Here is a 144,179-nt window from a genome sequence, read left to right on the forward strand (position 1 = left end):
TTTGCCTTTGGTTCCCTCTTCCCCTGCCTCGCACAGATCTTACTGGCTGCTATTTCTCTCAATTGCACCATTACTTCCATTTTCCAAAAATATTTTTAACTCTGGTCATGCTCTACAAAGTGCCTGCGAGCTTCTGATGTCACGCACAGGTTTTATAAATACTACTGCATCGTCCTGCTCATTAATGGAAATAGTGAATAGAAGTGACAGAGAACTGACCTCAGGGACCTCACTTGCAATATCTCCCTGGTATGATGACAAAACTTGGGTAACTCTTTTTTGAATGCTGCTTTTCTTTTTTAATTAGTTATGCATCGACTCATTTAGATTGTTTCATCTATTTCCCCCCTTTGCTTATAAAAAATATCAAATGAGACAGTATCAACAATCTTACTGAGATCAAGATTTGTCACACTTATTGGGCAGTTTTATTCACTTAGACCGGTTATACAGCCAAAGAAGCAAATTCATTCCAGTATTCCACATCAATCTTTTCCATACAAAGATTTTTCCTAAAGCATGGTCTGTAAATAAGCACATTTTCACTATGTTGACAGTGAAAAACTGTCAACACTGTTAGCATTTCCTGTGACAACGCAATTACTTTCTTTTTCAAAATTATTGCAAAGTCACTACTGGTATTTCTTAGTAAATACTGATAAAACAGAACTTAGGCTAACGAATGAGGTCATTGAGATTTAGACAAGAGTTTCAGATTAAAGTTAATTAATCTGATTTCAGTTAAATGTCACAAAACCAGCTGCAAATAAAACAAAAATATAATGGAAATAAATAATAATTTCAAAATGTTTTGACAAATATTTTTCTTGGTTTTCAGACAGCAATAAAATTCCAGATCATAACTTTAACTTTCCAAAGCATTTTTGAATGCTTTTCATCCTAGAGCAGATGTTCCTTAGGACAGAAGCAGCAAAAACCAGTTCTACTCACACCTTTCTAGTCAAAGAAAGTTACAATGATAGTGGCAAATAACCAGCCAACCAACCCAAACAAAAGAGCCAACCTTCAAAAGGGCCGGTACAAAACAAGGCAGCTATATCAATATTTGTACAAATTTGTCCAGGAGTGAATAAGTTCTTTGAGTTACAAGAGGCATGAGTGCATGAAGAAGTGAGTCACCCAGACATGGACAGCAGGGTGTCTGTCAGAGAGAGAAGCAGCATCTGATGCCCAGGCATCTGGCACACTGCCACCCATCCCATTTCTCCATTTCAGCTGAAGTTTTACAGAGGCAGGAGGCCAGTGGGAAACTGAGGGCAGCTGGGAGGGAGAATGAGAGCAACATCACAAACTGCGTGTCCTGCCAGGAGCCCTTAATCCTGTGTGACATTTGCCACTGCTTACAAACCCGAGTGTAGCAGGGCCTGTTTTCCACACTGCTGCACCGTGCAGCAAAGAGGCAACCAGTGCACTGCTAAAGCACTTCACCAGTTTTTCACAGGTCCAAATGAGAAGCAAATTCTCTTTTTCATTCCCACCAGTCTCTTACTCAGCTCACAGCATTCAACCTGACCCTGCAAGATGTACTCATGCCAAGAAACTCCAAGTCACAAAGGAACTCTGCAAGTGAGGTTAACCACTGTTCAGCTACTGTTTCAGGCACAAATACACACATATTCAAATTTGGAAGCTGTGACTGTGTATTGTTGGGTCCTAAGAAAGCAGGTATCTTCTAGCTGATTCTAGCTCCAGGAAAAGACATCAGTGTTCCAGAAAATACCAACAGTTCACATGAATTAAGAGAATTAGGAGCAGGTTTCTTCAATGATACAGAGATGAGTTTCCAATATGTAGCACCACACATTCAAAGAAGGGACAAAACCAGAAAAGAAAAAAGATATCCGCAAACATTCACAGATGTTACAGCACTGCTCTTAGCATGGGAAACTGTCAGAGTTCAAGTGACTCAGTGAAGCAACCTCAGCCTGCAAAAAGACCAAACCTTGACAGTGTTTGATCAGTGTGCCAACCCCAATCTGCTGAAATAGTCACTTTCCTCTCCATACAAAACTTGTCCTTAGAATAAGCAACCTGAACTAAACGTTAGATTTATCACCTTTGGTGGTACACTCAGTAAGTGCTTTTAGACTGAAAGGGATTTGGGTCTTACAGCTTTCTCAGTTTTTCATGGCTCAGGAGAAAGCTCTGTTTGTGGTGATATGACTTGACTGTCAGCAATACCAATCCTGTATTGCCTCCTGTTTCACTGGCATGAAAAAATACTGGTAAATGCTAAGCACTATCAGAAGTACTAGCCCTCCTGATGGAGCAAACCAAATCAATCTGCTGCTAGATGGTAGCACAAACCAATCAGTAAATTGTACCTTAGACCTGTCCTTCAACACAGAACATGACCAACAACCAGAACCTGGGAATTACCAGACATCTTTTTTTTACCAATGGATTTGGGCTACCCAGGGACCTAACTGGAGGCAGTCGAGTCTGCACTCCTTGGCCTATGAAACTGATGTCAAAAGCACTGCCACAAGTGATGTCTCAGCAAAAGCCACGTGTCCAGGTTTCCAAACATTACTAGAACACATGTATTATTGTGCTGCCAGAGAGTCTAAAGTGCAAAATGCCAGAGATGCTGAACTCAAAGACCTAGATGTGGAGGGCTTTTTCTGCTTTCAAAGAGAAGATTAACCCTGAATGAAGAAACAAGAAAACAGCAGCTGTAGCTACCACTTCAACCAAGCATGAAGCAAAAAGCACTGTGTAGAGCTCTCACCCTCTTTCCTTGTGCTGGCTTAGTGGCTGGAGCACATGCCAGGGGAGCAGGAAGCTGGAGACTTGTCCTTGCTCTGTGTCATCTTATGGCCTCCACTGTAAGGAGCATGCCCTGAATTGCTCCCCTTATGAGTGTGCCCAACTGCCTCATGACCTGCCCTCTGGGCAGCCCACCTGATCCTCATCCAAACGTTTGGATGCAGACCATAAATTAGGAGCTTTGGGGTCTGAAGTGGGAGTCCTTTGGTGACTAGTTCCTGAGATGGGCAGCAAGCCAGCCAAGGGCCATGTGCTGCTCCAGACCTTCTGAGGGATGGCAGGAGTCCTCAGTCATGCTGCAGAGTGCACTTACTGCCCCTTCTGCCCTTTCCCTGATGTTGCTTTCTCATTATGACATTACACAGAATCACAGTGGGGATTAACCACCCCCGTATAAGCTTATTATAGGTTTATGCAGGCTGCTAGAGCTTGGCTTTAGATGGCATTTATTCTAATGAGCCTGGGGCTGATGTCACAACTACACCCATGATTGTATATCCCCATTAAACACCAGCATTAATGCAGAACATGAAATTAATTTGCCTTATACAGTGTCTATACAAAGGTATCAAAACCCTGATGGCATACACTGAAAAAAAAAAGGCTCATGATTCAGTGGCCAAAAAAAAAAAAAAGTTGAATTGGAACTAAGGGAACAATTACAGTCTGTAATAAAAAAACACTGCCAAGTGAGGGATGCTTGGTGATAACAACAACCTGCACTGCTTACCTGCACCAATGGATGTGCAAGGGCTTAATTTGTGCACATTAGAACATGCAACTGCAAGCAAAGAAGCAAAACAACCTGTTCTATTTAACAAAGTTTCGGAGGGAAGAGGGAGGTTTTTTCTTCAAATTATGCAGTTGTGCAGTGCTGAATTGGCTATATTTAGCTGTAGATTAATAGAATCATAGAATAGTTAGGGTTGGAAAGGACCTTAAGATCATCAAGTTCCAACCCCTCTGCCATGGGACGCTAAACCATGTCACCCAAGGCTCTGTCCAACCTGGCCTCGAACACCACCAGCGAAGGAGCATTCACAACTTCCTTGGGCAACCCATTTCAGCACCTCACCACCCTTACAGTAAAGAACTTCTCCCTTACATTCAATCAGGGTATTCAATAGCAAGGTATTCAAGACTGAAGGTATTCCCAGAAAAAGAATTTCAGTACTTCCTCATTGTAACTGAGAGCTGAGACAATGAATAAGCAGTTGAATACAGGGAGGACCTACTCCAGTTACCTCTGTAAGAACTAGAGCAGTAAGAGACATTAAAAACTTTGTCAGAAATGTGCACTAATCCTCTTTTCAACTCACAGACAATTTCATTGGAGCTCTTTTGCTGTTACTATACAAAACTGAGTGTCTTAAACATGGGCAGAGAAAAAATAAACATGGGCTGATCAAGAAGAAAGTTAAAGCGACACTGAGTGTCTCAGCTCCACGAATTTCATCACCAAAACACACAGCTAGGGCTTGCACTGACTCACAAAACGTATGAAATGAGGTTCCTCAGTCGACCATGTCCACAGAACTTCATTAGCTCTCCTGACTCCCAGAAGAGTAGGAACTAAGCCAGTATGTTCTGCAACAATTTCCTTTCCAGCTAGTACCTCTGTCTGCACTGACTTTGCTATGGAAACTCCATGATGTTGGTGAACGTGAACCTGGGAGGAATTTCTAGATTTGGAGAAATAAGTTTAGTATCAGGCTGTCTTCTTTCGTTTTTTCCCCCCATTCCATCTATCCCTGCGTTTTATGTGACTACAGAGTTTTCAAACAGCTATATCATAACAGTCTGTCGCAAGTGTATTGGGTGTTTCAGTTTGCCAGACCTGTCATAATAAATTAATTACAGGATGTTGCAGAAATGGCTGAGTTCCAGCAGCATCTTGCACAGTTTAATATAGCCCTATTTCCCCATTTCGATGTATTTGTGGTTAGATAAATCCTCAGAAAATTTACAGCTGCTACACACTACTTTATTCTACTCCCTGCCTGTGCAGGCGATATAAGTTCAACAAAAACTTGATGTCTGCTCAGAGCTTAGATTTTACAGATATTGCTTTACCGGTGTGGAAACATTTTTCCGCCAAAAGTGGCATCTGTACTTTCTTTCGAGTAGTTGCATTTGAGCATGAGACAGGACTCGTAAACTTGTTTGACACAGCCAGACATAGTACCAATTCATTTGGCCTGACCATGTCCTCACATGAAATGAGGTGGATGGAGGTGTAGATGAAATATGGGGCTGTCATCTTAATTTCTAGAAAGTATTTTTCCAGTCTTTAACATTAGTGCACACTAACATATAAACTACACCGACAATGTTGCTGCTCAAACCCCAGTCCTTGTTGACTTTGCTGGAGCTTTTGTATAGGGGTCCATCAACTCCAAGCAGCCTTCATGACTGGTACTTTACGTATGCAGGTCACTGCTAGAAAACTATACCCTTCTGAAAGGGAAGGCAGCAAGCAACTGACATACAACAGACTGAAAAAAGGACAAAGCCACTCTGAGTAGAATGCATCTACACATAAGAAAAGGATCACATGACATTTAATGTTCAAAACAGCAGCTTGATGCTTGATGTGAAATTCCCATCTCTGCTCTAGCTGTTTTGCACCGGATGGAGAGGCTGGAATGGACTGAATCAAGGCAGAGGTGCATATTGCAACAGACAACTACAAAGGTGCCCTCTGAAGACCTGTCCCTGTGTTACAGAGGCAAAGCTTCATCTACCCTGCTTCATCTACAGCACTGCAAGCCATGGATGATAAGGATTTTTCTGGGCTGTAGCTCACACTTAGGGCAGTACCAAGTTAGATGTTACTGGAGAGATGCAGGAGAATATTTGACATGGGTTCCAAGTTAATCCAAAAAGCTCCTGTAAATGGTGCAAAACTTAAATGTATTAAAAAGTGAAGTGGTTAAATAACTTGATTTCCAAATTCAAAAACCATGACTGAAGCCACGAAAGCTCTGCTATAACATGCCTTCTATCTTCTGTTCCTTCTTCTTAAGTTCCAATTTCTAATTGCCACATTTCTTGCAAGTCTCCCCCAGAGAGCAGTTTTCTTCTGAAGCTGCTTATTTCCCTCTCTCAAACCTCCTCTTGTTTCTATTCCTCACATGCAGCAGTTCTGTTCCTAAATGCACATATTTTATACTCCAAGCAGTAAAACTCCTTGAACTAACACAGTAGGTTTTTACAAGTGCAGGTGTACATTCAGGAACTGATTTGTCCAAAACATTCTGGATAGTCACTGGACAGAATGCTAAGGGAAAAACTGCACAGTACAAACCTCTATGTGAATCTTTCTACCCTCATTCCACTATTCAGAAAACACTTCCATCCCCTTCCGATTTCCACATCCATAAAATAGGTTGCACTGCATACATACCAATTTCATATGTGCTAGAAAAGGATTATTAACCCCCACTACCACTCTTTGTGTTTACCAAACAAGTGTTTTTGCTTTAGTCTGTTCCCGCCTTAAATGAAGGATTTCCTATTCACCTTAGCAATTAGAGCAGAAGGATGTAGTGAATGAAGTGCCTCATTATCAAGTTTGTATCCACGGTCTCTGCAGAATGGCTACCATGCCGGCTATTTTTCATAGCTGTCTGCTTCTGCTTGTGATGGGCCATTGTTAACCCTAATGATCCTGACATTCAATTCTCTATCAGACAATCAGGTCCAGCCGGCAGATTTAGTTCACTAGTCAACAGAGACTTTCAGTTGTCATGTTCCTCTGTGTTCTCATTAGCCCTTGTTTGACTGTGATCCATCCCCTACTGCCTTCTGAATTAAGTGATGCTACAAATACACTGATTGTGTTTTATGATGTCTATTCCTCAAATAATTTAAAAAATACCTTAAATGCAACCTGATGGCTATTGGGAAACAGGAAAAATGTGCCATCAATTCTTTCCTATTTTGTCGACTTAACACATTGTTCTTGATGTCTCTGCCATATCATAAAAATGTAATAGGAGCTGTATGTTGTAACCACGCATACAAAACCTAAAAACACCAGAACAATGAAAGCCTTACTATGTTGTTATCACCAGGCAGTTACAAATATCTAATATTTACACATTCTTAAACAAGGTTTTATCTGCTTTGTTCCAGTAATGAACTTGTATTCAACCTCTAAAAACTATTCAAATAGATTTTTATAACTCTCATATTTTAATTCATAACTCAGGAAGCAATTTTGCAGAGGAAAATTTTGGTAGGCAATCTAAATCCTTGTGGAAATCTTTTAATCCACTGGAATTTAAGTCCTTTAAATACTCAGACGATTTTCAGCAAATACACAAATGTTCATTTTAAAGTTATTTTAAGTCATATGTAGGTTACATTAATACAGAAACAGGAAGCATTATATAAAGTTTAATTTAAAAACTTACTTTTTTACCTGTTACCTGACTCCAAACTGTTTAAAAGTTTTATCTGTTCTTGCAAGTTGAGAATCCCAATAGCAATGTCTGAAGAATAAAGAATCTAGTAACACTGAAAAGCATTTTTCCTTAATATGAATGTATCAGCCTTTGCTATCATGCCACGTTAATAATTATTAAGAGATTTGAGACTGAAGGTTCTAATTTTAACACTAAAATACCATTTAAGACTTTTTATTTTCTTAAATTTCAAATCTTTTTGTTCATATTCTGTCAAATGAATTCGGAAAACTCTTGTACCACAGTGACATGGTATAAAGGAATAGAAGAGTCTACCCAACCATGTGGTAGGGAGAGAAAAAATAGAAAACCAAAAGCTATTGCAATTACAAGAAAACATTATGAAAAGTTTATTTTCAACTCCCTGCATTTTCATGTTTGGCTCTTATTTGATTCCTTCTGCTTAATTGTCATTCGCAACTGTGCCTCGGAAGACACTACTCCTGCCTCTCCTCTCAATTTGGAAAGTGTGGCAAAGCAGCTCTATTCAGCTTCAGAGCAGTGAACATAATTGGAGCCCTAGTTCGCAAGCATGAAAGGAGGTGCTGTGCCTTTGATTAGAACTACCATCTCTCTGTGGTGTTTATCTGAAGTGTTATTTCTGTCTTCAGTGTCCACAATGACAAATTAACATTTTACAATGCTTTCCAATGAGCTCCCAGATCTTGGCTGCTGCTCAGCTCTTCCTGACGTGGAGACTGATGTCATGCTCTGCCCTTATTTTAAATGTGACCCATGACATTTTAAGAAATGTACAATGTTGAGGATTTTTCTCTTTTATAAGATCTTTAAATCCCACATCACACAGAATGATGAATTGGAACACGTTGCAAAAGCAAAGAGACAAAGGGGCTAGAAGCCTTGCTACAATCAGGCAGTCCCAGCACCAGGATAATTTTACACCACCTCTCACTGGGGAAAGGGACATTAATAAGTTTCCAGTGCAAATACACAAACCTCATTTAGGGGAAGACTCTATAGACAGGCTCTAGGCAAAGCAAAGCTAGGACTATTAGCAAAGAACAATTACAAGCAGGGCAAAAGAGTATTTGCTGCTGTGCTTTACACAAAAGAAACAAGTTTACAGATTCTTCTGGCTTTAAAACATGTGCAGGGAAGATATAACAATATATAGCAACTAGTCCTCCACATCTGGGTGCATTTCACACATCAGTGCCCAACACTGTTATTCTCACTTCTTTTTTTAATGGAATCAAGAGCCCTGCCTACTAAATAAGGGCTTTCTAATTTTATGTTATTTATTGCTTCAGAAGGGCAGGAGGAAGAATTTCCTAGCAGGGTAAAAATAAACTGGACATCATTAGCCAGAAAAAATACGAACACTAACTGATAGAAAGTGTTTTGTTTAATATAAAACAAAATTATTTAGCACTGTACATAATTAGTGAAGTCATTAGTTAAAGTTTACAACATAATACTCAAGTAAAAAAACCCACAGATTAATGACACAAGTGAATAAGGACTACAAGTAAAACAAACAGTACAGTTGGGTATAAAATATTTCATTCAGACAAAAGGAAGTATATTTGGCAAGACTGCTGCCACAGCAGCCAGGAACTCTGACTAAACTGCAATGCATCTTTATTATGTGCAGAAAACCTCATTTGAAAAATATAACTGCCTGGAATTTGCAACACTTATTTACATTGGTAAGCATGAGTAGTCCCACTGAAGACAGGGTAATTGCATAGGCAGTTACTCAGAATCTGATTTGGAGCTGCAAAATGCAGTCCAGGGAATATTTGATGTCAGGAAAATACCTTTTAAAAGTTTGTTGTCAGGTACACTGCAATACCAGCATTCCTTTGGAATTTTACCATTATGAACACTCCTCTATTTTACTTGCAATGCATTTTAAAGCACTAATTTAATAACTTATGCAGTGGTTCAGCTTGTTTTGCTCTTTATCACACTTTTTCACTTGATTCTCTGCTCCCAGTGGGTTGGATCCACAGTCTACAGAAATGCCCAAGTTAAGGTATAACCAGATATTAAACTGGTTAACATTGTATCGGGCAGTTTCAGATTTTACCAGTCCAGTGAGGAGCTGACATTCAAATTCTGCTGATTTCAAGGAAGCCAGAACAGAAGTCTTTGAAATCAGTTTTATACCATTAGTAAGTCTCGACTGGTGCCATTTTGCATATTTGAGTATTTCTTTGTTTCTTGTTAATCCTAGAAGTGAGATCACAGTTGCAGCTTTCAATGTGTATACTGAAGATCACACCAGTATTTGAAATTAAATTATAACTATACGTCATAGCATTCAGACTCGAAGGCAATATTTGTCTTTCCATTTGTGCTTAAGTTTGAGGCTCTCACTGCCTTTTTCTTCTTCAATTCTACCCCATGGGCTGTAGGTTCATTTTCAACACCATTAGCTGTAACTGATGATACAGAAGTATCGAGACCCATTAAGTTGTGCTGATTTTCTCTCTCATTCCTCTGTATCCTTTTCTTCTTTTTCTTTGCACCTCTAGAGGAAGGTGGATATAAAAAGAGCAAAAGAAACACAAAGTTAGCCCAAATTTAGAGCTTTTTCCACCCACAGCTGATGTATTAGAGCAATTGTCTGTCTGTTCCCCGAGTTCAATGCTGAAACAGCTACAAAAACTACCATTCCACAGCAGAACAAAGACAGAAAAAACATGAAGACGAAATACGAGACCACTCCACAAGCCTACTTTTTATCATAGCGTTGCTTTGAAAAGAACAGCTCGTGATCTTAAAAATCAGCTAGCCTTGATCAACAGTCAACAGATGTAATTAAAAACTACAAATTACCAGTTTCCTCCTCTCATTAAAGGCATTGCACTTTTTTTTTCTTTCCTAAGCTTAGACACTAAAATACTTGCAATTAAAGAGATTTCTGGTTTATTTACTCAACAAGAAAAAGACAGGCAGGCAAAGTGGATATGATTAGTTTTTCCATTTTAATTCATGTGAACTATGACAGATTTACAGAATCAGAAATCACTTCAATGTCTATTTATGTTTATCAGACTTCATACAATGCCGAAAGCATCATCTGAGCTCCTGTATCTTTCCCACTTAGTGCCTTTAACAGGAAAGTCCTGTACATGGAAGGAATTAGAGAGGTCTTGCAGATAATGCCAGGGATTATGCAGATGTAACACCACTTCTATCATGAATTCCTACTCTTTGTGAAAGTTGTAACCTTATTTAACTGCAAATATGTAGTAATACTTTGACTCTTTCTAGGGCAGGTACCATCTTTGTTCAAAATCTGTATTGTGCCAGCACAAAGTAGACTTGGTTTGTGACCAGAACTGTTATGCTGAACGTGGCTGAAACACGTTAAGTGCATGGATGAATCAAAACTAAAATTATAATGAGGTGTGTGCAGTTTCCCCCCAAAAAGTGCTACAAGATCATTACTGTTAGTGACACTGCCCTTACGTAATCCTATTTTATAGATGAAAATGTTTACATCAGCCTTGCTAATGGGCTGATGACTATATGCCTATAGTTTGATATTTTTTTTCTTAAGCTAAACTGTGTATTCATGAATAAATGCAGTGAAAACTGCCCTCTCCATGTCAGACAAAATATAAGCACTGGAGGAAAAAAGCCAGAAAACCGTAATAAAGCCTAGAATGTCCTGTACATGGAAGGAAAATACAACACTGTGTGGGACTGACATGTCTTTCTTCCTCCCTTTCAAATTAGTTGTCTCATGACAAGGTAGAGTATCAAATGCATGGCATCTCTCACTAATGATCAGGTATAAGTGGTTCAGTACTCTGAAAGCTTGTGAATGAGGCTCTACAACACTGCTCTTAGGCCCGGATGGGACAGCAACGACATGAAGCATGATTTCAGACCGGCATCTCCATGATGTGCCTGCTGCTTATAGCTCAGGAAGAGGGAGCACATTCCTGTGACGCAGGGATGTAGGTGTTTTCTCTTACTCTTTTGAAATGTAACTGAAGTCATTTTGGGACTCTGTTTCCTTAGCATGACACTTCAGTGTGAAACTCTTCTCAGGATAGCCTTAGTTTCTATTAAAATGGATATTTCACATTTGATATGACTCAGAATTCTTGAATCCCACATACTTCAGTGGGTGCCCTGGACAGGTCACTCAAAATAAGTGTGTTCTGAAATCCTATTAATAGTGTTGGAGTCATAGTAAATTTTTGATAGTTGCTTCTAACAGACTGTATCAACCATCACAGTAACTGTGCTTTAAAGGTATGTCTTTCCATGATATACATTCTATCAGCATCGTTATGCCCAAAATTCAGTGCTGAATTCTGTCACTATGTTGCTATATAGGTCATTCCTCATCATATATGTGGACTTTTCATCCACAGTTTTTTTCCAAATGTAGATATAGATGGAGATAGAAAGTTAAGATTTAAAGACAAGTTAAAATTAGATCTGTATCTACATCTATACTGTACATGCACAGATGATTTATTTAGGGAGGGGACCACTCTGGAAAATGATCAGTGAAACAACTTTGCTTAGGTGACAGACACCTATAATGGCAAACACAGGAGGTATTTTCAGATGTATTTTATGAAGTATAAGTGGTTGCAATAGCTTAAGATATTATGGAAGATCTTGTTCAAAATGATCTTTTCTGTTTACAGCTTGCACACAAAGAATATGTACAGTTTTTAAAAACTGCAAGTGTCCCAACCAAAGATGCTCGTTTGCATCTTCTCAGTATGTGCTAACCTTTAGAAGGTAAAAACTGAGTTTTCAGTTTGTAGCAATAAAGCCTAATACATAGCTAAGGACACAGCAATCTCATATCCCTGAATTTTAACTCTCAAACACATTGTAGTCCTTGCTTTTTTGGTGGGGAGTGTGTGTATGCATACATGTGTGTGTGTGTATACATATAAACTGTTATTTCCTTCACATTTCAGGTGTGAAGCACTTCTTGAATGATTATCCTAAAGCTAACTTCTTGCTTTGCTTGCCAAAACAAAATAACCCTTCAAACATTTCTCAGTTTTCTAACAGCAATTTCTAACATATTGTAGAAATAACACTGCAGATTGTATTTCTTGCTTACTGAGTTGCAGGTGAGTCTCTCTCTCTGTCGTGCTCTGAGTTAGATTTTAAGTCCTCTGACTTACTGATGACTGGTGTCTTCTGTAAAAGAGAAGAAAAAAAAAGCAGGAGGGTAAAAAGACGATAGACAATGGGGCTAACACATGTACATAGAAAACCCACCAGCTTCCTGAATAAGGAGAGAATACACCTCATTTGAAAAAGAGTGTCTATCAGGCATAACATGTTAACTCCTATGTGGTTACAAACAAGGAAACAGTACCCTGCTTTATAAAAAACAAGCTACTTGCAAATAAGTTTTCAGGTATGTGTCAAAACAGTAGGTTATGAATCTGCTATAAGCCACCTTAAAATACACATGATCTGTGAAGAATTAAGTTATTTCTGCTACTGTGTGAGTAAAGACAGAATGCTACAAAGACATCTTACGGCATAGTTTGAAAAGAGAAACCTGTTTATTTTTTAAGCCTGCAAGTTTCAGTCAAAAGCAGTTCAGATGGCTTCAGGTCACTTTATAATTCAGGGCTAAAAAGAAAACCAAAACCCCACAAAAAAAAAAAAAACCCAGGCCTGGAACAGCTGAAGTAAATGCTCTAATTTCCTATGTAATTAATTAGTGGGTCTGTATGCAACTTGCTCCCCCTCTAAACATACCTTTTTCTAACTCTAACAGTTCTCATACTTACTGCAAGAATTCCCCTATGGAAATGTGAGTACTCTTCCTGAGTTTACCATCTTCAGGGACAGATTATTTTCTCTACTTTCTTCCACACAGGCTGTTGTCCAATATCTGGTAACCAACCATGCAGTTTCATTTCCATGCAGGGCAGAAGCCAACACAACTGATAGGCCATATGCCTTACTCAAAATTTGCTCTTCTGGAAGCAGGCATACACTGCACATCCAGCCATGAACTTCAGGCCTCCAGAGCACCACAACAAAGCACCACAAAAGCTGTGGAAAGCAGTGCAGCACACTGTAGGTTCAGACCTAGTTTCACAAAACTGTCAGTGAAAACCTGTTGTGGACCTCTACTTGGGATTGACAAGACAGTTATATTCTGTAAGCATCTGTTTGACATGGCATGCATGAAAGAACATGTATCCAGGCAGGCACCCTGGGAGTGCGGACTGGCTCCTATAAAGACCTTGGAAAGCTGGAGAAAAAGTCTGGAAGCCTGAATACAGATAAAGGGAGTGAGAGAATAGATCTAGTACTCTCAAAAAAAAATGAAGATTTTTTTTTCAGGTAGGAAAGAATGAGCTTGAAACTAACTCAACCCTCAACATAGCCACATTTCTGATTTTTTAAGACTGTTAGTTGAAATTTGAAATCATAGCTAGCCTAAAGCAAAGCCTACTACATTGTTTCTGAATTTCTCAAATAGCCTTAGTGTTTAAAAAGATCAGACCATCCAGTTCTGTCAAGCACAAAGGTACTCATCTGCTTCTAAATAAAATGTTTAATGTTCTGCTATCAGCCTGAATTGCTCCAGGAAACAGTCAGTAACTGACATTACAGTCTCTAAAACCCCAGTTAAAACCAAACAGTATTAGGACAGGAGTATCATTCAGCAGTTCTGCAGTGCCTCACAACAATACAGCATCTAAAAACGTAATCACAAAATCAACAAGAGCTTTCTGGAAGCAACAGAGAAATAAAAAATTACAGTTCCTGACCCTTTAGTCTGCCAGTTGTTCATTATATGAGATCTCGCAGGCAAGGTGTACCATGGTCCCTCTGTATTTAATGTAAATAGAGAGAAAACAGAGGGTTGCTTCACAGCAGTTCTTTTTATCATTAGTTTTGGTATTTTAAAATGGAATGAAAATATTTTCCTTTGAGACACTAAACTTCACCATCACAGATTTCAAAGCCCTAATGAACAAAACTTAACATTCCCCTGTAAAGTTCTACTGTCCAATTTTAATTTGGTGTGAAGTGAGGCACAGATGAAAACTGTCTTGGCACACACAGATGAAGACCATACTGGAACCAGACACAGTATCTCCCAGACCTCAGTTTTAGGCTTTGAACTGTTTAATTACTTTCTCAAACACTTAATAGAATTAATTAAAAACCTCCTTGCCCAGCTCTTGTTCTACCCACATGGTGGTGGTCAGCAGGTCCAGGGGCAAGAAAGCTGAGTCCTGAGCCCATGGTGGGCTATGGGACAGGTGTATAAAAGGAGCCCTGCCAGGGAGCTATTTTGAGTAAGTTTTCAGAACAGCAGTCCTCCAAACAGGGACTCTCCCTTTGGGTTGGAACATTGTCCAAGGCAACTCCTCCAGGTTCAGAGCCCTCCCTTCTTACGTGAGAGAGTGCACATTTTGGATCACTAGCCATAAAGAATCAGCAATGTAGTAATGAATCTATGTGACACCCTAAATCTGTAGTTGATGTTGGTGGAGCTTTATTTGAGTTTGAACAGAAATTTCATTTAGCCTCAGATTATTGGTTCTGTGACAAATGTTGGTACTTGAATGAAATTTGAACTCTTTTGTCTTGGCCCTGATCTCTAATATTATTACTTTAATATTACTATTCTGCTGATTTAGAAGAAACAGGATCAAGCTCCCATAGACTTGCTGAATTCATACAAGTACACTGCCCACAACCACCACATTCCAATATTAGTCATAAGAATTAGTCTGCTGAAAAAGCATAGATCGCTGGATTAGTTTAGACAAAAATCAGCCTATTAGAATATAATAATGCAGCATTGGCAGGTCTAGGAAAAAAAAAAGTCTACTTCATACACAAAATCCCTGTTAACACAATGATAAATTTGAGACTAAGTCAATGGTAAACACAAAAGAAGGAGCTATAATGCCACAGATATGAAAATACAAGGGAGTGCTGTAAAGGGAATAACTCTTCACGTAATTAATACTTCCTTCAGCATTTATAATCTTGTGGTTCCTTGCCATATAAAATCATGAATTCACTTTACTTGTAGTCAAAACAAAATGTTTTTCTGAAAATCCTGTTGAAATTATGTTGAACTAGGTTTTTTACATTCCTTTCTGAGTAACTATTACAGAATCTCTACATTGTACTAATACTACTGTCAAATACAGACCTTTCCAAAGAACAGTCTATACAATTTTGTTTCCATATTCTAATTCTCCATCCTTTGAAAGATACAGACTACCAGAAGGATAAAACATCAGTTCATATGAACTCTCGAAGCTTAAATTTTATGAAGTTTCTCTTGTTTTGTTTACTTTCCTAAAAATAAAAATTGTAATAAAACATACACTTTCCTTTTCTTGAAGGCTTGTTTGCTTTAGAGCTCATTTTTTGGTACTTTGCTGTCTCAGTATTGCCACATACGAAGCAACCAAGGCAAAACAATTAAAGGCTAAATACACAAAAGCCTATCAGTTCCTGACCCCTGTTGTGGAATCCACAGCAGTAAGTCAAGCACTAAACCCTCCCTGAGCAAACCGTGTAAACAACCAGATGTATCAGAACTCAATTCCGAGCAAAACCTGAAGCAGAGGGCATCTAAAGGAAGTACTAGGAACAAAGTCTCATTCCAAGTCTAGTCTTTGTCGCAGTTTTCTCTAGACTGATGGTCTGTGGAGGTTCTTTAACAGACTAAGTAGTAAATGGACAGAATGGAGCAATCTATTCTGGCGATTCAAGCCATTAAAGTAAACGAGCTTGTTCTATAACCTACTCTGCACAAGGGAACTCTCCCATAGAAGCTGTTTCTACAGCTTGATCTAATTAAAGATTCATTGGATCACAGATGGCAAGAATGGGCATGTCTCCGTGTTTTTTTAGATTAGTCTTCAGGATGTTAAGCTCATTATTAAGTTTGCATTTTGTTTTCTATTACACAGTCCATGGATATAAGATCTACAGCAAGGTACTTAATTCCCCAGAACCATATTGATGCCTCCCATCTAAACTGTTCTAACAAGTCAAGTTTGGGAGAAATGCTGTGACACCACACTACACTCACCATTTTCTTTCCTGCTATTCTGAACCTTTTCACACATTTCCACATTAAGTGAACAACTGGCAGGGAGATTTGCTAGTGGAATTACATATATTTATTTTGCTTATTCAAAATTCAATTAACTTATAATTGCCTTTCCCCCCCTCTCCTAGTATTTTTAAAGAACAAACCTGTCTAAATAAGATTAAACATATTGTAACTCTTGTGTCTGTCACTACTTAGTATTTAGCAGAACTGTGGCTCTATGCGACAGAGACATTAGAATGAATTTTATCTTTCCCATAAAAAACCTGCTAAACCACTGAAGTGTTTAGGACTAAGCTAACGTCTCTATCCACAAACGCTAGAGCCACAGTCAGAGAGGACTTTGTCTTGTCTAGGCTTTGTAACTGCAAAATCCCAGGGGCATTCAGGGCTAGAAGAGACCAGCAGGAAATCTGGTGGGTGAAAACAGTCGTGGCTCAACACACCCAAATACTACATGTCAGAAATCAAATCAATTAGATGACTGAGGGTCAACAAATGAAAGAGAAGGAAGAGGGGAGACAAGATACTTCAGACTGAAGCACTATGGTTTAGAACAGCTGTTTTCAGTCTTGAAGTCCTGCCCTCTGGGAATTTATCTGTGGTTACAGCTTTGCATAAAAATTTGCATAAAAATAGTTCAATCTTGTTCAGAGAGAGGCTATGAGGACCCAATGAGAAAATTGGGGGAAGAGAGAAGTTAGCTTGCTCCTGAGAGCTATGTCAATAATATAAATGTCCCTGAATAGTATTTTTTGTTTTCCTTGACCAGTTCAGCAGCTCAGCCTGATTCTTCCTTTCATTAAAAAGAAGAGTCACTTATGGCAATGACTACGAGTCATTTCATCTTTCCTTTTTTCCTCCAACAGATATTAATTTGCTTATAAACCAGAGACCTTTTCTTTCAATGACTCAAGTAAATACCATAGACACAGGCACAAATATTTCATGAGACAGAATGCATTAGGAACCATATAGGTGGTTTTGGAGTTGAAAAAGAAAGAGCTACCAGCTTACAAATAAAGTAGTACGATACATGCTTAAGAGAGAGCAATTCAGCTTCAACAGTACAAACTTCATTATCTAAAAATAAGACCTAAAAAGCTGAAATATGTTAACATTGGGTAAAGTTTAAGGAAAACTGTCCATTCCTCATAGATGGTACCACAATAACATTTCCTTCAGAGGAATGATTTCTTCAAGAAAAATCTAAGTAATTACTATTTCAAAAGTAGATTTGCAGATGTGTCTATTTTATAACATCTATTCAAGAGTTTACGTGGAAGACCACAGAACAGATTTGCACACTGATTCTAGAAAAGCAGTTTGTTTCAGAACAGATATCAATGCCTTTAGGGAGATCTGTAATCATATTAGCAACAAACGAAGACAAGAATTATAAGCTTCACTATAATAGATGATAATTCAATTGAATGTCACATCTTTTGGATCTGCAACCTTTCTGAACCTTGAAATTGAACACATTTCATGATGTGTTGAAAGTCTTCAGCTCTATTCACTGCAAGAGTTCATTTGTATTAATTTTGCAATGTTTCCCTCATTAGCATTATCACATCTTCCTAGTCCTTCCACTGAAGTGTTCCCCCATAATCTGAAGAATGTGACTATTAAAGGAGAACATAGAAATAGCACAGACTACAAAATTAAAGTTTTTGATGAAACTAACAGAAAAATTTCTAGCTGGTATTTTTCAAAGTATTTTTTGGGGCAAGTTTTCTATGCTTTTAAAATATTTAGATCTTGTAAATAAATTTTGAGCCCATAAAAACACATTGAAAGAGCTTGAGCCCAGGGGAAAAGCATCAGTTACTTGGCAGGTTAGTTTCAGTCACGCTAGGCTAAGTATTCAGAAAGTCTGACAACAACCTACTCTAGGGAAAGAAGAACAGCAAGAACATGAATTATTTATGCAAGCAGTGATAATCCTCAACTTTGTTTAAATATACATGGAATCAAGTTTTGATGACCTCTGCATAGATTATCCAAATTGTACAATAAAAATGTAGTTCTTGCAGGTAAATCTTTTCATGCTTATGACCATTATTTTATACTATAACATCATTTCTCAAAGATGAATATGCTAGAAAAGTAATTTTTAAACTTTTAAAATTATTGTTTTGGTTTTGTCTATTACTGTTTACCACTATTTTCACTTAATGTAGAATTGAGTACTCCACATCCAGAATCCTATTAGATGCATTTTACATAGTGAGTGGCAGGCTATCTTAAATCATAAACATATTCACAAGATTTTATAGACAACAGAACATTAAAAAGACACACTATTGCCTTCGAAATGTCTCTGATTTGCCAAAATTCTGTAAACCCCAAATTCTGGTTTCTAACAGAACCCTATCTTTGTTTTTTCTGCCTTCATCTTACAGAATCTGAAACCAGCACATCCGCTGGAGCAGACAGATGACAGGTCTGTTTCTATTTCTTGGGATTCTTCATCAGTGCAGTGAGAACTTCACTCCATGAAATTTCTATTAGCAGTTTAGATGTATGTTGTAATTAAAGATGATTATGATCTAATTTTGTGGCTCAGAAAATAAGTAACTCACAAGGCAGGAAAACAAGGTTTGCATATAATTATTATGTTAGGAATACAAAGATGATGGTAGAAGGCATTTTGAAAGCAAATTCTTTGAACTGCAACTTTTTTTTATTATTTCCAAAGATTAATATTGGATCTTGAGTATTATAGCCTCTTCTAATGTTAATGATTCCATTTTATTCACTCATCATTCAATTCTGACAATTAGTCAGATATGCATTTATAATATCTGCACTTGAAAAACTATTTTTAATTAGACTAGCTGGTATTCTCAGTAATTAAAATCATAGTAATATTCATTTTAAGTGCCCTATTTAGTCTGGTATGATAGCAAAATCTGATGAGTAAATGCTATAATGATTTTCACAGTAACTGTGTTTTGCAGTCTAGAGCTAAATATTAAGGCTTCCTCAAATAATCCACAAAGAACAACAGATACATCCAACAGAGTGCATGTAACTATTTGGGAAAACCATACTTATGTCTGTAAACTAAACACAACTAAAAAATTCAGTTATATTCTCCTGCTAGTAGTAACAACTTAAGCAACAGCTTAATTATTCAATAAATAATTTTGGGTTTAACAAAACAAAAAACAAACAAAAAATCAAAAAGTAAAAGAAAAAAAGTTTAATTTTCTGCCATAGCAGAAAAACTTAAAACTATAGGTTATTACAAAACAATGATTTTTCTTATTTCGCATGCAAAAGAAATTGGCATTTCCTTTCATCAGCTCTTATACTGAAAACAAATGAGAGGAATAGGAAGAAAAGTTGCTATGTCACTGCTGCAACACAGGAACTGCCATAACTGACCAGCCCCCTCAGTGGTCCTCTTTGCAGTTTTGTCTCAGGAGTATCTGGTATTGCCTAAAGCCAAAGTGTTCTAGAACTTACCTTCATTATAAGCTAAATGATAATTTGTTTCTTCTGTGCAGCACCCCACTGCTTTTGTAAAACCATTACACTTCAAATAATTGCAAATTTTACACAAAGATTTGATTCATCATTTGATTCAACTCACTAGCTTGGTGATTTATACAGTGCTTTGCAATTTGAAATTAAAAATATCAGACAGATTTATGTTTCCCAGTCATATAGATGCTTTTGGGATCTCAGCCATTACTTCAGACTAAAACGTGTTATTGTAAAATTAATCCCTGAGCACATAAGTTTAATAGTGTCTTGTAGTAACTAGGTTTACCAGGTTAAGTATGGCATGGGCAAAAATTTCTTTCTACCAATATTAGACGTGTTCCATTCCAGCTTAATGTTCCTTGATCTTGCTTATCTTTCTTAAGAGCAGACGGAGGGAGGAAAGTAAAAGGAAAAAAAAACCCAAAAGAAAAAAGAGTGCATCCAATTAATCTCTCTACATCATGTATTATTTTATGCACTCTCTTCACTGCTCATTCTTTACTAATGTAGTCCTCTAATATCCTCTCATACCATTTTTTCCAGGACTTGTACATGTTTTATTACTGTTCTCTGGACCTGTGATTTTGAGGTGCCCTTGGATGCTGTACAAGATAAAACCCAACATATTTGCTTGGTTTTTGGCTGTTACTGTATACTTTATTCATCATGTCTTTTGAATATCTGCATATCATATAGACTTTGAATATTTCCTTTGAATATCTGAATATCATATAGACTACTATAAAATTCCAAATACTTATTAAATATGCAGTCAATTTAATTCAAAGTGCCAACAGAATCAAAGTAAAGAATATTTCAATGAAATACTACTAAAACTGAAAGTTACTAAAAAAGTGCTACTAGTAATACAAAAACTTTTGCTAGAAAAAGATATTGACACTTGAGAAAATGTAAGTGATCAAAACTAATCAAATGTCATTTCTCACAAAGCTGAATAATAAATACTGGTTGCAAACGTTGTTAACATTAGTTAGTGCACTTAAAAGAATTTTGATCTAGTAAATCAACAAGACTCCTACTAGATTGAAACAAAGACATGGATAACAATGATCAAGTGGAAGCCTTGGGTGACATGGTTTATTGTGAGGTGTCCCTGCCCATGGCAGGGGGGGTTGGAACTAGATGATCTTAAGGTCCTTTCCAACCCTAACTATTCTATGATTCTATGACAGTAAGTATCTTGGCACTTCTCGTCTTATCTGGATCTGAGTTAAACTGGGTGAGTGTGGTCACATATTCCCTGCCTCCAGCAGCGTGGACAACAGATGAAAGAAATCTTTATGCTTTCCAGTAATGTAGTTTTCCCCATATTTGCTCCAGTCTGCCTTTACAGGACTATCTAGAAGTACTGCACCCTTGTCTTTCTTTCTTGGATGATGTTTTGGCTATGAGTTTGTCACATATGAACTGGTAAAAGATACTTTAGATTAATTACTACTACTTGGTGTAGTGATAAATTCTGTTTTTCAAGTATAGTTAGAAACAAAACACTTGGTAATTTGACTTATAGCAGCTGGCTGCAACAAGACAGCTGGCTGCAACAAGACAGCCAAATGAGTAATCTATACTCAATAATTTATTAAATACTACCTTTCTCTATTCACCTACTAAAACCAAAAAGCAACACAAAACAGGTTAATAGAAGTAGCTTTGAGTGTTTTAACCTTGAACATTGCAATATACATTATGCAGCAAAGAATACATAAATCATCTGAAAAAAGAAAAAATTGTAATTAAGAAACACAGCATATGCTTTGAGTCTCACAAATCAGAAGCAAAATATCAGATTCAGTTTTAGAAAAGTACATAGAAAAAGTCAAGTAATTTCGAAGAAATGTGAAAAAAAGTCACTTTTAATGTAGTTGTGTCAGCACTATTTGACTAAATGAAGAGCTAAGGAGGATACAAACATTTTGGAATTAAAAAAATCTTAAATTGTAACAGTAATTGAGGTAATGTTTATTAATTTTTTTTTTTTCTTATAAAGTATCCCATGTTTTATGACAATCATCAGTCTTACTTCAAAGAAGGGGAACATGAGCTAAGCAAGGCTTCTAATCTTTGTCTGGAGAACACAAAGTCAGGCACTGGAACAGGCTCCCCAGGAAACTGGTGGAATCACCATCCCTGCAAGCGTTCAAAACCCATGTAGATGAGGCCTTTAGAGACGTAGTTTCTTGATGGACTTGGCAGTTCTGGGGTAGTGGCTGGACTTGATGATCTTAAAGACCTTTTCCAACCTACATGATTTGGCCTGCTCTGCACATCACAGTTATCTAAAGATCCCTAAAAATAAATAAAAAACAAACGCCTATTTTTTTTTCCCTAACTAAAACCTGGCTGCTGTTTCTTTGTTCTTCTGTACATCCTGGATTCTGACTGCTAACTAAAATCACATAAACATGAATGCTTCTGTGTACAATATAGTATGTGATATGTAAACAACAACATAATGCCATACGCAACTCAGGAAAAGCATATGGTGGGAGTGGAGAGATATTAGAGCTAGTCAAGTAAAAAGCCTTTTTCTACTTTGCTCCTTAAAAATATGAATTCTCTACAATATACCCTCCTGAGCACATACAAGATGGGTGCAGTCATTCACATCTGAGAACCACCAGCAGCTTTTAAGCAGAAACACCTACTGGCAAGTAAGCATGCTTAGATGCAGCGGATCTCCTGGTCTGGTAATAAGGCTTTTGATCATATTGTATACTTTAATTAGGATACTACTACATGGACTGAAAAATCTCAAGAGACAAACATCACAGCTTTTTTGTAAGCAACCTGATAAGGAAATTTCAGGCAGAAAATTTGAAGAACCTGTGGGCAGTGCATATTCCAACAATTACCAGTCAAATGCTCAAAAGTACATCAGGTTTTGACAAATCCCTATTTCAACCATTATTTACATTAGGTAGCTTTAAGAGATTCTACTGTAAACTCTGGAGTCAATGGGAGATCTGCCACTCATCACAACAGTGCAAAAGTAGGCAGATTACTTAATTGCTACATGATGAAACGGTTGTGTCCACCCAAGACAAATGTTAGATTTCTCTTGAAAAGCAAACTGCTGAAAATTAATACAGTCCACCTTGTGCACAAAAGACATACTCCACCACTGCTTACAGAATCCTTCCTTCTGAAATTGTTACCTTATGTAGTGTTGCAGAATCTTTCTCTGCTTCTGTTGGTCCTTCAGGTAGGAGAGGAGCAGAATCTGGTACTAATCCTGAAGGCTGTTCTTCATATTCTTCTGAAAACAGGATCCACAGTTGACCATTATGAGAGCCATAAAGTATTATGACAGTATTTAAGTGAACAACCATGACATTATGATCTAGCCAAAAACAGGATGTGAAAAATGTCTGAACCTAAACTTTGTATAAGAATTTATCAACATTTGCACATTAACTTTTATTTATATTAGTAAGCTTAGATTTAAATGTGATTAATATATAGGTAATTTAAATAGGTAATTATATAGAATAAAAATAGTTAAACATTTGCACGACTAAGAACAAAGTCCATACTGACAGCAATGTAGCTGATACTTAACAAATGTATCATATACATTTCTTTTGAGTCAATAAAATGGTCACCAACTAAAATAATAAATCATATACCAGGGTTTTCAGTTTTTTTCATAGTTGGATAACGGCCTCAAATATTTTGTTTTTGAGAACAACAGGCTATTACTGAAGACTCTTCCTACAGACTGTTCTCTGGCTTATTTTGCAAGGAAAAAAGGAAGGAGAAAATGAACAGGATGTGCAAGGGGATGACAAAGGGGAAGGGCAGTAGTTAAGCTAACCTTAGTTATTATCATCATCAAGTTAGCACAGTGTTATGTACAATTTTTTTTTAGGAAGGAGGCATAAATTCTAGACTTCGCTTTAAAGAGAGGAAGGAACTAGAAAATGGGGGAAGACATCTTGAGAAATGTTGGGTTAAAAGATTTCTAAACACAAGTATAACTGATAATTTGATAATTTAGTAAGGCAAATGAATTTCTTGTAGCATGCAACCACACACTATGTCCATAAGCTGAATATTCACTGGTCATCTTTACATCAGTAGACCCAGTTAGGATGCTTCCTACATAATTTGTTGAGACTCATTTAGCTCTGTATGTTTTAGTTTAATCAAAAGTGTTTAATGACAAAGACCTGGAGCAAGTTCAGTGCTCGGGTATGCCATTTAACCATTACTGTTTTTTTAAAACTGCATACTGAAATCAACTTATTTGGGAACTGAGCATTCTGCATTAAAGGAGGGGAAACTCAAGAGTTTTTACGAAAGTATCTGATTAGATCTAATGGACATTGCCTAAGAAAAACCTAACATGTCTGTGAAATGCTTTGATGTGTCCTAAAAAATTGCAAGGTAAGGCATGTAGCAGGTGGCTATATGAAAGAAGAGACAAGGAATCAATCTAGTGGACTGATAATTAAGCCAATACTATATAAGCTGGAATGCTTAACTAAGTGCCAATACCCTGCTAAGTCAGGTATGTCAACTTGCTAAGTGGTTAGCTAACTTTATTCTGCATCACAATAAGTCATCGCTATGCCATCTGTGTCCTACATAAATTGATATCTTCAGAACAATAAGCAGTACAGCATCGTAAAATCTTGGACCATCAGTTAAACCCACACTGGTATACCAGGAAGGCAGCAGTAAACTTACTTTCACCAACCACATAATTAGCTGGAAAATAACCTTGCTGTCCATTTGCTAGGCTGCCAAACCACCAGTTATCATTATCTTTGTACAACACTTGGATAATGTCACTGCGATGGATGGTTAGCTCATCTGATCGATGCGCTGTGTAGTCATAAAGAGCCACTGCCTAAAAGAGAGATAAGAGCACCACAGCTTTATCACAACCATGCCACAGAGAAAAAAGCGCAACATTCACTTCCTCTTGCAGAAAAGCAGCTGAAACCAAAGCTGCACTTTGGTAAAAGCTGAGGCTGTCTCAAGTGTTGCTAATGGGATCAGGGGTGGTGGGAAAGCAGCAGGAGAGGCAAGATAAAGGACTGTGGGATTGTAGAAATGGTTAAGAACATTCAATTCACTAAGATTAGGTTCAAAACAGCAGCTGTTAGTTTTATAAGCAATTTACTTGTAAAGCAAAAGGAAAAAAAACACTTCATGCATTCACTTTCTCAGAATTGTTACACCACCTTCAGATCCCATTCTGTGCGCTCATGAAGCATATGTGTTTGAATAAATACTTCAACAGTATGACAGTTTTACTGAAGGAAAAATTTAGTACAAAAACATCACTGCAATCACTCCACTTTTTCTTTTTTTTTGTTTGTTTAAAAATAAGTATTTACGTGTACAGTGTTATAAATAACTGCCAAAAATACATTTATATTCTGCTTCATATACCAAATTCATTTTTCAATTAAATACAATGCGTCTATACTTTTCCGGAAAAAAAGTACTAGTAGTGGTCAGCATCATGCATCCTGCATAGAACACATTACCACAAGCAGGATTTTTACCCTGAATATGAAAATATCATGTCATTTCTTACTTATTTCCTGTGTCCTACTTATGAAAATCTATCCTCACAAATTCAGAGCAGAAAAGGCTAAAACCAAATGAACTGAAAAAAGGAGGGAATTGATCGCTTCCTTCATCATAAGTCAAGAGCAAAATTATGATCTATTTTACACGAAGACCACTGCTCCCCTACACATAGCCTTAACCTCAGATTCCTCTACAAAAATGTAAGTGAAGAGGACAGAAATGGGGATTGTTAGGAGTGACAGGAGACTATAGGGGCTTGAAGGAGACAGCAAAGCATGCATTTAAATCCTAAGACTGCTGAACTGCACAGTGTTTTTTATATTTGTGTTTCTATTTTGAGTAAGACAGTCTGTGGGTTATGTGTGTAAAAATAAAGCCAATGTCACTTGTATTTTCATAATTCCACATCACTGATTAAACATCAGTTACGAATAGGAAAAGATGCAAAATATCCTACCATTGTAAATTCTATGTGGTAATTTGCGAGCTGGTCAGCATAAAAGAATTACTATCAGCATCGTTCTCAGTAGACAGGAAATTCATCTTAATACACATTCAGTAATCCTGAACTTACATAAAGAAGCTAAACAATGAAATATCCTTTCTCATAACTCTCTATATTAGGAATGTTAACGCAGTAATTACAGGTGATGTTGACAATACAGAAATATGAACTACAGAATAAAATCTAAGTAAAGCACACTAATGAGCATCATAGAGAAACAGTATAGAACTGGAAGCCTGGATGATCATGTCCAGTAAGGGGTGCTCTAACAGTGCCCACTTCAGTTAAGTGACAACAGTTTCCTTAGAATTAGTACAATCAAAACCATGAGGTCACTTAAGGTTAAAAACAAAACAAAACAAAAAAAAAGTAACACTAATTACTTGGCAGCATGAAAAACAATGACAGGCAGAGCAACAAATACTTTTTTTCTGTAGTGTGCTTCGTAAGATAGTTCTGGTGTAAATGTTTTGGGATTTTAGCATATATTACAAAAGTTTAGTAACATGGAAACACTACCAACAATGGTTCAAACCAATCAAGTCCCACTGTGTCTCCCAGACATATTCATCAAATTGTTATAAAACTATTTTTCAAGAGTGACATAAAACCAGTAATGTGGTTATGCCAGTTATTAACATGCTTTTAAAAATTACAAAAACTAGGGTAGCAAAAATTCCTGGGATCATGCTGAAAAAAAAAAAAATCAAAAAACCCAAACCCCACAGAACATGCTTTCAAGATGCACAGGCAGAGTGCAAGAGGTACAGAAGATACTGCAAAAAATTACATAATACTTACTGTCTCTTGCCCGAGTGGACAACTGCTTCCTTCTCTCATAGTCAGCGCAGTCAGGCATTCGTCATTCTAGAAGAAGAAATTATTTAGAAACTTTAATATGAGGCATTTTGATTAACTATAATTTTGAGTATTTTCATGTCTACTGTAAACCAATAAGAATTATCACTAATAAAACATCTTTTTTAAGGAGAAAAAGAAGGATGTTAAGGAACACAGTCATATTGGCTATGTGGATATTTAGAAAAAGATACTAAATTTTTCAAGTATGTACACTACACTAAAGACAACATGGGGGAAGACACAGGGTTGATGACTGCAGTCTTAGCTTGTTTGCATTGCAAACACTGCTGTAGAAGTTTAAGTTGGTGCAGTGAACTTTACCTCTGGACCAGTATGCAAAAGATACCACTTTCATATAATTGAGAATTTCAGGTTGGTTTTAATAACCAAGACTTTTAATTTAATTCTAATTGGTCTATCTTTACCACTTACTCTTCAGACTTCCAACAAAGTCAAAGGAACAGCAGGTATATAATGCAATAATTTCAATGTGTTTATACCTACAGAATTTGATTTCTGCCAAACAATAGACTTCTTCAGTTGAAAAAAGTCTTAAACCAGAAAAATTATGAAAATTACCAGAGGAACAACAAATTAGAACAAAGGAAGAGATGGAAGTCCTTTCCCTGTGTTATTTAACTCTTTAATGGCCTATTTTCACAAAGGGGAAACCAGTTTCCCCTAGATTTTGTGTGCATCAAAGGATACAAACTGCAATACAGAATAGAAATATTACACAGCAATTAAAACATTTTAGCAGACAAGAATCAAATGTGAGCTTTGTGAAGTAAACAATATTTTCACCCACATCAATCTGTGCAAGATTATAAACAACGTTTAAATATGAGAATTTCTACCCAATATACTTCACCTTTTTTATATTTTACAGTCCCTCCTTTAGCTGTTTTTTTGCATACACTGCCCTTCCCTTACTTTTTTAGAAACATATACCTAAAATGTATTGCTCCTTCTATTTTTTTTTTTTTATTAGGGTGATCCAAGGACCACTGTTACTGCAATCCTCAGCAAAATATATGGCATTCACTAGAAAAGAGATTCTTGCCCTCAGTGTTGTTTTCCTAACTTAGCTAGGCTTATCCCATATGGGAAAGAAATAACTGATTGAACACAGAGGTTCCAACCACTCTCCAGATTGTTCTGGTATTGTCACAGCAGCTACAGACACATGCAGTATATACAGATGGACACAGTATAAAAGCAAACAGTCACACTGAGTTCTTATCACCTACCAGAACATCCAAGCCTACCACCTAAAGAGTTCTGAGTAATTATGTATATACACAGAGGGGTAGGGGGAAAAGTGTAACTGCCTGATTTGCTAAACAAATTTTGAACAAAGACCGGTGGAGCTGCAGTTCAGAGTATGTGGCTTGTTCAGTGGTCTACTGGTAGCTAGTACTGCCTTACAGGTTTTAGCTAATTCTCATTTTCAATTCTCAAGGTTAAGAGAACTGTGAAAGCAATGTGCTTATTAGCCTGTGGGATGGGAGTGCCTCCTGTTGCTCAAAAATGATTCATCAGAATTATTAGCAGTATTATTTAGGTATCTAGTTCAGGTACTCATATTGCTCCATTATTGTGTCTCAATCTGTCTCTCTTTTCAATAAAGTATTTACGCACTCTCAAACGCTCAACCAAGAGCTTGAAGAAAGCGAGCTGTTTGGAAATAACAAGCTAAAATCCATGAGTCATCCTGAGAGTATGCTGAATGTTCTCAGATACTGTGTTAAACTTTTAAGGCAACAACAATCCAAGGAGTTTTCTCTTAGAGTGTATTTAGAGTATGTCACAGGCTGCACACACATGCTGCCTCCAGTGGGACACAGGAATTGCCACAGCTGTCTACTACAAACATAGCTATTGCAAGGCAGCAGAGTTGCCTCTGTCATGCCATGCCACTTCTCAAATAGTGCAACTACAAACTACACTGCAAGTAACAGCAAAAACTATTGGCCTTTCAATTTAGAAACATTTTTTTTTTTTTTATGTTGTGAGGGTGGTGAGGCACTGGAACAGATTGTCCAGAGAAGCTGCAGATGTCCCATCCCTGGCAGTGTTCCAGGCTAGGTTGGAAGGAGCTTTGAGCAACCTGGTGTAGTGGGAAAGTGTCCCTGCCCATGGCAGAGGAATTGTAACTAGATGTTCCTTAAATTCCCTTCTAACCCAAACCATTCTGTGATCTAGGATTAAGCCACGTTTTCAGGATTCCAAAAGTGACAGACATACTGAAGTGTATGAATACACTGCCCTTAATGCAGAGCTAACAAGTCCTTTTTTTTTTTAATGCAAGATGGAAACTAGTTAATCTTTTTCTCGCATCAGAAAAGATGTGGGGATATAGTTACACTCTGAGGATCTGGTCTTTTTGGAAGGCAGACAATCTGTGATAAACAAGAACAAAATATTTGCTGAAAAAGCCCATTGTGTCACTCTGATTTTGGTTGAATATAACAACATCCTCAGATGAAGATAAATAGATCCAACAACTGATGTAAAGTTCTAGACCATGGAGTATGATGCTGGTTATCCAACGAGTAAATACACTTACATAGCCCTGACATTTCTAACACAAAACCAAATAAAAAATGTTTTAAGACAGTCACACAAAAGAGAGCACTGCAGGTAAGAGAGCATTGCAGGTAAACTCATAAATAAGTTGCTGTAGCAAGTGTCACCAATTTCTGCCAATTAAAATGTTTATGGCTTCTTTCTAATTGGGAAGCTTCGGTGATTGTGGTAATGGAGGTTTTGGTTTTATGCATGCAATGTATAGTGGCCAACAGGATCTTTTCATTAGACAGTATTTATTCTCTTATGGAGAAGCAGCACTGAGTAAGAACAAGTGATATGTTATTACTGCCATTCCTGTAAAAAAAAAATAATCAGCATTTAATTTCTACTACTGAACAAATAATATTTGAAACACCACAATACCAAAGTTTAAAGAAAAAACATGGAAAAATGTAATACTGATGGTTTCATATGCTGCTTCCTCATATGTAAACACACTCTTAATTGTAACAGAATAAACATAGAGACTAAGTCTCACTTCTAATTAGTCATCAACTCTTAATAACTACACTTGGAAAATAAACTTTTCTAAGATCAATTTTAGGCAGACATTGGACTACCCAGGTGAACCCCAGTGTGTGTGCACACAGGGCCAAAGCCACCCTCCCTTGTTTTCCCATTAGAACGATAGACTCAGGGCCATGAAGAACAACAACAGCTATTTCTTGGATGCTGGAGAGTATCACTGCTTCTCTCCACTTCACCTCCCTATACCTGCTATCTGACAGAATGGAAGAGAAACTGGGAGCATTACTTGTGCAAACACTCAAGTGTAAGACAAGGAATGAGTGTTAAAACTTCTCTTGTCTGTTCAGTAAATCTGTGTCTCAGTGTGTAATAGTCTAGGTTTTGTTTCCTTTTTATTTGTTTCTTAAAGGAGACAAAATAAGATATTTATACTGCTCAAAAAAAAACCCACAACTGGCTTAAAAGTGAGATAGATAATATTTAATACATTTAAAAATTGTGTAGAATCAATCTGAGCTTTTACAGTTGTTCTATTGTTTTCGTTTTTTCTTATGAACCCAAGGGTTAGAAATTTACTTAATCCTCTCTTTTCCTATGAATGTCAACCAATCTCTTTACCCCAGTAATTAAAGTTAAAAATGAAATGCTAAATAAGCTGAGACTTAATATAATCGAATATTGTTAGCAGTGTCATATTTCTGTTCCTGTTCTCTGGCCTAATAAATTGCCAACACTCTCCTAGCTCAGGACACCTAACCGTACAAATTCAGTCTATGGGAAACAGAAGTACAAGGTTCATATAAATAGTTAAATTAGAATTATTCTAAATGTATTAAATGCTAAGAATAATGTATTCTTCCTGGGCCCTAATTAATCTGTCTGTAGACACTGCAGAGTTACTTCCTTAGGCTTCAGATGATTACAATCCTTATTTGATTACAGCCCTTCAATATTTAATAAGTATGGGAATCTATAATCTGCCTAGAGGAAAAAAAGAAAACAAAACAAACCCCAAACTGTGCCAGGCTGCATTTTATTGAAACCTGCAATATACAAACAGAAACAGAATTGCAATCACAGCTCCCTCAGTAAAGCCTAGAGGGATAATCCTCTCCCCCCAAGAACAGCCCCTCCAAAAAAAAAACCCAACACCCCTTCCTTCAACACCCAGAAAAAACCCAAACAGAAAGTAAAGAAAAAAAAAAAAGCAAAAAGATCAATTTGGAAGCATGTGAAATATTCCAGCTCCTGAAATTATTCAAAACCTCTTCAATTATTTTTGACATTTGTAAATATGCTATTTTCTTGATATAAACTACTCAGTTTACCTGCACTTATACATATTACTGTATTTATAACAGAAAAAATAACAAAAATATTCAAAACCTTAATTTAACTCTCTCAGAAAAAAAAAAAAATTATAAATTAGCTCCTACTTAGGATTTTCCAAAAGAGTTGATCTGGTAACATCTGCTGAGCTTGCTGTGATGGAGAACACAAATACTGATTGAACAATTTATATATTTTCCTAAAAATTAGATACTGATGTCTAAAAACTTGAAAATATGAAAACAAGAACCCTTTAGCTCCTAACAAAAAGTGATGTACAACCCCAATTTCAAAATTTCTTGGGGGATCCTATGTATCTTACCAGCCTTCCAGAACTCTTTTAATGAATTCTGTTAAATAAGATAGGTCCAAAAAAAACCCTAAGCCAAACCAAAACCCCAAATCCAAACTGTTAAACACCCATAAATTTCACAAGTTAGTTTACCTTAATTTCTGACATTTCTCTGAAAAAGTACCCATAGCAAGAAAGACATAATATTAAAGCATGACATTCTGTCCATGGGTGCAGGAGAATTAACATCTTCAGTACAAGTCCTGCTTTATAGAGGCACACATATGATCAGTATTTAGAGGTAATAATTGTTCTTCTGTCACTAGTCTCTCCATATGATTTGTATTTAATCCAGTTTTATGAAGTGTATAGTTGGAATTAATGGCATTTACAAATTCTGTTGGATTTTTATTATGGTGATCAGGAAACCAGAAAATAAAGAAAGGAACAAATATAATTCCTAGAAGTTTTCAACCAATATTTAAAAGATAAGCAATTAAATACAAGGTATCTCTGATTTCATCTTTTATAAAAAGATGAGGACTGAGTAAACAATGAAAACATGGTGCTTCAAATAGGATTCAACTTCAGGTTATTGTCCCAGCTTTCTCTCCCTACTTATCAATGCTGGTATTCATACTAATAATCAATAACACAGTACTGTGGTTTTAGCCTATTTATTTCTAAACAACATCCACTAAATAATGAAAAAATATATTTTACATTTGCAGATATGTGATTTCATTACCAGCTTGGTGCAGCAAAAGCTTATTTGCCCATGTAGACAATTTTCTTGAAGATATCTCTTTTGCGAATAAAGGCAGGATAAAAAACCCCTCCTCTCTACAGTGAGAACTTGTGAATAATGACATTTTATAGTTAAACATCAATTTAAAAAAAAATGCAAAGATAGAATTCCTTACCGTCTGTAGTCTACCCAATAGTGTTCGGCTAAGAGGATTTCCTACTGGGCTGAAACACCCTGTGAAAAGAAAAGGCTGTGAATTTTCTGCTTGTTATCCTTTTCCATCGAATAAACCATTTTATTTTAAAATCATTATGTTAGCAGGACATGTTTGACAAAATTCTAATGAAAAGCAGCAGCATCTTTCAGTCACAACTATGCAACCTTCAGTCAGGAACAGTTGGAGGGTTTATTTAACTAACAGACCTGACACAAGGTTAACTAATCCAATATTTCCATTCAAATGATTTGGAGAAATAGCTGAAGCTATGTCCACATGCCACCTTGTGCTCAAAGCTGACACTATTATCTAGGCTGTATTGCTTTTCTCTTCATTGAATTTCTGAGTAATGCATACAAAGTTTTCCAACAAAAACTCTCAAAGGAATTACTTCCTTATTTTATCTGAAAGAATAACTATGTCTATTCAGTAGCTCTCTTTGATCACTGAGTTCCTATCACAACACATCTTGCTGTTTATTTTATTCACCCTCTACATAGTGCACTTGAACAAGTACTTGTAAATTCTTTTCTTTTCAAACTATTATGTTAACTACTAAGCTCAGGAAAATCCTTTCATCATCTATGGATTTATCTTTTTGTTATTGGTCTCCCCAGCTGTATACTTAAGAAAACATCTTAAAAAGAAAAGATACAAAAATCTGAAAACTGTTGAACATGACAGTGAAAAATGCTACCGCTTTGTTGGAGAATGGTTTCTCAAGTATAGAGATGCCAGACAACACAGAGTTAAGCTCACCGGATTTTCTTTGTGAGACACTAGATTTGAAACGAGTTTTGTTTTCAAAGAGGAAGAAGTTCTGAAAACTCATTTTTATTTGCCACTCAAAAAAACCTACTCTTGAGGAGTCCAGTATCTGAATAAAGAGGACTTTTCAGATTCAGACTTCTAATGTGCTGGCACAGCTCCACAAGGAAGCTTGCAGAACTCCATCTATAGTATACTTTCTAAAACCTAGTGGTTTTGATTTTCACAGGAGTTTTACTCAAAAATGTTTAATCATTGAGATAATTTAGACAATTCTAAATAAAAAAGCTGCAAGCTCAAGTAATCATAGTTAAACCATGCTCCTGCAGTTCTTCTGCATGCAAATAATTTCATACTTAGAAATCCTGTAATAACTGATTCTTCAATTTTGTGTATGAATTAAAAAATTTACGATCTTAATTTCAAAAAATCTTGTACATATTCTGAAATGCTTAATTCTGAAAGGTTTACTTAGATTTTTATTACTTTTTTCCATCTCTTTTCAGAAGAGATGAGAATAGAAACAGGTTTTCTGAATTCAAGCCCTAGTTAGGTAGACCTGAAGCTAACCTTTTTACAAATAAGCTAGTTGCTAAAACTAACACCAAATACCAGTGGGCATATTACTCCTGTTAATGTTGTTATCTACATACTCATAGAGTTCCAAAGCAAGCTGCTGCAGAGATAATAGTACATATGGATGTACTATTGCATACAAGTGTTATATTAATTTCTTGATAAATAAATCCCAAACTCAATACCAATAAGATGTATGTGTAATAAAATATTTTCTTCTTTAGACAGTTTAATATTCTACCATAGGATTTTGAATTTCAGCATTGTAGTGTTGTGCCAGTTCACATAAACCCATTCTAAGACAAAGCCTATATAAAATAAATTATTAAAACAATTGCTTGTCTGGAAAAATTTGCAAACTTTCATTAAAATAAATATTAACTTGTATTTTTATCAGTAATATCATTGATGTTCTTGTTCTAAGGAAAAGATGTATTTCCTCCAAGTACTTTTGGACTGTATGTTTTTGTATGAGTACTTCTGTGCAGTCTCTATATTTAACTGCTTGCCAGGTGAAAACTTTATGCTTAGACGGATATCCCCAATTAAGCCTCAATAAAGGGCAGTGTAGACCTGTTCTGCGGCAAGCATAGGAGAGACAGATGTGTAGCTCAAAGACACAAGGAGTGCTGTACTGAATTCTAGCAGCTGGCACTGGTTCTAACTTAGCATTTTCCATGACTGGAGCCTTCTTCCAAAACAAACACAAAATTCTTATTACTTCGCTTGAGGTGTAATAACTAAACAGACCACATTACATTTGGGTTCAAATATTCTGTGCTCCACAGAGCCAGTGCTATTTAGTAATATTGAGCATGACTATTGGTTATCTCAAACTAGTCTTCAGTGTTATCTGTTAGTAGTTTTCAGTTACTAAGCCTTTGTTTAGTAGCTCCTAAATTTAGAGTGGTCATATTAAAAAACCAAACCAAACCAAACAACCAACCAACCAAACAAACAAACAAAAAACCACAAAACAAAACACACCAAAATCTGTTCAAATATTCCTCATTCACAAAACAAGGTCCATTCAGCAAGCAAGGGAATACCCATTCCTTCTTTCTCAAATGCAGTAGATTTTAAAAGCAATTTTACACACTATTAGTTTGACAGGGTTCCATGCTTGATGAAGCATGTAATTGTTACTGAGCAGGTGTGACTAACAGCCTCAGCAGTGCCTGCTTAGCTTCTCTCTGATCCAGCCTGTGCAAACTTTTCAACTATTACAGTGAGGTAGTGAAACTGAGGTCAGGATTACAGAAGGACATTTCCACTTCATTCAAAAATATTTGTAGGACACCGTGACCTGTGGGAACTCTCATTTAGCCTGAGCTTATATAAAGGTCATTAAATCCATTCTAAGGTCCAACCTGGAAGAAACAACACCCAGGTTTATCTGTCTTATATTAAAGATGCTTCAGAATCACTACTGAAGAAGCATTTTTATTTGTTCAGAAGGTTTACTTGAACTCTCCAGTAATCTTCTTTAACAGCATTTGCTGTCTTCACCTTCATAAAATCCTGTACACCGTAAGAAGCTAATATTCCTTATGAAAGGATTAACATTTGAATTACTGTATTTCCTATTACTTTGCATTGATTCTTCAGTGGTCTCCTTTATATGGAATTCCACATGAGAAGGATAATTTCTTTCTAGAAGAACCCACTGCTATTGTCTAAATGTGATGTTAAGATGTCTCAAATAGAGATGCTGTTGCTTTTTCTCAAATGATCAGAATGTTCACATGGACACAATTTAAAAGCAGTACAGCTCTTCATAGTCCTCTTGCTACAGTTCTCTTGGGAGCCCAAACATGTGCTGAGTTTAGGCAAATGCCTACTGAAGAACTGGTATCTTTTGAAAAATAGCACAGCTGTCTGCCCTGAGAGGGAGTCTGAAACTGTATTAGTTTCCTGTACAATTTGGACAGTGAACTGAAAGTCTATCCTTAGTTCCCCTGGGTCACTTCAGGCAATATATCCTGTCAGTATGATTACAATTAAAGAAAAGACAGAAATTAAGTAGTTGTCTCCTGTTCTGAACATGTCTGGACTACCAAGTTCCAAATTTTACTGCCTTCTTTCTCTGCTCTAGGTAAGGACATTAATCTGAAGTGATCAAATCCTAAATAGCTGGGCTGAAATACACAGGAAATAGATGAGTTCATTTCCAAACAGACTGAAATTATATAGAAATTTATATGGTACCACCAACAATGCCCCAAAGTAGCACTTGTTATGTATATAACAAAATAGTTGTTGTATACATATATATATGTCATACATAATTATGTATAATAACATAATATGTAACACAATATATATGTAACAACAATATGTATATAAACATAGTTAAGAACACTTCCTTTCAAGTAACACCACCTTTAGCTATTATATGTTTTAAATTAACAGCAAAAAAGCTAGAACAGGGAAAAACCAGGTCCTTCTAGGGAGTCACATAGTTCCACTACGAACCTATTGGAGTGTCTACAGTCACCTAATATTAAATGTTTATGTGAAAAAATCCTCTTCTAAATAGAGGCTAAGAGAACAGTAATTACAAAATTTATGTTTTAATTAACTTTTCAGAAGAAGGCTTTTTCTCCCTTCATAGAATGCTATCAATAAATTAATTCTTTTATTAATAAAGGTACTTGTGCATCATAAATCTCCAAGAATTCCAGTCTCATGGAATTTACAGTTAATGAAATAATTGAAAAGTTCATTCTGGAAAATCCTCAGAAAAATCACAGAACACCAAAAAATTATAACAGCTAAGAAAACTGAAAAAATATAATATTCAGATATTTCTGCGATTAACCCCTCTAAAGCATGCAGAGAGAAAAAAATAATCTTACCTATTCCAGTTCCATATCATCCTGGTTTTGAGTTTCAAGTTTATACTAATTATTAACACCTAAAAAATCCACAGACAAATCCTGAAAGACCTGAAAACAAACCCTCTCCTCTAAGAAACAGTATTTCTTATTGCAGACCTTCTTATAATTTATATTGTGTCAACTTGGTATAGTTAAAATACACCCAAATAAACAACAAACACTGGAGGGAAAAAAAAGTCAGCTAAGATATGAGATGAATTATATGGATATCAGCTCAGATCTTGTCCCACTTATCTTCTGTGGCTTTAAAACTACTCCTAGTAAACATAATGATGTTCTCAGTATAGTCACCTACTTAAAAGTATGGCCTTTGTGATGAAAGGATTGTAGTATGCAGTGTAGTCTGTACTTCAGGATTCCAAGCAAAGTTCTGAGGTTTTTTATTAAAGTGAAACCTTTCAGAGAACTATTACTCAGTTTTTACTGTAATTTTTCAAGCTAAGTATAAGAAGCTAATTTTGTAGTCATATAAATATATTTATCTTCCCTTAAAGGCCTTATCCTTACAACAATTATGTTTTAACAGATCAAACAGAATTCATTAAATAAAAAGACTGATTATACACTAGGTAAGAATCTGTTTCCTTTACTTAAACACAGGATCACAAATACTTTCAAAACCCAGTGCAAACATTTTCAGATGGAGTTTACATAAAATTAAAGGAATGGATGCATCCAGACAAGGTACACAAGTGTACCTTTTGTTTTACTAATAAGCCTATAGGTGAAAACCCACTTCAACTTCTGCTCTACATAACTTAGCTTAACACCTATTTTGAACATATTCCTAACTGAACTAGAGAGTGGATAGGACCAAAGTGTATTGAAAACTGTTTAAATGAAGTTTAATCTATAGCATAGCTTAAAAAACTGCATTAGAACACAGTCGGCTGAAGGTAGAGCAAGAAAACTACACTGAAAAGCAGTTCAAAGTGAGACAAGGAGCACAGTATTTTCAGCATTATTTCTAAAATAGTTACCCTAATATGATGCCAAAGGAAACGGTTAATTCTCTTAAGAGCCCATATCTTGCAAACCACTTAAAATGTGTATTCTCAAAATAGATGGTTCTCACATACTGTGTTTAAGTTTATATACAAAAGCACTGTGATGACATCACTGCTGAATGCAAAGGACATCTACAAACAGCCATTAGATTCTTGCAATGTATTCTGCACTGATATAAGCCCACTCAGTGTCAGATGAGCCCATGCTGTTACTAGCCCTTTCCTTGTCCTTTCCCTACCTTTTTCTTTTACCAGAGAATCTGGAAAAGAAATATCTCCTCAATGTCATTCTCATTTTCTAAGAGGGGTTCCAATCTATCCACTTAAAACAAGAACACAAAATTTATAGGACAATAAAATCCCTCCCTGTTTACTGTATTACTTTCTATAAGTTCTATAGAGAAACTTCCGTTAATTTATGTTACCAGTCAGACATGACCACTGTTTTCATGTCATGTACACTTTAAAAAATGTGAAAGAGAAGCCTTAGTTGTACTGCTGCCAGATATCACTCCTCCAGTTACTGATGAGACTGATTTAGATGGCAGTGACAAAAGAAGCCCTCTCTCCCCAGTTAAGCCAAAACAGAGCTATACTGATCGGCGGAAAAGCATAACTTCTTTTTGTTTCCCTTTCCCATCCCAAATAACACAATGAAGACTTGTAAACTCAAAAATACAAGAAATTTGGGAACTTATGTCAATAGATCAGGCCATGTCTGCAATTCAAAACACTATGCTATGCAGAAAAGTCTACAAAGAAGAATAAGCTTTCAATGAAAAACATGAACTATTTACCCTTTTAGCCAATTATTTTACTAAATTCTGGTATTAAAAACAGTTACCCAGAAAAGTAACTCTGGGGAGTTACGTAATTCAGTACCATGCAGTTTCACAATATTGCTGCGGCTTCTTTTACACTAGCACGTGATTTTTTCAGCAGATGTCCCAACTCCAGATATTTGGAGAACTCTGGCATCTCAAACCATGAGTTAGTCAGTCTTCCTAAACTGAGACAGACAGCTGGTCTAGTGTGCTTAAAAAGATAATCTTTCTTATCCAAAGACTGGCACAGTTATCTCTAGTTACTGCATCTGGTTGCCTCTGATTCCCCAATCCAAATGACCAAGCATGTCCTTGCAGCAGAGCTAAGGGAACACCAGTGCAAGGGAATGGAGCAAGGCTTGAATTCACACCTGTAGATCCACAGATACCTTTGCTGTAACACCAATTCCAATCCTCATATGAGATACCTCAGAATCAGACAGCACTAACATGAAAAAAACACTATGCTGCTGGCAGTGCCATATCCCACAACATAATTATATCTACCACCAGCCAAAAGAATGCGTAGATATTCATTCGAGGTTAGTCAACATTTTCATTCCTGTTTCAAGGTGTGTAAGGGCAACAACATATATTTGCTCTGAATCTTCGAATAATCCTCCTGAAGGAACTATGGAGATAGTCTCTCTCTGGCTTGGAGAGGAACACTGTTTCATACAAACACATTTATCCTGTACTTAGGCACAGTGAACACGGAGAATTTGGCCCCTATTTACAGAAGGTATAATGAAGTAAAAACTATTGCATCACAAAAACAATTAAAAAATCCAACTTTTTAATTAGAGATTAAAATCAAATACATTTAGCAGCCTACACACCCACCTAATTATTTCTGAGTAATCTTATCAAATCATCATCTTACATTTTTCTTGCAAATGTTAAGTTTCTACAGTACCATATATAAACAATGCAAGTAGTAGCACGTGTCCCAGGCATTCTTTTGAAGTAAAGAACACTTATTGAATTCATGCTAATCAGGAACGTGCTAATTTATGACAATCTCTAACGTTACATCATAATGGCAGCAGATACAACTGAAAATGAGCAGGGGGTATAGTATGTAGTTGTTTCTTTCTACAGTGTAGAAACAGAAAGTGACTCTACAGCAAACATCAATAAGCCTGCACAGATATCATCAGCATTCTGAAATCAGATTGGCAATATTATTTACAAGTTTTAGACGGCAGATAAAAAAGATGTAAGGAAAATGCAGACTATGACGCATACTTTGTATTAATAAGAGTTATTTTTCTTCCAGTGCTGCAGATATCCCAAGAAAGTCATTATTAGTTTTGCTAAGCTTATCAGGACTATTCAAAAGCAAACAAACTAAAACAAATTTGAGAAGAAACTTATTTTGCATTCTATTAAATAAAGCTTGTGGTACTACCCTACTTCATGCAATAGAAAAATTGCAGTCCCTTAGATTTAGGGATGCACTGAAGTAGCAACCTTCACTTTTAGGTTTGGTAATATTTTTGCTTCCGCATTAACTTACCCTCCCTGAATCAGAGGAAATGGAGCTCTCAAGCAGGATTTATGCTCATATATTCCCTAAAAACATGTAGTACAGTTAAATTATATTTATTAATGCAGTTAATTTCTGTGTGATACAATTAAATAGAATTTAACTCTACCTGCAACTCTAGAAGTCAGATGTCTACTGACATCAGGAGGTCTACTCATGTCTTTAAAAAACATACTTGACTAGGGATAAAAGACAAAGAATAAAAGTTACGCCAGGAAGGAAAACAAAGCAATTTACTTTGTATCCCACAACTGAAATTCAGCAATGGCTAGTTACTCCTAGTTACTTAAACCAAATTAGCCTGTTGCTCTACAAATGGAAAGCTCTTAAGAAAACAAATACTATTCAAAATCAGCCCTTAACATTTCTGCAATGCGTAGCTTTCTCAGCTAAGAAAAAATAACTAGTTACTGCATGAACTACTGAGTTTCTGCATTTCCCAGTAGCCTCTGAATGTCAAATCAAGTCTTGACTGAAACCCCAACAAATACTAAAAAAAAATCTTGAAAATGCTTGAAGAACATATGTACTATTTCTAGGGAAAAAAAGCTTGACATTTTAGGTCTTTGCCATGACCAGAATAATGACTAGTTTGCACCTAGCCTACTTTCTCCATTAAACAAGCACCTTCAGCTAGTACTGAATATTCATTTTGAGAAAATATTACCAAAAAGAATCCATGACATTGCCAAACTTTTCATATATTATTAATCTGAGAAATGCAGTGTCATCTGCAGACACTAAATCAGGAAACCATTTAGTAAGAATTTTAATATAGTCTAAATCAAGAGAATAAATTAAAAAAAAAGTCAATAGCAGACACACTTCTTGCATTTTCAGAAACAGAAAGCTATGTCTTTAAAATACATTCCTAAGTTTACTTTCCATTTCGTAGTTCAGAAACTAGATCGTTCAGATATTTTATGAGAACATGAGTATGGTGAAACCAACCTACCATACGTGAGTTTTTGTGTATGCACACTTTCAAGTTTTTAGACAATTTATGAACAAACTACTCTGAGAAACTACTACATTTTTCTGTGTATCAGGGATTAGAGCATTCACAAATAACTAAATCCTTTTTAATTAATTTTGAACTGTATGGAAATAAAACAATGGCCTGTAGTAAATTTGGTAACAAAATCTTAATACACGTCCTTATGAATATATGACAAAGCTCTTGAAACTAATACTAGCATCATCCATTGTAAAGAAAAATATACTGAGAAGTTAAGTCCAACGTTAAAGCAACACACTGCAGATCCAGTTGAACACTAACTTCCACAATGCTGATTTTTCAGTTTCATTCACCTACAAGGTCTGCAAAGTTCTCTATAATGCAATAACCACCTGCTATTATTTTTATATCTGTGCATTTTTAGAATGCTCTCTAGAAAGTATCACTATTGTTATACTCTCAGCCTTCAGCCACCATGCAAGTACTCTATCAGAAACTACAACTGGTTATACAAATATGTGGATATCAAACGTTATGATACATTGGAGAACATAAAAAAGATGACTTGGCCATTAAGGGCTGCTTTCTAGTAGGAGACTCTACCCCAAGAATTATCACTTGACAAAGAGCTGAAAGCAATCTGTTCTAAACAGATTTTTCTTTGGGTCTTGAAGGATATGCAAAAATTAAGTATGGAAAGGAAACCATTTGCAAAGAGCATCTTATGAGGCAACACTCCTTTTTATTTGCAAAGTGGTACCTGATCAAAGATAGAAAACGAAGACATGAAGGTTCATAAAGACAGACTGTGCCCAGCCTTGGGCCAAGACCACATTTCCACAACTCTGGATATTTTTGAGAGAACAGACACCTCTCCAAGGTTCAATCTGCAATGAAAATCACTGCAACTGGTATCTAGGTTTCTTTAAAACTGACTTATTTGCCAACTGCTACAAATATTTGTTTTTTTGAAAGGACCAAACAACTGGACAAAACACAGAAAACTGTTTAGCAATATTTTGTAAGTTTGGAACTCTCAAAGTATATGTCTCAATAGCCTTGTGTGCATAAAGCACACAGTTTCCTAGATGGTTTTTGCACATTTGCATGTGCCAAATTGTTAAGAACTGGTGATACAGACGACCCTGGAAACACCTTGTTTTCTTTGTGGGATTCCTGGAACTTACCCTGAAAATTATTTGGTTTGATAAGAAAAGCTGATTTAGAGGAAGACCTTTAATTTCAGTTGCTGAAGATCCTTTAGACATATGAGTAGACAGAAAAAGATGCAAGTGTCCTTTGCGCTCCTTAGCACAAGAACAACTTTCCAGTAAACTACTGTTAAAGGTGCACATAATGTGATATAGATATGTATTAAGCGGGCACTGCACTCCAGTGCTTCTTATGCTCTACTGGTGGATAGCAATAACGAGAAATTTGGTGAAAAAATTCTTGAACTATTTTCTGCTATTGAACATCACAGGAAAAGATCCTCAACATATATTGAGCATATTTTATTACTTGGCATATTAGCCGCAGCAATCTGCTTCCTTTGACTAGTCAGGCTCTGAAAGGATTCCAGAAAGACCTGTACCAACATGTGTCACTGCAACACCCTTCAGCTAATCTGGAAAAAAAAAACAAACAACAAACAATCAATGAGGCACCAGTTGCTAGCATAGACAGCTGAAATACAGACAGTGGCCCTTTATTCAAAACAGTGACATTAACAGGATAGGAAAAGGTGATGTGGTATCTAGAAGCACACTGGGATACTACATACTGGAATCAATCTTCAGATGAGATATAGAGTTTGAAATACTACCAGCTACACAGTTGCAGAACTGCCCCAGCATACCAGAGCAAAGTCTGGGGTCATAGGGGCAGGAAAGACTGTAAAAGAGTTTTTTTTGGAATTTGCCTGTGTGTCATTTGGATCTTTTTCCTCTGGCTGAGGCAGTAAAAACTGAAAAAACTGAGCCCCAGTTGTGAGGAGAAAAGATGAGGAAAGAACCTCTGCAATCTTTTCCTTCACTGGAGCATGCCATAAGGTTGCACAGAACAGCCAAATGCAAGTTTTCAGGGGCAGAGTTTTAAGGTAATTCTACCACCCCAGATGAAGCCAGCAAGCAATGTGTCACTATTCCTTACAACCTCCAGTGAGCAAGAAAGTAAGCTAACAGTGGGAAGGCATGCTCCAGAGAAGCTTTCATTTCATCTGGATCAAAGCATCATGCTGAGGCCAGTTCTGTAAACAATACTGAGTCCCTAGGTTGTATGACAATAGCAATGTGCAAACTACACACCCAAGAGAGGCCTTCACTTCTCTGTACATGCCTGCTGCTTTCTCAGTGCTTTCCCAAGCCACCATCCTCTAGCATTAGTTTCTGTAGAACCAACACAACCAGTGTCAAGCTACATTGGTATCACAGTCTATTGCAGACCACAGTGTGGACCACAAATACCCAAAGTTAATTTAAAAGGCGTTCTATTAATAGAATGAGTCATGTGAAGAAAGCCTGCTGCCATTGAACTTGGTGCTTCAGCAATGACGATAACAGCTGCATATGAATCCATGAAAGTTTAGTTATTTCACACAGATAAAGATCTACCTACAGAATTAGCAAGGGTTTTTAAAATAGCTGGAAAAGTATGCATGTATACAAAAAAAAAGGATGGATTGTATATCTTAGAAACACATTTTTTAAAAAAATTGTAATTATTTTATATTTAATTATTTCAATTTAATGATCTTAATCAATTTAAATAATTTTTAAATTTACTTGGGTTTTGCGCACTTGTCAAAACTAAGAATGAAGACTAAGGACCTAGGTCTCCTCCTGGGAGGCGGAGATACCTCCGCCTGTGCACCATGGCTGCTACTTGGTCTTCTGCACAGTCCTCACAGCTTCTCTGGAAATAGTAGTAACAGGATTTGAGCAACACAAGGAGGGAATCCATTTCCTTCCATCTTATTCACTCATGCTTATTGCTGTACAGACAGCATTCTTGCTGAACCTGAACTGCTAGACAGGGAATTGATACTTTACTGCACAGTCCTTGGGCAGAAGAATTGTTTCCACCTCTAAAACCAGGCAGAACTGCATTTAAGCATGCACTCTGTCAACACTTGGGTTTGTGGCTCAACAGCTCAGAAATTACAAACTCTGTGATCCCCGGCAGCGCTTAAGGCCACGCTGGACAGAACCTTGGGTGACATGGTCTACGGTGAAGTGTCCCTGCCCATGGCAGGGGGGTTGGAACAAGATGATCTTAAGGTCCTTTCCAACCCTACCTATTCTATGATTCTATTTGAAAGTACAGACAAGCTGACACTGAAAATATTTAACAGGACCTCCCTACTTAGGAATTAATTAGATTTGGTTGGTTTAGGACCCACATAATTGAGAAAGTAAGGGCACACTCAGGCCAAATCACTTTTGGCAGAGTCTTTCCTCAGTACTACGTCACACCCTGATTTTGCAATCTATATCCACTGCTGCCAAACAGAGAGTAATGCTTCATTTAATCCACACCCTTGTATAATTTGGCTAAGAGTACTTCCTTTAGCCTGAAGGCATAGCAGTAATTACCCTAACATACACCAATTTCAAGTAAATATAAATGGTGTTCTTTTGATAAAGATTTTGGAATCTTCAAAGATTGCTGTTATTGTGCACTGTATTTAGTGTAATTTTTAGTGAAATATTTTAATTAACCTGCCTAGAAGAAACATGAAAAAGAACATATAATAAAGGAACATGTGTATCTTTGATCTCAGTATAAACAATTCTAGCAAGTTTAACCAGAAAATACAAACTCTTCTGACATTTATAACATCTTATCAATCAGATAGAGGAAAGTGGATAACCAACCTTTTAAAACAGAAGAACTAGATTGTCATTAATGTTAATGGTTTTGCCTCTATGCCTTTACTACTGTGTTTGAACATTTTTGTGGTTAGATGAATCTATTTATATAACTTTTGTTTTCAAATTAAAAATAACTTTTACTATTAATTTCATAAATATAAACATTCAGCTTTTCTATCTTAAGACAAGGCTCTGTATTTGTGCCTTGAGCCAAAACTCTGGCATTGGTGTTGGTGGCACAGTAGGACGACAGAGGTCTGAGGAAGTTTTCCCCTGCAGAATCAATCACATAAGCTGCCTGTAAACTATGGTGAGGGCACACCTGTGTCTTGGTACTCTTAATTTTTATTTACTGCTAAAGTCAGCTGCAAGATGAGGGCAGAGATGGCTCTAGTGACTAAGCTGAAGTAGTAGGATCAGGGAAGTACCTACAAAAGCTGGCTGTAGATGTCTTCATATTCTATTTTTATTGAAGAAACTGAGACAAGGTTTCTTCAAAACTTACATGGTATAGCAAAATAGCTTATAAAAGAACCAGAAAGGCATAAAAATTATCTTGTGATAAACATTTTTATTCTTTTAAAAGAAAATTAGCTTTCACAAAAAGTATTTTAAAGTTGATCTTTTTTATACTTCTGCTATAAGCAAATAATAACAAAAATGTTTTCTTTCCCCCTTCACTCTTCTATCTTTCCCATCAGTAAAAATGAGAGCTGCAAATGTCTTAAAATGAATGATCATTTTCCCCAGGGGAGTTCCCATTAAAATTAGCACACAGACATAGATATATATATATAAAAATATATATAAATTAGACTTAATGTTCTTCTGGTTTTGGTAAAAATATTTTTACCTAATTTCAGTGTAGGTATGTGAGTTCACACCTGCTGAAGATCTGATCTATGGTATAGCTGCTACTCTGTCTCTGTTCTCTTACTCTGTTTTGAAAACTAAAGAGAAAATCTGGTAATTGGATCTAAAACTTAACTTATTATAATAATTTCTGTGACTATGCAGTGTTTTATAGTTAAAGCCTTGTAATGAATGTAAAGGTATTAACTTTGGTCAATAGGAAAAAAATAAAACCTAGAATAATAGACTAAAAAAATAGAGACTACAATAAACCAAGTTTATTTACTTAAAACATGTTAGTTTTCTGCACTTTCTCATAACAGTTTTCAAATGCTATTATTATCCATATGGGGGCTGGTAAGAGCGTTTAAGTAATTCAGTTCCAAAAGGAGGAAAATATACCTACTTCAGCCAATCAGAGATAAAAGCAATTGAGTTCTACAAATTACAGCAAAAATGTGATTTTGTTTTTTTGATTCTGCAAAGTTGCAATTTGATGCTTGTTATAAAAACAAAACCCAATTCATATTTCTGTATTTAGAAGTGCAAAAGAAAACTGTCTGCAACATTTTTAATTTTTTTAGAGCCATTGTCCCATTAGAACAATTAAATGAAAAGGCCACATTTTTTAAAAATTCCATCCCCATAAAAATGTTAGAAGAATTTTCTTGAAAAAATTTAAAAGCTTAGATTTTTAAAAAATATGTCAGGTAGGATCAGTTCTTCAAATATATGATGGAGCTGGAAAACAGCAAATTGCATAAAAATATGTACACATAACTGAGAAGTGAGAGACAATTATTAGGCATGTATTTCTTTCATCTTAATGCACATTCACTCTTTTCAAACACATGAAAATCTACTATAAGCAGACTGTAGCTTGGAGGAAGCTAAACATTCTGCAAGCACTTCTTATATATATTCTTAGACCACTTTCTATTTTGGCAGCACCTCTACAGGACATACTAATAGTGTTCTGTATTTCTATACAGTTTAAGACTTTAAGAAAACTGGTTGTAGAGTCCTAATCAAAGATACTTCCACCCCGGACTGCCTGATCACATTGAGGCCATTACAAATAACCCGTAGTGAACAGGAAACTCTGACTTCTTCCCCTATAGTAGTAGGGATAAATAGGAAAAGATAAACATATCAGGCCTCCAGGAAAAAAACCTCAAACTACAAACCCTTACTAAATAGGCCTCACAATGTCACTTCATCACTTTCTTAATATCAGGAAAAAAAAAAAGCCCAGCAGACTCACGGATACTAATGAAACTGAGAGCCTGCTTTTGTGAGATCATTCAGCATCTACATCCTTTTTGTAAGCATTCTTATATATAAAAGTAAGGAAAATTAGTTTCCATCATCACCTATTCCTCCTAGCAGCTAGTATTACATTCAAACCACTTTTAAGTAATAGTGTGGGTACTGAACCACTATTAGGTATGTATTTGGTACTCTTCACCACAATATGCTCCTGCCACAATTTTAAGAAGGTGTGGGGCTAAAAAGAAGTATCTCGAAGTGACTTAGACATTATAGCAAATTGCTGCACCATTTCCATAGCTCTGATCTGTGCAGCCCTGCAGGCTTAATTGCTTTCCCCATCACTGCAAATCTAAATGAAGCTGTTGGGTGAGCTAATGAGGCAACACACTTTACAGTTTAACAGGGAACTGATATACCCAAATTGAGAGTTCTTATGTTTATATTCTCCACAAGAAGTCATCTACACACATTCATGCATTTTCTCTTAAAAAAAAAAAGAGAGATTTAAATCCTACTTTAAAATTTTACAGAATACAGCATTTACAGTAATATGTTAGTATTAAAAAAGTATTCAGTGATGTGTGTGCCATTCAGTTTGCCTGGCCAGACTGGATCTCAATAAGCAGATTTCTCCAACTGGTGCTCCTACTGGCACTCCCACTAAACAAAACTGGTCCCCCAAGGTCAGCATTATCTAACTTCAGCACAATAGTGTGAGAAAGCTGGTGATGTTGCTGGCTCTACTACATGCTTTCTCTTAGTCATCATCTTTGAAAATGCAAGTAATCTATACCCAAACATAGCCACAGATATACTACAAATACTGTATTTTATGCTATACTTGGACTACATAGTACACATACATGCTACCTTCAATAAGTATATACTCAGTAATCTTCTTTAATATATCTCCAAGATATTTTATTACTGTTTGTTTTCAAATTAGAAAACTAAGCTATTCTAATAGTTAAAATCAATTAAATGGTTCATTTAATATGTTTTCAATGATAGTTTGCACAAGTCCTTTTTCCCTTATCAGTTTCTTAATAAGATACAAAAAGCATATGGCCATATTGATCTAGCTTTCTACACATATTTTTCCTTCAGTAATAGATAATCATGTCAAAAGCAAGACAAATATTCCCAAACCAAATAAACATTAAATCCTCCAGGACTACAGTAGTACTGAAGACAGATATGTTGTTGGATATGAGTTGTAAAAAGCATGAAATATTGGAAAAATGTAATTAATGATACCAAAATACATTTAGGTTGTAACTTTTGGCAGTGCTTCTGCAGTATTTGTTAAAAAAAAATGCTTCTTAATATACCTCCTTTTCTGCTTCTAAAGAAAAAAAAAATCAAAATAGTACTTTAAGAGCATTTAGTTGCTCCATAATTTTTTTTTATATGTTCGATATAGAAACCTATTTCACTGTTTGCTTGAGACTGAAAAAAGAAGTTTTAAATAGTCTATCAAATATAACACAGAACTTAAATGCAAAGTCAGTTCTGTTAATATCTTGAGAGAGTGAGAAGAGTGCTTTTGAAGCTTTCACTTTATATAGGTGGAAAACACCTTTGATTGTCAGTTGTGTTAATGGAGAGAAAATTTCTAATTGTTCTCAACCCTGCCAAAGAGATGTGTTTTTTGTTTTTGAGACTTTTTTTTTAAGATACAAGAACCATCACGTTTCTAGCACATACGTAATTGATTTTTAAGAGCAAGTTTAATTAACTGGTTTTATTGAAGTTAAAATTTAGTGAAAAGATCTGTGCGGTATTTATACTCAAGCTTCAATCTCCCACATAGTTCACAATTAGGGTCATTGCTAATTACAACTACTTGAAACCTAAAACTTATTTTAGAAAACATGTCCTGAACACAGTGGGAGTTACTGAAGAGTCATTGTTGAATAAAGCCTAAAAATGCATGCCATTTCTTTGATAGCATGCCACGGATCTGCAAAACAGTCTGAGAGTATAGGAAAACAGTGTCTGAGAGTATATGAAGGTGATTTCACTGTCCAAAGATGCTCACAATCTTAAGGAGGGAAGACAAATAAAACCAGAGGAGATTTTAATGTCTCTCAGAAAATGGGTAATTGAAAGCTAGTTTTTGTTACTTCCTTATTGGTTTAAAAATTATCAACTAGGAAATCGATTATCCTGGAAGAAGGTACAAAGATGAGAACATGGTGAGGAAAATATAGGAATGTCTAATATAAAGTCCTGGATAATTCTACAATGCAGTGCTGCAAAGCAGACTACAGGATGGGTATGATAAAATCAGCATTGAAGCATGAGCATAAACGGAACTATACAGAACAAGGAAGATAAAACCTCAACTCTGATAATCAAAGACAGGTCTGAGACAAATTTTCTTATTACCAAAAAGAGGAAAAAAAAAAACCAGAAAAGAAGAAAAGAAGTTCAGCAAGTTTAAACATACACAATAATCAAGTAAGAATAAAATAACCTGCTATAAATACAACACAGAGAAATCTGAGTGAGAAATAGGACTCCCAATAGGACTTCAGGAATCCAAATTACAAAGCTAAAATTCAAAGGAGATGATTTTGTCCAAAGACACACATCTAGCAAACTTTTCAAATGACTGAAACAGCTATCAACACAGCTGCAGCTTTACTGAGGCAGATAGAGAAAACCTGATCTGGCAAAATGAGTTACACACTTGAAAAATTCCAACTGACAAGCTATCAGGATGGAGAGGAAGATGTTCCATGCCTTCCTTTCAAATTGAAATTAATTTTGTTGAATTTTAAGAAATCTGTCTACTGAAGTGTTTTATACATAACACATAAGAAACAATCCGTATCTTATATCTGCTTTTGTTAATTAGTATTTGTCAAAATTCATTACTTTTTCTTAGTAATTCTAACCATACTCTTGACAAAACTTCACATCTCTTGCACAGTACTCTATGGCACTGACTGGAAAACAACAGACATTAACCTTGATTTAACAAGACTTTCAACAGTGTTTCCCACCACATTTTCACAGACAAACTGATACAGTATGGACTGTGTAAACAGACAGTACAGCAGACTGCACCGAAAATTGGCTGAGCTGCAGGGATCACAGGTTTGTAACCACTCACATGAAATCTAACTGGAGATCAGTCACTGGTAGTGCACTCCATTAATGATCTGGATGATGAGACTGAGTGCACACTCAGTGAGTTTGCAGACAATAAAAAACTAGGAGGAGTGGCTTATACAACAGATGGACATGCTGCCATTCAGAAAACACTGACAGGCTGCAAAAATGGGCCAACAAGAACCTTATGGAGTTCAACAAAGGAAAATGCAAAGTCCTGCATTCGAGGAGTGATAATCCCATGCACCAGTGCAAGATGGAATACACAAAATACCATTTAAACTGAATACAGAGATTCAGCACCTCTCCCAAGCACAGACTCTGTGTGACATTAGTAATGATCTCAGTATCAACAAAATGGAAAAGCTCCTGTGGAAACTATGTAGCACAACCCGTGTGCTTCCAGCTGGTTTACCTAGAGCAGAGTGTTCAGGACCATACCTAGTTGGGTTTGAATACCTCTAAAATGCTGCAGAGCAGGTGACAGGTTTGTCGGAGCGCATGCATCAGAAGTCTCACAGGCTAGAACTCTCATGGACATTTTTAACCACCTCAGTACCTGCTCATGAGACAAAAACACAGACTAAAAGCAATTCAGACTTCTGGAATGTACCAAGGACTTTTTGATGGAGATGCTGGACATGCAGACTAGAGGGCTGCACCCCTGAGCATGTTAATAATGAATAAGACAGAACTGGTCGGAGACAAAAGCAGTCCTGCCTTAGTGACTATGTGATAACAGATCTCCAGAGAAGTCAGGAAGATAAAGAGCAGAACAATGGGCTACCATGAAAGCCTACAAAAATCTGAAAGTATGCACTTGAAGAAAAGCCAAGACATACTGTGTGTTTGAGAGGATATAGAACTGAACTGTTAAAATGAACAGGCATGTTTAAAAAAGCATAGTAGTGAATATTACTTTTATTTGAAATACTATGAAATTACAGCAATTTCTGCAAATATATCTGGATACAAAAAGATTTATAAGTCCGGAAAGGTCTGCCATAATACTGCTACTGCCCATAAATTACAAAGGTCAATACCCCACTTTTCCACCATTTCCTACCTAATACAAGACCTAAACTCTCTAATTATCTTTTTAAAATAAAGTGATGCATGTATCCACACTACTAAACTATCCATATAAGACATCAGCTAAAGGCTTGTCAAGTTAATACAGCATGCACATACACCAGTTACATGCTTAAAAAATTGCTAACAGCATTACACATGCTGCCTGTAGGGACTTCATTCTAACGGGAATTCTGCGTTTTACTTTAAAGAAGCACTAAATACACAGCAAAAGGTGACAGGAAAGTGTGAGAATGAGAAGACTGAATAACTGCCAACATAACCCTCACAAATACGTAACCACCTGCTGGACAAAAATGAAGGCTCTCTGTATTACATGCAGTTAACTATGTAACATCCTAATAATGCAGGTACAGAAAAGCATACATATTGTGTATAAGAAACCAACACAGAAAAGAAAGGTCTTGTGCTTTTGAAGCATTTAAATGAAGTTCATAAATTAATAGATTTGCTTAAGTACAGGTTTTCTATCATGCAAAAGTAAAACCAAACTGGCAGTTAGGAGCTATGAACATGAGCACCTATCTTTATAATTTTTATAACCAACAAGGAAAGATGAAATAGATGAGTAAATGTTACTCGTATGTTTCACTGAAAACAACTTTATCACTCTAGAACAACATGAAAGGCTGCAAAGTGGTAGAGAAGTAATTTAGGATCTTAAAAGATCTTCTTACAGAAAAATCTATTTCAGTTATGGTCCACTAACATTTTTTGGTCTTTCCCCCCCCCCCCCCCCCCCCCGAAATCTTCCTTTTCTCATTGCTTTCATTGACTGTTGAAAGACCATTAAAACTACTTCCCTTGCATAAGTAATGTTCTGTACTTGTGGATCATCTCAAAGTATTAGTCAGTTTTGGAAATGACTACACTGGAAGTGCACGTGAATAGCTGTAAAATATTTTTACATTTGTTCATGCTGTCTGAGAAGACTCCATCAATGCACTTTTCCGTGCTTCTGCATAAAGTAAAATGCAAGACAATAAAACGCACTGGCTTGAGCAATATTAGGTATAACTATTTAAACCAACTTAAAATATTTGTTAATGTTCTTTGAAGGGTTAGTCCACTTACTTTAAATATTCACAGTATGTAGGACAGCATATGTATTCTACTGTTCCTGTAAGATTTATACACTTTGAGAATTACAAACATTTGTTGTATGACAGGTGTTTACTATGGTTCTAAGCTTTTATATTAAGGTAGAAAATGGAAAACCAGAAGTTAATTGGTGTATGACCATTTCCATTATGAGCTAGTGACTAAGAGCAATTCTGAAAGTAGTGGTCGATTCCCTTTCCCCGATCCTCAGAAAAAGTAATCATAACTTGATTTGTGAAGAAAATTATCTGCCTTTAGGAGATAATTCTATATAATTATTGAGACTATTTCTATCTTTCCTATCTACATGTTAGATCTCAGACTATTTCTATCTTTACTATCTACATTTCAAATCTCTATTACCTGGGTTTTAGTTTATTATATATTACACCATCCCCCTGGACTTGTTTTCACTCCTCTCAGGGATACAAAACAAAAATTACTTCAAAACCAAGGTTTCCATTTTCTGTCTTATTTTACAGATATCCCCCGAAAAGAGAAAAAGGCATGAAATTATCAATTTTATTAATAAGTATTGTGATTAGCAATGCATCAAGCATTATTAGAAAAGTATCACAAAAATGCATAATTTTATTGTTTGCCCTTTTTCTCAAAATCTTTGAATACAAAATGTCTTTAGAAACAATCCCCTACAATTAGATTAAACACAACTGCAAAGAGGCTACTGAGCATTATGGTTCTTATGTAAACTGCTTTCTTATATCAGTACATATGATTTTAAAAATATGATTTTATTGTCTTTCTGTGTCTGCATTTAGGATACTTTAGCGAGTATTAAAATATCAAAATATTAAATTGAGAAAAGCTGGCAATCTCATACTTTTCTTGGAACTTACAGTGCTAATAAATAAGTGTACAGCTTAGAGGAAAAAAAAAGGCCATTACAAGAGAACATGTATCAGTATTGGACCTTATCACACTACACTATGAACAGTATCATATATAAAAAACAGGACACTCTCTGAAAGAGAGCAAAACTTACAAAGGCATAAAAATAATCCTCAAGGAAGTTATTACCCATTCTCTACAGAGAGTGAAGAAACAAATAAACTTACCACTTCTAGTAGTGAAAGAATACAGAGGATTCAGTGGAGTGCTCAGAGTGCCAGGCAGTCTTAGCTTGGAGTGTGGTGACAGTGATGATGGCGCAGGAAGTGAGAGATTTGTGCTCGCCTGTAATAGGAAAGACAAATCAGAAAGTGAAGTGTAATTTCCTGGGTTACTTACTGATGCAACAGCCAGAAGAGAAATATTTGCTTACTGTAACTATTAAATTCCAATTTCAATTATGGAGTTTTTTGTTTGTATGTTTGCTTTTTTATTTTTAGAATATTTGGAGACACCACTTGGTAAAATTACTGATACAGCTATAAACTGAATTAGATATTTACATACAGACACACTCTCAAGCAGTGCAAACAATGGAATAGAACTGTTTGAACTCCATCTCATCACATCTTTCTGCATAAAACTAAAATTACATTTTTGTATGTTTATAAACAAATAAATGTAAAGTAACTTTTCATTTTTGAGTACTGAAAGCACACTACATTTACAAAGAGATTACTCAAAATCAGAATGAGAGGGAAAAAAAATAATCTTCAACTAGTCCCAACACAAAGCTGATTTCTGCAAATAAAGCGTATTTAGACCAAACCACCAGACACTTCCTTTACGCAACCTATAAAAAACAACTGCTATCCAAATTTCCATAGCAAAAAAGATAATATAGTTAAAATGTGGTTTGCTATGGAGTTTCTTGATATACATGGAGCTATTATAAACCAGAAACCTCTCAAAAACTTTACTCTTGACATACTATTACCCACTACACCCTATGTAAAAACCAACAATCTTAGGGATTTTTCTTCATCCAATTGAGATTTTTACTGTTTGTTAAACGTATTTTCACTGCTTCAGTAACACAGCCAAAGAAGAGAGAAAACAGGCCTTAGATAAAATATTTAAGCAAATATTCAAGCAAAATAGATTCAGATGTTCAAATTTTTCAGAGTTATTTACATAAAACAACATAATTCTTGACAATTTCAGGAGTCAAGCCTAGAATTCAACCTAGAATAAATGCATATGGTCACTAAATGCAACTAAAAGCCCACAATCAGTGGAGCACTTCCTCTGGCCTCAGTAAACTCCAGATCAGGACCTTCAACTTTAGTTGTGGGCCAAAACAGAACACTGACATTTTGCAAATTTTCAATCTATTGGCTCGTAAATTCTATTTAAAGAAACAAGACAGCTAAACCAAAGCGAATCTATAGATTATTTCCAGAAGTCGTACAATTTCTATTTATTACCATTTCTGTCATTTAATAAATATTAAGTAATTCAACAGGTTTCAATAACGCATACTATTTGGCCATTGGCAGGTGTATTGAGAGGCTGGTAATACAGCACTAAAACTGTGTTGAGTAACTTGATGGGGCCATAAAGAGTATCTGCTATCTCATCTGTATTACTGCATCAGACCTTTATCTTTATGTATTTGTTCTTTGTGCAGCAATATAGATTTAAATTTACTGACAGAAGTTAAAGTAAAAGCTGTCTTTTGTTATTTAAGCACTCCCTCAGCAGCTGTATGCAATTTTAACTATACCCCAAAACTGACCAGAGATAAAAACAAGATAGAAAATAAACCCATTGAACATGATTAAAAAAAATAAAATTAAACCAGCTAGATTTTATTTAAGTGTACAGATTTAACAGTGTTAGTAAACAGTAGTTGTGAAATGTAAGCAGAAGAGGCCTGTTTTTCTGAACAGCAAAATAAATCTGGTTTTCTTACATTTACATATACAAGTGACTAAGATGCGATAATGCTTTCTCTGATCCACAAAAATACAGTGTGAAGTCATTAGCTTATATGTTTACTCAAAGACAAAAATAATCTGTTCTGCAAACTTGTCAAGCTCAGCTTTCCAGTCTCATCTTCTTCTATACACTGCTAGTTCTAGAGAGAGCCCTTCTGCAGTAAGACAGATGAGAAGATCTCCCCCTTGCATGAATTTCTTACTGAGTGCACACTACACCGTCAGTGATACAAACATTATGTTTTCCAGTGAAGTATACTCATGGAATTATCTTTCAAATTTGCTATTAAAAAGCTGGTTTCAGACCCTACCAGGGAACGAGGACAGGGTGAATATATCAGACACTGGAAATAAAACCAAACACAGCAAGCTATTTCAGAACTAGCACTTTCACAGACACTTCCCTGATTCAACCTGGAGGGAAAAACAAATTACAGGAGAAATTTCTTGATTGTGGTGCTTGAATGAGTAAGAGGTGTAGAATTCTGTATATAAATTATTCCTGTACAGTATTTAATTCACTTCTCTTTATTTACCTGCTGTATTACCCAAATACTCTCATTATGAATTCCAAATAGTAATATTTGAAATGAAATGGACACATACATTAGAAGACAGAATGCATGGTCCTGAACATTTAAGAAAGTCAGCCTTTTTAAAATGCAAAATAAGTTCTATCTCACAGCCCTTCTTCTCCAAGTCCTTAAAAATAAGATTAAAAAAAATCAATATCCCTTTTTTATAAAAATGGAAGTTTTCAATTTAAGCAGTCTAATAGGAGTGATTAATTCCTGCACTTAATGGCAGTGAAGATCAGCGCAAATACAAGACTGTCCATCCAAAGTAAACACAAAATCAGTTTTAATGACCTTTCTGCCATCAGCTCTTAAGTATTAGTTAAATTTCTAAAAGGCCCAAAGTGGAAAAGAACCCACGGCATTATAACACAAGAAGGAACAGCTGAGCTAATAAGTAAGCACTAACAATTCAGGAGAACTGTTTCCACTTGAAGTACACTGTCCTATGAAGAATAATTAATTCTCCTGCAACAGACGGACATAAGACTACCTACAGAACACAATGAAGCAATCATTTCTTTTTGAAATGCACTCTGTGGGAAGGCATTGCTAAATACCTTTACAACGAGTGAAGTTGGCTAAGATAGCCAACCATCAATCTACTTATTTTTCACAACAGGCTCTGCTTGCTTCATACACAAACCACAGCTTTATCAAAGACACAGTTTACTATTAAAACTCAGTTATAACATTCATGTAGCTTTTGTAGAAAAAAAGAATGCCTACATAATGTTTGCCAAGTTTAAACAAAGCTGATTTGCATTTTCTTTTTTGTTAGGGCAACTCTATGCAAATTATGTAAATCTACATTTTCAGTGGAACTAGTTTTCATATTAAAATTGAATTAATTGAAACAAAAACAGAATACTGAAAGACTTGACAAGCTGACAATAATGATTTCTCTCTTTTTCCAGAGAATGCAATTTTATAACCTTTGCAATCGATATAATCAGCATTTCCATATATACTGGCAAGCCAAGTCAAGCTGGCCAGCTCTATACTACCTCTTATGCTTTTAGTTTTAGGCTTCCCTTTTGAAACATTAGACCTCTAGGACACTGGTTTTAAAGACAGTTTAAAAATATTATTAAACCATGATTCTGCAGAATTTGAAAGTTGAAAACTGAATTTGAAACAGAAACAAATCAGAAATCACAAAATGCTTATACCTTATTGATGCAACCCAAGTATAAGCTTCTGGATTCTCTCATAGTACCTACTCCTGTAATCAATTTTGGCCCAGTATTAAATATACTCGAAGAACAACAAAAAAAAATTTAAAACACGTGTAAACATTTCCACATATAGGAAAGAATACTTTCACATTCTGCTTGTCTAATATACTTAAACCCCTGTGAGTATCAGAATTTTGGTAACCACTTTGATAACCTTTTCATAACAATTTCCAGAAATACATCAAGAAGTAAAGAATTGAAAAGACAATCAGACTTTCAATAATTTGCAAGTATTTAAATATTAAGAGATAAGGCAGCCAACATATAATTAATTATAGGACTAGTACTACAGAGAATGTACATATGCTTAAGTGCTACAAAGGTTTTTTTCCCCTTCAAATTATAGCATGAATATCTTGACACCTAAACCCCACAATTTCAGAGCTAGGATATTATACCTTCAAAGGAAGACCTTCTCCGTATACCTACATACATCCCCTCCTTGTTATACAAAGTTAGAAACAGGTATTTTGATTGCTAGATGGAAGAGAAAGTTTAAATACATAAATAGGAACACTGAATGAAAAGCATTATGAGTTCTTTCAATGACTAGAGATGGGTTAAGTGTTTTCCTACCAAAAACTTCTATGAATAGAAACATACATTAGCATTACTTCCCTGAGACAGAAACAAGTAATAATTGCTGCCACGATTCACTGTATTTTCTCTGTGTGGTAAAGAAGCCGATTATGCATTCTGGCTTGTGAATTGCTAAAGCTTTAACCCAATATTCAACTTTTGGTTCTAATTACACATTTTCTGGGCTAACAAGAATGGCAATGTTGCAAAGGAGAAACAAGAAAACTTCCTCTATGATTCATTAAGGTTCCTGTCTAGGTAATAAAGAAGAAAAAGAAAAAAGTAAGAAAAACATTGGTTCTAAATAAACCTGGAAAGGAGGCGCTGGTCACAAACAAAAACCCCCACACTTAAAGATCAGAATACTCTCTATTTCTAACTAGCTTAAACCAAATTTTAATGTAGTCACATTACATTTTCAAATTACATATCTAAGTTGTGGACCTCCAAACTTTGCACTTGCAACTTAGTTTTATACCCATTAGTTACTGCTGGGAAGTTTACACACACTGAACCCAGAAACCCTATGTTAGCAGATCTGCTGTTGGGAGATTCCAGCACCTCTGCCTCATAAGACATGACCCCAGGTGTAATCTCAGGCCTGGTTTACTATCTAAAAGGTATGCTGCCAACACAGTTGTCCCAAAATGGTAACCCCTACATATCTGTGACAAAGCACTGGCATGCAAACACGACCCAAAGACCAGTACATAGTTTCTATGAAACTACATAGTTTCCAGTTCTCTTATTTTTCACCTCAGACAAGTACATATAAGATAACACCTGCATTCTCATTTGGCTTTTCACATTCAAACTTGTTACTCTACATGTGGCTTTATTAAAGGCTCCTTTCTCTGTTTTCACTTGTCTGTTCCCAGATGTGTTAGCACATTCTCATGTGCATGGCTGGGTGGCAACTTGTCCAGTTCCTACTTCAACAAGCAGTTTTGTAAATCATTTATGTGAGTATGCATTCTAACAAGCCTTCCAGTAAAGCCTACACTTACATATATGCATTATTTTTCACATGAAAGAGTTCCACATATGTAAACGCATACACATACAAATTTGTAATTCCACTGACAAATTAATATAAATTTTAAGCTTTAGTGTTGATGTAACACTAAACACTCTGGGGATGTCCAGAATCTGATAATGCAGGCAGGCAACACTGCACCCACATGCAAGAAATGATTTGATCTCTGCTTGGAAAGGAGGTATCAGTGTCCCTCATGTTTCACGTTGGATCACTGAAGAGATGAGTATCAAGAGCCTTTCAAAGCAATCTCCCAGTTTCATAGTGGTTCATAAAGCCCTGAAAGCAAGTACTCAACACTCCTATGTTACAGATATCAGACTGAATGTGGACTCTTTTAACCACCATCCTGTACTGTTTGGAAACACATACGGTGAGAAGTCAGATAATCTTTCTGACACCTCCCATATATGTATTAATTCATGGGTAGAGGATTTGGAGGATGTGCTGCTCAAACCCTTGATTGCAAGAGAATTCCAGTGGCTGAAAATTATTCTCTCAAACACAGTTTGTTAGGATTATCACAAGCCTAACAGTTGTAGGCTTACCTATTTCATCTAGCTACATGGTTCCATGGAGCCATGTTAAATCTGAACCACTGGCTAATCAGGGACTGAACAGCTGCAATGATAAAGACACTCATAAATTCATTATCCCTGACTTCTTCCTCAGACAAAAAGACATCCAGAAGAGTAAAAATAATTTATTCTGGAATGCCTTCCTAGAGTACTTGTCCCAGACACAAGGTTACATGCTCCAGTCTCTTCATATTGTGTCTCGCTGACTAATAAAATCCTTAAATCCCTAAAGCATGATGACAGTAGTCACAGCATCCTCAGCAATAACTGCTTTCATTTACTCATCTGCTTCTTTTGTGCTTCCCTACTTATTAATGCAGACAAAGCCTAAAACTACATTAAAAAAAATAATCCATATGCATTCAAAAGTACTTGAAACATAAGCCCAAACTCACATGCAGTTCACATTATTGTGAACAGGAATATAACTGTGTAGCACTATTCAAGAATATTTTCCCTTCTCTTGTGTCTCCACTTGTGCCTTCTGGCATGTTTTCCTTTGTGTTTCCTCCTCTGGGTGTCTCCTACCCCTAATAGATAATGACCTTTCTAAAATACTTTTTCACAGAGGTGTCATATGCTTTCCTGTTTGGTTTCAATCTCCTTGGTGCAGTGGGTCCACACTGTCCTTCCTGGAGCTGGTTGGAAACAGCACAGGGCAGTCCATGATGTCCTCCCCTACAGGTCAGCCTTGAACCCCTACACACACACCACCATACTGTGAAACCCCTGCCATTTATGCCAATACAATTATAAAGGTGAACAGTGGAGAAACAACAACAACAAAAGAAAAAAAGGGCAAAAAAAAGGAAAATAGTTTTCTAAAGCTCAGCCATAATGACCTGTGGAGTAAATCCTAAATTGTAATTGCATGTGTGGCAGTAGGCACTGACAAAAAAAAATCCCATGTCATCAAATATTTAATAAACAAAAATATTTTTATATGATTAATTTCTTCTAAAGAGCTACTTACAGGTGCATTAATATTAGTGAGTGATATATTCATTTCTGAAGAACAGGTAGCAAGACAACATATATATGTTTTGCTACATATACCAGTCCAGAATATGAATTTTGGCTGAGAAGACCATATACTTTCAGAAATAAATTTGACTTACCGTAACAGAATCAAGTTTTTGTTTCACCTTCTGCATTCTCATTGATGCTCTTGCAACACTGACAAACTGATCTGCTGGAGACATCACCAAACTTTTTTCTACAGGAATTTCAGAAAAGCTGTTTAAGAACTGCGGCCCTCTTGGTGCAGCTGTGGTAAGTGATGAACTGAGATCTTTTATGAGTTCAGCTTCCTGTTGTGCAACTGTAGAAATAACCAGTATCTATGTATCAGGTGAAACTTTATGTTGCCATGGGACAAAACCCCCATAACTGAATGATGGTTGTCATTTTGCCAGCCATGTCTTCAGTTGAACACCATCAGAACCTGTACTAATAGTGCTATGCAGAAAACCTGACACAGAAATTTTCCCCATACTACCCCATTTTCCTCTGGCTCTTCCTGAGCACAATATCTCTTAAAAGGGTCTTTTAAATACTTATGACACTGCCTATATATGATAAAGTGCTGTAAAAAAATCACACAGGATGACGTACAATAACAAGTTTAAACTTGAGATTGCAAGGGACTGCTGGTGATTGGCGAGGCCAAAGCCTCTGCTCAAAGCAGGGTCACCTAGAGCAGGTTGTTCAGGGTCATGGTCCAGTTTGGTTTTGTTATCTCCCAGGATAAAGATATCCATTATCATCACATGACTATTTGCTTTTCCTCCAAAAAAAATGCAAATACTAGCAAATCACTTCTAAAACCAAAATATTTACAGGTGTATATGAAAAAAATTGTACTGTACCTTTATAATCATGGATGTATACAAGTATTGGCTGGTTTTGACCAAATGCACAAAATGATACCATGTGCTCATGTGGATGAAAAGCAACATCACGAAGTGGAGATGTGAAGGAAAGTTCAGAATATATGGCCACCTGATCTCCTACAGAAGTGAAATATGTTTATGAATACCATGGAAGCATATCTGATGCAGCAAAATAGCAGTTGGTTAAGGCTTGTATTACTACAGTGCAGTGATTGCCACTGTAAATAAATACTCCTAAGTAAACTTCCTTATTGAAAAGTAGTGTTTGGTATAAGAGGAGAAATTAACACATGTTTTTAAGTTACTGAACAAGTCAGAAAAGTTAGTGATGTGGCAACAGCTGCAGGAAACCCCAGAGGATGCACCAGGTTAACTGAGTTCTCTTGTTCTGATAAGCAAGTTCTGGAAAGGTGGCGTTCCACAGTATTTGTTTGTGCTTGCATTTTGCCCGAGATAGCTATCTTGGTTGTGGATTTTGACTATATAATGCTGACAACAGGACTGAAAGTTGAGTGCAAAATTATTAGAAAAATTAAGTTAGCTCTTCAGTTGATGGCATTATGGATGCAAATACAGTGTGTAAACAAGAGTCAAAGCCCAGTAAAAACTTACTAATAACGAAGTTTGTCCCTCTCACTTTTATTCTTTAAATTTTCAGACAAATTATGTATCTTCACACATGTAAGCCAATATCGTTGGAAATGTAGAAAGAAATTAAAACAGAACTGTTTGTTAACTGCCAGTTGGAAAATAATTTACTTTTTCCTTTTTAAAAATTATTTAGATAATGGGAGACAGAATATCATGTCATCAAAAAGTGCATTCTGCTGCCTTTTACTATTTGTCCCTTTCGCCTCACTGCACAATGAGTATGACAAACTCTTAGTCTTCCATTTGCTTAATATTTTTCCAGAAAGATCTTGATACCTATTTTGAAACTATTTAGCTGGGGAATAATAGACAAAGAAAACTTATATTCCAAAGGCCAAAAATATTCATAGTTTCTGACCACTCTTGGGAAACAGATGAAGCGGTTCTCAAGAAAAGGCTAATTCCCAAATCCAAGAAGGCACAGCAGAAAGACTGATTTGACATTTTTGTGCATTCTTGTTTTAAGATCCTCATCCACATGTAAAGAATTGCAGTATTTTAATTCCCTCTAGAGAATTAAAACTTAGAGATTAATAATATCTACTCACAAGGTGGAGATAAGGCTCTAGGATTCAAGAACATATTAGGAATTTTTATTCCATATCAAAAGTGTTTCAATGAAGCTTACAAACCCTTTGTCCCCTGACAACCTGGCTTTAGACCATAAAATAATGTTACCTGTTTCTGGATTCCAAACATAAGCCTTTCCATCTTCACTTCCAGAAAACAGGAATGTACCACATGGTGTTAAGGTGCTGTGAATCTTTTCTCTGTAATTTGTGGCACCTATGAATTTCTTTGTAGCCAAGCTATAAAATGAAGAACAGTTTGCAAATGTAGCAGATACTTTCAGAATAGATGATGTTACTTCTTACATGTCAGTCTGTCCACCTATTCCTCAGAGAAATGAATACAGCTTACATCCCAAATAGATACACAAACACCCACATTTGTGGAGTGCAGTGTTTACCTTTTCTTTTCCTGGTTTTCATAATGCATCTGAAATTATAGATGAAAGTATACATCCTTGCCTTTCAGTAGAAAATAGATCTACAGACTCTAGAGATCTACATCTACAGAAAACAGATCTAGAGAATGGATATAGATGTAGTAATTAGCATTTTCTTGTTCCTGGGGGCTTTGCAAAAAATGGGAAATTGGCACTATTAACCTAAGTTCTGCCAAAAAAAAGTTTTCATTATGCTTCCTGAGCTTGATTTTATCCCAGTAGTGCTTAAATTCATACAGCAGCTCTCTTCAACAATTCGTGCTAATGCCTCATTTGTTAGAAAACCGTCAGCAGAGTCAACAAATTTCAGAGATCAATCACAGAATGCTTTGGGTTGGAAAGGACCTTAAAGGTCATCCGGTTCCAACCCCTCCTACCACAGGCAGCAACACCTTCCACTAGACCAGGTTGCTCAAAATCCCATCCAACCTGGCCTTGAACACTGCCAGGGATGGGGCAGCCATAATTTCTTTAGGCAACCTGTTCCAGTGCCTCACCACCCTCATCATGAAGAAATTTGTTTCTGATATCTAATCTAAATCTACCCTCTTCCACTTTAAAACCATTATCAACTACATGTTGATTTACTATTAATAGTAGTTTGCAACTTAGGTATCCTAATCTTTTTTCAGTGAAATACTACCGGTCAGCATAGTAATAATGACCTACTAATGAACTATGGTCAAACAGTTTGTAGGCATCCAGTAGGAGAGAGTCTACAAAAGGATTTAGAGAAGCAAAGCCAGCTTGCAAGATACTGGTACCTCTCAAACTTGAGGTACAGCTTGGGAAGAGATATGACAGTTCAAAATGGAGGCTAACACAGCAGATATACTACAATGCAAAATTTGATGCAAGAAGAATGGCAACAGGCCACCATAGCCCTCAAATACTAATTTTTAAAATGTGTTACCGCAGAACCAATGGAGGTATACTAGGAAAAGTGCAATACAGTTAATGACAGAAAAACCATTTTAAACAAGATTATGACTACAATTATATCTTTAAGCAAGAGGAAAGGATGCTTTAATGATTACAGCGGAAGACCACATTATCGCAAATAAGAGCTTTAGCTGTGTGAATAAGAAAGATAGGATCTCCAAGACGTCACGTAGAACAGCTCTGCAAGATGTAAAGCTAGCCTGTGTCTGAAACCCTAAGGAGAGGTCTGAACCAAAATGAAATCCCTGATCACATACCTGAGTGATAGGACAGAAGCATTATCCAAAAAGATCAAAAAAAGCAAGTTGAAAGAGCAAAGTTAAGAACAACTAGCTGTCAATCAAAATGAATTGTGTTGATCTGTGACCTCCACCCCCTCTTTTCTCATGAAGTGAATGAACAGTTAAAGCTGACGTGTAAAATTATCACTGCTGGGTATCTGACCCTGTGGTTTATTGGTAGACTTAAGCCAAAGTAACTGTGGGCTGCAAGTGAAAGCGGCAGTCCTGCTGCTGTCCTCTCCACCCTTATTTTCCCAGGCTCTCTGTCATTTCTTCTCTTGTGCTTGGGAACCTATCTGATGGGTTTGATCAGATAGTTGATAAAAATGAAAATTAATCATTTGTATTTGTAGGCTGATTTTTAGTTGGATCAGTTTACTGCTCTGACTTACCTTACATCAAAAGATCTCTACAGAAATGATAAAAAGGAAACACTAGGAACACATGGCCAAAGGTATGGGAGATAGGAGATGGTGTGTTCTGTGGATAAACTGGCTTAAAATAATTGTGAAATTGCTCCCCATATTAAACCTTTCCTAGAGATTAATATGAATTTCCATTTATCTCTCTCAAACAAAAACTCTCTGCACTTTTTAGGAATGGAAGTGGTAGAAGAACACTATTGGGTTCAAAAGGTAAAGATTCCCCCTATTAATCCCCTAATTTCATGCTTCAACTGAGCAGGTATTTGAGACCCCTAGGATGGTCATTGTAATTTATCATTTACAGAAAAAGATGTAAGATACTGTAAGACTGGAAAGTCTTCTGCTAGTTCATATATCCAACCCAACAGAGCCATAGAATTGTTTAGGTTGGAAAAGACCTTTAAGATCATTGAGTCCAACCATTAACTGAGTACTGCCAAGTCCACCACTAAACCATGTTTCTAAGCACCACATCTACCCATCTTAAATACCTCCAGGGATCGTGACTCAACCACTACCCTGGGCAGCCTATTCCAGTGCTTAACAACCCTATCAGTGATGAAATTTTTCACAATATCCAGTCTAAACCTCCCCGGTACAATTTGAAGCCATTTCCTCTTGTCCTATTGTTTATGACTTGGGAGAAGAGATCAACACCTCTCTCTCTAGATTTCTTGAGAGAGTATAGATGGTTTACCATTGTGCTACAATAGTAAATGTACTTCCCTCAAGGTAATTTCGTGTAGAACACCACAGACCTTTGTTTTTCTGCATGGTGAGGAGAGGAAGGGAACCCATGAAATTAAGGATGAATCACTTAGAAACAGTGTTCATATCTTCAATGTGACTTTTGGAAAGAGAATATTGAGGTACATATTCTCAATGTGCATTAACCGATAGGAATGAGACTCTACTCAAAGTCATTCACTGAAAGGACAAGAGGGAATGGACACAAATTGAAACACAGGAAATCCCATTTAAAATTAAAAGTGTTTTAGCTTTTGAGGGTGAATGAACACTAAGACATCTTGCTCACAGAAGCTGTACACTCTCCATCCTTCAAAACCCAAACAGGCAAAACTTTGAATAACATGCCGCCATGCTTTGGTTACTGGGATCGGACTGGACACTCTCCAGCCCCAATGACTCAAGTTATTCTGTGGTCCTCTTTTTAATTGTAGCTTATTATTAAAAAATCATGTTTATAACTATTACAAATTAGAAAATCATCATAAACTAAGTTAAAAGTACCTCACAGACTACTTAATATACCATAATATGCATATCACTGCATTTTTCAGTATTTACAATGTCATAATCTTCATTGTATTTTATCATCAAAATACTCTTCCCAAAGTCTTAACAATGAGAACCTAATGCACAAATAAATGTTATAATTTCACAGCATTTTCATGTCCAAATTGCATTTTTAAAAGTTAATTCAATCTTGCTGAGTCTATAGTCTTCTCCTTCAGGCCACCTTAAACTCCCAAGTAATCTAGTAATTTTTGGATATTCTATTCTAAAAGATTTACTCAGTATCACACAAAAAGTCTGTAATACAGCAGTGTTTTGAAACCATTTCCAAGCCCTCATATTACTATCTTTATTAGGACTTCTTTCTTCTCTACAACTATATGTTTAATAGTGCTATTGCATTTAATTTTCTCAAAACAAATTTTAAAACAAAAAGGAAATCTGCACTTGTGATCGAAATCTACTCACATTCTGAGATCCATTATTCTGAGGGTACTGTCTTTGGCATGGATTAATAAACGCCTTCCATTTGGATGCACCTCCAAATGATTTACTGGTGTTCCTTTAATATCATTTTCTTTGATTTCCTACAGAAAGAAAGAAAATAAAGTAAAAAAAAAAAATCAATCTAACTTTGTGATTTAAACCACATGTTTTTGCACATTATTCTTAATTTTTCCATTGCATTAGTCTTTTTCTGCTCACTTTGTTCTATTTGTTTTAGGAGAAAGTTTGTTCCTATATTTAGGCATTATATCCTAGGCAATCGACTTTTCACAACGTCAAGGCAGATTGTGCTGTGAATCTGAACTTCTGAAACATAGCTGATGACAGAAATGTTAACTGAGCATTAGTTCTATAAGGTATGAAAAAAGATGATTTGTAAAGTCTCTGGTCTGTTTCATTGCTGTTTCTAGGGAACCTAATGTATTAGCATTTATCTGGTAATACAATGTTATTAAACCTCACAGTTTTTCATGTTTTATATAAAAAAAATTGAAGTTGCAAAACAATTCAAAAAAATTAAGTCCACAAAACACAGCATTATCAGGTCTTTTGTACTGTCACTTAAAGAAAGTATGCCTGCAGAAGAGAAGGCTGCATGGAGACCTCATAAGAGCCTTCCATTCTCTGAAGGGGGCCTACAGGGATGCTGGAGAGAGACTCTTCATTGGGGACTGTAGCAGCAGGATAAGGGGCAGTGGGTTTAAACTTAAACAGGGGAAGTTTAGGTTAGATATAAGGAAGAAATTCTTTACTGTGAGGGTGATGAGGCACTGGAATAGCTTGCCCAAAGAAGTGGTAAATGCTCCATATCCCTGGCAGAGTTCAGGGCAAGGTAGGACAGAGCCTTGGGTGATATGGTCTCGTGTGAGGTGTCTGTGCCCATGGCAGGGGCATTGGAACAAGATGATCTTAAGGTCCTTTCCAACCCTAACTATTCTTCCATTCCTCAGTTAAAAAAAACCCCCAAAAACAACAACAAAAAAAAGTATAAACCAAATTAAATTAAAATCAGAAAACTAAATTTGGAACAGTTCCCTTTAAAATTACAGTGCTAGTTTAAGGAACTTGTATACCTTATTAATACTCCACTGTTGAAACAGGTGTTGAGAACTTTCTTTGACAAATGTATCCCAAACTATTATCAGTCCTGAACCATCTCCAGAGAACATATGGAGCCCTGTGAAATAATAACATCTTATAAATGGAAGAGTACCACACAAAAGAACTAAATAAAAAAGTACCACATATTTGTTTGCTTGTCCTTACTATGCTTACCTCTTAATTTATATAAGGTCTATATATCCCTTTGCATTTGTTCAAGTAAGACATACTATTAATGTATTAATTGCAAACACAGCTAAAGCTATTCTATCCTACTACAGCATTTCAAGAGACCTCTATGAAATAAAGCAAACTAGTAATATTCAAGCTGGTCTTCAATTGAAGACTATGTGAAAGAGTAATACTAAGTACATACCTTCTGCATCAAAACAAAGCGTGTTGATGAAACTTTTGTGACCATCAAGCTCCTGTAGCAGTTGCCCATGGATTTCTTTCACATTTGCATTCCAGATTCTAATCACTGAGTCATAACATCCTGTCACAACCAAGGCATCAGCAATAGGGTGGTACTTAGCAGTGTAAACAAATGAAGGATGAGCAAAAACTCTCACTGCAGATGCTGTCTTCAATTCTATCTTCCACATTCTAAAAGGAAAGGATGTTAGGACATCTACTATATAAAGCAATCACATACACAGGTATAACTGATGCCATATTTCTTGCTAGTGGTTCTAGAAGCAGATGTTTGCAAACACTTAACACCACCTGCCTATCATACCCATATGTTCCACGTATGTTTAATCCTTTAATATGGTACTTCCTAACAAGAATTAAGACACATTTAATACTTTACATAGTACTCTGTTTTCAAAGTAAGTTCATGACTACTTACCCATTTAATGGATATCTTACACATTTTAAAATACATATTTAAAAAAATACATATATAAAAACATTTATTTTTTTAAAAAATACATATTTTAAAAAAATACACATTTTAAAAATGCTTATCCATTGAATGGAACAGTCTGTTTCTTTGTCATCAGTGATTGTGATCTCAAGGATGTTTTCTTCACATAAATGCAGTTCTTAATATTCATTTATTTCCTATCCTTCAACACCCATACCTCCAAGACCAGGTATTTCTTAAGAGGTGTTTTTTTTTGTTTGCTGTATATTTTATTACTGAGCCTTTCCAAAAGCGAGTCCATTAAGAATAGAATTGTACCTGGATCATGAAATACAGGTGGGCAGCACATTTCAGAGTGCATTCAATCAGAATTTAATTATTTGAGTGCCACACTCCCAGGTGGGGTGACTAATCCTGATGGCTACTGAAGAATTACAAGCTTACTCAGAGATGAGTTCATTACAAAATTGCAATCCCACAGAGCATGGTAATTGCAACTTACTGTGTAAAGGTCATAAGGATTCTACCTACTTTTTTAGAATGGTTTTTCTCTAACAGCATAAAAGTTAATTTATTGCTTACAAATGTTGTGGAAAGGCTCGAGGGTAATATGAAACACTAAATAAAGAAGAATTATTGTAAATTCTCATATTTCCCTTCAAGCTGCCTTAAAACTCAATCTGAGATGATCCAAGTAACAAACTGAAAGCAATGGGGGTGCGTTTTGGTCCTCATGCTTTAATTCTAGCATATTTAAATGGCAAAATGCTCCCAATATGAAAGGGAAATAGAAGAAACTCCTTGCCTAAACTGAGACCTCTTAAGGAGCTTAAGGCAACAGACAAATACAGGAACTAGTAAGACACAACAGTGACTATGCATAGTGCACAGAAAAAGAGGCAGACCACTACAGTTTCAACTTGCTGCCACAATTCAAGAATTGAGGAACTGCTGGGCCACTTTATAGCTAGCATAAATGACTGAAATTGTTATTTACTTCAATATAAAAAAATTCTTATTTGCTTCCAAATAAAAACCTCTCAAACACTCTTTTTATATCTACATACAAGCAGCAAAAAAACCAAAACAGTTGAACACATAAATATAAAATTTAACAATTCTTCTGGCATTTCAATTATGCAACTGCCTGTAGCATTACTGAGTTGCATAACAGAAACAACAGATAGGGATCTGAAGAGGAAAAAAAAAAAACCCAACAAAAAATCCCAACCAAACCAGCCCTATGAAAATATATGAGGTTGCCTGTAATAAAATTGTACAGTCACAGCCATATTTCCATGTATTTATACAGTTTTGAGGGTTTTGCTTTTAATCCTTGATTAGTGTTTTAATACTGCACTGCAGCACTCTTTTTAATTGTAGAAGAAAATGTGTACACATTCGGTCTTGGAAATAATACCATCACATTTCATTTACAGCAATTTAAGTTTAATTATTTAACTAAGTGCCCAAAACCACCATCAACAAAAAACCTACATACCTAACCGTAGTGTGACCAATTTATACACATACCTGTAATTTAAAATATTTGATTTCCTGCCTAATGTTCAAATCTTCAAACTTAATATTGCATTCACAATATGGCAGCTTCTCCAAGGAGAGAGTATTGCAGCTGTCTCAGTGACTTCTTGAAATATAGTCTTTTGTTTTTTTGCTATACTGGCAGACTTAGATACTACAGTTTTTGGAAAAGTTTGGTCTCAAATACATATACACTACAAAAAAATATAGGTAATTACAGTGTGATTAACCCCATCACAATTTTTATATTATTACAGAGTAAGTCCAACTGTAATAAAATCTTTAATTAAAACATTATAGCACAGTTTGTAGCAAGACATGAAATTGGATCAGTTTTTTCTGAATGCTTCTGATGCTATCTGCCAGAACATCTTTATACTGACCTGACCATGCCATCAGAGGATGCAGTAAGAAGGTACTGATTGTCTTTTGACCAACAAAGATCATACACTATATTAAGATGACCATAAAATTCTCTCAGGAGCTCTCCAGAAGGGATTTCATATACTAGTGAAGTTTAAACAGCAAAAATAAGAAAAAAAATTAGCTCTTACAATCAATTATATACAATTATTGCAACATTTAGTCTAATCTGAGGCTAAGTTTCTGCTACCATAATTCAACTAATTTTCTTTGTCTTCTCATTTTCAGAGAACAAGATCAAATAGCTGCTAAATATGCATGGACAGCAAGCATATACTTCCATCTAGTGGTTCATGAATGTCACAAGTGTCTTAACTCTTAGAAACAGCCTACTTGCTTTAAATTATTATAACCAGATTAGGTTTATAATGTTTTTTGACAGCTACTCAACCAACCTTTGAAATAGATTGAAATTGACATAATTTTCTGGGGCTGGGTAATGAAGTAACTTAGACTTAATGTTTCCTGCATTTAAACTTTTACTTTGTGTACATTTAAAATACTGTTCTCAAAGTTCTTATGCAGGTTTTAAGAATTAAGCAGTTGAGGCTACTATGCAGCAGCAGCCCCAAGTGTGAGTAATAAGGAAAATCTGTAGTTCCAACTGAACTGGATCATGAAAGACAGCAGCCTCTAGTAGAGTCTCTGGTGATGACAATGTTCACAAAACTTACACAAAAAGCATATGGGGTGGAGGCTGAAAAATTATTTCACTTAAAACACTGTTATCAGAAAATACGTCTCTTAGGCAAAGTGATTTCTGATTTCCATTATCATAGAATCAGCTAGGTTGGAAAAGACCTTTAAGATCATTGAGCCCAACCAGTACCCTAAGACTGCCAAGACCACCACTAAAGCATATCACTGAGGGCCTCATCTACATGAGTTTTTGAATACTTCCAGGGACAGTGATTCCACCACTTTCCTGGGCAGCTGGTTCCACTACCTGATCACCCTCTCTGTGAAGAAATCTTTCCTAATATCCAAACGATACTTCCCCTAGCATAGTTTGAGGTCTCTGGACAGAAATAGCACGATTTCATACAATTAAGCCATATATATATTATTATGCATGAAAAGCCAGGTCCAGCCTTATGAACACAGAGCACTTTTCTCAATGCTCTTTAATACATTAGAATGATTTTTAAAGCACAATAATAAAACAAAACTGCAAAACCACCCAAAAATTAAAAATACATCTTTTGTGCTTTAATCTGCAACTACATGAGTATTAAGAAAAAAACCCCAACCAACCAAATTTAAAACTTACAAATAATGGGATAACCATTCCTTCCTGCACATGCTGCTGCCAGCATTTTCCCATCATGAGAGAAACGAATAGAGAAACAGCCCAGCTCTCCACCTCGAAGTGAAAACAGAAGTTTGTTCGGTATGCGGCAAGCCTAGCTTTTCAGGTAAGAAATAGGATTACACAGTTACGAATATTAAATACCCAATGCTTAAAACACATTCTAAGTTACTGTCATGCATAAGTTTTAAAAAGCAATTAACATCTTAAGGGAATTTAAAAGAAAAATAAAAAATCAAGCTTATAAGCAGAGTCAGGTCTGCTGCATTACTTGGGCCACATCTAGTTTGTATATTTCTGCCCCATTAATACAGACAACTAGCAAGTTTTAAAAACCCTCAAAAAATCTAAAACTGAATAATTTCCTTAATTATAAGAAATTCTTAATGATGACTATCATCAGTAATACAAGTTAGTTTGGATATAAGTCATATTTGTTTAAGCACAACTTTTAGTAACTTAATGACTGCAGTGTGAACTCAGGAGACTAACTTCAGACACTCAAACCTATGGTTTACCAAATCACCTTTAGCAGTCTTAATCTGTATTTCTGTTCCTGATTTTTAAAACGTAACTGGACATGAAACATTTTAATAAAATGCACAGGTGTATAGTCACCCTTCCTCTTTCCCCAAACACTTCCTCTTTTCAAACCATGGGCTTTTTCTCCATAACTCAATTAAAACTTTAAGGGGAATTAAAATACCCTGAGTAGTTATGTGATTATTTAACCTAAACCGGATTTATCTTTATGAACGAAAAATTAGTATGAAGAGATTCATATGCATCTGAAAGTGCATAAATAGGTCTACTTATGAAATAATTGAACATACACTATTCATTTCAGAATAATTATAAACACATTTGTTTAGAAACTAAACAAATTGCCAAATTTCATTTTTATGATCTCAGGCTCTTAGGATTGTATTTCTCTTGGTTTTGATAACACACATTTTCAGAATGGCAACTTTCTGAAACTGACAAACATTACAACTTGTTGGAACAAGTCCAGAGGAGGGCCACGAGGATGATCAGGGGACTGGAGCACCTCCTGTATGAAGATAGATGAGAAAGCTGGGGCTGTTGAGCCTGGAGAAGAGAAGGCTACGTGGAGACCTCATAGCAGCCTTCCAGTATCTGAAGGGGGCCTACAGGGTTGCTGGTAAGGGACTATTCATTAGGGACTGTAGTGATAGGACAAGGGGTAACGGGTTGAAACTTAAACAGCAGAGGTTTAGATTGGATATAAGGAAGAAATTCTTTACTTTGTGGGTGGTGAGGTACTGGAATGGGCTGCCCAGGGAAGCTGTGAATGCTCCATCCCTGGCAGTGTTCAAGACCAGGTTGGATGAAGCCTTGGGTGACATGGTTTAGTGTGAGGTGTCCCTGCCCACGGCAGGGAGGTTGGAACTTGATGATCTTAAGGTCCTTTCCAACCCTAACTATTCTATGATTCTACGATTAACTTAAATACAACTTTTAGGTATCCTGCCATTTTTTATAATAAAATTTCTATTGTAAAAACACACATCTATTCTTTACTATTTTATTATTATTAGCAAGCATTACTGGGAAATAAAGTTAAGTCCACGCATATTTAAGTGCTCTTTTTGAAAGGATCTGTAGAAGGACCACTGTATGGAATCCAAATAAAAAGTCAACCTTCTTTGTTAATAAATCTTTGTACTATTTGAACTTTTAATAGAACCATGAACTCAACCTTCTTAATATGGTTCTTCAGTGAAAGTTCCTTCTTGAATGAATGTTGTAGTGTAAAAATAACTTTAAAGTAAGAGAAAACAACCAAACAACCAACCAAAATCCCAAAACAACCAAACAAGGAAATATATTTCCAATTAAGCTGAAGTTCCCCAGGAGGGAACTGTTTTCCTGTCTTACTTCTACTACCTGAACAGGCCTACTCTTTGAAACTCCAGGAGAATTCTGGAGATGATAGTAGATGTTTAAGTTACCTTCCTTTGAAAAGCAAAGACAACCACTTCACCTGTCCAGGTAATCTTGTCCATTTAAATGGCTCCTTCTTTTCCTCTGGAAAAGATTCACATGATTTTTTAGATCCTTCTCTCTGGTGCTCACACCCTGCTGCACTACTTTGTTCCTGCTGAACAGCGATCGTAGAGCGGAAGGAAGGAGGAACCTTAAGGCAAACAAGACTAAGTATCAGGAAAAAATATTTTTAAATGAACAGTTTAGTATCTGAAAAGGTTAAAACATACTTTTAAATTCAAATGCATTGCATTTTAACATCTGAAAAACAGATTGGAAAAAGCTTGATAACCAAAAACTGCATATCAAAAATTTCAATTAAAATAACCAGCAAGTCAGAAAGCAATCTGAGCTTCCAAAGTTGTGTCAATCTGACGGTATCAAAGGTTTTCCAAAAAATCAGTACTTTTATATTTTTGTTAATTTTCTATGTCAATGAAAATTAGTAATGCTGTGCTACCTGGTGAAGCTATTGCTCTCTTGAAAAAGAGAGCATTTAAGTAGGTAAATAGTTTCAGTAACATTAACCTATCACCTTCAAATCAGAACACTGCCTTGACAACAAAATCTGTTGATACCAAAAGGTATTACCAGCACTGTGTACTGAACAAACTATGTTCAAGTGTTGCAAAGAAAAGAGAACTCATCACATTGGTGATTTTAATTATAGGTAAAGCACCTACACTTTCCAAACTTTTATAAGTACAGTTACTGAACCCTATCTACAAGTTAGATTATATCAAGCTTGAACACAAAGGAAACATTAATGCTGTGAAGCAGCCTAGAAGCCCCATGGCTGAGGGGCACAGAGGTCATTAAGCAGGAGCTGCAGTTCTGATTGGTTTCACTAAGTGTCTCTTCAGAAACACATCTGAAGATGTGTTTCTGAATAACAAGGAAAATTAGTTTTCTTCCAGGCTGAGTTGCCCGATACCGGCTTCAGGGTGAATAACTGCCTAGGTTTTTATGACTAAAAAGGGAGGTTTGACACCCACTATGCAAGTAGAAACCAATTCAGGAGCTTATATCAGCTGTCCACATAGGTATCTACTTTCGTACCAGATGCCTTGCTTTATCTGAGATACATTTTTTCATATCTACTATCCCCTGGAGGAGACATGGGAGATCTGAGACCTTCTGGAGAAGCAGCAGACTAGGCAGGACCTGTAACAGACCTTAAATGGAAGTGAAATCTATGCATACAAAACTGTACTATGCCATGGCTGGTATGCAGAGCTTAATTCCAGCCTTGACAAATCTGGCATTTATCAGAACAAGAATGAAATAACATCAGCAGCAAATTGATCCAAGTCAAGCACAGCTCAGAAAGCCTATGCAAATTCATCACATATCTTGAATTTTACAGAGGACTATAAAGTAGGGACAACTGTTATCCAGTGATAGTACCTAAATGTATCAGGAAAACATTCAGACCATGGAGAAGAAAGAACACTTCCAGAAAGATGAAGCACAGCTACTCAAGCAAAATGCACAGAATTCCTAACAACCTCAGCAGCTGACTGAGCAAGAGATCTGTGGATGTCAGTCCAGTATACAGATTAGAAGTGTCTCAAAACCATGAGAACTAAAACCATATATTAGCTTGGGTTTGGACCACACCTCAGCAGGCTTCCACAGATCACCACTGACTGTATGAACAGTAAGAAGAAAGACTTATGACAACTAAAAAAAATATGGAAAGTTATATAATAGAACAACATTCTACCTGTAGAATGCTAAATGCTGTATTTATCTTGAATGCACATCTCAGCACATATCAATGTAAGCTTGTCTTTAAAGGAGTTTTCATTTAAAAAAAACCTCATTATAGCTTGAGGGTGCAGGCAATCAGAGTTAAGCATGTTACACCTCTTCCGTCTTACAGAATTTACACACCTGCATGAGTTCAATGACTTAAAATAGCATTTCACCAGGAAGAAAGTACCTTGAAAGTTTTCTGTCAACAGCAAAATACAGAAAGTATGCCTATTTTTCAAAGATAGCTATGAAGGACTGAGTTTGGAGTCATGTATCTTAAGATGCAAAGTTATTTATAGCTAGTTATATTAGTTATTTTATGTACTGCATATAAGTACAGCTGTTATATACATGTGTACAAACATACACATGCTCCAGCCAGTCACTAGTTCCTACAGAAAAGTCTGTATATTTGTAGATATATTTATATATCACAACTTACATGATCTGGTAGTTTTATGCCTCTTACAGTTACATATAAAGTTGATGGGTAACGATTTCTAGGACATTTTGCCCACCAGTTGTAAACCTCAACCACATCAGAATGTGATTTGGTCTTTGGAGGGGGGTAATATAATTGCAGACGGAGTTTTCCATCAATGTTCAGAGCTCCATTTGCACCTACAAGCTGGAAGGGCAATTAAAAAGAAGGAAAAAAAGTTGTGTTAATATAAAAGTAATAGGAGTCATTGATTATTTCTAGTATCTTAAACAATTACAGTATAAACTCTTGAAATCCACTTTCCATTACGGAAATATACTACCCCTAAAAGTGGTAATGGAGTAAGCATGTATTAAACGCCCCCAGGATCAAATCGCTAAGATTAAAGCCTAGTTTTGAAGCATGCTTCATATGCACAACAGTAATAACTTGTATGTGGTAAAACCTCTGCAGTACCGTTCGTTTTTTTTTTTAATTACTACTTGCTGAAATGACCCATATCTCAAAGGATTCTCAACCCAAACAGACCCCTTTGAATGCTGCAGCAAAAGGCACTGGTAAAGCTTTGACTTGGAGCAGAAGATAACAGCAAAGCAGTAAACTTTCTAACTTCAAAGGAAATGAAGTTCTCTCTATTGAACTAAAGAACAAGTGTTAACACTAACCACTAACACTGCCATTAACACTGACCACTGTTTATCAGGACATTCCTACTTTGACTGATACACATGAAAGTACAATGCAGAGAGATGCAGAAGGAATGAAGAACAGGACACGATTTGTATTTATGAGTTGAAAATTCATTCTTCCCTTTGTGCAGGAGTAGGTTACACCGCATGTTTGGATGCACAGTTTCCAATAGGTATACATTCAGACACTGGATACCAGACCCCTGATTCCAGCAGTTCATATGGGGCAGAGCTGAGAAGACATTGTATCGAATAATGAAGGGAGGTCTGTCTCCGTTCCCCTAAACTTGCACACCATTGTCTTCTCCTGTATTTCTCATGTTGTGGACTGCTCAATGGATGTGAAGATGAACCATCCACAGGGGCAGATGCAAATTAACAAGCCTCAAACAAACTAAAGCTTGTCAGCTCTCAGAGGCCAAACTAGCATACTCAGGTCTCCCTAAAGGGTAAAAATGTACATGACATGCTGGCTAAATTACCTGTATTTCATTGCCACAGCATTTCAAACTCTTCAACTAAAAACGACAAGGCATCTTATAGTCAGGCCAGGAGTCTTACCAAAGTCTGGCCAACTGAAAATGACAAGAGTAGCTGAGGTACAGAAATCAGTGAATTCTTCATTTTCTTTGCAGAAACAACCTCACAAACACACAGAAAACCCTCAAAGAAAGCCTTCTTCTGGACTTTATGAACTACAAAAAAATTCTTACAAACTACACTTTCTTGGAAAATACATACTCCTTACTGTTAAGCTTATTACTGTGATTTTTTTTTTGTGGTGAAAGAAGAGGGAAAAGAGAGAACAACCAAGCGAGCATTTGTTTTTCCACTTCTGTTGCCTGGAAATACATTAAATCATAAAAATCATTCCCCCACTAAGTATGGTGTCTTTGAGATACTTAAATAAAAATACTTATAAATTTTGTTTCTTCATTTAAATGGTTACAATACCTTTAGAAATGCCCAACAGATTTTTCGGAAACCAGATTCCTGAATTTGTACATCAGAGTTGGCTCTCAATTCATCCATACTTAGTAAATCAAGCATCTGAAAGTATTGGTAGGAATATAAATGCATTTCTAATGACTATACGCTTTAGTAATTAAAAAAACTTGCTAAAATATATGAGATGCGATTCACTAAATTAAACACATTTCAATTTTAAGCAATTACAAAACCAGTACTTCCTCCACCCAAGTTTGCAATTAGAAATAACAGATCCTTATGCATTTACCTGATGACTATTTGTGGCCTGCTTAAAAAAAGGGACACAAGTCTGGTATTAGAAAACTACTGTTGCTTCCCTTCTGTCTCAATAAAAGAGGAAAATTATTAACTTGTAATTTTCATAAACCATACATGGTTCACAAATCATATAGATCATAAATCTAACAGCCAAAACCAGCTGTACGGTAACCTAAGGGATCTTAGTTCTGTAAATTAGGTTTAGGGGTGAAATTTGCAGTTTTAGGTTTATGGTCAGAATCTGTAAACTTAAAGGTCTTTTCCAACCTAAATGATAATATCACAGAACATAAAGAAACATATGCTGATATTGTGTATATAATCTATTTGAAATATAAAAAGTGAGGGATGAAGTAACATTAATTGTATTAAGTTCATTTTCAGCTTAATATTACAGCATCTCTCCTTACAAATACTGAAATACTTACAGCTGAAAAATCACATTGAATATATATCTTATGATTTTTTCTTTAAACCTAACGTTATTTGAGGACAAATTAATAATTACTTTGTGAAGAATGGGAGAGGAGATGTAGAATTCTAAAACGTCTAACAGTTTGCTCATTGGGATAAGGGAAAAGAGGTGTACTCAGCTACCAGTAGGCGGACTCTAACTTTCAGATTCTGGTACCTAAGCTTCTTTTCAAGATTTCAAGAATGTGAAAAAAAGAAGTAATATTCTTTAGACAGTGTGCCATCTCTCCTAATCTGGAACCAGCCTTTCCTAGAAATTTGACAGCTGATTTATTAAGAAAGCTTCGTCCTCCCTACTGCTATCAAAACAGGGTTGTGGGGTTTGGGGTTTTTTTCCCCTGTAAAAAAAGTTTATTAGTATTACAATACTATTTTTTGGTATCTCCACTTAATTCTGCATCTTAAGGCTATGCTATTAATCTACTATATCTGAAATAAAACACCCAAATCAATCAAATATATACTGTTGAAGAAACAAACAGAAAATGTGCATAAATTGGATGCAAAATAGTTAACCTTACCTCAAAAAACAGGATTACTAGAGGACTTTCTTCAGTGTTTTGAATAAAATAACTAAAACGCTCATTAAATATGACTTGCTCCTCCCACTCTGGAACTGTTGATTTAGACTGTCTGAAGTTATATGGTTGTGTCATAATAGGAAGAATATGATCTATTCGTTCTTGTTCATAATAAGATGAAACTTTCCTCTGGCTGTTTGAAAATTTCCAAACAGTTACAATTGTTATAGCGCCTTAACCCCCTCCCCCCATACTTGAACAAAATAGTATTTTCAATTACTGAAAGAAATATAAAAGATACCATTTGTTTGATTATAGAAAAAGAATTTCTCCAAATTTATGCATAATGATCACAGTAGAGTACTACTTAAACACTATTAAAATTTTGTTTTCAGGAAAATTATGCATATTACACTGGAAACACATAACTGAAGGAATTAGAATCACAAAGAACTACAGGATTTTAGAAGGCTTTTTATAAAATAACAGGCAGACACACTATTTATGCCACAGGAGTTTTGCTTACTTATTCTAATCTTGGCTTCTACATATTTCTGAGATTTATAAAATTTTATCTCTGTAAGATATGCAGATGAACTGTGCTGTAAATATGGGGACCTTGATCTCAATATACTAGTGCATAGCATTTAAAAGTGCCAAAATGAAAAATATCACCCCAATTTACTGCAGGTATATCATCACATATACATATACTATATATAAGAAATATATAAATATCTCATAGATATATCTCATAGATGTAGAAACTAATGAATTACCTCACAAGCTTAAAATTCAGTATTATTTTCATTTTAATATTTAATTTTCTAGGGAAAAATCTATGTATTCATAGTAACCATTGATAATAGAAACAGTTTATTAAAAGTCACCTATGATCCTTCTTGACGTACAAGCCACTTCTCTGATCAACAACATGGATTTTTACCATGGGATGAGATATCCGGAGATCAGTTTTAAGTCGATCTGATCGATGGATGTAAACTCCCAACACAAGATCATCACCAAAATCAAATTTAGTCTGAGCTGAAATTTCTGAATTCTTAATTTCCTCATAATTTTCTGCAGCAATTTCTGTATTTTCCCCTAGAAATACGAACAAAGTCAATAGAGGTTAATATGTTCCACTAGTGACAGTTTAAAGGAGTAAACACGCTCTGTATTGTCCCAGCAATCAACAGTAATAACATTCAACTTGTTCTTTATGTAACAGGTTAAAACAAAGTTATCAGAATTGCAGCATTTTAAACATGTATGAACATACACATGAATATGTATTAATTAATATAATCTATTCCTACTAACAAATATTTTTATTTTAAATCAGAGGTCTTCCTCTTGACTGACAGTTTCTTTCTTGCTACAATGACTTAAAATACACACAGTTCAATATCCTGCTCTGCACTACAACCTGTAGTAGGTTTTGTTTTAGGAAAACATAAAAAGAAAGATAAGCCTAATCTGATGCTTTCTCCATGTGCATTTTCCCTGAATTTACTGCTGTTTTCAAAACTTTCACCTTTACAAGTCACAGTGAGACCGCCATACTTAATACTTACCATACTTAATACCAAAAAACCTACTCCTCATCGGCTTCTGTAATCTGCATTTTTAAACCTATTATGTGGCCTCATCAATGTTCAAGGAAATTAAGTATCCAATTTGACTATGTGTTGCATGCAAAAGTACTCCTTATGTCTGAATTGAGCATCAGGTTAAAACAGTGGTGATACAGCATTTATAGCATAAAGTAAATGAAAATGAGAAAATAAAAAACAAATCAGAATATGCATCTAAGTAATACAATGTAAAGATGGTATATATATTTAAACATTACATTATGATTTTAAATTGATGCATCAAATCAACTCCCTTATTAACTAGCCTTAGAATTGGAAGAGCAAAAATAAAAAAGTAACTAAAGAAGCATAGTAACTTCAACAGCTCAAATCACTTCTGTGTTACTATTACTATGAACAAATACTTTTGCAGAAGGACAAAGAGGGAAAAAAAAAGGAAAAGAAAGACTTGGATAAAGCAGCAAAGCAGCACAACATTTTAACATTTTGTTGTCAGACCTTTTCTGGTTTTCTTTTTAACCTTCTTTACTTTAGGTTTCTGTTTTTCTATGTTTTTCTCCAGTTTCTGCCCTTCTGATGTAAATAGTCTTTCCAATGAATGATTTTCATTACCATCTTGTACTGGATGATGCTGTAGCTCAGAAAGGGACATTGCACTGCAATATAATGGATTACTGTCACCGACTGTATTCTAGCATGTATGTGGATACAATTGCTCATTACCATTATTAATATGATAGAAATTTCCTCTTTAATTCTGCAACTCATCTGTGTATCTTGGAAACGCAACACAAGCCCTAATATTAATTTCTTTTCTTTATCATTTCTCCCCTATTCATTTTCCTATAGTTTCCAATATTTGCAGAACCATTCATGTGAACACAGCTAAGCTAATACCCTTCTGCTAGATTAGGGCCATCACTCAGCACTAAAAGACCATGCACAAAATAATCTTTATTTAAGAGTGACTTCTATAGAAAATAAACATATAGTAATGGAGCACATCTTTTTTATAAGTTAAAAAAATCTGAGACTTAAATATTAATCTTGACAGCATTTTGAATGAGTATTTGGCAACATTTTTTCACAACCGAATCATCCAATTAATCACTTAGGCAGAAGCTTTCTGATAAACTACATATTTTCTATCTAAAACCAAAATGCTACAGTTTGTTTAAGATTCACAGGAACATGGTATACAGTTTATCATGGTACCTTGTTTCAGCTTCACTTAAAATTGCTTTTTCTTTCTTTTTCTTCTTTTTGCCTGCTTCATTGTTCAATACAACTTCATGGCTTTGAACAGTAGAGGTAAATTCAGACATCTGCTCTTTAAGTTTTGTTCTTATTTTCTTTTTAATTTCATTTGCCTCATCTTCAGCCACATGCAGCTGGTAGGCTCGGATTAGCTCTTCTTCCTCTTCTAATTCAGTTACATTTCTCGCTTCAGTCAAGAATTTTTTAATCTCCCCATCACCTCCTTGATGAAGTACATCTGTTTGTGATTTACTTTTTTTCTTCTTTGAAAAATCATTAATCTTTTTCTCAAAACTCTCCAATTCAGATTCATGTAAATTTTCCTCCTCATTAAATTGTTCTTGTAACAGTGATTTCTTTTTCTTCTTGTTAGACTTTGGTTGCTTGTTCTCCTCACTACTAACAATATCATTGTTTATTTTCTTTGCAATTGAGGCTTTCTCTCTCAGTTTATTTTTTGTAAATCGTGGACTCTCTTCTTCAGGATTGTATGTGTTGTTTAAAATTGCTTCATCATTCACACTTTCCTTAGCTAAATCAATATTACTTTTAAAGGTATCAAGCTATAAATGAAAAGAACACAGAAAATACTTGTACTACAATTATGTTTTAAGGAGATACACAGTACATAATCTTATTTCTTCAGCAACATTACACATAGTAAAATGAAATCAAAGATCTAATTATTTTATTTAAAATTAACAAGTGACAGATTTAAGGCAACAGAAAATTCACGCTGGAAAAAAAAAAACAACATTTGGCACTTCATCCTAAATTCTATTTCATTATGTTTTTAAATTACTTTTATGTATATACAGTCAAAAAAGAAATCAACAAGTCTACTCCATAAACAGATGCTAATGTTTAGACTATGGAAGACTTGAAGATAACATGCAGCACAAAATCAAGTATTCTAATCCATTTAAAATGCAAGTTAGAGACAGGTTTCAAGCTCAGCTGTTTGTAGTCTCTTTAATTGAAAGTTGCTTGCCCAAGTTAGATAATGAAATTATATTTAAAAGTGCTAAGACTGAGAAACAGATTTCCATTAAGACTTTTTCTAAGTATAAAGTTGAAAGAAAAACATCACATTACTCTTAGCAGAATGACAGAGTTGATCTAAAGACCAGTCTATTAAAAACAGCTAAGATTAATTTCAGCTAATGCATATCTCCATACAATCCTTTCTTTGCCAGGACCATATTTCTCCCTCAATAAACACAGGCATCTTTCCCTTCTAGTTGGGATACTTCTCCCAGTTACAAAACTGTGTTTGCCTCAAACATTACACATATTGCCCCCTTTTTTTAAAATAGGAGATCACCAAAATATATAAGCTTGTAAGAAGGAAAAGCTTACGAGAATGAAGTTGCAATGGCAATTATACTTTGCAGAATGGATCCTGACTTAAAAACACCTGAAGGAATAATATTCCATGACTGAAAGAACACTCAATGTGCAAGTCATCTGCCTCTATGTTCTATGCCCTCAATTATGTGAGACTGCAAACTATCACTGTCTTGCTTTACTCACATCTGAGATTCAAAGAGAGAACATGGACAGCAAGGAAAGTACAAGTACTGAAGAAAGAGAAGGGAGAATAAAGAAAGAAAGTTTGAAGTACATGAGAGAAAAAAAATCAAGGAAGTCTGTTAGTTGTACAGAAAATTGTCAAAAGTGGGGCAAGAAAAATACACCAAGACAAAGTCTAACACAGAAATAAAAGCTCATGTCTGAAACTAGAGACAGCTTAAATATATACTGACTAATGCAACATATTAAAAACACTGTCCCAAAAAAGTTAAAAAGAAAGCATCGAGAATTTCATTCAAGCATGCTTATCTAATACATCAGAAAAAAATCCAAAGCCATTCATCTATCTTTTCACTAGTTATCTTTATTGCTAAAATAGCATCCTAAGTCTAAAAATAGTTTAAATTATCTTGATATCAAATTATGAAGAAAAGTCTTTACACCTTCATCTTTTATCTGCTTAAATAGACCAGTGACATCCTATTTAAAAGTCAGTAATTTAAGAGGGTGTGGAAAAAAATCATATAAATAACTTGAAATACAGAACAGAGTAAGGGGGAGGGGGAAAGCACCAAGCTTTGTATAAACTAAAAAAATAATAAAAAAAATGCTTTGTAATAGATTGTCCACTTCCATTTCTGCATTTCTAGGAATAACTTGAACTGCAGAGAATAAGGGCTAAAGATTAAAACACGCTAGCAATTAAGGCCCAACACTGACCAATTCATAGAATCATAGAATAGTTAGGGTTGGAAAGGACCTAAAGATCATCAAGGTCCAACTCCCCTGCCATGGGCAGGGACACCTCACACTAAACCATACCATCCAAGGCTTCATCCGACCTGGCCTTGAACACTGCCAGGGACTAAAGTCATGCTGATGCTTGCCTTGATAGAATACTAAACCATGAAGCTTAAAAAAGTAGAATACTTTGAGAAATTCTTAACAAAAAGCCCTTGTCTTTGACCTTTTCGAGAGTTTCTAAAATAACTAATATTCGAGAATCCTTTCCTCAAAGATACGTAGGTGTTGCAAAAACTTGGTTAAAATACCCAATAAACTTGTTATTTATTATGCCTACAAACGAAAGTAAATCTCCGCAAATATGTGCCATAAATAGCAGCACACAGTTACTTAACTATAGCTAATTTACTCATAGCAGAAAAATAAAAAAGTAAAGAATACCCTTATAATGAAATTAAACACAATCTCAAGCTAAGGCAAAATCCAAAAATATTAACAGGTAGCACAAAGCTGCTTCAGCAGTTCAAACACAAATTCCTCAGATATACAGCCTGTGTGTATCTTAATTAATAGAATAGATCCATAGAACAGTCAGGGTTGGAAAGAACATTAAGATCATCTAGTTCCAACACCCTTGCCATGGGCAGGGACACTTCACACTAAACCATGTCACCCAAGGCTTTGTCCAACCTGGCCTTGAACAACACCAGGGATGGAGCATTCACAGCTTCCCTGGGCAACCCATTCCAGTGCCTCACCACCCACAAAGTAAAGAATTTCTTCCTTATATCCAATCTAAACTTCCCCTGTTTAAGTTTTAACCCGTTACCCCTTGTCCTATCACTACAGTCCCTAATGAATAGTCCCTCACCAGCATCCTTATAGGACCCCTTCTGATACTGGAAGGCTGCTATGAGGTCTCCATGCAGCCTTCTCTTCTCCAGGCTGAACAGCCCCAACTTTCTCAGCCTGTCTTCATATGGGAGGTGCTCCAGTCCCCTGATCATCCTCGTGGCCCTCCTCTGGACTTGTTCCAACAGTTCCATGTCCTTTTTATGTTGAGGACACCAGAACTGCACACAATACTCCAAGTGAGGTTTCACAAGAGCAGAGTAGAGGAGCAGGATCACTTCCTTCGACCTGCTGGTCATGCTCCTTTTGATGCAGCCCAGGATATGGTTGGCTTTCTGGGCTACAAGCACACACTGCAGCCAGCTCATGTTAAATTTCTAATTGACCAACACCCCCAGGTCCTTCTCCACAGGGCTACTCTGAATCTCTTCTCCACTCAACCTGTAGCTGTGCCTGGGATTGCTCTGACCCAGGTGTAGGATCTTGCACTTGACATGGTTAAACTTCATAAGGTTGGCATCAGCCCACCTCACAAGTGTGTCAAGGTCCCTCTGGATGGCATTCCTTCCCTCCAGTGTATCATCAGAACCACATGGCTTGGTGTCATAGGCAAACTGGCTGAGGGCGCACTCAATGCCACTGTCCATGACACTGACAAAGACGTTGAACAAGACTTGTCCTAATATTGATCCCTGAGGGATACCACTTGTTACTGGTCTCCAGTTGGACATTGAGCCATTGACCACAACTCTTTGCATGCGGCCATCCAGCCCGTTCCTTATCCATTGAGTGGTCCATCTATCAATTTGATGTCTCTCCAATTTAGAGACAAGGATGTTGTAAGGGACAGTGTTGAATGCTTTGCACAAGTCCAGATAGATGACATCAAGAAATTCAGGACACTTTTTCCACATGTAATAGCACGATGTAATTAAACAGAGAGGAAAGATGAGAAAGAGTCACAAAATAATAAAGCAACAGCCAAGAGTTTTATAAAAACCTATCAGATCAGGTCTCAGGCTGCGGCAGGGATACTGATATAGATCCTTTGTCTGAAATGCAGGACTAAGAAAGATCAGCTAAGAGCAAGTGTCCACATATAAACAGACGTGAGCCAAGTTAGCAAAAGCAGTTATGCTAGAAAAGCAGCTCATAGGATAGGCCTGTCTCTGGATTAAGTCCAGAGGGTTGCTGACCTGAGCCTGACCTCCTCAGCTTAAAGAGCAGATCAAATGAGGCCTTTTTCAAAACAGCTCCATGGCACATTACAACACCAGGGCAGAGGAAACACTCTTCCTTGAGAACAGACCTACTTGCACTACTGGCTTGATAGCAGCAAGAGATGGGCACCAGCCAAAACGCACACAGGTGGACTAAGACCATAACAAGGTAATCCCAAATCACCTCTTTGCTATTCAGGTTCAAGGCTTTTTAAGTATGCATGAGTGGAACCTGGAAACACATCAGGTGATTTTGCCCAGGGTAACTGGAAACTCGGATAACCAGACTTAGAGAGGTACCTGAAATTCTTCCCATAGTACAGGCACACCTTGAAAAACAGCAACAGACACTGCCAGCCCACTGAAGGGCTGATGTGTACAAGTTGTAAAAGACCATTTACTTACAACTGAGTTAGTAATCAACACACTTGTTAAGGAAAATTTCAATGTACTAGGGAACCAATTTTCCTACCATTGCTCCTGAAAGGCTACAAAATGTAGACACTCAAAGCTAGAAGAACTTCAATTTACAGACAGGATGGGCTTGGAGGAGTTTCATCAAATTTTAGTGACACTGAGAAAATGTGTAGGTCAAGTATACTATTGGCAGTTTCCCTATTTTAAGTATAAGAAATAATAGGCTAAATCCAGTGGAAATTTTGGCAGTTTTTCAGTGCATATGGCCACTGAAGAACAAAGCAGACCTTTCACTGGCCACAGCTGATGTCCATCTCCATTATAAGCCACTCATTCTTATCTGTTGTGATCAAACTCATCCTGACTTACATCAGCCTTTCCTCTTTCAGTCAGGCTGCTTCCCTTCTCTCTAGGCAATGGGCACACAGAGCACAGCAGGCAACCATGCAGGCAATCTCCTTACCCTCACTTCTGACATTTAAAAAAAACCAGAAAGCTGTTGCAGCTCCAAAACTCAGGTTTCAAGGAAACAGTGGACAGTGAGGCCAAAGGTTTTATTAATTTAAGAAAGGCTAGGTTCAGTAATGATAAAAGAAAGAAGCAGACTGGAATATTTCCAGTGGAAATATGCTCTTAACCATAACCTGTTTATGGTCAAACCTGGGACACCATTTATGGCACATGCGTGACACAAAGCCATCACTGATAAATTTCACATTATTTCAAGATATGTGAAAGTCTATATAATTAAATTACATATGGTGAAGAAAACTGTAAAAAAACCACACAGACTCCTCCACCTATCTCCTCTTCCCCTCCCACATACATTTCTTTCTTACAATGAAACGACTGGTTATTTGCTGAAGCTTTTACAAAAATTTCTACTGGAATGCAACCAGCATAGAAATACCAGCCTGAGCTCTTGAAAAGTTGCCATAATTGAAGGAAATATTTAAAATTACCAGTATAACATTTTAATACACTTTTTCAAGTTCTCAATTTTCAGTGCTTATACTGATAAAAATCTATGTCTTCAGCAAAACCATAAAGCCAGGCTTCCACACTGATCCTTAAAAGCGCTTCTTCATCAGTGTATATACAACTAACTTTTCATTCAGTTCACTGTGATTTTAAGTGTTTCTAAAAAACACTAGCGTTTTACATCAGAGATTTCTGGAATGGAATCCAATTTTAAAAATCAAAGTAAGATTAAAATATTTATGAGTAATATGTAGCTGCAAATGAAGATACAATTATGCACTCAAAAATATTTGTTTCATAGAGATTTAAAAACTCATGTTTCATCAAAAAAACTAAACCTAACAAAGGAAGAATTTAATCTTATATTTACATGTATGCCAGCAAAAAAAAGGAAAAAGATAACTCTCTAAACTTTCTATGCTATGTTTTACACATCATGTTGTTCTTTTTATAGACTATTGACTAAACTCTATATACTTCAAGAAATGCAAAATAAAAAATCTGCACAAATATCAACTTCAAATTGACAATCTAAAGACAAAATTATGTTTCAGCATAACAAAACTAACTTCACTATAGCTAATTACATGCAGTAAATACATGCAACATTCTAATATTATATAAAATACCACTCTTTTGTCTTAAATGAGTATTACAGAATGAAAATTAACTTCCAGCATCTAGTATGGATACAACTGTAAGATAAAAAAAAAAGCAAACCAAAACCAGAAACTATAAAACGTAACAGGAGAAAAAAGAAAAAAAAAACAGAATATTTGTCTTTGAAGACAAGGCTTTCTTTTTTAAATTGTAATCACTGTAAGTCAATAAACAGTGCATATAGGACATATATTAAACATTTATTCTTCGGTTCAGCAAAAAAGCTACGATATGAACCACAACTCAGAGGAATGTCTGAGGGTCTTGAGAAATATGCTACACAGAATAATGTCATCTAACCATAAGGATAGGGTGATAGAATCATTTATAATCTGCAAGTTACAAGCTAAGGCCAAAATCTTTAAAACATGTAAAACATGTAAACACAAGACTACTCAGACACAAAGCTCAGAAATATGCAGAAATATGCTGATTACTGAGGTCAAACTGGAAAAAAAAGTTTCAAATGTTGTTTAATATTGTTTGTAAACTGTTATTCTTATACCAGCAACTTTTAGGAAATTGATTAAAGTTAATGACTATCTCTAATATTATTATAAATTCTCATCAGTTCTGAATTCACAGATGTATTACACAGATGTACTTGTATTACACAGATATAGTGCTCTAAAAATTCAGTATTTTTACAGCCATAATTCTACTAGCCCATCTCTCAAACTCCCACTAAAGTTAATACTGAATTTGAAAATCTTCAAACTTTTCTGAAAACTATGAAGGGAAAAAAATGTACTGGCAGATTTTAAACGAGTGCATGCCTGAATGTGTCACTTTCTTTTTACCTGTATTATAGTCTATATAGACTATTTTATAGTCTATAGCATTATAATGCTATATAAATTTTGGCATACCTCCAAATTACAAGGATGCATTGCTGGTATACAGACAACATATAAAAGACCACTCAAAAACAATGGATATGTGCAGAAATATGCTTTGTAATTTTTTTTAAATGCCTACATCTCTCCTTTCTACAACACATTGTCTTGATCTTTTTCCCATTAAGGAAGGCAACCAATCAAAGCCTGCATGTGTTCAAACTCACCACAATATTCTCTTCAGACTGAAACTTCTTTTTCTTTGATTTCTTTGTGCCTGCTAGGCCAGCATGATGTCTGAAGATCTCCTCAAAGCAGGCTCTGGTTTTTGCCTTTGCCTCACTTTCAACTGCAGAAAGAAATCTAGAGTATGATTTTCTACCTCAATAATCACCATTGCTAAAAAAGTGTGTAATCATGTTTTAAAATTGAAAAGAACAAGAATTATTTTATCAGGGAAAGTTTACCGAGAAGTTTGTGTAGCATTCAGTTAAGAATTTCCACTGACAAAGTAAACCACACACGGATAACTCAGCAACATTGCACAAACACACCAGGCTATTACTTGTTGCTGAAGCTGGCACCATCAACTCTGTTTCCTGAAGAAAAAACATTTTGAAGAGCAAAAACATCAGGATCAACATAAAACGGGCTAGTTTAAGCAGAGGGCAGATTATTGCCTTCGCTGTTTATGAATGATACCACACTGATAACAGATGACCTTGTCTCCAGAATAAGCGGCAGCTCTAGGTTCTTTCTGGATCCCAGAGAAGCACCACCCTGAGACAGATCTGCAACAGGCAGGAGCATGCAGAGATCCAAAATCAGCTGGAGCCAAGTCCCTGTTTTCTGTTAATCATGATACTGCTATTAGCAGCATTTCGACCCTTCAAGCAGCAGTAGGTGTTCTAGCCCCCTGAGGTAATGCTTAATTTGTAGCTACAGAATTAAAAATGCAATCTGGCACATCTCTGAAAGAGACTGTTGAATCCTCAGTTAGGGAACACTTACCATTTGTCATTACAAATTTTTGCAAAAGCCCCCAAATTTAAAGAATAATAAAAATAAATAATTAAAGAACCAAAAACCAAACCAAAACAAAACAACACCACAACTCTTTGGAAATCAGCTATAAACACAGATTCAAATCAGAGCAAATGCAACATTAAAAAACTATAGACAGAAGTAAATTCTGTCATTTGCATCTAGTTCTGACTACAGGATATGTATTAAAAATCAAACACAGTCTTCTTACCTACTGGCATTTTCAATCCTTAGAAGTGGCTCAACACACCAGCTGTTTCCTCAGAATTCACCATTCTATTAAAAGTAATTAACAATTTTAATTACCATAACTGGTCCATAGACTTGAAGGCAACAACTTGAAGGTAGCTGCTAATTAATATCAAGGATGATTACATGGCTTTTATAGAAATATTTATTTCTAAACTATTTGTCTAAGTTACTAGAAATTCTCTGCTATTAAAGCTCAGGGGTCTCTACATCTATTTGATTCTTATTATTTGAGAGTAAATAAAAAGCAACACTGTAGCTGTTCGATTAGCTATATGTTTCTGGGCAATAGTCAAATACGTTAGTACTGTAGGCCTTCAGTCTTCTAAAAACCCCTACAATTTATTTAAATAATGATCCAAGAAGCCATCTATATTGAAGCCTTTCTGACCAGGTTCCTATCCTGACAGCATCGTCAAAAAGTCACTTTGTAGCTAGCTGATAGCTTTCAATGCAAATATTAATATCTACCAGCAAATCTAACTTTATCACAACTCTCTAAATATTTATATTTACATAAAGCATTTGTGTTTTACATAAAGCAGACAAGCAATTACATGAAACTCATTTCTCTAAAGAAAAATGTTAGGCTTTCCTGACTGTGAAGAAAAGCCTGCAAATGTAATCCAAACAAAGCTTGAAGGCACATAAAAATACTAAACAGCTTTATCTTTTCATCAAGAAAATTCAGAATGTTTTACAAAAACCTTTAATACAAAAAGCTGTTTTGTAAACAATGAAACTAATGAAAACTAGCTTTCTATCAATGTGTCACATTCTCTTTAGCCTTCCATGCAATAAACTATCATACCTTTTTCTCTCACAGCCCCCTGAGCAATAGCTTCAAGTTCTTCCTAGGTAACGCCTTCTTATAGATACCATTAACTCACATTCACTGGACACCCAGACTACACTTCCCCTAATAAATTAAGACATACCATTAGATACTGCCAGGCTATATAATTGCATTGTCCTCAGCACCAGTTTGGTCCAAGCAATTCTGGGTACAGTTTAGGCATTTGTATAGATAATTATTAATAAGCAGTTTGCATGCAGCCACTCTGATTTGGGTCTAAAAAGTTTAATAGTATTAAAGTGGGCTCAAGATACCACTTGGCTTCAACACTGAAAATCATTCCTGGGCACATACCTCCTACCAATATAAGAGCAAGCCGAGGATACCCTAAGCATCTGCAATACCATACTCTCAGATGGTATGGTATCTCTTTCGTAGTGTTACTTGCTTCTTCCCTGTCCCCCACAGCCTACATAGTTTCAGTTAATTTCATATTTGTTACTTACAGTAGTTTGGCCTGCTGGCTAGCCAAACCAACCTAAAAAAAAAAAAAAAGGAAAGTCCTAGGGTTGGTTTGGGATTAAAGAAGGGCTGATTAGTCAGTTGCCAGGTGTCATTAGTTTGTTTCATGTATTAAGCAAAGCATTTATGCTAAGTATCCATCAATCTAAGGATGTTTGAAACAAGCAAGGATGACCCAAAGTGACTTCATAGGAAGAAATAAAAATTGGTTTGTTCTATAATATGCTTCATCATGGCACTGACAGGGTAACAGTATTTTCAGTAATTAAAATATCTTTTGATGGGTAAAGCAAAGCTTTACTGTTACAACCAAAACAGTCATAGTTAAAAAGTTCTTAAAAAAATGACAATAGAAAATACTATTGAAAAGTATGGGTTGCAATTTATACTTGGTTATACCAAAAGGCTGTTTTAAAAGAACGGGTTATCCAATGTTTCTTTTCAAGTAGTCATTTCACAATTGGTTGGAAAATACTTTTAATATGAAAGAGCAGAAAACTAAATATAGTTATAAAAAAACAGCAGATTCTATAATTTTAATCGTTCCCTGAGGATTGCAGGAGCATAGTAAAGTCTCTTATAATTAGTTGAGTGATTTCAACCACCCCCTAGAAAAAATAATTACAAACAAGAAATTAAATGTTCAAGTGCTGTTAAATTTTAAAGAAAAAATATGAGAGGCAATGTAGAATGCAACAGCAACTTAAAGTACACAACTCTTCCAAGTATGTAAACAATTTTATGGTCAATTGTTAAATAAATCACATCACAAAAAACTATACGTAAATTTATCTTGCAGATAGTTTTGTTTATAATGGAACAAACACCTTTCCAAAGGCTAGGCTCACCTCATGTCTGCCAGCATTCTTTGTAAAATGAACAGACTTGCCAAACTCACCAGAAAGCATAGTTTTCTGCTTACCTTTATTTATTCAGTAAAAGTCAATCCTCTTGCAGCAATAAAATTACGACATAAAGTCCTCTAATGACAGTGCTATTATTTTATACATATTTCTAAATTAAAACTACATGACTTTTAACATGGTGCATTAAAGCAGCTATTACTCTTGTGTAAATATAGATCATTAATCAACAAGGATAAGAACAAGCCTGTTTACCCAGTGTAATCTCACTTTAAATTGACGGAGGATTAAATCCTCACCAAAGGTCAGCAACCACAGTGCCCCAATCTGAATAAATTCATTTATCATTAAGATTAAACTTGTAAAATGAATTTTTGCCTGATCAGATTTGATCTCTTTCATGTTAGTTAACATGAGGCAATGCAGGAATGACAAAAATACATACTTGGAACAGTGGCATATTCCAGTCACCAAGAATACCCAGGAAAACAAAATATTGAAGCCCAAACTTCCAAGAATTACTGTATACCTTCCTGACAATCACCTAACTTGCTCCTCACTAATACTGCACCTGTATTTATAAATGTGATTCTACATTAAATTGTTATTTTCACAGTATTTTACAATACTGAGTTGCTATATTCTGTGTACGTAATAGGGAAATACTCTATGCAAAACATGCAACAAATCCTTCTATGCACAAAAAAAACCCACCTTTACTAATATAGGTAGAGGTTTTTCATAAAAATCAAATCTATACTATGATGAAGCAGAATATACAGAATCTGTATTACACAATGGGAAGTGACAAATTTCCCACTTAATTAGGACTGCTTAGGAAACTGAATAGGCAAAATGTAATTGCACACTTCAGGATTTTCATGAACTAAATCCCTCCTTTTGTTGCAAAAAGTGAATGTAATCTTCAGTGCCTAAACCCAAGTAGAACATCAGGCCATCTTCTAGATGAGATTAGTAATCACAGTGGGAAATCTTGGGTTTAACTAGTAGGTTTCCAATTCAGCTATCTGTAGGAATCACTACTTTGAGATCAGAAAAAGCTTTACTTTTACACTTTACTGTAATCATAAAGTAAAATGGCACCCAGCTTAATCTACTCCTCTTCACTGATGGTGTGACATCAAAAAAGTTTGGTTACATTCATGAAAATTCAGTATTTAAGTCCAGAAAACTGACAGCTTTATTATTATTACCATGTAAATACCTATGTACTTGCACGTCAAATAAACACCACCACAAGAGCTGTAGCTTTCTACAGGTTTAGAGGTGCCTGTAAAAACCTTGTGCTCACACTAACTTAGAAGGATGTTTAAAAAAGCTGGTGCTACGCATCTGAATTTTATAACAGTAACTGAGAAAGGTTTATCTTCAGAGTAACTGCTGCTTTTTCCCCCAGAAGACTGGGCACCTTTCATTGGTTAGGAGAAGGCCGCAAAGAGTCTGTCTACCCTGATGGCAGAACTACGGACTTCAGTTATGTATACGGAAACAAAGCTGGCTTCTATAGTTTACTACATTTTAAGACTCTGCCTTAGATCTTAATTACAAAAATGGGTTCACATCAGTGGATCGATCTAAGCATTTAATTGCCGAAGTGGCATTTTGTTTTGTGCAGAGGAACCCTGGTAAACAATAAAAACACAATGGCACATTTGCAGCACACACTGCTGGACTAATGGCATTAATGGCATTTACTGTGCAGATGCACGTTCCTCACGCGCTGGAGGCATCGCGTTGGAGACATGAGCTTTAACACGTCAGGCACGGAAAAGCCGTGTAGTTTCACGCGCGGCGGGGCATGCATTCTCGTCGAGCAAACCAGAACGACTGTACCGACAGAGGGGAGGCAACACCCGCCGGCCCAGTGACCCAGCTGCACCGACACCCGCGGGCCGGCAGACACGCCGGCCTCCTGAGGCCGCCGGCCACGCCGTCACGCGGAGTAACCACGCTGGGTGCGGGGCCCAACTCCCGCTACTGGCCGGAGGGCGCTGCAGCGCTCTCGGTAACGGCTTGCCGAGCCCGTGGTTGAGCCCCCCGCCCCGTGCGAGGGAAGGGAGGGAGAGGAGAGAGCAGAGGGTCAGCCGCGGCGGGAGCCAAGGGAGGGAACAGCGGCGCGAAGGCGTGCTCCAGCCTACCCGCCTCTGGTGCCGCGCACCAGGACGAGCAGCGGCGCCAGCAGCAGCAAGACCCGGCGGGATGTCTGCCCTACGCAGGCCCCCCTTTCCTACCCAAGGCGCGGCGCAAGAGCATCACTCACGTCGGGCCCATCCGCTTCCGTAGCAGCACCGCTGCCAGCCCTCTGCTACGACAGCCTCACCCCCTTTTTTTCCCCACCAGTGGTCTCGCCCTGCGCCCCTCTTCTCCCCCGCGGCTCCGCACAGATGGTTTTGCCGAAAACAACCACCGCTGCCAAGGAAACAGCACAAGGGGCGCATGCGCGGAGGGGATGGCGCCGAGGAGAAGCAGGAACGAAGGTGCCGCGATCCTGCCGGGATGGTTTCGGCGGCGCACCCTGCCGTACTTTCCCGCTGGAAAGTGGCGGCAGCGGGCATGCGTAATCGAGCCGTGCGGCGTGGGGAGAAGGCAATGCCGGGGGGATGAGGCAGGCGCCCTGAGGCAGCGACAAGTCCGTCCTTGTGCACATACGCGACACGGGCTCGCCTTACGGCGCTTCTCTGCGCTGTTGGGGCTGGGAGGCGGCTGTGTTCATCCGGGCGCCCTGAGGTGGCGGCGGCGGCGGGTGTGGGCTTAGCCCTGGTGCTGGAAGGAGAGCTGCCTGCGCCGGCGGTCCTACCGCGCGTTTGCCGGTCGGTGTCGCCCTCCCTTGGCGGCGGCTTGTGAGGACAGCCCGGCCGTGCTGCCCGCCGCCGGGCCCGCCACTCGGTGCGGTTGGCGGTGTCTGGCAGAGCTGTCGGGATGGGAGCCAAGAAGCAGTAAGCAGCGCGTGGCAGTAGCCATCCCCGCCGGTGGTTGGCACCCGCCTGTTCCCGCTGCGCCTACACCGCGGCAGCGGGAAACGAGAGAGATCTGTTACGAAAGCGGTGTGCGTTACAGGACAGGCAGCTAGGACAGTGAGTTCCGTAAAACACACGAATCTCGGTGCTTCGGTGAGCAAACGGAAAACATGGGGTTGGAATTTAGTAAAAAAGACACTGAAAAGGTTTAGAAATTGGGGAGCCCTTCAGGGATGCTGTGTCATCCATTTAGGAATAAAAAAGGTCATAAGTACAAACTAGCACTTGCGGAAGTGTAAAGCTTCTGGGTAATAGTCTTTATCGGCGTGAGGAAGGACGTGAAATGGACATAATCTTTTTGCGATTGGCAGCACAAATGCATGTCCTGAAGTTATGCAAATACTGCAGAAGCTTCTGTTTCCTGTCTGATTTAGTAGATAATTTAGACAGTGTGGGGAGTTGTTTTGATTGTTGTATTTTATTTTGTGTTTTCCCCCTAGAAATAGTAATTCCTTGTTACTGTCATGCATACTGTTAGTTCATGTGAGTAATAAATAAAAATTGTAGATGTCAAAAGTTTCTTCAAACAGTAGAAGACTCAAGAAGTTCATGTAGGCCTTGGATAAATGTGGCCATATTTTTTCAGCAGTGAAGTTGGGTAAAAGTCATTTGACCGTGTGCTATTGGTACAACCTCAAGGTGGACTACTGCTTGTGATGTTGTGATCATGACATGGTTCCTAAGTGTAGTGTCCCTGAGATTCTGTCAAAGAGTTGTACCAGCTGCCAGAAGAATACACATTTGAAACCTTGCTTCTCAAGTATTACCAGTGACAGATGCTGTTACCTGTTTCTGGTACTTACCCATCCTTCACTTTCTCAAATACTTATATGCACTCGAGTGAGATGTAGAGGTACTTCTTTTATACGCAGGTGTCCTGGATTGCCTTGGCATAACAATTTTAAAAGGGTAGCTCTTCAGCATTTCTATTGCTGATTTCTGTCCTTAGTGTGTCTTTATTCTCTGTCCTTGTAGTATACAAGGAGATTGTATATTTCTGTCCTTGGTAATACCCAAAACTCGATTAAGTAACAGCCTTGGACAGCCTGATCTCACTTTGAAGTTGCCTTTGCATTGAACAAGAGGTTGGTCCAGATAACCAGAAATCCAGGTGTCCATGCCTAGCTAAGTTGCATGATTATGACATTTGTTATGTTCATAATTGACATACAATTATATGGTAGTTCTAGTGCTGGCTTTTACAGTAGTCAAGACAAGTAAAATGGTCTTAGGTCATAAAGTAGACATACTAGTCAAAGGTCACCTTTATTTTCACGTTTAGTGTTGTGGTTCCAGTAAGTTGCAGCAAAGGACTGAAACTTTTATGCAAATTTTCAGTATAGGTGGGATGACTGCAAAGGATTCTTATGTAATCATTAGTAGGAACCCATTCCTGATTATAGCACACTCTATGTAGCGAAGCAGGTAAAAAAAACAAACAAAGAAACCAACATAGATATTTTGTACACTGTAATTCCAATTCTAGCCCTGACTTTCAATGTAGAGAAAATGGCATCATTGTTCCCCAAGAGACTACTGGTGTGTGATTATTGTGATTGTTTGATTAGCCTTGTGTTATCTTCACAGGTTGTTTAGGATGCAGCAGAAGAGCTATCTCTTCCATACCTTTTTTTTATAAATGTCAGTATCCTAACAAGTCCAATGCAGTCAGGAAACCAACAGGTCCATACATAGCTTGTCAGCCATGATCTCACAAATTGTACTGAAAACTAGATGTTTTAATGAAAATCCATTATAGGGCAATGACTGGTGAAGACAAACTACCAAATGCCATCTTGAACAGTAACCTGAGAGCTTCCTTGCAGAGTTGCAGTTATCTAGTATAACACTGCATAAACACTGTTTTCCCAAGAAAACACAAGCCTACATATGGTGCATGTACACAGGTACTGTAACACAGCCTGAAGCGCCATCTCAATGAAGTCTTCCATCCTAATTATTTGGGATATCTCTCTGCATGTTTTGTTTTGGTTTTCTTTTAGAGCTCAGCAGGTTTAGTCCTTTGAGAGAGTCACTGTCATAGAATCATAGAATAGTTAGGGTTGGAAAGGACCTTAAGATCATCTAGTTCCAATCCCCCTGCCATGGGCAGGGACACTTCACACTAAACCATATCACCCAAGGCTTCATCCAACCTGGCCTTGAACACCACCAGGGATGGAGCATTCACAACTTCCCTGGGCAGCCCATTCCAGTACCTCATCACCCTAACAGTAAAGAATTTCTTCCTTATGTCCAATCTAAACCTCTGCTGTTTAAGTTTTAACCCGTTACCCCCTGTCCTATCACTACCGTCCCTAATGAATAGTCCCTCCCCAGCATCCCTGTAGGCCCCCTTCAGATACTGGAAGGCTGCTATGAGGTCTCCACGCAGCCTTCTCCAGGCTGAACAGCCTCAACTTTCTCAGCCTGTCTTCATACAGGAGGTGCTCCAGTCCCCTGATCATCCTCATGGCCCTCCTCTGGACTTGTTCTAACAGTTCCATGTCCTTTTTATGTTGAGGACACCAGAACTGCACACAATACTCCAAGTGAGGTCTCACAAGAGCAGAGTAGAGGGGCAGGATCACCTCCTTTGACCTACTGGTGACGCTGCTTTTGATGCAGCCCAGGATACGGTTGGCTTTCTGGGCTGTGAGCGCATACTGAAGCTGGCTCATGTTCATTTTCTCATTGACCAACACCCCAAAGTCCTTCTCCACAAGGCTGCACTGAATTTCCTTTTTGCCCAACCTGTAGCTGTGCCTGGGATTGCTAATCACACTTTTCACTACAGCTGAAATTGTTGCAATGTGTATTCCAACATCAGTGTCATGAATATCTGCTGTTCCATTTCCTGGTAGTGAATTTAAGAAGATTTAGACTTCACTCATAATTGCAAGGGCAGTGGAAGTCAGAAGCAGCTTCTAATAAATCCACACGAGGAACTTTGACAGCCCCCATAATAATAGGATGAGTTTTGTCTGTACTTAGGTGGTCTGGGGAACAGACCAAAGACAAGAAAACATATTCCGAACAGGACAGATCCTGTCCAAAAGCATGGACAAGTGCGCAAGTCCTTTGTGCTGGAAGGAGATAAAACAGACTTGTGAAAAGATAGAACAGTTATTGTGGATGCATGGAGTTTTTCAGTGAATTGAAAAGCATGTGTTCACAGTGTCACCTAACTTTTCAGTTGCAGGGGCTTGTATATGGAAGGCTTCCTATTGTGTCTGCTGTATGTGGGAAGTAGACAGGAATGTGCACAGCAGTGGAAGTAGTGTATTGTAGAAGTAGTGTACAGATAGAAAGAGCATATAGGTAGCAGATGTATTCTGAAAATTGGGCATTCCAGAATGATGGAGAATGCATCAAGATTCTTGTCAGAGCCTAACCTTCTATAAAAAGGTAAAATCCATTACATGCAAGGGACAACCTCTAGATGTCACTTGAGTGTACAAAATAGAAACAGTATTTGGGGTTGGGCTCTCAGCTCTATAGATGAAGTGATATTTTGGCAAAAGTTAGATGTTAGATGTTACTTTCTCTTGATAGTCAAATATAATTCCTTTTCTGGTTTTGGATTTTCTGAGCAAATAAACTGATTGTTTGGCATAAATTGAAGCTTAAGTAATTTGAGGCAACTCATAAGAAGAATTTTAATGATATTGCTAAAAGAAAGATACATCACAAAAATTAAAGTCAGTAACTTTTTAAAATAAACTTAGAGACCAATTGTGCAAGATGTTCTACATCCTGAGATTATTGTATCTTGCATGCCAATTTGCATTGCTTTGCTTTGAAAGCAAGTCATAAGGTCTTAACTGTTTTGGAAAGCTGGTGTTTCCTAAATATGCAGATATTGGAAGTATAAATGCCTATACATGTTTATCTGGCGGTGTACATTTTTGTGGCCTTCTCTCGGAGAACTTGAGCAATTTCAGCTGAAAAGATAGCCATGTTAGTTCAATCCTTGACTCGTCTCCTGTTCTTAAAGTAAGTGCCCTTATTTCAGGGGAATATAGAAGCATGTAGCATACTCAGTCCTTTCTCAGAAGAGAGCTTTTGCATGTATTTAAGAATGTCCTTTATCCTCCTTCACTTTGTTGAGCCGTAGTTACCATTTTAAAGTTTTTTCCTGGGTAGGGACAAGAAACAATTATTGCCACGGATTTTTTTTCCTTCTGTTTTGTCACCTTGTTGTGGGTGACAGTTCTCCAAAAGTTAAAATTCTGTAATGCAGAAGACATTTCACAGTTTACTACAGTTTCTACTTGTAGGCCAAAACCAGAAAATTATTTTATTAAAATTCAGAAAAACATGTAAAAAGAAAAAAACCCAAACAAAAAACCAAACAAAACTTTTTTCTATTTGAAGATGTTTCCAGTTTAGGACTTTGAAATATTTTAAGAAACTCAAGCCTTCGTTTGAATCATATTAGTCAGAGACTTGGAGCAAGGCTAGAACTAGGAATTAGCACAATCTTAGGATCTGGTATTAATAGGAAATGTAAGTTTCCTAAATTTTTAATGAGTAATTTTATTTTTCAGTTTAAATGGGATGAAGTTAGTAGGAGAGTCACATCAACAGTCTCTCATATCTTAGATTGTCACTATATTCAACATACTAAATGACTATTTATAATGTGTTATACCTTTACAACATGAGGAAAAAGGATACACTAATCCTGCTTAACAGCCAGAAAAATAAGTGTCAAAAGCCATAGGTTCAGTTGTCTTTCCAGACAACGAGCCTTCCAAAGCAAAATTTTGATTGCAGTATCAGTGTAGTTAGTGTTTCTTCAGCAGTATGCCCTGAGGTATAGCTAAATCTCTACTCATGTTTTCATGTCTTCAGAACAAGAATGCTAAATCTTGCTTTTTTTGAAAGCAGATTATCATCTGCAAAACTGCATTATGGTCACAGAAAGGTGCAGGTACCTTGCCACAGGATGGCAGTGTAACAGCACACGTCATTAAATCTGATTTTTCTGACGTTCTGGAAATATTGGATACTTGAGTTAGAATTTGCTTGCAACTACATGCAGCATTACCACTTTTTACTTTCTCGGAATACCATTGTTCCCCTTGTATGGTTAGTGCATCTTTGTGTTCATTTTAAATCAGACTGTTTTCCTTCTGTGCTGTTTATTAGCTATACAGTAAGATTTAATAAAGAATAATAAATCTCCAGAATTTCCCTATTGTGTCCTGTGATTAATATTCTTTTATTTGTAGGCTACTTGCCACAATCTTTTTTTTTTAAAAAAAGCCATTTATCCTGTACAACTTAATGTGTTCCACCTGGTATCTTTTCTTTCTTTTAAAGGATTTTTTTTTTTTTAACAGGTTGGTTTGGAGATTTTAGTCCTTGGGTAGCTTCTCATAATTCTATTTTCAAAGCCTTCAAGCCTATCTTTTTAATCATTGCTTATCTCACTGGTGTATTTTATCCTTAAGTATTTTACTAAGGTTTTAATCTCTTTCCATGTTTCCAGTGGTTTCTTGATAAGAATCATTACTCTTGTCAGGAAAACAGTTACCATTTTTTAACTTAGGAAATACATCAGTAGTTTCACTACAGATAAGTAGTTGCACATGCTTGTTGGTATTTGTTTCTAATCAATCTGCTGTGGAATCTTGCTAGAGCTTCTCTGAAGGTATCTGAGAGTTAAATGAAACAATGTGAAGTTGCTTGTCTTCACAGCAATTTTGCAAACATTTATTAGAAACATTACTGTGTTTTTATATCAAAGTTTTTTTTTTTTATTATTTTGTGATTAGCAAAGGGATAACACAATTTTGGACTTGTACTGAAGTACAAGAGCCTGCCTATTTAGGAAGGATCTGTGTGATCCAGTTGAATGTGTTACACTTAGCCAGAACTGTTTTTTGTAGAGAGCTGCTTGGGCTTGAGCACGTTTTAATAGCAGTCAAAAGCAAGATATCTTGCAGCAAGTTTTATTCAAGAAAGATGGGCTAAGTTTGGGCTTCATTTTGCTGTGAAACAATCTGAGAACAAATAACATGAGAAGTCTCAGTTCTGTACTGAAATTCTGTGTTCAACCTAACGTGCAGTTTCTGCAGTGATGGGCACAGAGTTATTGGTAATTCTGCCTTTATTACAATAATGTGTTTGTACTGTGGTATAGGCATATTCTTGTATCTACCCAGCAAAATAAAAACTTCAGATTTAATTTGTCTTAGGCCCACTATCTTGTCAAAGTGACATATAAGGTTTGTAAAGATGCCTTAGAAGTCAATGTAAGTTGGCATTTCAGATTCATTTCTCAGTAAAATGAGCTCAGAATGAAACTTAGTGAAGAAAATGACTAATTAATCATCCAAATGGTTTGATGATTGAAAGCATAATGAACAGAACACATTTTTTCATAAACGTTTTTCCTTAAGTAATGTGCGAAGCAAGAACACAGATTACTGGTAAAATTTTTTGTAGTTAAAAAACCCCTGCAATTTAGGCACTCAGCATAGACAAGATTAAGTGTTCTGTTGAGCAAGAAACCAGGACTTGACTGAAGATACTTTTCTACCTGTCTCCCCATCTCCAAGACATCTTTAAGAATCACATTTTGGCAGGATTTTTATATATCTTTACCTTCTCATAATGCATACGTGTCTATTTTAGCCATTGTTTCTATGTACATTTTATCAATGCTACATTTTCTAACTCCTACTTACATGCCTCGCAATTCTGATTACAGGCATGACTTCATTTAGAAAGAAGTTATGGGCAAAAACTTTTTATTTTTCTTTTAATAGTTTCTGATTTCATTATATGTTTCTTAATTCAGTTCTTAGCTTGTTCCAGACACTAGAAAGCAAGGAATTGTCCCTGGTCTTCCCTTTTTCCTTCTATACTCTATTTTTCTCTCAGGCTTTCTCACTGTACTGTTGGAATGCTGTCAGAGTTTGTATTTAATGTGGTAGTACCTTCTCTTTCGGGTTTTGTACCATTTTTTTCTTGCTTGATACAGCTGCTTATTTTAGTCTTTCTTTATCCCCTTTCTGTTAAAATAGGTAATCTAAAGCCAGCTGCTATTAATTATTGCTGCAAGAGAATATAGATATCATTTGCTGCAGGACATAGAACCTTATACTCAAATGTTTTATTGCTGGTTTCCTGTCACTGCAAAAAAGCCATGTAAAACAAGGACATAGCAACCTGACCACATCAAGGGCAAAGACAGCAGATGCAGGTACATAAATCAGTCAGATGGACAGCCTACTTTACATAATATCAATGTATTGGAAAATAACAGTATGAATGTTAGTTGATTTACTCCTGATATATTTACTAGATACTTTTACTACTCTCACGTCTTTGGTATTTTGGTGGATAAGCTTACTTGCTAGGTGTTTATATGATTTTGCAAACTTTTTCTTGTATATGGTCATTATATTATTGTATAATTGTATATTGTATAATATTATATATTGTATTATTGGATAAAGCTGTACAACACTTTAGTTCACACTCCTGTGTAACATATATGAGTCCAGTTACTAGTGAATGGATTTGAAATTTCTCTTTTTTCACTATGCCTTTTAATGTACTTTGCATCACTGTTATTTTGATGTTTCATAGCTCTCATCTTTTGTTTACATTGCCCAAACTTATTTTTATGACCTGGGAGAGCCTTCCTATCTCAGCCTAGCTCATAGAATTAATTCTACATATCACTTTTCGTAGTTGCAGCAACATGAACTCTTGAGAGAAAAGTCTATTTGATATACTTGCCTTAGAATCATAGGACACAGGACTACAAATTGACCTGCAGTCTATTTGCCCCTTTTTAAGGGGTACACTATACCCATATGTCCTGGGGTCAGCAGTAGCAGTCAATTTTTCTCCTTCTTAGTAGCTGGTGCAGCGCTGTGTTTTGACTTTCAGCCTGGGAACAGAGCTGATAATACTGATGTTTACTCTGACCAAGGACTTTGTGAGTCTCATGCTCTGCCAGGGAGGAGGGGAGGCCGGGAGGAAGTAGAGACAGGACACCTGACCCAAGCTAGCCAAAGAGGTATTCTGTACCACAGCACGTCATGGCCAGGGAGGTAACTGGGAGTTACCCAGAAGGACACTCTCTTCTCTGTCAGGCTCGTTTCGGAAGGTGGTATCATATTCTCTTCCCTTGTTATTTCCCTTATCACTATTATTATCAGTGGTAACAGTAGTGATTTGTGTTATACCTTAGTTACTGGACTGTTCTTATCTGAACCCATGAGAGTTACATTCTTTTGATTCTCCTCCCCATCCCTCAGGGAGTGGGGAAGGGGGGGGGGGGGAAGGAAAGAAAAAGGGGGGAGGAGTAGAAACTGTGTGGCTGACTGGGTTTAAACCACGACACCATACCATCACAGGCTGTTCTTAAAAATCTTCCAGAGCTGGAATTTTTACAGCTTATTCATCCACAGTGCTCTGCCATGTATTGACCCTTTCTCTTAGAAAGTTTATAGAATCATAGAACAGCCCATGTTGGAAAAGACTTGAAAAAGATCATTTGGCCCAGCTCTTCAAAAGAAAGAGAGCCTGTCTAGATGAGCTTATCTAAAACCCCGTCCAGTCTCATTTTAGAAACCTCTTGTAATTGGGACTATGCCACAACCCTAGGGAGATGTACCACTGATTGATTGTTTTCATAGTTTTTCTTATATCAAGATGAAACCTCTCCCAGTATAACCCATCTTCTTTCTAACACAACTTGCCCCTTGTCTTCTCCGTGTGTTTTTTTTTTTTTGTTTGTTTGTTTGTTTTTGTGAGGAGAACCTCTTTCCTTGTAGCCATCTTTTCTGTACTGGAATACTGTGATGAGGCTCCCCCCCCAAGCCTTCTTTTCTCCTGGGAGAAAAGACCTAACTCTTTCTGTCCTTCCACATGGGGCAGGTTCTCTTGGTCTTAGGTCATCTTCATGGCCCTTCTTAAGACCCTCTGCAGGCTGTCGACGTCTTTCTTGAATTGTGGGGACCAGAAGTGTACACAGCACTGCAGGTGTGGCCAGGCAAGCACTGAGTGGGACCATCACATCTTTATCTCTGCAAATAATAACCCTTTCACTGCCACTGTTACCCTGTTCCCTGAAAAAGGAACAGACTGTCTTCTTTGCATCAGTCAAGAGGAGCATTCTTCAGAATTTGAACAGTTAGCTTCCTACCCCCCCGCCCCCCATTAGACTTTTCTCCAGGCTGAACAATCTCAGTGCTCACCATCACAGACTGTGTTTTAAGAGACCTTCAGCCATGCCTGTTGCTCTTTGTTAGACTCTGGATTTGGGCCAGATTGCCTTTAAAATGTGCCTGAATTAAACACAGTATTGCAGGTAGGTCTTAATGTTGAAAAAGGTAAAATATCAGCTTTACCAGTCTTCTGGATGATAATAATCTGTGCTTTTGTCCAATGGCATTGATATTGTTGACTCACATACAGCTTGTCAACCTTGTAGTTTCAGATCCTTTTCAGGACTGCTGCCAGCTAAGCATTCCCCAACTTGTATGCATGCTTATTGCTGTGCATTTAAGTCTTAAACATGTCCTTACTTAATTAGTCTTTTACTTTTTCAAATTGATTTCCTGTTTGTCAAGATCACTTTGAATTATAGCCCTCCTGTCTGAAACACTTGCAGTTCCTCACAGGCTGGTGTAACTGCCAGTTTAAAAAGCTTCCTCTATTATATGACCCAATTCATTAACTAATGCACCAAATAATATCAGACTCAGGGCAAACTCCTGCAAATGTCACACTGATACAGCTTTCCCTATTGATAGTGAATTAGTGATAGCTACTTCTTAATAGTTTTCCCCCAGTTTTATAATATTTGTCTGCTTATTACCCCTAGAGTAGGTAGCATTTGCATAAGCAAGAGGCATACAAGATACTGTCAAATATCTGCACAAGGTGGATATATGGAGTCTGTTGTCTCCTCTTTATGCACACACAAAGCATGTTACTCTCTCACAGAAAGAAACTATGATCTGACACAATTCAATTTCAGCATGACTATCATGGGTGTTATTTCAGTCATGCAATGGTTTGCTCATTCATTCCATGATTTTTTTTTCTTGTTTTAGCAGGAGCTACTGCTAAATCAATTGTTACATAATGTCATAGAATCATAGTACTTTTAATCTTTCCCCTATCCTTTTATATTTGCCCTTGCCCAACCTTGCCTAGAGATGGTCCAAAGGACTGCAAAAACAGAACAGCATCAGAGTTACAATGTAGGACTAACTCCATTTATTAGAAAGTTTAGGTGACATAAGTGCCTGTGCTGAGGTACTTTCAAGGCTGAAGTGATTACTAGGCTCATACAAATCCTTCCTTTTTAAACTGGGAAGGCATTTTTCATCTGACTTGGGTTGGCAAGAACTTTTGCTTCCTTCAGCAGTAACTGGTATGGTTTGCTTGCTGATATAATTTGCCTTGACTTAGCCAGCATCTGTCACTACTGAGAGCCAAACACTTGTCTTTGCTTGGGACCTACACCTTAATTTTCTGACAAAAGAAATATTTTACTAAAGTCTTTGATATTTACGTACAGGTACCTAGATAAAATCTAATGGCCTCTTACCTTCGTAGGTAAATCAAAGTTACAGACTTAGGTTAATTGTAATATTAAACTCAGAAAATATTTGTTTCTCTTACACAGAAAAAAAGTCTGGATGCTGCAATATTTAAAGGTAACTGAATACTGTTCTCAGAGAGGATCTCATTAATGCGTACAAATATCTCAAAGGTGGGTGCCAGGAGGATGGTGCCAGCCTCTTTACAGTGATGTCCAGCAACAGGACAAGGAGCAATGGCCATAAACTGAAACATAAGAAGTTTCACCTCAACATGAGGAAGAACTGCTTTACATTGAACATGGCAGAGCCCTGAAACAGGCTGCACAGGGAGATTGCAGAGTGTCCTTTTCTGGAAACATTCCAAACCAGTCTCAACACGGTCCTGTGTAACCTGCTCTAGGTGGCCCTGACTTGGCAGGGGGGGTTGGACAAGAAGATCTCCAGAGGTCCCTTCCGACCCTAATGATTTTGTGATTTTTGCTGTTTGATAGACAGTCTAATAATAATCACTGGAAAAAGAACTCCAAAGGCGTACTTTGCCTTCTTGTAACCACTGCACTGTGACTACACAAAGCCCTGTTTGTGGAATAAAAGAGTTGGCCTCATCTCTTTTAGAAGCATCCGGAAAAAGAAAATTTGACAGATGACTTACATAAAAATAGAAAAATGTATGGAATTTTATATCTTTTTTAGTGAATTAGCTGTCAACCCTAAATGGCTAAACATTAGACATGTCGATTTCACAGTCCTCTTTGCACTTTAAAGAAAATGAGCATTGCATACTCAAAACATCACTTTGATTCTCAGCCATAGATGACTAAATTGTCTCCTAGTACATATCCTTGTTCTGGTGACCCACACATGCTGTTGAACTTAATCATCTCTGAAGTGGTTTGCAGCTGAACAGCATTTGCTTGCTTCAGACTTCAGTTTCTCTTCAGTAAAAGAGAAAAAGTCTTTCTGAGTAAGAACACTCTATGTTTTATTTATTTTTTAATAACAGAGATGCAAAAATATATTAGGAAATTAAACCTTTGCTTTGTTTTTATCTTTACGTATTAATCTTCTCCCAGTTAAAGCACTTTAAAAAAATTCTATTTTTCTTATACTCTTTTCCCCCCCGTTTACTCATCTATGATATAAAGCAACAACAGAGGCATTTATGTCTTGTGCTCTTTTGTCTGGCTGGTTTCACTGATAATATTCTCACATTTGTTCAGGCTTTTTGCTAGATCAAACAAGCCTCACACTGGTCCAAGGCCAGAGAGGGATAACAGTTTAACCTGCTACTTGATAGAGCATCCTTATCCCCTGGACAGACTTCTGGAAACCTCTAAGGGGTAGTGCTGCTCAGGAGACAATCCATGCTCTCCTTACCACTTCAGTAGCCTGACTGGTCTCAAAGTCAGAAAGGGAGAAGTAGAAAGTCCAGCTGCTTGAGGGAGTTCTGCCTGGTTTGGGTTGTTGATAGGTTTGGGTTTTTTTTGACCTGTGGCTGGTAGAATGATTTTCTTCACCTTTCCTTTTCTTCTTGGTGTAGGAGTTGTAAGTGCTCTATGCTGATAGCTTAGAGGCTGCAGAAGCAAGACAGAAGAGCAGAATGAACTTTTCAGCAAGTTTGGTTTGACACCCATTGGTACTTAACTGTTTTTTTAGTTTTTAGTAGTGCTTATTTTCAAAGATTGGAGAGGAGGAGGAATTGACAGCATTGAATATATAGCTTCATCTTTTTCCTGCAGATAACCTATTCTGCTCTATTCTTAGGATCCTAAATTTATCGAGTTACTTTAAAAACCATTTACTAATGTTGCTTTTCTTTAAAAAAAAACAAACAAACAACACTTGCCATCTTTTAAGTAGTACCATATACAGGAGCACTTTCACTACGTGAATGAAAAAGCTGGCAATTAATAACCAGACATGGTAGTAGCATCAGATGACCTCTTATAGCACTAATACTAATATGCTGACCTACTAAGAAACTTTACAAGTCACAAACTAGCAACTTCATGGATTGCAAAGAAATCTCATGGTGCTGTGTTACTCAATTTATGTCTTTGTTAACATACTGACTTTTATCAGCATAAATATATTATTATACACATAAGTTGCTTCTTGATGAATTCACCCTAGAAGGTTGATAAAGATACACTACAAGGCTGCTATTTTTTAGTTTTACAGTTAATTCTTTCAGGTTGACCTAGTATGCAATTGCAGCAATGAATATACAAAATGTAGGAAAAAACAGACAGTTAAAAACACCATCTGACAACTTCGGGGAGAAAAAAAGGAAAGGAATTATCCAGGGACAGCCAAGACTGCTTATTGCAACCTGAGCTTTAAAAATGGCTCCTGAGCTATGGGGAAAGGGTAGAGATCCCAGGTGAGGCTTGTTGAAGCTGTTAAGTCCCATTAAGACGCTCAGGGTCCTGATAAAGACATTGTCCTTTTCTCCTGAGCCAAAACTCTGTGTTAGTGTGTAAGCTGGCTTGGTCAAGGTGTGCTGCAAAAAGCAGAAGGTACTTAGCTGCTGTGGTGCTGTCAGGGTAAAAACAACCAAAGGAACTGATGCAGTTGCTAAGTACAGATGCTTCCAGCAGTTGTGTGCAGTACTGCCCCAAAAAATTCTGCCTCAAGTCAACAAGTAGCTAAGCTTTCATAGAAAAGCAATGGTTTTTGCTCATTTGGGGTTTGAGAAGCCACTTGTAAGCTGTAGGGCAAAAGTTCTCATTTTACATGATGGTGGCTATGGAGATGTAAGATGTTGTAGGCCTTCACAGAGCTCCTTCCTTCCCTTGTGCAATGAACCCGCAAGCAGGAGTAATTCCAAGCACTGCATCCCAGTGCACTTCTGAGCTCAGTACATGCAAACAGTGTCCAGGCCTCTTGAGCTCATTCTCTGTGACTACAGAAATATTTGTTTGTTTTTAGAAGAACAGCTTAAGCTTACTTTAGCCCTTTGTGTTCCAACATAGTTGTTCTCATCCATACCTACATCAAAGTCTCATTTTCCTTTTAAATGGCTTTTGTGCTAAGTAGTGCAAGCTGGCAAACCTAGTTCCAGTTCTGTGAAAATTTTCATGATATGGAAATATTTTTTATCATGTATTGGGACAAAATGTCAAGAATGTGGCCATTTGTGCAGAACCAAAGCCCTGCTAAAATTGTCAAATACTTTGCTTTGGATACAGTATGTCAGAATGGTGTGTTCAAAACTCTTGGATGTTTAAATGCAGATTTAGAATCCTTTAGTGGCAAAAATTAGCCAATATTCACAGCATCTATTGTCTGGGAGAATGCCCCAGTTTTAAGAAAGTGCTATTTGTGCAAATCCTTCAGTTAATTCTAAAACTTAAGAGGATGTGGTGGCAATAGTTTCACCTGTCATGGGCACTTCATGACCTGCCTAATCGTGGTATGCAAAGAATATGACTTCAGTCTCATCACACAGACCTTCAGTCCCATGTAAACCAGATAAGGCAGTGTCTACCTGTGGAATCAGAAGGAACAGTGATGGTAAAGCATTCATCCTAATTTTTGTGGAGCTTTTCTCATTATGTATGAATTCTGCTATATACAATAAACCACATTGTCTCTGATAGGTATGTACAAATTCTATCAATAGCAATGAGAACTTCACATGCCCTTGTCAAAAGTCTGTTCCTCCTTTACAGTCTTTTCATAACCTTTCACATGACATAGCTTAGTTAATCTTAGGCCTTATTTGCTTTATTATTAAATTTCAGTTTATTATTCTACTTTATTTTAAAGCACATTCTTCTTGTCTTTGGAGACTTTTTTCCCTTGTTGACATCTGTGAGAGTCTATTTGTCATTCTGGATTTTTCTACCAATATTTTCTCCATCTCATAGTAGTTTGTTACAACTTAGGAGTTTTGGCATTTATTTTATTTTATTTGCATATGTAGAGTTTTGGAAAGTTGGGTTTTATTTTGTTTTGGCCTTTCTGTCCAGAGAATTGCGTGGACACTGTAAAAAGGTACAAGAAAAATATTTGGTCACTACACAGGGCCCAGTTCCCAGCACCAGATAGAATCATAGAATCATAGAATAGTTAGGATTGGAAAGGACCTCAAGATCATCTAGTTAAAGCAACTGCTCCTTGCACCACAGAGGCTTCTGTTCCAGTCACACGTAGGAGGATAAAGCTCTCCAGATCTCAGGCTGCAGAGAGTAGCGGTGGTTCTCGCAAAGGCCAGAACTGGAGAAAATTATGCTCTTGCCTGCGGAAGGTGTACTGCTAGATGAGGAGAGATTTGCCACAGCAAGGAGCTGTGGGAGCAGGATGGCAAAGTGCACAGTATTAGTGGACATAAAAAGATGTTGACAGCACCTTCATAGAGATCCTGCAGAGGCAAAAGTCTGAACCTGTAACTGCACAGAGAGGTGGCAGCCAAGATCACGGTCAGTTGTAAGGCAAATGGAGAGTCCCAGGCTGAGAAAGGCAGGAAGCTTGTCTGGCAAGAGAAGGATGGCAGATCTGCAGTTGCAGAGCTGGTTCACTGTGCTGGTAGCAGGCAAGAGAGAGAATGCCATCCCTGGGAAGCCAACAGAGAACTGCATCAGCACCAAGAGGAAGTCATGAGTGATAGTAATGCAGGACTCACCTCTGGGGGCACAGGAGACCCAATTTGCTGATCTGACTTGCCATCTAGGGAGATGTGATGCATATTGGGAACTCGAATTCAGCATGTTGCAAATAAACTGCTAAGGCTTGTCTGGCCCTTGTACTATTTCTCCTGCTGCTTATTTGCATTGGAAGCATTAATGTGTCTGATGCAGGAACCTTGAGCGTATCAGGAGTGACTGAATGGCTTTAGGAATGAGTGTCAGAGGCACAGAGGCTCAGGTGGTGTTCTCTTGAGTCCTGACAGTGGAGAGGAAAGGCTTAGGGAGGAGCAGACAGATTCCATGGGTTAATGTCTAGTTGCACAGCTGATGTCATTGACAGGAATTTGGCTCTTATGAGCATAAGACCCACTTTGTGCAGTAGGAACTTTTAGACAGAGGTGGTGAAAAGGCTCTGCAAGAAGGGCATGGGAGTCTTGTCAGACAATACGATGAACAAGATAAACAGCATGCCCTGGTAGTAAAGAAAACCAACACCTTCCTAAGCTATACTCATAGGATCAGAAGAATTAACTATCTCACTTTGCCCAGTATGCATGAGATTCCTACTTATGCAAAATAATCTGGAAGACTGTGTGCAGTTTCAAGCCCCTCCATTTAAGGAAAGACATTAATAAACTGAGGTGAGTTCAGAAGAAGACAACTGAGATGGCCACGAGGCTTGAGCACTTGCCTTGCAAAGGGAGGGTGAAGGAACCGCTCTTGTTTGGTCTACAAGAGAGAAAGCTCTGGGGAGACCTAACAGCAGCCTTGACATAGCCATGACAAGGTTGTCAAGAAAATGAAGCCAGATACTTTCCCAGTGCTGTGTGGTGGAGGACAAAAGACAGCAGGTATAATCTGAATCAAGACAGGTTCAGACTGAGTAAAAGGAAGAACATTTTACCATGAAGACAATCAAACACTGGAAAAAATTGTCCGGTGGGGCTGTGTGTTCTCCATAGCCTGAACAGATAAAGCCCTGAGAAAACTTGTCTTATCTCACAGCTGATCCTGCTTTGAGCAGGAGGCTGGCACAGAGATCTCCAGAGCTCCATTTCAGCCTGAGTTACCCTGTTGTAATATGAATATCCCATGATACAATGAATTTAAAAACCAATGAGCCAGTAAACTCACTAATGAACAGCAGAGTATTTACGTGTTGTGCCTTAACTTTCCCTTAACATCTTGTTGCAGAGTTAACAGAACAAGACATGAAGGTATTAGCTGTTCAGATTCAGCTTGGAGTCTTGGCTTTAACAGAGAGGAGGAATTTGCTCTGAGTTGATGGATTGTGCACAGCAATAGTTGAAAAGTTTATGCCTCTTCCAATTTACTAAGTCTGCTAGGCTTCCAGCAGGGATGTGAGAGGGATGGGTGAAAGGGTTAGCATCTCAAATAGCCTGGTCTAGCTACACCAGTATTTCCTTGTTAGACTTCTCTCTGTGTGACGGAAACTAGTTTAAATGAAGATTAAATTGAAAAATACAGATTGTGTAGAAAATAGTTATAGGGGAGAGCAGCCCTGCTCTGCATAATCCAGGAGTTTCAAAAAAGTTACCAGAAAAACAACTCTGTGGTGACTTGTGTGAATGTATTAATTAAATTAAGAAATTGGGTCAAAGCATGTTTGTGTTTATACAGAAATAATGGGCTTAATAATATTAACATGCCAAGTGGTGCATTCAGATAAACATACACAACTAATGGCACTTGAACAGTTTCTAAAACTTGGATCAGTTGCTTTAAAAATACCTTGCTAATAATCACAAGTATCATGCTTTATTTTATATGTAGGGAAATCGTGGTCTGCTGAAGTGATATGTTGAATGTCACTTGGGAGACCAAGGAAAAGAATTCTGCTCTTCTGAGACGCAAACCTGTGTTCTGTTAAACTGCTGTGAGAAAGCAGACGGCATCTTTGACCTGAAGTGATCACCAAACCAGCAGCTGGATATTGTAATATATTAAACTGTGTTTTCATTCTTTGATACTGGCACCAGTTAAACACGTAAATTGAGCAATAAATGAATTGCATTCTTAAAATGAATTATCCATTCACATGATGAATATCATACTGACCTGTTTACATATTTCTCACAACGATGAGTGTCATACTGACCTGTTTACATATTTCTCACAAAATTATTCTCTGTTATTTGCAAACAGCTGAAAGACATGAATTTTTTTTGGCAAATATTCCTAAAGAAAGCCAGGTCTTTGGCAGGCTGTTTAGCAAACCCGTATTTTCCCTCCTATTCTCCCTCACTCATCTACATTCACACTGTCCCTATACATATGGCAAAACATTTGCTATGGAAGAAGTTCTTGTTTTTGAGGGCATGCCCACAAGCTCTTCCCCACTTTCCACAAGTTGGAATTAAAGGAGCAAATACTTCATAATTTTTACTCTCTTCAACCTTTTATATCTGACCATTTAAATCTGTATCTTTCATTGTTTTGGGTTAAAGTTTTGCTAGTTTCCTTTGAATTTATCAATTTGCCTTTCTAGTGTTTAGCTTCAGGAGCCTGAACAATATCTAATATTTTTTCTTATGGACAATCCATGTCCCTGCAACCACTGAAGTGAGCTTTATCATTAGACCAGCATTGACTTTCTTGGGCCAAGAATGACTTTCTCTTACATTCTTTAGCATCTTAGTCATGGTATAGCAAAGCTCTACAGAGACTGTACCTCCTGAGCCTGAAGTACTCTTGCTTGAGCATGATTTATGTTGCGGAAACATTATGAAAGAAGTCAAGATTGGCAATGCACACACTGGCATCAGTCTAATAGTCTTGATTCTTCTTGCTGGTGCTGGTGTAGTTAGGCATATTGAAAGCCTTGTTTTTTTCTGCCACAGTTGGCATAAAGTGCTTTCTTATCTGGCATTGCTGATTGGTTGCAGCTGCATAAATTTCACCAAGATATTATTTTGTTGTTGACAAAGGCTGCCCTCAGCACTTCAAACTTCACTGAATGCTGCAGTAGTTGTCTTGCTATTTGAAGTGGTGTTTGAAAGTGTCTCCGGCTTCAGCATTTGGGCAGGCCCAATGTGATATGAAGCTTCAGAATGAGGGCAGAGACATTGCTGTGAGCACAGTTATGTAATCCTTCTTCATCCACTGATAAAGACAACTTCCCAAGGCCTCAATAAGACATGCTGTCCTTCATTAAGCTCTCTACTCATATATTTTTCAGAACAAAGGCACAGTTCAGACCTGTTCTGAGTTTCTTCCCAAGATCGTTTTCAATTTCACTTGAGTCAAAAGACGAATCACAAATTAATATTTAATTGTTTTCTAAGCTACAGCCTGTCATGACCAAGCTTCCCTCTATAACTTTGTTGATAAAGCAAACTTTCAACTTTTTGTGTTGATAGGCTGCAGTGTTTTAAAAGTACCTCCCCTCCTCACAGTAGTGGCAGAAAGATGCGATAAGGTATATAATCATAAATAAATAATATTTTAGTATTTCTGTAACCATCAAGGCCTTTTCTCTTACACTCCAAGTGACGATCCATCACATCTCTGCAAAGTATCTCAATTCCTGAGGTTTATCCTTAGAAGACATTCCATTCAGCTTCAAAGTCCAGGATCATTCTTGAGGTCAATGATAATTTTTTTAGATCTGTTTCCTAGACTGACACAGTGTGAAAATGCTTATAAACAAGTACTCATTGGAGAAATACAGTCCTTAAGATATTGTCTATCAGTACATTCACAACCACCTTTTTACCCTTCTCACTGGGTTTATTTGGAAGTTTGCTAGTTCTGAGGCTGAGAAATACAGTGGGCGTGGGATGGATTTCTTTCTTTTAGACCAGCTCATGCATCATGATGTGAACATTGGTGTGCTGGTATTGGTTGGTGTAGAGTTGATTTTCTTCATAATAGCTAGCATGAGACTGTTTTGGATTTGTGCTGAAAACAGTGCTGATAGAATCATAGAATCATAGAATAGTTAGGATTGGAAAGGACCTCAAGATCATCTAGTTCCAACCCCCCTGCCATGGGCAGGGACACCTCACACTAAACCATATCACCCAAGGCTTCATCCAACCTGGTCTTGAACACTGCCAGGGATGGAGCATTCACAACCTCCCTGAGCAACCTATTCCAGTACCTCATCACCCTAACAGTAAAGAATTTCTTCCTTATATCCAATCTAAACCTCTGCTGTTTAAGTTTCAACCCGTTACCCCTTGTCCTATCACTACAGTCCCTAATGAATAGTCCCTCACCAGCAACCCTATAGGCCCCCTTCAAATACTGGAAGGCTGCTATGAGGTCTCCACGCAGCCTTCTCTTCTCCAGGCTGAACAGCCGCAACTTTCTCAGCCTGTCTTCATATGGGAGGTGCTCCAGTCCTGATACACAGGGATGTTTTCATTATTGCTGAGCAGTGCTTACACAGAGCCAAGCCCTTTCCTGCCTCTCTCCCCACCACATTAGCAAGTAGTGTGGAGGTGCACAAGAAGCTGGGAGGGACAGCTGATCCCAAACAACCATAGGGATATTCCATACTGTATGATATTTATACTCAGCCTATAAAAGTGGGGGAAAATGGAAGGGAGGATGTTCAGAGTGATGAAGTTCATCTTCCTAAGAAGCCATTCTACATGATGGAGCCCTTCTGTCCTGGGGATGGCTGAACACCCACCTGTCCGTGGGAAGTGGTGAATGAGTTCTTTGTTTTGTTTTGTTTACGTGCACAGCTTTGGCTTTATTTATTAAGCTGTCTTTATTTTAATCCACAAGTTTTCTCACTTTTACCCTTCTGAATCTCTCCCCCATCCCACGAATGAGCAGTGTGCAAACGGCTGTGTGGGGCTCAGTTGCCAGCTGGGGTTAAACCATGACAGTCAGGTTATCTTTATGCCTTATGAATAGTGTTGAGGAAAAAAAAATTACCTTGGGAACAAATGTGTCTATTTATTCGTATATAACTCTGTGACTAAGCATGGCATTTTTAAATGGAATAGCTGCAATTCAGTACCATGTCTATCACATTATCTTACTGTACTAACCTTGTGTCATCCATGGTATCATTCTTATCATGTCAGTTACATAAAATTAAGTAGGAGTGTGAAAACTAAGTGAAAAGAAACAACATTATGTACACTCTTCAATCCATAGTTGTTTATTTCAAAATTGGTTACTTGTAAATTCAAAAAAAAAGAAAAGTCATATACACCTTCTTCCTACAATGAGATAATTATTCCTCAATATTGAAATGGCTGAAGAAATAAAAAGTAAGTATTACAACCAAAATTGCATATTCTTATGATCTCAGCCAGAGAGGATTGTTGGTCTAAAGGGCTGACTTCTTATTCTCTAACTACATCTAAGTAAGTGACTAACAGTCAGAACTGACAGTAAGCAGCTAGTCAAACCTCTGAACTAAACAGAAGTAGTTTAAGCTGTCAGCAAATCACCAGTCATTTTCTTGTGTTTCTTATTCAATTAGTACATACTTAAATTGGAAAATATGATTGTGCAGCTACAAAGACAGTGAAGACGTGCTTTTGACATAGCTTTTCAGTTGTCATTTCAGGGCATGTTGATTTTCTATTTAATTGTGGGTTCAGCTAGAAGCTTTGGTTTCAGATTTCCCCCTTGGTCACTTCATTCAGTTCCTACAAGTACAGGCAGAAGGGAGTTCACATAGTAAATATTTGTACAAACTCCTTTCTATGTTTCTCTGTCATAGTGGCTTTTTTTAGGGCCCTTTCACTGTTTTTAGGGAGACCTGAAAAGACAGGAGACCAGGAAAACTCTCTGGGATGGCTGAATGAGAATCAAAAGAGACCTGAGAACATGGGGAAGGCAAACTTCATGACTTCTTGTAATGGTGGAGAGCAGAGGAGCCCCCAAAGAGAAGTAGCTCCCACATGAGCGTGGGTGTGATGAGGGTGCTCTTTGATGAATAGATCTGGTGAGATGGCCACTGGAGACCACTGTTCATTCCTTTTTTTTCTTCTTGCCATCCTCCCCAAGGGGGAGTTGGGCATCCAGGGAGTTCTGGTACCCTCAGTACAAGTCTTCATGCTCCAAGCTGTGGGAAAACTGATCCTTCTTGCTCCTGTGTAGCTGGGTTCTTCCCTCCTGTGCTGAAGCTTGAGAGTGCCTTAAAGCTTAAGGTCTGCACCACAACCCTGAAATCACAGAGCTACTCCAGCTCAGTTTTCTGGCTCTCTCATACTCACCAGATCCTCAATGTGCCTCTCCCAGCTGGTATGGCAGATTCCACTATCTCTGTTAACACTAATGTTTTCACAAGCTCCCAGTTCCAGAGCTGAGGAGTTCTGATACAGAGATGTGGAAATATTTACAAAAGGTGTTGAACAAAATCAAAACTCCTTTGCTTGTCTTGATTGTGTTTTAGGAGGGATTACTAATAAAAGACCCAACCAAAATTGCTTCTAATATTTGCTTTCTTATTATACTTCTGAAAAAGTAAATAATAGCAACCCTGCAAAATGCAGGTCAAACACAACTAACCTAAGTATCCATCAAGAGTGATAACTGTAGATTAATACCTTTCTGTCAGGATGCCATATGGTGATTTGTGTCAATATTAACATAGCAGAGGGGGAAAAGAGGGAAGTTCCTTGGGATGAGAATGACTTTTGTGTGTTTGGACACATAAAGAAGTCAGCTATTTTACTTCACAGAGGCAATACTGCACAATTTCCCCATGAAATTAAACTCACTACTAAAGGAGTTATTCCTGCACTGTACAACCTTTTGGGAAGTGTAAAGCTGCTATAGCATCCCTTGTGACCTTTACTTCTATTTTCTGTGCAGGCAACAGCACCTTTTCTTTCTCTCCTAGTAAGGACCTAGACAAGAAAAAGAAGATGGAGGTAAACTTTTATCAGTTCTGCTGAAATGAACCACATATTTCTGAAAACCAGCTCCTAGACCAGTTAGATGGGGACATGCTTTTTTTTCTGGATTATTCCTGGACCAATTGTTTAAAAATTGGAAAATTGGATTATTATTCTTTGTTTTTGTTGGTTTGTTTGCTTGGTTGGTTGGTTTTGAGTTTGTTTTTGGTTTCCATTTTTTTTTTTTTTAATTTGCTGAGCCTTCCAGGACTCCTTATTTAATCTCTAGAACTTGAACTCCTCCATCTAAGATACAGTGTATTATCAGAACAAATGAGGGGATAATCATTCTGCTTTACTCAAGAATTTTAGAGTTCAAAATCTGCCTTCATTTCAAATTGGGCAACAGCCAAATATTTTGAAAAGAGAAGTAAACCAGATTGAACAAAACATTTTAACTGTACTCATTATCTTGAATGACATTTTAAGATCGTAACATAAATTTGACCCAATATGTAATTCTTAAAAAGAAAATCCGTGTTTTATTTCAGGAACATGTCAACATTTTCAGGCTCTTGGAACTACTTTCAGTATTTCTTAAAGGAAGTTTGCATACAGCAAACACAGTTTTCAAAACATTTTATTTTCTCTTGCAAAGCATTTCTGTTAAGATTATAGACATCTATTCTCTTTGTTTATTCACTGTACCTATGAACTGTCTCATGAAACTAGAAAGACTTGTAAGGTTTGGGTGTGAAAGCTTGGACAGCAAATGCAAAGCAGAACATCAGCTGAAGCAAAATATTATTAGCTTGATTGAAGTCTGCCCTCAGAATTGCATTAATCCTAGCTCTGCATTTTCAGCTATATGCATTGGTGTAGCAATTAGGCATTGTGCACTACCTTTTACTCATTTCTGAAGTGCTCAGTTAGAAAGGAATATTAATTAGGAGATTCTGTATGTGTGAACATACATAATCATGAGCACAAAGCTTAAAATATAATGTTGATTTCTGTATAGGCACCTTATATACTGTAAATATCAAAACATAGCATCATAGAATAGTTAGGGTTGGAAAGGATCTTAAGATCATCTAGTTCCAATCTCCCTGCCATGGGCAGGTACACCTCACACTAAACCATGTCCAACCTGGCCTTGAACACTGCCAGAGATGGAGCATTCACATCTCCCTTGGGCAACCCATTCCAGTACCTCACCACCCTTACAGTAAAGAACTTCTTCCTTACATATGATCTAAGCTTCCCCTGTTTAAGTTTTAACCCATTACCCCTTATCACTACAGTCCCTAATGACTATTAGAGACTGTATATTTATATATTTTAAAATACGTGTGTTATAGGAAAAACACCTAAGTTGTGTTGTGCTTAGTATTGCAAATGATCAGATCAGATGTTCAAGCTTAAATATTCAGAATTTGCTTTTTTTAGTTTCCAATGAGCTAATTAAGGCCATAGCTAAAATAATGCTTTGCATCAGAAAGTAAAACATTTCCTGGCACTACACAGTGAATATGCCATTGTTCAAGATGCTTGTGCTAAAATCTTAGAGGAAGTGATATATGGTATCTCGATTCCTAGAAATATAAACTCTTTTACAAATAAATATATGTACAACTTTTTTGTACCCTTAAAATATTTGGTGTGCTTTTTTTTTGTGCTACACAGACACTTTCTTCATTATCTGAATTTAAACATGGTTTACATCAAAACTATAGTCTGCCTCTCTTAACTGCCTCCAGTAATTTTTTAGTAGGGTTATGTGTGGTGTGTGTGCTTAAGAAAACAACATTAGGTTGTGCTATCTGATCTTAACATGCTGTACTGTTGTGGTGAATTTCTTAATGCACCAGGGTGTCCATCAGGCCCCAGATACAACCACAAAGCCAAGCCAGTGACGCAAATCAGCAGCTGATATAAACAAGTTGACACAAACCAGAAACTGAGCTAGCAGTGAACCTCCGGAGATGCTTCTTTTTTTCTTCTTCTTTTTATTTTTTGTAATAAAGAGAAATATTTCTTAGCAACTGAAATGCTTTTACATTTGCCTCCAATTTCACAATTAACCTAAAATTGACTCTGTAACATAAAATTTATGAGAAAGAATGTGATACAACCTGCTTGCAATTAGTTTTATAGATAGTTTGTCCCAAACTTAGCATGTTTGTTGATTTTTAAAAGTACACCGATGACCTCTTTTCCTATTTATATGCCATTTAAGACTCTGTAAGAACACTCACAGCAGAGGCTATAGTGCTTTACTGAAGTCCTGTAATCTTTTTTTTCAGATCTTTACTCTTAGGTCATTAAATCCATATAATCACTTTCTTTACAGTTAGAAATAATCTCTCTCAGATTCCTTCTTTCCAAACTGTAAGTGTATATGTAGTACTTTATTATTACTGTTTAGTTCACACTCCTAACCATAAACATAATTGCACCTAGATTTACACTGGGCATGCTTTGCTAGTGTAAACTGCAGCTACATACTATGCTAGTAGTGCTATATGTTGATGCAGCTTTGAGTAGCAGAAGTGAGATATTTCACTTGGCTCCCTGTCCTGCTTTCCTCCTCCTTTCAGGCAAGTAAGATCTTCAAGCCCAGGTCCAGGTTTGCCTGTGCAGCTGCACCTGCAGTGAGACTGTTGTCTAGTGCAGCTGTAGCATTGCAAACTACTTGCTTGGTAGATGCAGCCAGGCCAGCAGGATTGCAGTGGAGATGTGCTTAGAAATATCCACCTCTTCTCCTTTCTCAGAATAGTTACTGTCTATTTTGCTGTGTGTTTTCATGAAATCATTCAAGTACTTTATCCTGTGTATCATTATTAAATGTGGGTTTAATACTGTTTTCAAACAGCTTATGACTTGTACTAAGTCAGATGTGGTTTTTCTTCTACATACTTATGTCTGAAAGCATAATACTCTGAATTTTATTTTATTCATCTCCAGGTTTTTATTTCTTTTAAAAAGTATGGCACAAGCAAAACAACAGAGACAACCTGATCCTAAAAACTGACAGTACTTAAAGTTATTGCAGTATGAGGTATAGCAAGACTCCCCAGTTTTTTCTGACTGACACTTTGCTTTGATTTACCTCAGTTTGATGAACCTTTATTTGCAACCTAGAGTAATTGTATTTATGAAACTTAAAGACTGTTAGTTACTATATTAGGTAACTAACATACATTTGAACAAGTTCTTTTGAAGAAGAAAAATGTTGGCTATCACATACGTAGTTGCGGTAGAAAATAGTATTTGTCTATTGCTAATATGTCTCATCATGGTACAAATCTGTTCCTGTCAAAGGGATAATAAATAAGATATAAAAGCAATGCTCCTCAAAGCTTTTCATATCATTTCAAGCCTGCTGGAAAACACAAGAAAAGTTGCCAGTCAGTCCTCCTGAAAGTGAATGTCTTCTTTTACATAGTCCAGATAATAATGTAACAGGAAATTACTTCCATATGTGGCATACGTATGTGTTAGGAAGAGCAGGATAGTTTTGTATCTATTAATAGAGAGATGTCTTCTACTGGGTATTATAATTTACTGAATAGTCCCCGAGGTTAGTTAGAAAATGCTAGCTGTTGTTGTAATCATGACCTTTTACAAAACTGCTTTTAATGCATTTTCCACAAAATTTAGTCTTCTGACAGAAGGTGGGTTGATATACAAAAGATAAGAAAACTGCAGTTCATATGTCTTTTTTTCTGATTACTTTTATTTACCAAATAAATAAAAATTATATTGACTGAATTTTTCTAGTTATTTGTCATTATTGTTCCTTGATCTTAATGTAATATAGAAGATGGTGATAAATTGGCATTTTTAGAGGCAAATGTGGAGTACTGAGAGGGTCTGTAGACCGAGACTGACATTTTTAATTTGCCATCCAACTTTTATTGTTTTATTATCAACTTAACCCCAACCAACAAACAAAACCACAAGAACCCAAAATCTGGAGCCACTGTGCTTATCTCTGTTCAGCTTTAGGAAAGGGTTCCAGGGATTAAAATTCATGTTTAAAGATTATGTATTTAAATTCCAAAACCTACTATCTTCTGCCTAAGCACAGACTCTGCTTAGTGCTCAGTTCATTACAGTATTAATATTACACAGTATAGTACCATCTATGTACTGTATAAAGTAATAAATTATATTATCCTCTCTGTTTTACTGCTTTTGACTCTGGATTTTGCATTTAATCTGTTGCAAGAAGAGCTGTTGCAATCTGGGGAACTAGCATTCATGAATCACTGTTTAAAGAAACATTTCCATGTGAGTGGAGACAGGTTCCTGTGTCAGATTCTCATCTTCTGGGGCTATAGTTGCAGTTCAACTCTAAAATCATGTTACTTTTAATTGGTGGTAACAGCAGCAGGGCACTTCTCATAGACAGGATTCTCAAGCCAAAGTAGCTCAAGCAAAATTCACATTAATGGGTGCTGGTAACCCTGCAATGTGCGTGGTCAGCTCCATTCTGTATGGTCCTTGCAGCTGAAAGGAGAAGTTGTGTTGCTGGACAAAGAGAGTGTGGTAACAGGGTGGGGTATGGAGCCTAGGGCAGTTGGTCTGCCTCCTCTGTGTTCAGTTTTGCCTATCGTGATGAAGAAACTTGAATTGTCCTGACTTACAACAATGAGACAGCCACATTCCTCTTCTTCAAGAGCTTTGCTGGGGATGTTGGTGTGAATGTGAAAATTCCCCAGAAAGGAAGACAATGAAATGGCAGTCTAAAGATGAGTCTTAAAACCCGCTCTGCTGGCAAGCTCCAGTAGATGGGTGGAGGATGGGCTAAAAGATTTTATCGACACTGTCTCTCGCAGTTGTTCTCAGGACAGTATGCTTGGTCATTAAGGAGAGCAGACCTCTGAATGCAATTCTGAAGTCAGTGGAGGTACAGTGGGCTCATAGATACATCCCTGCATTAAATGGCACAACCAACAGGCTGCCTGCAAACAGCTCTTACAGAGAAGGTGGATGGGCTGCAGAGGGTTGCAGAAGCCTGTCACAGCTTGTGTTTGCTTATCCAGTGAAGTGCTTGGGTAGGAAGCTTAGAAAAGGCAGAATAACAGAGATAATATTTTTACAGTACTAGCAACTTATTGTGGAGCCAGCCAAGAAAGAGGAAAGCTTGCTGCATGGAAGGCAGGTCACATGTAGGATAAACCCTCAGCAGAATCCGGGATGGGTTTGGACTGGATTTCTTGTCTCCTGAGAGTGCTATGACCTCACCTGAAAGAATGCCCAAAATGTTTAAAAATCATTTACAGCAAGGAGATGCATGCAGATAATGCCTTACCCTCACATGTCCTCGAAGGACAAATTTTAACACCAGGGTCTCCAGAGGGCGAAGGGATAATGGATATACTGTCAGCCCTTGTCTTGAAGGTCTAGGAAAATTTGCCTATGGGACATATGGAAAAATCTATATACAGGAAATATTCTGGAGCAGGCAGGGGAAGCCTGAATGCAGTTCTGCAGCCTAGAGGGGCCAGGGGAAAACTGGCAGTATGCAAGCCTAATATGACTGTGTCTAAATACGCATTGAATAGTCTCCAGCTGAAAGGACCTTATCATGACTGTCTGACAGGATTTGTTACAGGCTACAGTATGTGCTGCTGTGGTCTTGCACCAGGGACATTATTAAGATGACAGATGATGCTGTTAAAATGGCAGTCTGTAACCATGCTACAAAAAGATCTTTAAAGCTGTATTTTTGTCTGTGGCTTTTATAAAGTGACAGAAAAAATGTACATTATAAAAATCTGAATGTGTGCTTGTGCAGTGAAAACAATGTCAAATGTGAATACGATCAAGAGAGTAATTAAGGAAATGGAACAATGGGATTGTAGAGAGAAGGGAAAGGTGCTACATGGAAACAGAGAGGTGAACGTTTCAGAAATCTAATTTGAAAATCATAATCCAGATCCCACATTTTTCTAAATCTGGTCAAAATATCTGAAACTATGGACTTGAAAACCTTGAGGTAGAAATGCCTAAAGCCTTTCTTGTAATCTATGCTAATATATACTCATTAGTGTTACTGTAGAACAAGATTTCTGCTGTACTGACATGTTTCATTCTGACCAGAGCTAAAAAAATATGAGTGGAGTGAAATTCAAATTGTATTAAATATATAACAATTGATTGGATTTTAGTGTGCAAGCTCATTAGATTTAAGACATTTTAGGTAAAAGTGGTGTTATAGTTATATATTTTTATATCTTCTCTCATGATGCAAATCCCAGGGTATGTTAATGGAATTTTAAGGAGGTGCATTTAAAATAGATTAAAACTAAAGACAGAATTGAAATTTAATATGTGGAATGGATTCCCACAAGAGAAAAGAGTCTAGAAATAATGAGAATTCAAGACAGTGCAAAATGACAACATGTATAAAAGAAAACCTAGGTGAGATTTAGAAAGTTAAAAAGAGAGATCGTTTTTGCACTTTTCTATAATCTTTGAATCTGTAGCAGAACTACTGAGCACTGCTGAAAATAGAATAGTAAGCATGGCTGTTACTCAGACCACCTTTTCTGATCTGGTATGTCAGTTCCTATGTTCTATGTTCCTCCTCCAAAACCTCTTTATGGCTGAAAAAAATATGTATCAAATTGCTTGAACATTAGCAACAATCACAAAGCTCTTCAGAATGTTAAGTGACTGCCTTTAAAACTGGTGGTGCTATTTACCATTTCAATTTCAAGTAGGAAGTGGGCAGGATAGAAGCTTTCCTGGAGTTCTCCACAGCCTGTGCTAGCTTCTTTAGTGAGTGGTTCAAGGTCGGCTTAGTCTTTTTCTTAAAGATGCATAGTTCACTTAAGACCTAACTTAGCTGCTTTTCTGAGAGATTTAATGTTCACATTTTACGGTCTAAGAAAACCATCCAAACTGAGCCCCTAGTGTGAGTGCCATCAAGAAGCCATGGGAAGATGTAGTTCTGTGGAAGAACAAGTGTCTACAGGATTACACAGCAAACCTGCAGGAGATATATATATATATATATTTTAATGCCAATCTGTCACTATATTTTAAAATAATTTATTTTTTCTTAGAATGATGTAGAATGATGAATAAGAATAATGAGATTACCAGAGCTCAGCGATGAAAATAGTGAATTAAGAAATTGTGTAGCATGCCTCCTGTAGCAGTCAGTTTACCTGTGGAGATGGAGGTAAATGTGATATCCAGCTTTAGAAGTTCATGGGTGCTCTAGCAACCTGCAGACTATAAGTCTGTCTCCTTTACCATCCAAGTCTTTATAAATTATAATAATGAGTATATGTAGTAGCATAGATAAAAAGTTAAGGCATTAGTAGAGGGAAGTAACTCTTACTCATGTATTGCAGTTCTTCAAAAGAGTCAACAGCATGTGGATGAGGGTGATCTTACGAGTCAAGTGTACTTGGATTTCCAAAAACTATTCACAAAGTCCTTCACAATGATTTGTGAAGAGGCCAAACTTTTGCAGAAGAAAATGAAAAATATCCTTTTAAGGATACATTACTTGTTACAAGATGAGTAAGTTTTCATGATAGTGGAGGTTTCCATTGGAGTCTCATGAGAGTATGTGTTAGGAAATGTGTTCAACTATTCATAAAGAGACTGAGAAAAGTGGTGGAGTGGTGGAACAAGGGATATGAAGAAATTTTCTAATAAAAAATGTCCAGGATGGCCAGAATTAAGGCTAATGTCCAAAGGATTTATTAATCCTTAGTAAGTGAGTAAAAAGGTGATGCTTGAGTCTTACAATCAATAATGTAAGGGGAGGGAGAAGACAATTATATGTTCAAGGCAATGGACACTAAAATGAGCTGTTACTTTTAAGGAAAGACATCTTGGACTCTTTGGGCGGGCCTCTGAAAACATCAGCTCACATATTGCCAGCCAAAACCATGAAAAGAATGAGGAAAGGAACAGAGAGCAAAATAGACAGTCATTACACCACTAAATAAATCCAGGATATGCTCACATCACGAATATTAAGTGCAGTTCTCGTTACCCCATTCCAGAAAGTAAATATTAGGATATAAAGTACAATAATACTGGTCAGAAGTACAGAACAGAGTGAGTTAATAAATGAGGAGAACCCTCTTTGGTGTAGAAAAAGATCAGAGATGTGCTGAGAGGAAAAAGCATAATAAAACCATGGAGAAGGTGAATATGGAATGATTACAGGCTTTGTAACACAGGAACTTTGAAAACAAAACAAAGGAAGCTCTTTTTCACACAATGCATAGTTAAGTTGTTGGATTACTCACTCCAAGATCTTGAGGCCAAAAATATGATTGTTTTCAAAATGAAATTAAAAAACACACATAGGATGGATTCATATCACCAGTAAACATAATGGCCTAAATATGCCTTGTGTCTCAGAAGGTCCCTTACCAGATTGCCTTTCTAGAGAAAAGATCACTCTGTTTTATACTCCTTTTCCCAAGCATCTGCTGTTGGTTGTTGTCAGATTACTTTTGGCACCAGTATAGCCACTCTACATATTCTTTTGCTGATAATCAAAATCGAATACATTTTGAATTTTTAAGCTTTTAATCAAGAGTTTAAAAACTACAGATCAGTGATTGAAGTTTTTTCACTTCATGGTAAAACTTGAAGGACATTGCTTATCAGGAAAGGTGACTGTGCAGTCTGTAAAAATCCAGCTTGCTTAAACTATGACAAAGTAAAGACATGAACCCCAGTTTGAAAAGGCTTTCTTTTATTTGTTTGTTAAAGTATGCTTTGTATGTAGAGACCTGTATATAGAGTTGGAAAGGTTTCTGTATAGGGTTCATCAATAGTTAATGCTTGTTGTAGCCATGTCAGATAAACAGTATTGTTTCACTTCGTGTTTATGTGTCTTCAAGTGATGTGTCCCACTTAGAAACAGGCCAATTTCAAAAGGTTTTCAGGCTCAGATGGGTTTGTGTAATGATCCTTATTTGAGCTGGAGATCTTCAGAGAACAGGCACTCATGAGACTGCTGGTATTTCCTGTTTCTCATCAGATCAGAAATACAGTAGCTGAGGAAGAGCTTTTCTCTTAGCACTGTATGGTATTTGAGCTTCTGCCTGCATCTAGGAAGTGCCACAGTACATAAAACTGAAAAAAAATAAACAAACAAATTTAGTGTAACCTTTTAAAACCACAGAAAAGGTTCATATTTGGGTTGTGTTTGGACAGCAGTGGTTTGCCCCTCCCTAGACTTGTGATACATTTTTGTTCAGAGTTAAGGACAAATGTGACATATTTTGAAGTTAACTACATGCTTTTTGTAAATCTATCTGCTATGTAGCACTGACATAAGCATTTTGTATTGTAAAGACAGTGGTATTGTACAATGGTACTCAACAAACTAATTATAATGTAACACTTCCTTGTAGGACTAGAAGTATTTATCTAAAAATATCTTTTAATGAAATATGCATTATATTAAAATAGAGTCTAATTGATTTTCTTGAAAGCTATCTAGTGATTTCTTTAATAAAATTTGTGATTGCAGGTATAAATTGATATATACGTATGTTTTAAACCAGAAACGTCAAACACCAGTTTCAGGCAGTTCCAACATAGACAAGTTAGAACCAGTACAGATTTCTCGTGACACAGAGGATAAACAGAGATACAGAGTGACTAAGTGTGTGCTTGTGTCTTTCCAATACTTGTGCATACACATTTTGCATTTTAACAATTTTTATAAACCACATTAAAGTCTTTTTTTTGTATTTTTTAAAATAGTTATATATCTTAATGGTGTGTTTCTGTGTTTTGTTTTTATTTATATTTATAATACAATAAAAATAACTATGTATAAAATAATGCTGAAGAGTAGGTGATTGTGTCTTGTTATATTTCAAATGTATTCCAGCTGCTTTGGCTGTTATTTTCACCTTGCTGACCACGTGATTTTGCTGTGGTGAATATGTGCGTAAATGAGGTTTTTCTTGTGGATTTCCTGTAGATACTGGGAAGTTGCAGATTATGCAAAGGTAGCAAGACAGTTTATTATTCTGGATGTCAAAAGATGTAGAAAGCTTCTGAAATGTTTTGTTTAAAGTATTCCTCTTTTGGTGCATGAGAGGAAAACCTACTGTGAGTGCCCAAAACACAGTACCTAATTATCCTGTGGTGTGTTGCTATGCTTTAAAGCCATTTCCTGTGAATAAATCAGTAACAGAGGCAAACTGTTACTGCTACCTCTAATTTGAGAAATCTTAGAAACGCTGCTCAAGATCTTTTCCTAAAGAAAGTCTAAGTGATATGTACATGCCCTCAAAATTCTTATTTTTTTTACTAGTTTTACAAGATATTTTTTTTTCCACTCACAATTGGTACTGGGAAGATTTTAAAATTTGGGTGAAACAGATATGTCATAATCACAGTTCAGTCATCAGCGGAAGTTTGCCATACTGAGCAAAGCTGCTCTTGGTTGCCTCAATGGTAACATTTTTTTGGCTTGAAGAAGCTAATTCAATGCGATAAGTAATTTTATGGGAAATGACTAGTCAATCTAGAGAACATGAATGTACTTCACCATCTGGAGGTGCTCCCACCCTTGCTTTAAGCTGCTTCTCTGGTGAATATAAAATTTGCACTGTCCCAGGTTACACCCATCTGTTACCTGATCTTTTTCAGTCTATTTCTCTTGGTGAATTCAGAACACTGAATTAAAATGATGGCTCCTTCTGCAGTGTTTCTGGGAATGGAGTGCATCAAAATGAGATTCAAAACTTGCAGCAATTTCAGAATACAACTGCCTAAAATCAACAGGCAGCTGCCTAAAACTAACAAAGTGGTAGGAATGCTAGAAAAGGAACAGCTGAGGGTGGACACCCTTCTTGACTGTTTCCCCTTTCTGGACCCCAGAGATATTCTGCTCTGTGCTTTAGAAAGGATCACTTTATTCTGTGGAGATGCAAAACTCAGAGCAGTGTTCTAAGCCCTTGCTTTAAAAAACATCTGGACATGCCACATTCCTTTCAGATTGTCCTGGGTTCAGCAGCAGCAGTCATTTTTAGTCCTTCTTGGTAGCTGGTGCAGTGCTGTGTTTTGACTTTCGGGCTGGGAACGGTTGCTGATAGCAAGTATGTTTTGAGTTACTGCTCAAATATTTGGTTTGTCCAAGGCCTTTTCTGAGCTCATGCTCTGCCAGGGAGGAGGGGAGGAAGGGGAGACAGGACACCTGACCCAGGCTAGCCAAAGAAGTATTCCATACCACAACACGTCATGCCCAGGATGTAACGGGGAGTTACCCGGAAGGGCTGGTGCTCTGGGGAGATGGGGGAGGTTCCAGTCGGTGCTCGGTTGGGGAGGGTGGGGTGAGGTATGGTTCGGTGGCTGGTGAGGTGTTGTATTCTCTTCGCTTGTTATTGGCTTTATCATTATTATTTGTAGTAGTAGTAGCAGTAGTGATTTGTGTTATACCTTAGTTATTAAACTGTTCTTATCTCAACCCATGGGGGCTACATTCTTTGGATTCTCCTTCGTAACTCTCCGGGAGTTGGGGGGAGTGAGTGAACGAGCTGTGCGGATTCGGGTTTAAACCACAGATACAGCCAGAGGCACAGCTGATAGGGCCCATCTTTTGTACTATAGATTACATAGAGCACTTCCACAAGAATTTGTTTTAGTCAGTGATTTTCTGAGCCTAAAGGCTTTTATAAAGACAGCTTTCACCACTTGTAATAAGATCCTAATCAGAGACTAGAGAATACTAAATGAGAATATTTTTCATTGTGCTTACTGAAAGTTTGCAGGAAAAATTCAAGAATCATTGGATCAGGAAGAAAATCTGTGAGGAACCAGGAATTTTTTGACATATGCTACTTACTGTATTTTTTCAGAAGCAAAAGCTTGTGGTCTCTAGTACCTGTTCTCAGCATCACCATTGTGTTTCACATGGAAGAATTATTTGGTAAAATTCTAAAGTGGTCTCAAGTGTTACTGAGGGTGGTGCTGCACAGAAGACAATATGGTGAGTGTAGTAGCTTGTAGGATATAATATAGAGTGCATGTGCAGGAGCGCCACTCCAGATCCCCTCTTTGAATAGAAAACAGCTTTGCTACTACATTTGTAGAGACCCCAGTGGTCCAGGTGTATTTTATGAATGGTTTAAGAATACTACCAGACTGGTCATCTCACACATTTTAGTAGAAATATATGTCTTCTGAATCCTGGAATTGATCCAGGCATTGAATTGTCCAGTTCATTGAGACTTGGAAAATTTGCATCATTCTCAGAAGAACACAGAGGACTTTAATGGAAAGCATGAAGAGTGGGGTGTACCTGGATTTGAGGATCTGATTAAAACACATAATCACCATCTAAATTTTAGGTGCATGCTAGGGATCTGAATTGTCTGTTGCATCTGGTCCACAAAGCCATTTTGACTTGCTGCCTCACTTTTTTCCCCTGAGTCTGTTCTGTTGCACCTCTTTTCTTTCCATCTAGGATGGAATACTATAAGGATTGAGGAAAATCCTTAGATCTCTGCACACATGTTAAATCACTGTTTGAAATCAAAGATGTCTACATGCTCTTGCAGAACTAGGTCTCTACATTGTATTGGGTTTAGATCATCACTTGAAATTTGTTACTTAGAATATATGTGCCATAGGTTAAATTGCTATATCAACATATCATGATTGCATGGCTGAACAACACTTTCACTTCTAATGGTTTTAAGGTGGCCTCATTTGTTGCAATACTACAGGAATGTGAGGCTTTTAAAGGGGGAGCTCTCAAAGGGTTTGAGCCATATGAAACCATAACCTGGTGTCTAATCAAACTAACATCAAGAGTTCTCTGTAAGTTTAATAGTGTAAATTCAGGTGCTCTAAACCAGATAATACATTGCTGATTACCTGAAAATCTTTTGTAGACTTTTAGACAGGCCTTAATGGGAGATAGTGCCAGGAAGGTACTAATCTTAGGGCAGAGGGAAGTCACATACAAGTTCCTGGAGTAAAATACAAGAATGTTGAATACAGAACTAAGGAAAGATGAGATGAGGGAATACTCCAAGTATGATTAGTGGTGTTTTTGCATTTATGTATATATGTAGAGAGAGGATATGAGAGAAAGACCGATGCAGAGCGAGAAGCAAGAATGTCAAGTCACCAGTGAAGGTAAAAGCACAAGATGAGTGATATTTTTTAGCATTCTTGGAAGAGTTTTCTCCCAGATCATCAGTTTTCAACATATACAAAACCTTGGTAAGAGCAGCAAGATGTGCCCACACCCAAATGATCCAACTTTGGAGACTGGGATTGAATAGAAGGATTTCCTGGAATGAAATATGGAGAAATGTTGGCCAAAACATTAATAAATGACTGCCATTTATTTATCAAACATACATCAGTTGTCAAAGTCATCATGAACTCTGTAAGCCAATTACATGGTTACTATACATTTTTATTCTTTTTATGGCAAGTGAGGAGACAGTAATACAATAAAAGGAAGGTGTGCCAGAGTGAGGTCTAGAGTTCAAGAAAATACTTCAGTGGAGTAATTGTTAGCCTCAGCTTGTTCTGCAGTATTGCTGAAGATATTTCTAAATCAGCAAATCCACCCACAACATGATGAAAACAGAAAAAATAGAGAGGAGCAAGGGGGAAGCCTATCATGGGGCAGGGATATAGGAGATCCAGTTTGTGTTCCCATCTTTCTCATTAGCTTTTGGTTGACAATAATGGTGGAGAAGGAAAAGGATTTTCTCACTTTCCCTGCTAACACTTTTGTCACATCCACTTATCTTGTCTATAGTTCACACTGAAATAAACTGAATGTTCACACTGCTGTTATGGTGGTCAGCAAGCATTTGTGCTCACACTGACCCTATTCAGATGCAGGTATGTGTGTAACCCCAGAAGAAGCTTTGCTTCGGGTTGCCCAGCAGTTCCTTATGGCCCTTGTAGGAGGGACCCCACGACAACATGGCATCTCTGCATAGCTGAAATCCAGAGAGGCAGTGGGATATGGCATGGCATGGCATTGCACGGCACGTCTGCCCAATCCACACTTCAAATTTTGTGCCAAGGTCCTCATGAAGGGGTGGCATAAGCCTGATTTCCCTAATTTGGAGCTGTTCCCTGAAACATCCCAAAGTTTGCTCAGCTTTTCATACTAAAAAATGTGCAAGGCATGCCTGCAAATGATCACAGACACGGGCCTGTATTTGTGGTGTAGTTTAGACATAGCCATATGACTAGAAAAGCAAGTAAGCAGTATGGCTCTGTATCTACTGAATAATAATCTGCTGCTTAATAACATTTCCTTCAGTACACACATTTCTAATCTTTTCTTTTAAAGGAGTAAGGCAATGAACTATGGTTTCTATACTGTAATATTGCTTTTTAGATATTTATTTTGAATTCTTTTAAAACTTCTAAGTTTCCAGGAAATAGTTACTTCATTACTACAGAGTTACTTGCTGTTGTTGCGCATCTTGGCCTGTTTTCACAAAAAAGGGAAAATAACTTTACCAGATGCCGATGAGTCTTTGTACAGTGGGAGCAAGTCTATATGAAATCATGGAACAACATGAAGAATGATACTAGCTAAAAACCTTTCCTTAAGAAAATACTGAGACTCTTCCTTATGGTTCAAAACTCAAATACACATTTTTCCACTTCACTGCTATGAAAGGAATCCTTTGTTCAAACAACGTGACTATAATGTTTAAGGGTACAGTTACCAGGTAGTTAAATATTAACTAAATTATTTTTGCTGTTGCTGACTATGAAATGGAGGGTTGCACCTTTCTTCTCTGCTTTCTTTCCTTTCTATTCTCAGTTTTTTCAAAGCAAAATTAGCTTCTCATGATTACTTTCTGTAAGACATAAAATGGTAACAACAGTGCCCCTATGGGTAGTGAAAGATTTTCAAAACATGTACAAGGGAATATTGGATCAGAGGATTAAATCCTGAATTATCAGTCAGTGGGATTTCACTAGCCCATTCCAAGCAATGGTTATGATAATTATGTAACATGACAGAATTTGACACATTTTGTGCAAGTACTAGTTTATTCTGGCTACATAATTTCTGATAATAGATTTTAATATAAAGTAGTACGTCAGGCCTTTTAACTATTATCTCTACAAGGGATTTTTTTGGTTTTAATGTCCTGCTATCATCATTTGAAACTGCTTTTTTTCACCAAGTTTCTTTAATCTCTTTACCAAAACTCAGTCTGGATTTTAATGATCATGTCAAAAACCTTTCACATTAGTCTGTAGGATGATGTTTGAACACCCAAGAGCTATAATGATCCACAGAATTTTGTGACAGTGAGTATGAATGGAGCTGTATCAGCAAATATCAAAATTGTATTTTGAAAGATTGCAGGACCTCTAGCAATGGTAGTGAGCAAAGCACTGTAACTATCCAACAGTGGAACAACTAGGAAAAAAGAGAATAAGAAAGACAATCACCTTGAATTTACACAGCATATGATCATGATTACTCTAGGTAACCTGAATTGGTATCTGAACATATCTTCTAAAGTTGTCAGTGTCTTGGCAGAACGACATTACCATCCCAAGTCTGTCCTAAGCATATATGGGAGTGGTATTGTATGTCAAGCCCAGCTCGTTGAGATAACTGGAACCAACTTGGAAAAAAACACTGTCAGTGGAAAAGGAAGTTATGCTAAAGCACATCTTAAGTGCCTGTCCTGGGTTCAGCCACTGCTACTTAATACACACATAATTAGAAATACTATAAATAGAGTACACGTTAGTCTTCTGGTTGTTTCAGCTGTAGGAGAAACCTTCACAGGGCATGACTGTGTAAGGCCTCTCTTGTGCAGCCATATGATGAAGGAAAGGCTTGGACGTGACCTATTCATCAGCATGCTGACATTTGTATCACAAGGTTAGAGTAATGTGAGATAGATGATAACTTATGTAATGAACTTTTGAAAACCATTTTAGAAATGATTCCAAGAGGTTGGCTTATTTGTTATGGATAATCTGAGGTTGGGTCCATTGGGGAATTTGATCAGGGATCCTAAATATATTCATTCTTTTTGCAGAAAAGCACCTTAGGAAGAGAGTGGGAAGATGAGAGTGTGAAATATTTGGAAGATGAATAACTGAGCATGGAAAAAGTGTCTTGGAGAGTAAAAGTTCTTCCCTCCTCCTGAAATGTGTTTCCCATGACCAGCAAAATTAATGACAAGCTATGATTCCACTGTGTTTCATCAACAAGACTTGGACATTTTGTTGTAGGCTGTACTATTAGAAAATAGGTTATTTTGATTTTTCAGCAGATTCCTTGTAAAAATAGAATTAAAAAATCTAATAAGCAAATTTTAGGAGATACCATGAAATAGAACCCCCTTCTGTTTCACTGCACAGGAAGTATAGTGAAAGTGCAGGAGTTTTTTTTGTTTTCTTTTGCTGCCTTGCTTTAACCAGTTTTGCTTTTCATTATTTAATACAAAGTTTTTACTATGCAAAGCAGACTGTATTTCTAATTACTTTATCTCAGTGTAATCATGTAAAACGTCATAAATATATTATCATCTTTAAACATGTTTGTTATAATATTTTTGTTAAATTGAGTTGTTAACAACCTAGTTATTAAAATACACTATATAATTTCCTTTCTTTTAATGATCAATAGTTAAATATAGCACAGTTATAACGTCAAACATCTGAATAATAAACCAAGATCTAAATTAGTAAATCATACAAAAACATGGAAACATCTGTCTCCCATTGTGTAAATCATACTTGCTTTGAAAAAAGAGACAGTAAGTCTTAAATTTGTAGTTTTGGGTACAGTGTGTTTATTTTTCATAGAAGAGCTCAATTAATAAAAATATTATGAATATTTTTCTGAGCCACAGTCTTTTTTTGTTTTAGTTAAATCTGATTTTTAAAGTAATTTGAAATCTGAAATTATAAAACCCTCTAATTATAGTTAAGGCTTATTTACCTTTAAATTGCAGGATTTCTTGCAATCCTAAAGATGGCATTTTTACGTAATATTCTTAATTTTGAGCAATGCGTCCAAAATTTTCCACCTATAGGTCTCAGGTTAAATAATAATATTTGGAAAACAGTTAGAATCGGAAAGGACCTTAAGATCATCAAGTTCCAACCCCCCTGCCATGGGCAGGGACACCTCACACTAAACCATATCACCCAAGGCTTCATCCAACCTGGTACTGAACACTGTCAGGGATGGAGCATTCACTACCTCCCTGGGCAACCCATTCCAGTACCTCACCACCCTAACAGTAAAGAATTTCTTCCTTATATCCAATCTAAACCTTTGCTGTTTAAGTTTCAACCCGTTATCCCTTGTCCTATCACTACAGTCCCTAATAAATAGTCCATCCCCAGCATCCCTGTAGGCCCCCTTCAGATATTGGAAGGCTGCTATGAGGTCTCCACGCAGCCTTCTCTTCTCCAGGCTGAACAGCCGCAACTTTCTCAGCCTGTCTTCATATGGGAGGTGCTCCAGTCCCCTGATCATCCTCGTGGCTCTCCTCTGGACTTGTTCCAACAGTTCCATGTCCTTTTCATGTTGAGGACACCAGAACTGCACACAATACTCCAAGTGAGGTCTCACGAGAGCAGAGTAGAGGGGCAGGATCACCTCCTTCGACCTGCTGATCATGCTCCTTTTGATGCAGCCCAGGATACAGTTGGCTTTCTGGGCTGTGAGTGCACACTGAAGCCAGCTCATGTTTATTTTCTCATTGACCAACACCCCCAAGTCCTTCTCTGCAGGACTACCATGAATTTCCTTTTTGCCCAACCTGTAGCTGTGCCTGGGATTGCTCCAACCCAGGTGTAGGACCTTGCACTTGTCATGGTTAAACTTCATGAGGTTGGCATCAGCCCACTTCACAAGTGTGTCAAGGTCCCTCTGGATGGCATTCCTTCCCTCCAGCGTATCAACAGAACCACACAGCTTGGTGTCCTCAGCAAACTTGCTGAGCGCACACTCAATTCCATTGTCCATGTCAGTGACAAAGATATTAAACAAGACCGGTCCCAACACCGATCCCTGAGGGACACCACTTGTTACTGGTCTCCAGCCAGACACTGAACCGTTGACCACAACTCTTTGTGTGTGGCCATCCAGCCAATTCTTTATCCACCGAGTGGTCCACCTATCAAATTGATGACACTCCAATTTAGAGACAAGGATGTCATGTGGGACAGTGTCGAACGCTTTGCACAAGTCCAGGTAGATGACGTCAACTGCTCCACCCCTGTCCATCACTTTTGTAGCCCCGTCATAGAAGGCCACCAAATTGGTCAGGCAGGATTTTCCCCTAGTAAAGCCATGCTGGCTGTCACCAAGCACCTTTATCTTTTTCATGTGCCTTAGCATGCCTTCCAAGAGAATCTGCTCCCAGGTTTTGCCAGGCACAGAGGTGAGAATGACTGGTCTGTAATTCCCCAGGTCATCCATTTTCCCCTTCTTGAAAACGTGGGTTATATTTCCCTTTTTCCAGTCATCAGGAACTTCACCTGACTGCCATGATTTTTCAAATATGATGGCCAGTGGCTTTGCAACTTCATTCGCCAGCTCCTTCAGGACTCGCAGATGGATTTCATCAGGTCCCATGGACTTGTGTACATTCAGGTTCTTAAGATGGTCTCGAACCAGATCCTCTCGTACAGTGGGCCCAAAGTCTAGGTTTTCACAGTCTCTGCATCCGCCTTCCAAGAGTTGGGTGCTGTGGTCAGAGCCTTTGCCAGTGAAGACCGAGGCAAAGAAGCCATTCAGAACCTCAGCCTTCTCCAAGTCCTGTGTAGCCAGTTCTCCCAAAAGCTTCTGGAGGGGGCCTACATTGTCCTTAGTCTGTTTTTTAGCCGCTACATACCTATAAAATCCCTTCCTGTTATCTTTAACATCCCTTGCCAAGTTTAGCTCCAACTGTATAGATAAATTGATATCTTAAGGTGAGTTTAAACTCTTCAGAATAAAATTCAGCTTATTCACTCTTATAATAGGCTTTAAACCATAATTAGTATGGTGTAGTAATAGGTGCAAAGAAAAGTAATGCCTCTAATAATAATTCATACAAATACTAGGGTGAAGACTAAACCTTGATCTTACATAAATTATAAAACATAGGTTTCTAGAACTACAGGTAAATGTCATGTTTTGGTAAACTGTCAGTTTCAAAAGGACTTTGATGTATTCTGAAGGCTGAAGTCAGCCAGTACTGAGAAACATGAAAAAAATTTCCCAGTTGAAGTTCCATTAAAGCTGATGCAAAAGAAGAGTATATTAAACGTAACAGAATCATAATTTGAATTTAAAGATGGAGTACTCATGAGGACAAAAGTTTTGTTTGATAGTTATGCATTTTCTTTACCTATAATAAGCATGTAATTGTTCAGAAAATTAAACTGTGCAGAAAGTTTGAAAGGTTAATATCTGAGTTTCAGCATCTCAAAAGAAGTCAGGAAAAGAGAAAAGAACAGAATCTTAATCTCTGAAGCAATAGACCTTTGCGTTACCAAAGATGTCTCAATGCCTTCTTCTTGCTTTTAACATCTATGTTGGTGCTAATGTAAACCCAAGGTAAACATAATCTCTTTCCTAAAAGTACTTTAAATCATACAACATAAAATAGCTTTTTCTGTGGAAGGAACTAACAAGCACACGGGTGTTTAGGTGTCGGTGTCTACCAAACTCTCATCAGTGTAATATTGAAGCACCGTACCAGCATTTTAATGAGTAGTCTCTCTGGAAATTTGTAAATAGTTTTGGCCTTACTTTTTGTTTGGTATTTTCTCTAAATGACTTTACAAATAAATGCTTTGATTGTATTTAGTAACTTCAGCTTTTTGTAATAAATACTCTTTGTTAGCAAATATTACCATGTATGACATTAATATGTGTTAAATTCATTAATACAAACCAAGTTTAAATCAGGATTCCATTTTTAGGATCTCTAACAAAAGAGATCGTATGTGTGATATGTGTTTCTACATATTTATAGAGACATGGGGCTTTCTGCATCTGGAGTGGGAAAAATAAAACCAAACATGCCTCATTATTTAAATTTTTATATTAGCTGGAAGACAGGCCCAGTAGGAGGGGAGGGGGAGTTGCCTTTTATGTTAGGGATAGGCTGTAGAGTATGGAACTCTCTCTGGGGACAGGTGATCAGTTAACAGAAAGTTTGTGGGTGAGGGTTAAGGGGAAATCAGTGATGGGACACATTACTGTGGGGATATGTTACAGACCACCTGATCAAGAGGAACCTGTGGATGAAGAACTCTACAGACAAATAGGAAAAGCCTCACACTCGCCGGCCCTTGTTCTCATGTGGGAATTCAACCACCCTGACATCTGTTGGAGTGATGGTACGGCCCGGCACAAGCAATCCAGGAGGTTTCTCGATTGTGTGGAAGACAACTTTCTTCTGCAAGCAATAGAGGAGCCGACAAGGAGAGGTGCCCTGCTTGACCTCGTGCTCACCAACAGGGAAGGGCTCATTGGAAATGTGACTCTCCAGGGAAGTCTTGGATGCAGTGATCACGAGATGGTCGAATTTGAGGTCCTCAAGACAGTGAGAAGAGTGTGCAGCAAGCTCACTGCCCTGGACTTCAAGAGAGCAGACTTTGGCCTCTTCAGGAACCTGCTTAGCAAGGTTCCATGCGATATAGCCCTAGAGGGCAGGAGGGCCCAAGACTCTTGGTTAATATTCAAGGATCACCTGCTACAAGCTCAGGAGTGTTGCATCCCGACTAGAAGAAAGTGCAGCAGGAGGGCCAGGAGACCTCCTTGGGTGGATAAGGAGCTGGCTGAGAAAAAAATCACAAGAAAAAAGAGGCTTATAAAAGGTGGAAGCAAGGACAGGTGGCCTGGGAAGAATACATGGCTGTTGTCTGGGAAGCTAGGGACCAGGTTAGGAAAGCTAAGGCCTAGTTAGAGCTAAACTTTGCTAGGGATGTTAAAGATAACAGGAAGGGATTTTATAGGTATGTAGTGGCTAAAACACAGACTAAAGGACAACGTAGGCCCCCTCTGGAAGCTTTCGGTAGAACTGGTTACACAGGATTTGAGAAGGCTGAGGTTGAGTGACTTCTTTGCCTCGATCTTCACTGGCAAAGGCTCTGACCGCAGCACCCAAGTCTTGGAAGGCGGACGCAGGGACTGTGAAAACCTAGACCTTGGGCCCACTGTACGAGAGGATCTGGTTTGAGATCATCTTAAGAACCTGAATGTACACAAGTCCATGGGACCTGATGAAATCCATCTGCGAGTCCTGAAGGAGCTGGCGAATGAAGTTGCAAAGCCACTGGCCATCATATTTGAAAAATCATAGCAGACAGGTGAAGTTCCTGACGACTGTAAAAAGGGAAATATAACCCCCATTTTCAAGAAGGGGAAAATGGATGACCCGGGGAATTACAGACCAGTCAGTCTCATCTCTGTGCCTGGCAAAACCTGGGAGCAGATTCTCTTGGAAGGCATGTTAAGGCACATGAAAAAGATAAAGATGCTTGGTGACAGCCAGCATGGCTTTACTAGGGGAAAATCCTGCCTGACCAATTTGGTGGCCTTCTATGACGGGGCTACAAAAGTGATGGACAGGGGTGGAGCAGTTGATGTCATCTACCTGGACTTGTGCAAAGCGTTCGACACTGTCCCACATGCTGGGGATGGACTATTTATTAGGGACTGTAGTGATAGGACAAGGGATAACGGGTTGAAACTTAAACAGCAAAGGTTTAGATTGGATATAAGGAAGAAATTCTTTACTGTTAGGGTGGTGAGGTACTGGAATGGGTTGCCCAGGGAGGTAGTGAATGCTCCATCCCTGACAGTGTTCAGTACCAGGTTGGATGAAGCCTTGGGTGATATGATTTAGTGTGAGGTGTCCCTGCCCACGGCAGGGGGGTTGGAACTTGATGATCTTAAGGTCCTTTCCAACCCTAACTATTCTATGATTCTATGATTCTATGATTCTATGATTGTATGAATTGACAGTAGCATCTCTTAACACTATGAGTATGCTAGAAGGAAGATCTGCTGTTTATCAGCTATAGGAGCGATATCTCACTCTCCCCTAAACTATACCATTTCCCATAAATATATCAAAGGTCCATGTACAGTGGGCATCGTGTGAGTCAGTGTTTAGAGGGCATCATGTGGGTCAGTATCCAGAGATATAATGGAAGTTATTATCTACACCCATGAAGTCATTTTCAGCTAAGAGGTCACCTTAGACTTTCTTGTGTTTTCAAGTAACCCAGCTACAAGTAGTGATTAATAATTTATTTCATAGCTTTCATTGCTTTTCGTAGTCTGTTCATAAGCAAAGAGTTGCCATCCATTGTTTTAGGCATAGGCTTTTCCCCAGCTTGTCATGATCTTCCCTGTTACTGCAACATCAAGGTTTATATTGCATCTGAAGATGAAGCAGAAATTTGATTGATGATTGGCTTGCAAAGTCATAAAGAAAATGTGTTTTGTTTTATCAATAGCACCTGTATACAATGACAGCATATGACTTCATCCTTCCCGTAGTGAATAATAGATTAATATAACTTAAGGATAGATTCACTTATCAATTATGCTTTCACTTTAAAGGCAACATTTTCTTTTACTTCAGTTAATTATTATCTTAAATCTGTTCCCCTGTTAACATTGACTTTTAGTAATTCTGATATGTTTGTATTTAAAATAATTTTACCCCCATAAGTTTAAATGGTTTAACTTCTGTCAAGTTCAGAGACCATCCTTTCCCCTGTACTAGAAGATAGTAATTATGATAAATAGAAGTACTTAAATGTACTCTTATTTAACAGAAGGGCTTTATAAATTCGCTGTCTACACATCAGCAATTTACTTATCACTGTCATCTTCTGTTTTATCTAACTGAACTTTGATCTATTCAATTCTAGAACTAGCTGCAAAACTTCTGATTTTATGGTGTGGTTTCAGAGGTTTTTTTTGTTAATAAAGAACATTTAGGTTTGCAAATTAAGGGTAAATAACCTAGGGTGCAGAGGCCTCAAATTGATCATTCTAAAGATGAATGTGACTTTGACTTCAAAGCAGTTGAATTTCACCTGCACTGAATATTAAAAGGTAAGGAATTTTAATTCTGAGGGCTTATCAGATTTAGGAAGGTATCTATACAGCAGCACAGTGGAGCATAGCAGAGAGATGCCTCTACTTTCTCATGAAAGCACTATTTCTGGAACGTAATTTACCACTACCAGATTGTTTCAGGACTTCAGCTCTGCCTGATTCTGTGTCACGTGGATGATTTAGATCAGGTTAGCACCAGCACTGACATGGCTTTATCACATGGTAGAGATGCACTTCTAATCCTTTTGCAATTGCTGTGCTGTATCACTGAGTAAACCTTATGCAGTACACAGATTTTACTGTCATGCCATTTTTAACTTGAAATGCATCTCACATCTCTCTTCAGGTTGCCTGGACTTTGATCAAAACTCCTTAGCACTGAGCAGTAATGTTTAAACACTAAACTGTAAGGCTGTCATTACTGACTGACAGCATGATAGCAAACACTATTTAAAATAATAATTTAAATTTTAAAAACTATAGTAAAAGTGACTGGTCTTCTATGAGAAATTTTAAGTATTAAAAATTATTAGTCAGCCCTCAGATTTCTGCTGCACTAGAGCAGCAGTTTATAGGCTACAGAGTATTTAGTATTAAAACCTGAATTTTATTTGCATTTTATGTGGCTGTCACTTCTGCAGTTTATGATATTGACATTTTTGTTACTTTGGATGGGGAAATACCCCTCATCTGAAAGGCATCCCGAAGATTAGTCAAACATTTAATCTGGCTGTACTATAAATCTTCCTTTGCATTATATCAGTGTATTGACCATCAAATGCCCTCCCCACAGGAGTAAAAAAGTGCTGACTACTGTGTGATACCTTCTCTGGGAGGCAGTAGAAAAAAAAGGCAGGGTTAACAGAAACATATATGTGGCCAGTGGATCATAAGAATCCTTAACAGGTGCTGTGGACTGTTACCAGTTATTAATCTGGTCAGCAGCTGATGCACTCCTATTTTAAGGTCACTCTTAGCGTGCTATTGAGTTTTCAGCAAAGTCCTCTTGCTATGGTGTTTGTCAGGAAAGTTGATTAAAGAGTTTCAGAGGTTAACAATGGACTGAATAGGATTATAACTTACAGGTGACAAAAGGCACTATGACTGATCAGACCACAACTCAATGCCTCGACTATTTAGAGAGGATCCTGGGATCTTTTCAACAATTCTTCATGTTTTTGGTCTGTGAATGCTTTCTTTCATATATTCTGGAGAGAAAAATTTGCAGTCGTATCAGACATAATTGCTCAGATGTGGAAATTTCTTCCTTGGTACTTACTTATTCTTGTATGCTAGGAGCTGCTTCTTTTCCTTAGAACTGTAAAGAAAACATAGAGACCTGAAGCACAGTGAAGCATCTTGCATTATCCATGACCTCTCTGTGTCAGCTGTCTTTTCTGATCTGAAAATAAGGCAAAGTTGTGGAAATATTTTAATTTGTAGAGTAAGGTAAGCAATTTTTAATACTGCATGTGATTGCAGCTGAAATAGAAATATCAGTAGGTTCTTAACACACAAAATTTGATTTTAACAGTAATCAGAAGGTACAAGTCATGGTTTGCTGTACACTTTATTTATATATCTGTTTTTACAGCAAACCTATAGCTACTAAACCAGCCTGAATCATTTTTGAAGGGATTTTTTGAGAGTTGTTTGACATTTTACTTTATAGCTTAAAAAGAAACCTCCCATAACATTATTCATTGAAACGAAATGACTGAAACATTTTCCTCTGTTGGCCAGTGAAATGATAATTCTTTAAACTTACATGATATATCCTTAGGGCATGTTATGTTCTGAATCATCTTTCCCTTATAAAGTTCCAGTATATAGTTTGCCACTCAATCTAAAAATCTTTGGAGTAATTGATAATATCAATTATTATTTTCCAAGTACCTTATCAGAGTCTTTGTAGGGGCATCTTTGGTCTTTAATAAAATAGCTGCCACTATTGAGACAGTAAGCCAAAATCACCTCTTCCTTTATTTCTCGGGCAATGTCTGACACAAGGATACTAATTCTAAGCCACATATCTGAAAGTTAACTACAGAATAATATACACTTTTTAATTAAGTTACTCACTTCTAGCTGTGAAGAAATTGCTACAATTACTACAGTTGTAGCTGAGCATTCTTCTGGGTTAATGCAGGAGAGTTTTTATGGCTCTTTGGAATATTATCTTTGTAATGTGCCACCTGCATAGCTTTCACCTGTGTAAACACAATCCAGGAGTGCAGCACAGGCTGGGGTCTATTTGGCAGGGGAGCAGCTCTGTGGAAAGGGACATAGGGGTCCTGGTGGATAACAAGCTCAGTATGAGTGAATAATGTGCTGCTGCGGCAAAGCGCATCCTGACAGGATGCTAGGTTACATCAACAAGGGCATCAGCAGCAGAGATACAGAAGTCATCAACCCATTAAACTCTTGTCATGCCACACCTGGAATACTGTGTTCAGTTTTGGTCCCTGCTATGCAAAAAAACATGTGGAGGGGCGAGAGAGGGTCCAGAGAGAACCTACAAGCTACAATTCCTGCTGTATGAGGAAAGGCTCTACTGCCAGCAGAGGAAGATGTATTTATAAGGGAGAATATATGCACAGCAGTCATTTTACAGAAACAGTTGAAATACTTTGACTAGATGATGTTTCATGGTAAACACTAATTAGCTATGGTTAAAACTTTTTTCAAGAATGGATCAATTGTGATGCTATTTTGATGTAAAACAATTGAGTCAAAGCCAGACAAAAATACCTTCTGCCTGAATAACCAGTTTAGCTGGGTTCAGTAGTGACTTGCTGCATGGCAAGATAGCAATTAGAGAATGGTATGTCTCCTCTCAGATTCTGTCATCTGAAATCAGATAATGTTTGTGTTTATTGAAATATTTGAATGCACTGCAGCAGTGTTAAATACCTTGGCTAGCATCCACAAGTGTGAACAGTGTTCTGCAGTGACATTGTCCATCCCTCTTTTGCTGAAAGGTTTGCAAAAAAGAAAAAAGAAAGCAGAAATTTTTCTCTCTTTCTGTAGCTAGAGGTAGGTCTGCGTATGTGTAGTGGTTGTTCACTTACTTGCACATCTCAGTTATAATTTTGGGGCAGTTTATTACTTATATTCTGACTACAGGCTTCTACTTTGGAGATAATTTTGCTGTCAGTGCTCTGGGCATTTTGCTTCTGGCAGTGCATATACTTATTTCATCATAGGAATTCCAGCATTCATGTGAGGCCTGTGCACCACCACTATTTTCTATCTCAAGAGAGGCTATGTGGCTACCTGTTTCTCTCAGTATATAATTGCTTTTCAATTCTTCCCAGTTCTGCTGTTAAAATGTGGTTGTAACTACCTTTGCTGATGCTTTCAAATGAGTTGAGGGTCATGTTGACCTGCAATATTTTCATGCTCAAAGACTGGTTTTGCTTAAAAGTCAGCTGTGCACATCAGTGACTTGGCCAAATTGCATCTCTGCAGTTTTTGTAGTAAGATCAGTATGTCTCAGAGTTCTGGTTGTGCGGCTCTCAGTAATCTCAGTGACCATGAATAACTAATGATCTCTTTTTCCTCAACCATAATACTTGAGTGTTGAACATATGTAAATACCATTGCACCTTTTTTTAATTTAATCTGAAAGGCCCTGGGAGTTTACAAATTCTGGTAGGTTCTTCGTTAGTTATTACCTGTAGGTCTGTACCTATGTTGAAATGCCTTTGCCTTCTGTTTGCTGCCCTGCACAAGGGGATTGCAATAATGCTACTCTTTCACTGCAGATTTCTAGAATCTTTATCTGTCTACTGAAATGAGATGAAGAATAATTTTCTCACCCACTAGTATTTGACAGTACTTGTCCATGACATTAGAAAATATTATGTTTAACATATTTGTAATCTTAGTTGTAGGCATGTGATAGCCATATCTCTTTAGTACTTTTGTTTAC

At 37.2% G+C, this 144,179-nt stretch overlaps 1 protein-coding gene across 4 annotated transcripts; it reads right to left on the bottom strand.

Moving 5' to 3' along the window:
* Window positions 1–8,607: 8,607 nt before the first annotated feature.
* AHI1 (Abelson helper integration site 1) lies at window positions 8,608–94,518 on the bottom strand. Of its 4 annotated transcripts, none has more exons than XM_031054071.2 (25): window positions 94,344–94,518; window positions 89,844–89,908; window positions 88,816–88,937; window positions 81,304–81,908; window positions 80,587–80,744; window positions 79,381–79,594; window positions 78,491–78,683; window positions 77,202–77,297; window positions 75,559–75,744; window positions 73,357–73,509; window positions 71,313–71,445; window positions 70,003–70,126; window positions 67,583–67,812; window positions 67,179–67,282; window positions 66,067–66,185; window positions 62,363–62,493; window positions 61,010–61,150; window positions 60,260–60,357; window positions 53,363–53,480; window positions 32,354–32,412; window positions 26,690–26,755; window positions 24,529–24,691; window positions 22,995–23,095; window positions 12,331–12,410; window positions 8,608–9,756 (listed from the first exon to the last, which is right to left on the bottom strand). In XM_031054071.2, exons 2-25 carry the CDS (start codon window positions 89,851–89,853, stop codon window positions 9,531–9,533), a joined length of 3,630 nt encoding a protein of 1,209 aa, XP_030909931.2. In that variant the 5' UTR covers window positions 89,854–89,908; window positions 94,344–94,518; the 3' UTR covers window positions 8,608–9,530. The 4 variants fall into 4 exon arrangements, with proteins under 4 accessions (XP_030909931.2, XP_030909930.2, XP_012985940.2 ...); XM_031054070.2 differs by having other exon boundaries at window positions 22,995–23,092; window positions 60,260–60,462; XM_013130486.3 differs by having other exon boundaries at window positions 60,260–60,462; window positions 94,344–94,516.
* Window positions 94,519–144,179: the final 49,661 nt, after the last annotated feature.

This window comes from Melopsittacus undulatus, chromosome 3, assembly GCF_012275295.1.
Source record: "Melopsittacus undulatus isolate bMelUnd1 chromosome 3, bMelUnd1.mat.Z, whole genome shotgun sequence".
Classification (NCBI taxonomy): domain Eukaryota; kingdom Metazoa; phylum Chordata; class Aves; order Psittaciformes; family Psittaculidae; genus Melopsittacus; species Melopsittacus undulatus.

Excerpts from the sequence above, each read along its gene's own strand:
- AHI1 (XM_013130486.3), bottom strand. Across the intron at positions 26,756-32,353 it reads TATTGGGTAGACTACAGACG|AATGACGAATGCCTGACTGC; the intron begins GTAAGGAATTCT and ends TTCTTCTTCTAG. Across the intron at positions 23,096-24,528 it reads TAATTATGTGGTTGGTGAAA|AAGAATATGAAGAACAGCCT; the intron begins GTAAGTTTACTG and ends TCCTGTTTTCAG.